Genomic DNA, 112,085 nt, shown 5'->3' on the forward strand with positions numbered 1-112,085 from the left:
CTATGTATGAGGCCTGTGTATGAGCCTTGCGTACAGGGCCTGCATATGGGGCCTATAGGCCAGGCCTTAATACAAGCCAGGCCAACACACAGGGCCTGCGGGTCAGAGCTAAATACAGACCATCCCAAAGTACAAACTGCGTCTAAATACAGCCTAAGTCAACAGGCCGGGCCTATAGGCAGGGCCTAAGTATGAACCAGAGCTACAGATGGAGGCTAAATGCAGATGGAGCCAACAGACCAGGCTTAAACATGGCCTGGGCCCGCAGCCTGGGGATGTGGGCTGGGCCAAAATGCAGACCAGGTCTAAATACAGACTGAGCCAACAGCCTGTACCCACAGGTCCAGACTCTATACAAACCAAGACTAAATATGGACAGGACTCTCTTTTCCTGATATTTCCCGTTTCACAGCCCCTGGGAACTTCTTCCCATCCCAGCGTGGCTGCCTTCCCCCAGCCCTGTACCCCTTACCCTGCCCTAATTTCTGGCTCCCAGCACATGGCTGCAATTTCCACACCTGCTCCTTCAGCTCAGTGCCCAGTTCTCCCAGTTCTCCCAGTCCTCATCCCCCGCAGGACGCCTCCACAGCGCACCCCGGGTGGAATCGGGGCTTCCCAGGGTGCGGGTGCGGATGCGCGGAGCAGCCCGGCAGTGGGAGCCGGCGAGGAGCTGGGGAGACGCCAGTCTCCAGCTGGCACACACAGTCCTCGTGCTGTAGCTAAACCTCCCGCATGAAGCGCGGCCAACACCAGATGTTCTGATATCATTAGTCAGGCTTAGGGGAAAAATCATGGAAACTTAGAAAAAAAACACCACTCCGGGAGCTAATTGATATTTTGCATTTTGAGCCTATGAACACCCAACATGAGTCACATGCTTGGACTTTATTATTTTTTTTCTGCAACCATAAATGCCAGAAAGAAAATCACTGAGAAAAAAATAAGTGAGATGCGGATTCACCTGACTCCAGGGGCTGGGGCTTGAAGGAAACATGGATTATTGCGAGACTGACACAATATCTGACTTTCCATTCGTGCAGCGTAGGGATCCCTGTCCCCTCATGTGGTTTGTCTGAGCATTCGGCACCTGATTTAGATTTTACCCAGTGACGTAGGCTCCTTCAGTGGTTGTGACATGGCAGGGCCTGACAAGACATGGGGTGGGTCCTCTCACCCATCTCAGAATGAGAAAAATTATCCTCTAAAAGCACGTGTCTGCCTTCATTTGCAAGTGACCCACACAGCAATGGCTGAGGCTACGGGATCTGTGTGACCATTAAGGCTGCAGATCAAACAAAATTGTCCGGCCTGGCCTTAGATCCAGGACTTGATACTACGTATGGCTAAAAAATGAGAAGAAATAACCACATCTAGAGAAGGGGCTTCCTGATTTAAGTTGTTTGGAGATAAATAGTGAAAAAAAGAAATAAGCTATCCTTCTAGACACAACAAGCCCGCAGTGGAAAAAAAATAAGAATTACCCTGGTAAATGAGACTCAAATAGGAGAAAGTGAATCAGCATCCGAGATGTATTTATGCTTTAAGGTGATTATCTCAGCTCCCTTCATTAACATGATAACAGCAGACTCGGCAAACAGGCACGGGGTAATACTGTAGATGTCTGCACTTTCATTTTGCAGAAGACAGCTGCCTGGGAGAATGGGATTATTCGCGGAGAGTGAGCGCTGAAACTCCTCCTTGCTGATTCAACCAAAACAGGACGTGGTGATTGCGCTCGCCTCGTCTTGTTTAATACGGAACGCACTCGAGCATAATGGCAATGCAGTTGAAATCTGCAAATGCAGAACAGACAAACTCCATACACGTGTGATTGCAGGGCTTCCATTCAGCATCTGCTCCCCTTCCTGCTAGAAAAATAGCAGTTGGTTTATTTTTTGCCCAAAAATTGTTAAAATAAAAGCTGGGTAAAAAAATTGCCCATTATTGCTAGAGCAGCTGTGCTTTAGGCAAGAGCTCGCAGCAGCAGGGGCAGGGGGAGCACCGCTGTGTCTCCCTTGAAATTGTTACTGAGGCAGAGAGGAAGATTGGTCCCTAAGAAGACCAGAAAGAGCCCGAGGAGTGTTTTAGGGATTCCCAAATACCCTCAGCCCTCCCAGGTGTATTCATGATTCCTTCCAGTCTTTCACCACTGGGATCTTGCAGCCCCTCCATTTCCAGACAGAGAATTAGAGGAATTAGCCAGGAGAAGCACCCAGGGGAGGCACTTTTTCACTGCAAGTCCCCACCTCATTGCCTGCACCCCAAAGAGGTCGGGGGGCACAGCCATGGGGAGGGACTAGCTGAAGGGAGACGGCCGCCCCCAAGGGACAGGTTGTTTTCTTCGCCTCTAACCCATACGCATCTCTGCAGCACGTGGCCCAAATCCTGGGCTAAGAGGGGGTGATTAACAGAAGCCCCATGCCAAGCTGTGCCCGGGCAGGCACTCTTTCGCTGCTGCATGGGCTCACCCCCAGCTTCCCACTGGCACCTGCTGGTTCTTCCCCCCTAGGAGCTGCTTTTCCCCTCTGGGTTCTTTGAAAATATAGTTATTGCTGAAAACACCTCCACGTAGGCGATAGCACCGGGCTCCAGCTCTGGAGGAAACCCAAAGTTGTCTGATAATATTGCCAAAAATACCCACATTTAGAAAAACAGAATGGTTGGGTATTTCATGGGTCTGCAATTGCTGATTCTTTTTTCCACTTCTTTCCCTGCACTATAAAAAGCCTTTCCCTTCATCCTTACGGCTCACCTGGGGCTTTGTTATCCGTGAGTTATAGTCAGCAATAGATTAGTAACTCCTGCCTCTGCGTTGTCCGCAAATGCGTGTGGGCAGCTCCCCCCCCTCCCAGCCTGAAGAGCCCCAGCAGCCTCTGAGCGTGGAAAAAACCAAAGTGGCATTGTGAAAGCAGGGCCTGGTGGCACTGGCTAAATCCCAGCATTATTACATTTCTCAGCCGCGTACCACAAGGTGTCTCCAGCAGTACAGGCATCGCAGCCGGCTTTGGAAGTTGCTCCTCAGCATCTTCCCCTGGGCTGGGACACTGCAGGGACTTGGCAGGAGCAAGTGCAGTTCCTGTCCCTGCTCTCAGCAACCCCCAGCTCTGCAATCTTACCAGTAAGAATAGGTCTCCATCCTTCATTAGATGAGATATTTAATTGCTGAGAGCAAGCAATTTTCATGAGGGTAAGCTGAAGCCAAGATTTTTCTTGCTTTTCCTTGTCTTTATATCGCTATGTTAGTTTCCTCCTTCCTTTTTTTTAAACCAATTTCTTACGTAAATATTTTTAAAACACCAGGCAGCACGAATTAACTGCCAAAGTCCATCTTAGTGGTGGGCAATTAAAATGGGATATTTTTATTTATTTGAAAGAGCAAATAGTAGAAATTCACTGTAGCACCCGTGTCAGGGCCTGGCAGGCTGAGCTCGTGCGCTCGGGCAGCCTGACCTGCAGCACTGCGGTACAGACGGCTCTTTAAGTCAGCCGGGTAATTTGTGGGTGACAGGATGACTCACATAAATTAAGAGCTGGAGGAGCATTAAATCATATGGTTATATTTTCATCATTTCCTTTTTTTTTGTTTGTTTTGGAAAATAGGCCCTGTTGTGTTTTGCGGTCAGGTTGGCACTGTACCACTTTCAGAAGCACATGCTCTATATGCATCCACACACACATATGCATATATGTAAATACATGCAGACATATGCATTTACACTAGTATTACTATTAACACACTGAGAGCAAATCTCTCGAGATCCTCCTGCCCATGCAAAGGGTGTGTGTGTGGGGGGGGGGTTGTATCTCCTAAAGCTTTCCTCTTGCCTCACTTCATCAAAGGGCTCCGTGAATAATTGCTGAAGCAAGAGGAAGAACATATGTCTTGATTTCCACTGTATTGCACCGTGCATAACCACTGCCGCTTGGAAAAAGGACCTATAAAGACCTGGATTCATCTCACTTAACTGCATCGTCAAAGAGGAGCAGCCAGGAGAAGGTGCGACCTGGCTGAGAGTGAGAGAAAGCATCACCAGAGGTCCCTGCCCTTGGGGACATACAGCAGAGAGGTGTCTCTTCTCTCCTTGGTGCTGCCCAGAGCACTGACGAGCCTCCTTCGGTGTCTTGTCTCTCTCCTGTCTCGTTATGGCCCATCTGCCATGATTTCAGAGAGGGCTGCTGAATAACAATCTCAACAATCAAGCTTTTCATATTTATGGGGGAAGAAAATGATTCCTGGAACTTTCAAGTGATTCACGGATTAAATAAAATCAATGGATTTTATGGATTCATAAATAACAGAAATACAAAAAGACGGCAGCCGTATCACATTTTCCTGCTCCTGCTTTGGCTTGGTAGTCCCATGGGACCCACCTGCAGACTCGCCTGTTGGGCTGCACCAGCCACAACTTTTGTCCATCTCCCCTTAAAAGGCAGGAGGGCTCAGCCGTCCTGCCTGGAAGGCCTTTCCGAAATTTCCCTCCTCCCGCAATAGGAAAACAGCTTCAGATTTCCAATGGAAATTCATTCCTGGCAGAGATGTGCCTTATTTGATCTCCTACGCGTATTATCCTCTAACTTAAATCATTCCTATTCCTCCCAGCCTGAATGTATTTATGAAGAGTAATCATATCCCCTCTTAACCTTTGTTTTTCTAGGCTAAACAAGCCAAGCTCTTTTAATCTCCTCTCCTAAGATAGGTTCTCCGTTCTGCTAATCACCCTGCCAGTCCTTCCCCGCACCTGTTCAAAGACAAATTCATCTTTCCTATTTCCAAAGAGAAGTCCCAGAACTACACCCAATATCCCACACGAGGTGCTATCGACGCCGGTACTAATATTTCTCTGTGTCTACCGAATAAATGGTTTGTTGCATGAGCTTTTTTTTGCACAGCAAATGGATAATAGATACAAATCCATAAACTAATGACCATAACACAATCTTAGTTAAGGAGATTGCTGTTTGACTCGGCTGGGTATTCTGTTCCTTTGCATTTGTGGGTCCTGGTCCTTAGCAGGCCTTAATCAGTGGTTTTCCATATTTCATGTACCCTGGATGAGTGTCAGGACCCGGTGTTAAAGGAGGCACCGAGGGAAGTCTCGTCTGTGTTTTACTCAGCCTTTGCTCTGGCAAAACTCTCTTTGAAATCTCGGCTGAGGGTTTGAACGAGGAAGATGCAGAGTCAAATGATGAAAAGCATTTTGCGTTCGTCTCTTCTCTTTTCAAAATGATTTTCCAGTTTTACTCGGGGTTTAATTAAATTTCTGTGACCCAGGCAGGGAGTTCAGCCTTTCTTGATTAATGCTCTTTTAGGTGGCTCTGATAAGAATTTAGCATCAACAATTGAGCTAACAAGCCCCAGTGAACAGTTTATAGCAGGAGACTAATTCTATTAACGCTTCGCAGTGTCAGGACTCCACTTTGAGCTCGCAGCTGAGAGAAGGGATGGGGGAGAGGGAGCAAATGTAAAATTTGGCAACTAAATCACCAAGATTCAGCTTCTTTGTGGGCAGAGCTCATCTGGAAACTATTTTAGCTGACAACATCAGAATTTCACCTGTTCTTTTTTTTATTTTATTTTTTTTTTCTCCTGGCTGATGCTCTGCACTTTCTTGGCTCATTGTGATAACGGCTGGGAATAAGGAGTGGAACTGAATGGTGGCGTTGATAAGAGAAATGAAAGGGTAATGCGATGACATGATACTGGGGTAGGGCCTCTGCGGTTAGCCCTGCCCGTGCTGGATGTGTACTGGAGTACAGGATGGTCAGGACAAAGATGTTTGTGCTGACAGTTGCAAATTAGTCTGTTGTGAGGGAAAAAAATGAGGTTAACGCTCTGCAGAAATGCTTCTGTTACTTTTTGGTGACAACAGAAATATCTTGCAGGGCTGTTGTGATTCACAAGCATTTTCTCTCTTTCTTTCCCTCTCTTCCCTACCCTGCTTAAGGTACCACTAAAAATCTCACTCTGTCTGTGCTAAAACAGGGCCTGATGCCATTAAACTGTAATGCAAAGTCTTGGCCAAGGTATCACAGTTGATGCACCTGTACAGAGCTTCTCACCTCCAGTACCTGGAGACCCCATTTCGTGCTTGTCTGCTTTGAGCTGCCCAGAAACCTCATGCAAGTGTCTCCTTCATGGGAGCCTGCGGAAACTGGAATATTATTTCAGGGATGTTGTTCTCCGTTCTCTCCTGGGCAGTCATCAAGGATAACTTGAGTCAACCAGATTACCTGGAAATTAGCTGAAAACAAGGCAACTTGGTGCTCTCTGCGTTGGTAGCAGAACTACAATCACACCAAATGGTGCAAGGTAGAAATCAGTGTCCATCACTGCATGACCTGCAGGTGCTAATCATTGCTTCTTGTGTTAACGAAGAGCACAGGTGCCTTTCTCCATCGCTGGACACTGTCTCCCCTTCCTCAAGGCACCCACTTAGGGCTCCCGCTCATTTCTGCTCTGCCAGGTCCATGCTGCCCACCGAGGCTTTAGGAGGACCGGGGATGCCCATGGCCAAAGAGGCTCTTCCAAAGCTGATGGCTGAGCAGGGAGTATGGGAAGCTGCGGCTCTGTTGGGACAGGGTTTTCCAGGAGCCATCCAGCACCCTTCAGAGCTTTCCGAGCAGTTTCTTCTGCCCTCCTGAAGAACAGGGATGGGCAGTAAGTGCTGCTGGAGCTGGTGTCCCCAAGGAAGGCTGCAGATGGGGGACGCCCGGCAGGGCTGGGTGGCTGCACCCGTATATTCATCCGTGCTGTGGTCTGTGTCCCATGCTCACAGTATGTGCCCGTCTTTGTTTTATTTATTTTACAAAGCAGGCTAAAGATTCGATTAAATTATTTAGGCAATTTGATTACCTCCGCTGTCAGTGCGGTCGTCGGGGAGGATTAGCAGTGTCTCGGCCCTTCATCAGCAGGAGCTGGCAGGGGGGCAGACGTCCCACATCACACACCGCCTCCTGCGCAAACCCTGCCCCCTGTGCTCTTCATTTGGATGACAGCTCTTTGCTGCCCCTGGATGAAATCCATGGCAATATATGCCAAGGGCGCACAGACACCCTCCCTCACTCCTCCCCCCATGACTTTTGCTGCAGCATCGCTGCAAGTTGCAGTTGTCAGCGGGGGAGCATGCTCATCAGGGGACTCCATCCATAATCACTATAAAGGGGATGCATGTATCTAAGTCCTGGATGCTCCCCAATATCAGATCACAGCAGGGACTGAGCTAATACCCATGTTCCCTCTCCTGAAAACTTGAAGACCCACTGAGAAAACACAGGCGAGGGAGGCTGTGACAACGCTCCCAACCTCTCAGGACAAGAGGCAGCCGGAGCATCGGTCCCCAGAGGCGCCTGCCTCCGCGATGCTGCTGGGACCGGGCTCATCATAGGAGCCACATCGTGAGCAACCAGCGAGGGCCGACAAAGATCCTCCTGCCTTCATCTCTACAGCTGTTGAAAATGGCCCCGCGGACAAAGGGCAGCGTCCTCATTAAATTTCGCGGAGGGTTGCCATGTGGCCAGCAGAAATTTTGTTTTGTTTTATTTCGGTAAGCGGCATGGTAATATATTCACCACCTCCGAACGTAACGGGGTGACAGATGGGAGCTGGGCTCTGGCTTTCATGGGAAAGGCTCCTCTCAGCAGGGAGGCAGTAAGTTTCCCACCTAATCTTCTGTAACCTTCAGACTGCTAACAACTGTAAGAAGCAAAGCAATGGGTAGTTATTAAATTAATGACTTCATCCCCAAGCTGGTGATAAATATTTTACAGTTTTATCTCTCCACCCTGTAGACTGCTCTAGACAGGCTAGACTGTTTATTAATCTAGCTTCTGGATTTATGTTATTTAGTTGCTAAACAGCCTCAGCGTGGTGGGGCCAGATTATTAAATGTTGAAGCCCAAGAAGGAGTCCTCTGGCAAATGGCAAAACCTGAGGAGCTGATCCTTGATCTTGGGCTTGATGAACTTCAGGCCAAAATCAACTCCCCTGCGGTGCTAAGACCAGTTTACCCCTGTTTGGTTCCAAACCACTTGACCATTGCCTCTTGCTTCATTTGGGTGGACTCTGGGACTTGTTGTGAGGAAGGAAGAGGCAAGGAAAAGTTTTGGCTTCAATAGGGACATGCAGGAGTTAACCGTGGCTATGATGCTGCGGGGTCAGACATCATATCTTAGCTTGCACCCATCCTCCCAGGGTGGTCCAGCCTTTCATGCTAGTTCTGGAGCTCAGGCAGAGCATATGTCCTTGCTCTATCCCTTCATGGCTCGTGTTTCTTCAGATCATCTCAGATAGTCACTGACATTCAAACAAAAGAGCGTTGCAGTTATATAAATGAAAGCGGGCTTTAATGGTTGTTATACTTCCTTGTTGACAGGGTCGAAAATGTCTTTAAATCTGACACTAGCGTTTTTACAACAATTGGTGATTTATTCATCCCTCCGAAAGAAGGGGATGAAGGCATCTGGAATAACGAGAGCTATTTGTCTGAAGAATGCATCATCCGCGTGCTTTCCCACAGCCTCAATCCCATGAGCCCTTCTGAACAAAGCAGAAGGTCGTTTCAGGATATATCTTCTCATAAAAGTGTAGGAGAAGTGAGTGTGATAACAAGTGCGGGCCAGAGCCTTTAATCCAGCCAAGCTCTGCTCGGTGCTGGCAGGAAGGGAGCAGTTTCCAGCTTGGGGGCTGCCCCATTGGCTGCAGTTTCATCTCCAGCCCATCCCGTCGCTCCCCAGCTTCAACATCATCTTCCCAGAGCCCAAGGGAGGTTGAATTTGATGCCAAATGGCAGCTCTGAAGAGGAAAGGTGCCTTCTCTCCCCGGTGACCTGATGGGAAATGAGGCAACTCCTTCCTGACCACCCAGCTGTGTGGTCCAAGGGACCACAAGGGACCCCAGGGACACCTTGGTCATGGGAGCAGGGTGGGATGGACTGAGCCTTGAGAGTTGGGGGGGGGAACAAAAATCAGAAAAAAACGCATGAGGCTGGGAGAGAACCCCCTTTCTGCACACACCCGAAAGACATCGCCGGAGCCCACGGCTCGCTGGGAAAGGCTGGGTAAAAGTTGAGAAGTGGAAGGTACCACTTGAGCAGGAGAACGGAGGGATGTGTCGTTAGCAGCTTTTAACAATTAACAGTGGCATCAGTGAGGCCAAATGACACTCTCGTTGGTCAATGATTTATCGACATGTTTAGAAACAACCATATGCTGACAAGTATCTTTTCCCTTGCATCCTTGAAGCGAAAGACCCGCTCTCCTCTGCCGTCAGCTCTCACCCTACGCGTGTTGGAGGAGGCTTAAGAGCTCTCCTAAGCACACCTATAAACTGGCGGCGTACCATCTTAAACCAATTCAATTCCCTTCCCTGCGATAAAGGACGCCAGTTCAGAGAAGATAACATCTCACAGTGATGGCTCCCAAAGCTGCAATTTAACACAAATCTAACCGCTCTATTATGCGGCACAGCCAATTCGTTAAGAAAGGACAAGCGAGCATGTCTATTAGCTCTATCATCATAATCAAATATTGGCACAAGGAACCGCGCAGCGGTGCAAAGTCTAGCGAAACTCCCCATAAAACAATTATATGCCCTTCAGAAAAACAACATGCCAGCCAGTTTAGGTGAACCATCGCACAAGTCTCCCTGTTTTTCTCCTTTTAAGATCTGCAGCCCTTTGCAGAGGTGACAAAACCTCATCAGCTCTAAGCTGTGTCCAGCAAAACCAGCCCTGGAATCCCACCAGCATGAAGCAAGAACATCCACTGCCGCCTCTCCAGGAGGGACCTCCTCTCCTCCACCATCCCTACAAGCCTGTCCTAAGTCTCCGTCAGTGGACCTGCCCCAGGACAGCTTGCAGACACCCAAGGAAGACAGAAAAAAAACCTTCCGACGAACACCCATGGCCATGTACATGCTTGAGGAAAGGCTTTAAGAAATCTTCTTTCTACCCAAAACTTTCCTCCAGTTTTTTTTTCTGGCTACGGTTCTTACCCTTTTGGCTCCATTTCACTCTGCCTTTCACCCTCGTGTCTTTGCAGCACAGCCACCGCCTCCCGCCTTAACCCAGCAGCGCTTGTGCCTCCGCACAGGGACGGTCAGGAAAGTTCAGCTCAGTTAATCAGGGAATTTCATTTCTTGGTGATGGACCTGCCTGAAATTCCCATCTGACCCAACTCACTCAGCTCCGAATGGCCTTAATATGATTTACCTTATTTCACCTTGGAAGCTACAGCTACAGCAAAGCGAAACTGAATTTCGGTGACTTCAGAAATGACATCTCCAACACGGAGACCGGTGAGAAATTCTCTTCATTGCCACCGCTTCAAAACATAAACCCTTTTACCAGTGAAAAAGCTCCGTTTTTCCAGGAAGGTAATCTGTGAACATTGCGGTCAGGCAGATATAAGTGAGGAAATCTTGGTGACAAAAACAAGCCATCTCCCAGCATTTTACCTAAACCTCAGAGATCAATTTGATGAGGATTTTTTTGGTAAACGCCGGAGGGAAAAGCGTCCGTCTTTGTGTCCCGTCCCAGGGCTGGCACCTCCTGCACCGCTCCCGATGGCATCTCCTCTGCTCCCACACCGCCTGTGGGAGCAGGAAGCCGTGAAATCCCGAGGGATGCTGAGCGCTGGGGGTGCAGGATGCGACCCCTGCCCAGAGGAACGCTGCCTGCAGCCCCCCTGCCTTGGGAAGGGGCTCCAGCAACCGAGTAAATAAATACATACCTTCGCTCGGACTTTTGAGTCCCCCCATCATGGGAGCAGGGGGATTTTAGGCACCCGCTTGGCCGGATGGTGACAGCTTCTTGTTCTTCAAAGCCGTCAGAGGTACCAAACCTAAATTCCTCCTAAATCCCCCAAATTTAGAAGGCAGGGAGAGCCAGGTTTGGGGTGGGCAGCCCCTGGCCGCAGCTCCGAGGGGGGACACGACCCTCCAAGGGTGCAGGAGCAAGGACAAAGCCCATCAGGGACCCGTCGGGGACGTTGGCAGCAGCTCGAAGAAAGACCATAGGAACTAAAGTCACAAACAGAACTGGGTTTTATTACGAAATAACCCTGCCATTACATAAGGAAGTTCTGTCTGCAAAATACATTTCCTGAGGAAAGTAGATCACAGTATTCGTTTTCACAGAATAACATGTAGCCTGCTATAACTTTCAATGTGACTCTTTATTATTTAAATATTAACAGTATTCCTTCACATAAACAAGTACTCAGTCATCACATAACCGACACACAAACGACAAAATAAATATACAACAAGAGCACAGTTCATTTTTTTTTTCCCCGACTTAAATATTAAATAAATAATAAATACAGAATTTTCATTTCCTGTTATCAGTGCCTGAAACAATATGAATGAAAAAGAAAAGAAAAACCGAAAAAGTCTCTCTTCCCCCCGGTTGCCCCTGCCCCCACAAAAAAACAAACCAAAAAATTATCAAAATGTCTCAGTTATAAAATATCTTTAAAAAAATTCCCATCGTTAAAAGAATAAATAACAAAATATATAAAAAATAACTTGGTTGCATCAAAATTACAAGTAGGAGTTGTAGATAGGGTTTTTTTTTCTTTTTTTTCTTTTTTTGGAATATCATTTTTTTTATGGTCAAAAGTTTTAATTTTTAACTTTTTTTTGCTTCTTTTATCTTCTTTTCTATGGTGCGGTGTCCAGTTTAAAATAAGTATAAAATTAATAAATAAAAAAGTTAAATAAATAGCAAAAAGTTAACATAAGGTGTTGTAAATATAAATTACATACATCTTGCCAAAATTAAATAATTTACAGGATAATTAAACTAACTACTTTTTTTTTTTTCCTCTCTTTCTTCCAGGAAGTGCAATTTTTCTACTTTTAAATACTAACTGAATTGCAGTCACAATCAATTTGGACTCTATTTACATGTTAAGAACATTGTGTTTTTAACACCTCAAATTTTTTTTTTTTTTTTTTTTTTTTAATCCCTTTCTTTTGTATTTTTGCACTTGGAATGGGTTCTAAAATAAATGAACTCCTGGAGTCTGATCCTGCAAACACTGAAGCCTGGGAGCGAACCCTCCTGCGCCAGCCGCCCTCTGGAACTCGACGGGGAACCGACACGAGTCAAGACGCTCGTGAGCTTCGAGGCCGCATCCAGTGGCCGCTGCCATCGCTGGGAAGCTTCCTACTGACTTCTCCGAATTGCGGATTTTGCCCTAAATATCTGCAGGATTGGGCTCGAAACGCCACCACAGGCTCACCCTTTAGTATGGGTCAACAAAACCCTCCCCAGCTCCACCCGCTGCCGTCGGGAGGGATGCGGGAGGCAGGATGTGGGATGCGGATGCTCCCGGAACTGGGAGCCCTCGGGGGGGTTTTGTCCCCCTCCGCTCCCCAGGTGTTTGGGGCAGGGGACAGTGAGCTGGGGCCGGGAGCGAACCCGCGGGGTGACAGCCGGCTCCGCGCGCCGTGGAGCGGGTGCTGCAGCGCAGCGTCACAAAGACATTCATAGAGTTGTTCTTTAAGTGCACAGTGGGCTGCGTGTACCGAGCTGCTTACAAAATGCTTCTTTGGAAGAATACCCAATACCTGAATACTCTTTTTTGTATTATTTTTTTTCCTTTTCTTTTTTTTTTTTTTTTCTTTTTTTGCAGAACGGCGCGTGCGCTGTGATTTTGCGCAAAACGTAGAACACCAAACCAAAAATTACCCATTGCCCTGTGGATACCTGTAAGAAATCAACCACTGATTCACGGTAGGCAAGCACTTTGCTGGCCATCAATTAACATATCTCTTTTTGTTGGATTTTTTTGTTTCTTTTTTTTTTCCTTTTTTTTTTTTTTTTTTTTTTTTTGTTCCTCGCAATCTCAAACGTTCTCTGGCATTGATGTATGATCTCTGGACTGGCAGTACTGCGCCACTGTAAGGATGATCACAATAATGAAAAGAACCAGAACCGTCATCAAACAGACTTCCAAAAAATCATATACACCGGACCATGACACATCAAAGAATTCTTCTGTATGAAATATCTGGTATTGGCCTATTCATAATAGCTATTCTCATATTTAAGACAGACAAAGGAATACTGTAGTTGCAAACTCCAAAAGCTTCCCTGAGAACCTTTTTTCCATTGCGCTTTCCACTGGAGATCCAGAACTGCTCTTCAGATTTCTTTCAGAAAATAAAAATAAGCTACTTTATAATACTTCAGAGTTCCCATGCCCAGTGGATATCTGAACACCTCGGGGTTGGGAGGCCCAGCACAGGTTCAGATTTACAGGTAGCTTGCAGCTCCAGCACTTGTAGCAACACAGAACATAATTCATGTGTGAGTAGGTGATCTGGACATACGACCATAGACAACATGAGGGTTTAAGCCAGTCATACGCTAGTCTTGGATCAGACAAGACCCTGATTCTTGTCACGTTTTAACCCTTGGATCAACTCTGCAAGAGCATGGCGGCTCAGGAAAGCTGCCTGCTCTTCGCCAGCTACGCAAGCCCCACAGCCTACTGGAGAGTTTAACCTTCCATCCTGATCTACCTCGTGGTCCAGGTAGAAAAATCCCACTTTTCTCAAGAAGGTCCAAAGTTAAGTAAACGAGAAATTGAGTTCAATCAGTTCCACATCTCAGAAATGGCCTCTTGGTTACGTTTTGGTCCTTTTTTTTTTTTCCTTTTTTTTTTTTTTTCTTTTTTTTCATTCATTAAACAAGTTTTCTAACTTGTAAACCTGAATACTTGGAGGGAAAGTTCCATCTTACAGTCTGTTCGCTTGCTCGTCTCCATCCCATGGTACTAAACCTGGATGCCCTTGACAGCTTGCTTGATGCTCTCCAGCAGGTCCTTGTTCTCCGGGTTCTGGTAGCACTCCTGGTTGGTGTACATGTCGGTCAGCGTGTTCACGTACGCATCGAAGTTCTGCTCACTAATTGGCTCCTGCAGCCAAAAAAAAAAGGCAAATAAAAGCATTAGTAGCAGAGCAGGAAGAGGTTTCTTTGCAATTAATTATGTGTGTAGGTACCAACAGCCAAAGGTCTCCACGTCGGAGACGTTTTGTGCGTTGGTGCTGGACATAGGGGAATCTCATCGTGCAATCCCTGATCCTGCCAGGTCTTAACCGAGTCCTTAATTTCATGCGTTGGCCTCGTGGAACTATTAACAGCATCAGGTTAAACGTGTGCGGGCAGTTTGACAGGCTCGAGGCTGAATTAAGCCACAGAAATGAAGGGCGAGAGGACTGCTGAAGCATCACGGAGGGAATCAAAGGCAAAGTTAGGACAGGAGCCCGGTCACCTTGGGCTCGCGTCTGCCCACTCCGGCTCGCTGCTGCGGCGGTACGGCTTTTGCTTTTTGAGGGGCATTATGGAAACCTTGCAACTCTCTAACTTGGAGTTAATGGGGGGAAAAAGGAAAGGGAGAAGGAAGAAAAAGAACAGGAATAAAATGAGCATACAAGTCTCGTGGGCATTATTTAATTGGAGTTGCCTGAAACCTTGAAAAAATATTTGCTGAACAGTTTATTTGACCTTTATGTGTCAAATACTTTACAGAAAAGCACTCGGTGAGCGGTTTTCTGCCAGTTAGGCAGCTGGGTGAATAGTATCCAAAACTGCTCTGCTGGAGGATGGCTTCTCTCCAACCAGCCTGAATTTAAGTACAAACCCCAATGAAAAGGATTCCCCTCCCCTCCCCCCCCCCCCCAAAAAAAAAAAAGATGGCAGGAAAAATAAATCAGACGCTTATTCCTCTGATCATCGCGATGGTCTTTATGAGTTGTAAGAGGACAGCTTCCCCAACAACAAGAGCCCCCCCCTCCACACACCTGGTTTTGACAACAGTAATTACATTCCTGGGAACAGAGAGAAGGTAATTAATAGCCTTTTGTGGTTTTACTATTTTAATGCAGTCTTTTCATTTTGCAGTAACTCTATGGTAACATGCTGTGGGCTGTTAGACCTTGTTAAATTAAACAAAATACACTCTCTTTAAGAATGCTATTCTTTGGCTGCCAGCTATTCAGAACTGAATTGAAACTACCTGCATTATAATAGGAGCTGTAAGATCTTTCTGACGTTGAAATCCAATCCCTCCTGATCTCTGCTTGTGCTGTCTTAGCCTAAAAGGCGCTGGGTGCCCTTGATAAAGTTTCCTATTTTGTGATAATGCTCCCAGATGTAATGAGACAGAACAATAGATACAAAGGGAGATCAGCAGAAAATGACAACAAAAGGGAGACATAATGCAAGCTTCAGAGATAAGGCAAAAGTACTGATCTTATAAAGGACACGAAGGTGTGTGTAGAGAAATTCTCCCACTCTTTAATTGTACCTAAGCCTTATCGTGGATTGGGTTTGGCACAGCTCCCTTGATCGCGCCGGCTGGGGCAAGCATCAAGGTTTCTTACCATGTGCGGAAGGCGGATATTGGCAAGACTTTGGATTAGAGCCTGGCTCAACCCTGAGAGCTCCAGGAACAGGGCTTCGTTTTGCTCCTCTATGATTTTGTTTTCCTCCTCAATGTTCTTCAGGTTCTTCTCCATGGTGGAGATCTGCAGAGCAAGGAGCACAGCAGGGTTACCGACCCTCACGCAATGGCACCCACCACCATGCCAAGGGGCTTGGCCATCCATCCGTGGGTCTGGATGCACGTCCAAGCACACAAACCTGCGACTGCAGTTTCACCATGGCCGCTTCCATCTCCGAGTTGGACTCGTTCAGCTCACTGATCTCCTTGTTCAGCTGCTTGATCTCTTCATCGTTCTCCAGAACTGCAGGAGGGAAGATCAAGGGCGGTCAGCAAACGTTTGCGGGAAAGGCAAAAATGTTGGGCTTTCTGCTGAGCCCGTCTTGTTGCGTAGACATCACCAAGTCCTCACCTTTGCTTTTACATCCTCAAAATGGGATGCTTATCTCACCTGGTTTGGTTTCTATTTTTATTTTTTTAGTAACCTTTTTAGCATCACGGTTCAGTGATACTTTATAGGTCACTATGTAAATGCAAAAGCCAGCGCCAGCGTAACGGTTGGAGTCCAGCACATCCCCACACCCTGCAGGGTTCATTGCCCTGAAAACTGAGGTCATTCTCTCCAGTCCTGAGTTTGGGAAGATGCCATTTAAAAAACTAATGCATGTCTTGCTCAGAAATTCCGAGGTTCATAAAACAAAGTAACATTTCTAGAAGAGTGCAGGTATTTATAGGTTCCAAACTATATAAGTATTCAAGTTAAATGCCTGAACCTCATCAAATACCACAGAAACCTCAGTAATAGCACTGGAAATGCAAAGTGCCATCGCTAACAAAATTCCAGATCCAGAAATATCTCGGGACTAAAAGCCCTGAATAGGTGAAAAATGGCTGAACGACTGCAAGGGATTTATAAAAATACCAGTGAATATTTGGGAAAAAAAAAGCAAAACCGAACACAAACTAAATTTCAGCATTATGGTTTTTTGCCTGGAATTTCGCTATGGGAACCCCTTCTTTGTTGTTTCACCTGCTCCCTCACAGTGTGTCACTCAGGGAGCGCTGTTGGTACCACGCCGCCCCCAAACACCCAGGAACCCCAAGAAATAGGTGTTTCGTAGCACGTGATATCCTTGCAAATCTGTGGCCAGATTTCAGTAGTGGAAACCTGCCCGGTCTGCAAAGAAAAAGATGCAGGGGCTCAATACCCTGCCACACCTGCCAGGCAAAAGGAGTGAAAATCCTTACCATCGCTGGTCTTGAACTTTGTGTTGAGAATTTCATCCCCTGAGAGTTTTCCTTTCTTCCCAGCAAAAGTAGCTCTTGGACACCCTGACAAACTGAAAAAGCAAGTAAAAATGACTTTCATCAGCTCTAGGTATTTATAAGTGCTTATGTTCCCAACAAGAGCACGTACCATTTGGTGGAGTTCATGCTGCGAGACAGTTCTCCTAGAAGCTTTTTATGGTACAGAGGAAATTGCTTTATGAATAATGCCACAAAACTCCCCATTTATAAAAGGAGAGCAATTTTCTCTGAGCAAAGATTAAAAAACACATTGTTTCCTAAAAGAAAGGGCTTAAGTCTGGCTGGCTTGGGCATCAAATCCCTGCTTTGGGCACCAAAGTCCTGTTCTGGCTTGGTCATGGAAGGATTTTTCATGATTTTTGCCCAATCCACATCTCACCGTTGCAATGTTTAAACACCTACGTGTTTTCTTCCCTGCAGAAAATGCCAACCTTGGAGCAACCTGACTGAGGTCAGCATCGAAAGCACCAGCTCTGAGCCTTGCGTGAAATGCTGAACGATGCTCAAGCAGCATCTACAGGGACATAGGTTAGTCCATGGCAATTTTGTCATGCTCGCGATGATTTCAAACCTGTGATCTACCTTCTGTGAGTGAGGAAGCTCCCATTTGCATGGCCGGAGCCATCGCAGCCCGGGGTTGGGCAGGTCGGGCCTTCGTTCTTCAAGGACTTCCAGGAAAATGAGGAGCCGTTGAGCGATCCTTCCTTCTGCCTGCGGGCTGCGAGAGGGCACCCTGACGCGCTCCGGTGAGAGGCGTATTTGCCGCTGATGTGTCCAAGCCCAACGCAGCCAGGAACCGGACACCTGGGCACAGGGAATAACCAAAAATTACAGCATGGGAATGAAGAGGAACGTAAGAAAATTAGGGATGAACAGCAATGAGGAAGCCTGGGAAGCAATTGTTCACTCTTGGGGATCTCATCTCGACCTTACGCAGTAGATGCTCAGTTGATGGAAATCGCAGATGGGACGTTAAGAGCTGTGTCTGCGCCTTCAAAAGAGCCAAAGAGAACCAAGGTACATTCTGCAAGAGGGAACGACTGTGGAGGTCACATCACGCTCACACTTGCAGCAAAAGCAGGTCCCAATGGTGTCCAAAACTGTGTTTGGTGCCTCATCGAGGGCAAAGACGGCAGGCTGGGCTGCCTGACTTTGGATCCCGACGTTAACCAAGGGTGGCAAGCTTGCACCAAACCACCATGGGTTCCCAGCCAGTTCTGCCTGGTGTTACTGCCGAGGAACCCAGGGTCATCAACTCTGTCACCCTACACTGTCACTGTCAACACGACCTAGGAGCACTCTCTGTACCCGTGGGGACACAACCCTTCCCCACGAACCAGCCCCTGACCCAGGAGCCGGTCAGGCTTCAACCTGTGCACTGAGAAGCTGAAGCCTTCTCCTTCAAGGAGCGCACCCGAGGGGTTTCTGAGCCCATACCCCGTCAGCCAGGACAAATAAACCCTGGGGCACCGCTCAGCCTGCAGCCGCAGCACGGCCTCGCTCGCCTCCTCCTCCTCCTGCTTTCACACCCCGTGGCTACTGAGAGCTCAACCCGTGCTCACAAGGGGATAAAAGTGGGAATCACCATCAAGGCAACGCACGAACCCTCCCACCCCTGTGCTTCTGCCACCGTTTGCGGCCGGTTAAAGCACACAGGAGCTGCGAGGGGCGTCGTGGAAGCGCTGGCACGACTTGCGCTAAGTGCCAGGAGGACGATCACCTCTGGAGGCACCTCTCTCCTCCCCGCACGCAAACTCCCCGCCTAATGGACTGCCCGCTAAATTCGGGCATTCGACAGAGCCCGGCATATCTATTAAGGTTTTTGCTGTGGTTTGCATTTGTTTAAAGATGCCAATCAATTATAAATACAGTTAACAGTTTATTGCTCGAGGGAGGTTTCTCCCAAAAAAAAAAAAAAAAAAAAAAAGCAGGAGGTGGAAATAGGTAAGAAATGGCAAAAATGACCCCCGTGTCCTCAGTTTGAAGGCAGTTCGGGACTTTGAGTTTCCCCAGCAAAATACACGCTGAGCTGCTCCTGAAAATCGCAAGCTGCGTTTCGCCACAGAAATGATTACCCTGATTGTTTGTATTTCGTACAAAAGGGAGATGACAGCAGAAGGGGGGAGCTGTACACCCAGCCTTTTCCCAGGATAATTTGAAAAATGCTGATCTCGATTTTAATCAGCTGCAAATGCAGCACAATTCACTTATAATATCCCTGCCAGCAGGATCCTCAGTAAATTCATAACATCATTGCTTTTATATGATCACGAGCAAATTACTGAATCCTCAGGAGGAAAAGGAGAGCGGGGGGGGGGGGAAGAGCGAGAGAGAAAGAGACAAACCCCAGCATTTAGTATGCAGCCGTTACGGCCCAGCCGTTACATATTTTACGCTGTTAATTTAACTTTCATTACATTTTCATTGTTAAAAAATAAACCAGAGCCTTATTGTGTAAAACAGCTAGCTCGGACATTTTTTAAAATTTTTTTTTTTTTTAATTATTTTTATTTAACGGAAGCACCAGTAGCGTTCGATCAATTAGGCAGCCGCGGATGCTTCCGTTTTATGCCAGGGCTGGGCTGAAGGTTGAGGTGATCTGTTCCATCACGTCTGCAGCAAATTACTTGAAGGATGAACAGCAAAAACAACAGGGACTGAATGACTTTCTCCTCGGTGGCGACGTGCAAAACTCGGCCGGGTTCCAAGTGGCGCTCGGTGCAGACGGGGGGATGGATTTAGAGCCAAAGCTCCTTAACGCAAACCCCCAGCGGGCGCACCTTGCTGCGGGAGCCAGGACACGAGCTTTCCAAGGACTGGGGGAGGGCGGCAGCCACGGGACCGCTGCACGCTGTTGTTTTGCACATCTCGGAGGAGGTTCTGCTTCTCCTGGGCGGACTGGAGGAGCGGGGGCTGCTGCCCATGCCGCCCTCACGTCCTCATGCCACAGAGACCCTCGCACCCGGTGCTGCCTGCACCCTGCCCACGGAGCAGCAAAGCCACCACGAGCCTCCAAGGCCAGTCCAGGGGCGGACGGCGCTGGAAAATCCCAGCTCTGGTGGTGCTCCATCCCCATTTCTTGCCACTTTACCTTCCCAGCGTTTGTACCTTTAGGGCATGTCCTGGTTTCAGCTGGTAAAGAGTTAATTTTCTTTCTAGTCATTGCTGCGAAAGGGATGTCAATAATACCTATTGGGTTTAGTTGTTGCTAAGTGATGTTTACACTATTCAAGGACTTTTTTCAGCTTCCCATAGACGCATAGACAGAAGGATGGAATGAAATATTCCATACCATAGGTGTCATGCTCAGTATATAAACAGGGGTTAGCCGGGGGGCGGGAATCCGCAATCACTGCTCGGGATGATGCCAGTTCACTGGACGGTGAGAGTGACCTGTGTCATTGTTGGTGTTATTATTATTGTTATTTTCCTTTTCTGTTATTGTTTCTATTAAACTGTCTTTATCTCAACCCACCAGGTTTTTTTCTCTCTTTCCCCTCCTCTTTTTCCTCCCTCCTCCCCACACCCCTCGTGGGGGGGGAAACAGGGAGAGGTGAGCAAGCAGCGCATGGTTCTAGTTGCCAACTAGGAGAGCCCCAGCCCCTGGTGAGGATGCCGGGGGGGGGGGACACCATCGTTCTGCTGGGGATGCCCCGACACCTCGTCCCACATTCCTGTACCAGCACCAGCTGCACCAGGACAAACCAGCCATATAAAACCCCCTTTCTCCTTGCACTGGGAAGAAATCTCTCTGCAGAGAAACCGCAGTGGGGGAGTCCCTTGGCATATCCCGGACTGGTCCCAGCCCCGAATGGATGAGCAAAGCCACGGCTTTCCCAGCCCCGCAGGACACGTGTCCCTGGGGAAAAGGTGGAGAGGGGCGACCTCCCAACGGGGGCCTTTGGCTGCGGTGAAAGAAGCAAACGTGCAACCGCCGGCACTTGCACAACAGCATTTGCTGCTTGTCCTTTCCTTCGCTATGTCACCGGTTAATGGCACAGCATTACAACGCCACCAGCAATTTACTGTATTTGAGCCAAAAAAAGGACTTTTTCCCCCAGATTCTCAAGTAGGTTGCTTAATTTTTAATAAACTCCGCTAACTCCTGCTAATTATCGCACGGCTCATTTAACTGGGAGGCTTTCCTTCCTGTAGACTGAGGAGTAAGAACAGAGCAGATGGTTCAAATATCATCTTTCGCTTAAAGGTCCTTCCCCCGGCTGGCGCATCCCAGTTTCCCGCAGCCCCCGCGGGGCTCTTCCGCACCCCCCGCTTCCCACTCCTGCTCCAGGGCAAAACCCGGCTACACGGCGGTATTCACCTCTGCCCTTCTGCAAGGGCAAGACCTGCCCTAGGGCTAAAATGGCGAAAAAAAGATGCATTTGGGGACAGTCTGCTGAGCCAGAGGGGTTTGGCCAGAAATGCCGGCGCTTACGGGCATCCAGAAACTCTTGGATGGGGTTGATAAGTTTTTCCGTGTTTCTTTTTGCCCCCCTCCACCTGCACTTGCTGGTGAGCGGACAGGCTCCAGAAAGGCTGGGGATGCTCTGGGTTAACCAAAAATAAGATGCTGGAATCAGTGCCGGTCCCAGCCCTGCCGTGAAGGCTTTGATGTCCTATAGCTGTGCGCGGGGTCGAGACACAGACCCCAAACCTCACATCAGGCCCTGGACGCCGAGCTTCCGATGCTCGGGCTTGCTAAAAGTCAGGAATAATGGATTTCGCAGCAAATGAAAGCTCCTGAGGCGGACTAAGGGATTTAAAATCTCTGTTCCCAGTAGGATAAACCCCCTGGGATGTTTCGAAAAATTCAGCCCGAGGCAGCAGAGACTTTTTCTGTTCGCTCTAAATATTCAGCCATGCTAAAGACTCTAGAAAAGGTGGCTTTTTGGGGGTTACCGGCTCCTGACCTGACTCAGTGCTGGGTAGTTTCTATTTCTACTGTGTTCCTGGGAGTTAAGCAAACCCACCAGCACCCCTCGCCCGCCCATTGCTGCCCAAAAACCGGCAACATTTCACTTGACTGTGGGGTTTTATCCTCCTTTACGGCACTGGTGATTTTTCCAGGCATTACATCAAGGACAGGTATGAGGGGAACTGTTCACACCCCACCAACCTACACCTCACACCTTTAAAAACAAGGAAGAAAGAATACACCGTTACCTCCCCCAACTTCTGATTTTCCAATCAAATTTCGAAATTACACCACCGTTTCAGGGATCGGGGAACAATGCCCCGGAAAGCAGCGGAAGAGTTTTGGCAACAGAGTTTGGCGGGTAGAGGATGCTCCGAGCAGCGCCAGCGAGGGGGGACGCGGGATGGATGCTGCTCATCCCGCGGAAATCTGTGGGAGGCAAAGGGGACGGAGCAAAAGGGTCCTCTGGGGAGTTTTCTCCAGACTTACTTCATCAGCTCTGGGTCTTCTTTATCATCCTTTGTCGGGGTGATCTTGATCCCACTTTTCTTGGCACGAGGGCAGCCTGACAGACTGTGGTTAAAAAGAGAAGAAAGGGCTGTCTCACTGGCAGAATCACTGCATTTGCTATTCCCCCGCTTCAGTCATCTTTCCCTTGAATTTCGCACAGTGTTTTTGATCTCTCTCGTTTTGCAGCTTCACATCACGAGGAGAAGTCAGGAGGAAAAAAAAAATAATAAAAAATTGAGGGAGATGGACAGTAATTAATGGTGTCTAGATAAGAAGATATCTGCTAACAGCCTGCGATGTTTAATGGAATTGTTGAAACAGAAGGCTCAGATCTCTGCTATTAATGCTCTAAAGTGATAATAGAAGTCATAAATAGGTAGCATTATTAACGGGAACATTGCATCAGCTAAAATCTGACCCTTTGTCTTTTATTCTGTTGAAGGGAGCTTCTAATCAGATGCTGGAAACATCAAAAAAAAAAGAGAAGTCAGATTAAAGAGATGAAAATAGGCTTCAGTTGTCAGTAACATTAATGTTTTATTCAGAACTTTACAACTCTGCCCACTGCAGGGGGAAAAAAAAAAAAAAGAAACACAGAAAGAGGCTACAGAGGAAATAATTTAAGGGAGATCTTACCTTCTATGCGATGCATAATTTCCTGTTATGTGACCAGAGCCATCACAACCAGGAGTAGGGCACCTGCGGAGGAAAGGGATGCTCAGATTAGCCTGGGGACGCGAGCAGGGGATCGACGCTTTGCGACAGCTCATTTCAAAGAGAAATTTGGGGACTGTCAACACAGCAACAGGTTTTTCTTCCTGCCCCTTCTCCCTCCATAGGAGCAAGGTCTGGTCTGTAATGTCCACGACGCCAAAGTCAACACATCACTGCATGATGTTGGCATTGGAGAGGAACGTCTGTGGGAAAAGGCGGGGATGTTGCGAGCGTGGCAGGTAGGTGCTCTCCAGCAGAGGGACACGGGTCCCAGCCTTTGTCCCTACCACCATGAAGGGCGCAGCTCAGATAACAAAGAAGCCAAAAAAAGACCTCCAGGACAGTGTCCGTCTTCCTGAGGAAGATGCAGGGAGACGGCAGGTACCATCCAGAGCCATTGGGCTGAATGCAAAAATAGACAAGAAACCAGAAATATAGTCTACAACTCTGGGCAACTTGGCCGTCAAGCTTTCTCCTCCGGGGCCACCTCGGCCAACACCAAGAGGAAGCCCAACAGAAGGTCTCAGCTCAGGTCTGGGTGATTTGGCAAGGGCTAATCTCACTGAGGGCAAACAGACACCCCACCCCAGGAGGGTCCTCAGAGTCATAGAATGGGTTGGAAGGGACCTTTAAAGCCCATCTAGTGCCACCCTCTGCCCCGGGCAGGGACACCTCCCACCAGACCAGGTTGCTCCAAGCCCCGTCCAGCCTGGCCTTGAACCCCTCCAGGGATGGGGCAGCCACAGCTTCTCTGGGCAACCTGGGCCAGGGGCTCCCCACCCTCACAGCAAAGAATTTATTCCCGAGATCTCATCTAAATCTCCCCTCTCTCAGTTTAAAACTGTTACCCCTTGTCTCATCACTACAGGCCTTGGTAAAAAGTCTCTCTCCAGGGCCCTGAATACGTCTGAATATGTCGGAAGGCCCTGAATAGTCCGTATATGTCTAAACCCATTTGATGCCTCTGATGGAAGTAATGAAGGAATAGGAGGGAAAAAGTTCGGTTGATTTTGGTTCTCCTCCTTCTGTAATACCATGGGCAAGGGACGGGGGTGTCTGCAGGGGGACAGCTGCCTGTGGAGCCTTGTGCTGGGGATCAGCAGGTCACCACACACGGTGCACCAGCAGCTTCTGGTGCTTCGGTGCAAAATCTGCCCCTTGGTCCTCAGCCGCTGCCGTTACAAAGAGGGCTTTGAAGATGCAGCCATGATCATGGGTTTGAAGGTAAGGATCCAACACTCCGGGGGCATGATTGAAAGCAAAGCCTGGAGAATAGTTCTGTGATCACACAAACCCCCACAAAGGCTAGCGGGGGCTGCGAGCCCTACCGAGCGGCGGCAAAGATAATGGCGCGAGTTAAGCACCACATCATTAAGGGCACAGAAGCGAGAAAGGTGAGGGGATATGAAGTACCCCGAGCACAAAGATCTGCTCCGAATGCTGTAGGTGACGCGGCGGACATAAAAGTTGTCATGGGGACAAGGAAGAGAGGCGAGGAGTGCTCGCCGAGGATGTGCACACCAGCCTGCCAATTAGCCAGGGCTGTTTGAGTCAAGTGATGAGGACTGGGGGGAGGAAAAACACCCTGCTGCCATGGGACGAGCAGGAGATGCCCAGTCGCTCGCTTCTGAGCCAGAGCGAGCAAAGCTCACGGGATGATCACGGCTTGCAGAGTGTCCTTTCTCTTCGAGGGAGGATTTTGCTGCGTCCCCACTTTCTCCACCCCCACCTTTAAAGCCACCAGTGCCGCCTGGCTTGGTAGCACTGGTTGGTACCCTGCAGCAGAGCAGGGATTGATGTGTCTCTAGGACACCCCAGTGAACCGATGGGCATTTTTTGTTAGAAAATATAAAAATTCTCCTCTTTGCACCAGCTCTGAGGGAGGGTTTGGCATTTGCGGGTCATTGAATAGTTTCCATTTGTGAAAAAACCTGGCACCTCACCTAGGATGGGAGAGCAGGGACACATCCTGGTCCTGGAAGGGCGGCAGGGAGACGCAGTCAGGACCAAGGGTCGGCCTGCTCAGAGCCAGCAGCACATAAATGCACATAGGTCTGGTGCAGGAAGAGAAGGGAGACATCCAGCAGCACCCCGATGAGGGTGGAAATTCTCTAACTCGTTTAGAAATTACAGGTTTAGGAGATGGCTCTGACATTTCCCTGTTATACGCTGTTAAAGTAGAAAGCAAAACTATTTCTTTGTTGTTCTAGCTTCAGGGCGGGATGATATTATGAAAACACTAACACCGAACTCCTTTTGCCTTTCAGGACTTTTGAAAAAAAGGGAGAGAAGTGATTTGAGTTTTATTTTTAATTATCTGGAGACAAATCATACCGACAGAGACCTTTTATTGCATGTTCCAGCCTGGAGCTATTTTTTTTATATCAGGGATATTAACCCCTGAAATAGAATTTATAATGGAAACACTGACATGGCTTATCTGGAGTTGTGGAAAGCGATGACTGCGCTATCTGTAATATCTCCAAATCCTCTTCCCTTCCTTCCTCCTCTGCTCCCATCCTCACCAGGACAGAATGAAAAAGGCAGTACTTGGGAAATAACATTAAAAAAGCTTTGTTTTGGCCAGAAATCTCCTGGTTTAAATAGTATTTTGATACAAAGTGCTGACATTGGGTGCCCAAGGGGAGCAGGATACTGCCCAGCAAGGCTCGGCGTGATGCTCGGTCTCAGGGACGACCCCGTTTGCTTTTTCTCCTTACTGGAAATGGGCACTGTTCCTGAGAGCTTTCAATATCTGTAACGCTAATTGCCTGGTCACTGGGCTATTCTTTAAGGCTGTTGGAGAAACACCAGTTCAGCAAAGCTCTCTTAAGAGGTACTTTCAAAATGTATATCGTCCATAATGCATGATTAAGTGTACTTAGCGCTAATCATGCGAGTCCTTTCCCTCCACGAGCATATTCTATTAATATCAACTAATCCAGCTACTTTTTCCACCCCTGTGATAAGGAGCAGGTGATTAACGAACATTTCTCCTGGCACCGGCATCAGCAGTGGGGTGCGGCGCAGGCCTGGACCCACACTGACCTCTGGGCCACCAAAAAGGGATTTGGGGCTTTACTGACCACCTTAGTGACCAAAGGGGCTCCCACCTGACTTGACCGTTCCTACCACGGCTCCAAACATCACTGATTGCATATAGGACACAGGACGTATTTATTTTCTTTTTATGATGAGCCTCTACAATGTGAAGTCCCCGATGAGGTTTGGCTCTCCACAGGGGCTCTTCAGTTGTAGTTACGAATATCTCAGTGTCTAAATAATCCTGAAATGGGATTCAGCAAAGCAGGGTGCTCAGGGGGCTATATCAGCCTCCAAAAATTGGCTGGCTCCATGGAGGTGATGTTGGAAAAAAAATTCCCAGTTAGTTTTTCCCCAAAGGTGTAGGTTGGGTGGAGGAGGGTTTGGGTCCCCCCAGCGTCTCCATCTATTTTAAATACAATTTCTATTAAAACTTTCTTTAGGGGAGGCAACCTAAGAGAGAATTTGGGAAACCCTCTTGTGAAGAATAAGCTCCTAGTGAAAATGAGGAGCTTTGGGAAGACAGCAGCCAAGCTGAAAACAGGATTCAGAGGATGATATTTGAATGAAAATGGGAACACCATGTTCCTCCCATCAAGAACAGAAAAGGGAACAAAGAAATTCGTGTGCCCGTGAGCCCTTTGCCATCGGCTCAGGATCCGGCCTCACCAAGCGTTTGCTCAGTCCCTCTTTCATTCCCCTCACAAATCAAACTCCCGTGGAAATGAATAGGAGCCTCTGTCACTGCATCCCAAACAACCCCTAAAATTCAGCCTAAAATTAGCATCCCAGGTTCTCCAAAAGAGCTGGCTTCTTTTCGCAATGTCCTGGTGGTATTTTCCCAGCTGTGTCTCTGCCCAAAAATAAAGCGTGTGCCTTTATCTAGGCTTTGGATTATTAGAGAGCCGTACAAAAAACGTCGAATGAAAAGGGTTATGGCACAGACTAGGGAAGCAAGAGCTTGGGAAAAGACACCAAATGAAAAAGAAAATGGCATATTTCTACAGTGCCCAAAGGAAACCTGCCAGGGGTCCAGTTATTTCTGCTCGCTGCTGTGATCCCCCCTCCCCAAAATAAGCCTCATTCCACGATGCCGACTCCTCCCAACGCGGCAGCTGGAGGCTGGGCTCCACCAGAGCTCCTCGCAGGCGGGTTTTGATCGTCTCTTTGAAAGGAGAAGGGAGGGGATGGAAAAGCAAAAGCAGAGCAAGAGGAGGGGGTGGCAGGGAGGGGGAAGAGAGAAAAAAGGGTGGAAAAAAAGAAAAAAAAAAAAAAGGAGTTCCAAGTTGAGCGCAAACATACTTGAGGTCAGCAGAGTGGGCAGCCATGAGGTTTCTGAGGCTCTTGTCAGCAAGAGGACAACCAGAAAGGCTGAAAGAGAAGAGATGGAATATCTGGATAAGCAAAAAAAAAAAAAAAAGGGAAAAAGGAAAAAGAAAAAGGGCTGGGGCATGGGGAGGGAGAGGGGCAACAGAAGATGGGAGGAAACAAGGAAACAGAACTAAACTATCCACACGGTCAAAAAATACACTAAAAGAAAAAAAAAAAGGTAGTCTTTAGAGTCCATACCATGAAAAAAAGGTCAACCCACCTGCGGTGAGAGGCATAGTTTCCCGTTATGTGTCCGCTGCCGTCACAGCCTGGGGTTGGGCAACTGGGCAACAAGAAGAAGAAGAAGGAGTGTAAGTGCTGGAAAGGAACGGATTCGCCCGAGAGCCACGGATCCGCACAGCCAGCTGAGCCCCCCTCGGGGTCTGTCTGCCCCTTACAGCGGCTCCTTCCATCGGACCTCGGCATGTGCTTCTGTGTTCGCATGCAAATAAACCAGCTGTTTCCCTTTCAGCTCCCTTTCCTCCCTTTTTTGTCGCCAAAAAGATCACAAGGATCTTGGAAAAAAAATTTGAAAAAACTGAAAAACAAGATTTGTGGCAAATGTGAAGAAAGCGTTCAAAAATACTTAAGTTGCCTGGTTTGCTCGGTGGCAGCGGAAGACTTAAAGCAGCCTGCTGGGTGGCACGAACACGCAGGCATGAACCCCACTGTCTCGGTGCTGCCAATTTGGATGATTTTTGCAATGCTGAAGCTCTGAGAGGCCCAGAGCCAGCACTGATAGGAGGGTGTGGGAGCAGCAGTGATGCAGCGCTACGTGGTACCCACTCGTGTGCCGGCAGGAGGCCGATGGGAAGACAGAGGTGAGGAGCACCTTCACGGCGACTGCCATCAGTGCCTGGAGGTGGCCCAAGAACTACACCCAGACACGGAGCATCGAACAGGCACAGCAGGCAAGTCTGCTCCTGCCTTAACTACAGCTAATTCATTACAGCCCTTGGGCCAGGAAGGAGCAAGGATGCTAAATGGGGAGAGAAGGCTCAGGGCTGCCCACGACACCATTTATTTATTCCAGGGCTGTTTCCATCTAGGAAATTTCTCTACCCTTGTAATACAATTAAAGCACAGGAGGACTTCAGGGTTCTACCTCAGAAATTGCTATTCACATCGCTGCTGGGTTTTAACAAAGCCTTCAGAGCTTTGCGTAGGGCGGCTGGTCTGTGCTTTGCTCATTTAGGGAAGAGGCTGCTGCTGCTCTGCCCCCACGGATCTCCTCCCCGCCTGTCTGCTCCCTCAGCCTCCTGCTTGCGTGGCCAAATAACGAGCTGCGTTGTATAAGGTCAGCAAAAAGATGCCCGCTGACTCGTCCCTGTTTAACATATGGGAAGGTCAGACGCACAGGCCCACACGCAGCAGATCTGCTGGGACGCCTGGGAGGGCAGACCTCCCCATCCCGACCTCCAGACTGATCCCGACATCCCATTAGGTCAGAGGCAGGTCCAAGCTGCAGCGTTTGGGTCAGACTCTGAACATTAACTACTAGTTTGGGTATCAGGGTGGATGCAGAGCAATGCTCCACCTAGTAGAATAGACCTGGTCTATATTTCCACCCACCCAATGCCACGAATACCCAGATGGGAGCTGGGTGAGGAGCTCTCTCCAATGTAAGATGCAGCATGACAGCAGTCTTGCTGCAGCCCTGGTTCACATTTGGTGGCCCTGCAGTATCACGGTGATGGGACCCATTGCTCTACGTTAAGCAGCCAACAAGTCCTGTTTTCCCAAGGAGGCACCTTCTGGTTCAACACCGCCATCGAGAAGGTACTGAGATCCCTTGGGTGCTCTTGGCTCTGCAGCATCACCCAGTGTCCCAAAATGAGGGGGCAGGAGATTAGACAGGATCCATCACTGTGCCAGAAATGCTCTTGCAGGAAAATACCAGCAAAAACAGTCCCTTGCAAGGAGGTTTCCATGTCCATGAATCCCAAGAGCACAGAGCTCCCCAAGAAGTCCCTTCCATAACTGGAGAGTCCAAAGGCCATGGGAATGTATTTTGCCTCAATGATCTGCACTTGGATGAGAATGGGGTTTCTCTTTGAGCTTTCAGTTGAACCACTTAAATGAGGGAAGACCAATCACAGTAAGAAAGGGAGCTACACTTATAATTTTTAAAATGTATTTGCTAATAAACCTTGTCTCCTACCAGCCTAGCTGTGCTGGGTACATATTTTATACATTTTGGAGGAAGAGAGGAGGAGGCAGGACTTACGTGAGCAGCTCTTTCTTGATGTCCTTGGAGAGGAATTTAAGCTTGAAGTTGGTTAAAGTAACTTCCCCTGGGTATTTTCGTTCTTCAAAGTTTTCCTCCGACACTTCTTGCTCGTCAGCTTCCGAGGAGGCAAAAGAGTGAGCGGCAGGCTCTGACTGCAAGGAAACAGCAGGGAAAGTGGTTGTAGTGGGAAGGGATCCCAGGTTCATCCCAGTTAGTGCAGCATTGCCAACACTCCTGAACCCTTTGCAAGCGCCTTGTGGTACCCAAACCAGAAATCAAATGGTCTGTACTTTCCCCTTTTTGTCAAACACATTTCTTCTACAAAGGGATTTACACTTGTCTCTCCCAAGGTCTCGAAGGGCTGAAGGTCAGTGCAATCCCCCCATACTCATCCTCAGCAGCACCTGCCTCCCCAGTGCCGGGACACTCACCCCAGCCAAGAGGTAATGGCTGGGTTCCCCCACCTGCAAGGAGTAACATTAGTGGCATCTCCTAATGGCAGTTATAAATCATCCCGGGGAGCGTCACCAGGAGCATTACTGGTGCAAATGAGCTGAAAAGATTTACAACGAAGAAAGCAATGCAGACCCAGGACAACGCAAGTGGTGGGTTCTTCCTTGGCAAGAGCACCCCAATGTAGCCAAGAGCACCCATGTTCACCCCAGGACAGCTCTGCCTCCTGCCTGATTGTCCACAGTTGATGTCTGGTAGCTAATAATACTTCTTTCCTAGGCTCAAAGGGCAAAGTAGGGGTTTGGGGAGAACGTAGGACAACTGTGAAAGCAAACATGGCATACAGTCCCCCATGAGGTGTTATTTGAACGTCAAGAGTCACCACTCACCTCTTCTGGCTCCTCTTCCCGCTGACGGTTTGGTTTAGTGTAGTCAATGGGCCCATCCCATTCATCCTGGCGGGAGGTCTGGCTGGACTGGGGGGAGGTCATGGTGCTGCTCGTGGCACTGGTACTGTTTTGGCGCTGGGACACATCTGGGGACTTCATGCTGGGACTACTGCTGCAGCTGCTGCTGCTGGGAAAGGTGCTCTCCCGTTTGCGGTGCTTGTTCATGCTCAAGTCCAGAGTCCCGTTTTCATCCACCTCAATGTCCATGGACTGAAAGGTTGGAAACATGCCCAGCGTTAGCAGCTGCCAGCAACTCCCTACGGGGATCTTACCCCCATTTGTCTTTTGCGCTGGGGGGGGGCAAGTTATTCACGTCCCATCCTCTCCATCGTCAGTTGGAAGGAACTGAATGGAAGGGATGCTCTTTCATAAATATTGCAGAAACATGTCATGCAAATGCACCCCTGTTCTACCAGCAACGTGGCATTTTGACTCAGTTGCATCTAATGCCATTTAAGATGCCCTCTGGTATCTAAGACATCTGCCCAAGGCTGGGGGTGCAACAGGGGACTTCTGGAAAACCTGTGTTCCTCTGAAAAACAGAATCATAGAATGGTTTGGGTTGGAAGGGACCTTAAAGATCATCTAGTTCCAACCCCCCTGCCCTGTGCAGGGACACCTCCCACCAGACCAGGAGATCTATAGCTGGAGGTCAGACTAGATGCAACTGAGGAATCTCAAATGGCATCAGATAGAGACCAGAGAGGAACTGAAACCAGCCCTAAGACTTTGCTTGGGAATGATGCTCTTCTCAGATAGGTAATTTGAACCACAATGTATCTCCATAACACACTGAGAGCCAAGATTACCTCCTCCAAACTGCATCACCCAAAGCCGGGAGGCAAAAGGGTGATACGTGATGAGTCTCTGCATTCCCTCTGTATTTCAAAATGAAAATGAAAGGAAGGGTAAAAAAAAAAAAAATAAAAAAAGGTGTTTCTCCCATCCCAAACTTCAAGTTTTAACTGGCTCTGCTGTGTGCTGCAGTGGTGGTCCCTGGGCTCACCTTGCCGGGGGCCTCTTGCTGCTTGGTGCTGAGATTCTCCGGCATTTCCCAGCAGCGGGTGGAGAGGTTGAGGATGGCAGTGGCAGCCATGTGCGCAGCCTCGGCGTCGTGGGAGTAGTCGAAGCCTGTGGAGGAAGATGAAGTGCTCTTCACGTAACTGCTGGAGGGGCTGTGGCTGGGGGAAGAGGCCTTTGGAAAAGGTTTGGCTGGAATAAAAAGAGAAGGAACAACACAAGGCTAATGTATAACCGGCACAGGCAGCGGGGAGAGGTTAAGTCAGTGTGACACAGGTAACGTATTAGCAGTTCCAGTCGCAACCTGTGGTTATTACCAATCCACGGCCTTTTTTGTTGCCCGGGACGTGCGACAGGAGCAGTGCTGGCTGCGGCTTGTGCAACCGTCTCTCAGCGTGAAAACTCTGCCACCAAGTCCCCAAAACATGAGTGCTTTTCTTCATTAAAGCTACCCTTGGTGGAAGCAGTTAAAGGAGAAAGCTTAGAGAAGCTCCCTGGGTCTTTTTTTGTTGTCCATAACTTATCTGCAGAGCTGCCTTACGGGGAGATTTCTTGTAGCATGTTTGAAAACTTGCAATTTAAAAAATTACATTAATAGCAAAACCATAGCCATGAAATACGAGCTTCCGATGATGACACCAGTGAAATATGGATTTTCTGACAGCTGACATATCATTTAAATATGCCTGAATAACAGGATTTATTACACAGCCGCGTGCAGCCACAGCACCGCACTGTTACTGTGTGTCACAGCACGCAGCAGCGCAATCCTGGAGGTGTAATTTCTCTTTACACCCCATGAAATGAAAGCGAATATTTCCCAGGGTTAACCCACAATAAAACTTGCCCTAATCTGAAACCTGGTCCTGTTTAGGGGGGCCCTGACCCACCCACAGAGTCCCTCTGAACTCGGTAGTTTCAGTGGGTGCAAACCAGGGATCGTCTGATTTGGAACAGCCACGGGCTTGGATTCTGAATCAATTAATAGAATCTTCAGATTCCCAATTCATTTATATCTGCCCTTTTTTGGGGGAAAAATCCACCCAATTCAGTGGGAGTCTTGCTAGGGAAGACTTTGGCCTGACGATGGCGAAGCAGCAAGTCAACCTCGGTTGATGTGGCTACAGAGCAAAGCGATTTCATTATTTCCATTACAAACTCGTAATATAAGACACTATAAAACGCTAATCTTCCCGAGGACTGCTTTCTTCCTCATTGTGTGCGTATATAATGCATATTGACATTAATGGGAGTTATGCACACACATGCAGGGGAATATAAATCCCTCTGGATGAAGATCTCTTTAAAATAAGTTCTCAGTGAAAGGAACAGATTTCCCTGCTATGATTGGCAATCATATTCATCTTGTCGCTTTGATTAACTCATTGGAGGTTTGCCCACATGGTTATTCTTGTGTATGGCTGCTTGTTTTCGAGTCCGGTTTAATCCATGTCTTTGCGGCGGGGTGCGGGTCTTTGCCAGCCCAACCCAACAGTATCCAGGATCGTGAGATGCCAATTTCAATTTCACACCGTAGGCTCAGCGATGCTTTTCTATTTCATAAGTATTTCTACCACTAATAGACTCGCAATCAGCAAATTAGTAAAATAAGTGATGAGAAAAAATAGAAAGGATTATCCTAGTGGGTCTGCTGGAATTATTTTTGTCAGTACAATTACCCTGAAAATTCTTTGCTAATATTGCAAATAACACAATCTATTCAGCAAGAGAATCACTTGTGCTGGGAAACAAATTACTTTTCCATCAGCCCTAACCCAGGATGACAGTGGCAGTTGTGCTCCCTGGCCTCCATCCAATTTCATTGTCTGATCCTTTACAGATTTAGTACTGTAATAAAGGGCGCTTCCATTGTAGTGCAACAACCGGGATGCTTTCAAGTACGAGCACTTTTTAGAGAGCAGCTGCACCAGGATTAAACAGGATTGTGGAAGTGGGATTAGCCAGACAGAAAGCCCTCTTGAGGCTGCTGACTTCTGCAAACTGGGCTCCTAAATCTTTGTTGTTTTTTTTTTTTTGCTCAAAAAGATGTCTTCAGGTGCACGTTTGGTGTCAGAGGGAAGGAGGAGGTTGAACCTCAGGCGGCGCCGGGCCAGCTCTCCATGCAGCTCCTGACAGCCCGGCCCCTGAGGGTTTATTCAGCCATTTCGTTTTCGCCCCCACTTTCGTTGCACAGCGTTGTAACCAGTGCAAGGTCCTCGGTACCGAGCAGAGGTGGGTGGCTACGACAGGAAAGAGCTGGGGGATAAGGGGTGGGTGATGGATAGGTAGCAGAGCTAGAGAGCCGAGCACAGCAGAGAAGACGAATGGGTGGAGTGGGTCATATATAAGATGGAAGAGAAGAAAACTATAATCCATTTAGCTAGATGAGGAAAGACAGATCAATAGATATGAACTGCAAAGCAACGGGGACCGACTGGACAACTATGTAACTTATCCCACCTAGAGACATCACTCAGATTAATGTTCCCGCCACTCGATGCAATTCTTCCCAAAGCCAAAGCAACTCTCCCCCAGGCAAAGCTTTCCCAGCAACCATGGGCTCCTCTCTCCACCAAAGGTGGGGACCTTGGGACCCAGCTCAGCCTCCCCATCCCCATTTCTCTCCCTGCTCCACAGCAGCAGGAGCACGGTCCCAAGACTCTTCCATCAACCCAAATCCACAATCGCAAGAGCCTCGCGACACATTGAGAAAGGCAGAAAATGCAAAACCCAGCCCAATCCCTGCTCCCAACTTACATTTAAAGGCTTTAGGTGAGGTTTCGCTAGTCTGAATCTTTGGGGCAAGCATGCGTTTGCCAAAAACCTGAGCATCAAAACTTGCATAATCGAAGGTGACCTTGGAGTACTTCTCCAGCTCCTTGGCCAGGTTGGCCCGGGGGGTTGCTGGGACCATGTTGGGCCGGTAGCTTCCGTACTGAGGGATCTCCAGTTGCTTCACAAAGCACATAGGCCTGAGGATGAAACAACGAACAACAGTGATTTCTCCTTTCCCTAACGAGACGGCTGTTGGGAGGGGACCAGACTTGATGGGGACATACAGCTGCACCTTGTCGCCAAGGGGTTACTGGGGAAGAGGAGGCAGCAACAGCCCTTTTGCTCTCCCTCAGCCAGTCATCTGCTTTGGGTCTTTTAGATGCCTTTTGTATTTTTCCCCCTTTTTTTCCTTCCCTGCCCCCCCCCACCTCTTTTTCTCTTTCTAAGCAAAACACCAAGGTGCCGATCTCATCCAAAACGATATTCTTGCAGTCTGCCACGGCATGACAGCATTTTCCGACAGCAGCAGAAACTTGGGCATCGCTCATTTATGGGAGCACGGCACAGGACGGCACACGAAGGCGTGAGGACCCCCCCAGTTTAGCTCTGCTCCCCCCTGAAGATTCATCACCGAGGCACCAGGGCCTCTCCTCTGCCTGCAGAGTCCCTCTTGAAGACCCGCTTCTGCTGGGCGGCCTATCATGAATCAATTTGTCTTGCATATAAATTGTATATAAATGGCCTATTGTTATTCTCCTTCCCGTGACCTCTTTCCACCAGCGAGTCCTCGGAGCGGGAGCTCCTTGGAGCATGGACCGTCCTCGTGATGCGCTCAGAGCGTTCTGTGCCCAGCGCGGGCTCCGCTGCAAATAAATAAGTAATCGCCCTAAATGGCCTTTCCAAAGCACCCAGCGCCGGTGCACAAGGGTGCTCGGCAGTCCTGGCGAGCAAATAAATACATTAATCAGCCCCCGGTGCCTTTGTGGGAGTGCTGCTCGGGGCTCGTACTTGCGGTTTTTGTCCTGCTCTCGTTGCAAAATAACTAACCATATTACAATCCATCTGTAGCCTCATGAATCACATCAGCTACGGAAGCCAGCATCTATCAGGGACATCCTTAATGTGAGACAGCCCTTTCTCCCGGGAAGATAGAGACGGGCGAAATAACAAAATAAATGTGACTGGTTTGGAAACGAGTGGCAGGTTTCTCTCCTCTGAACCGTGCGGGCAGAGGAAGAAAAGCCGATGGACTTAGGCGAAACTGCCATCGAGTGATTTATATGTAGCCTAAATCTCCTCCTCCCCCTCCCAAGCCCACCCTACTTATAATGCTAATATAATAGCCATCATTCTCTGGCAGTTTGCATTGCAGAGCGATCGGCACAAATGCCTTCTTGCTGCACTGGTAAAACCCTTTGGCCTGTAGCCTCAGCATTAATTGATGCTACAGAAGCAATTCATTGTCCTCAATGCCCTCCCTGGGATCATCAATTAAACATCTCCCCACCTTGGCGAGACCTATGATTGTAATAACAGGACTCAGCAGTATCAAGATCCAGCCAGAGGCAGCGGCGAGGGCTGCTCCGGCGAGCAGGGCACGGCGGGGAGGGCTGGGGCAGCGCGGGGACGCGGCGCGGGGCTCCGCGCTCCCATTTACCTGAGTATCCGGTCGGAATTGGAGCTGGTCTTCGAAGGATCACCAGACTGGGTTTGTTGCTTTTCATGCGATTTGGCTAATTTTTCAGCAGCAGCAATGGGGCACCCAGATAAACTGAGAAAGGTTTGTTGGGTTGTTTTTTTTTTTTTAAAGAAGGAGAAAAAAAGAAAAGAGAGAGAAGGAAACCAAGCGTGAGGGATGAGCGTAAAAGTCTTCATTTCAGGGACCCAGAGCTGCACTGTGCACCTGAGAAAAGTGTTTGCATTTAAAGGTTTTTGTTTTTTTTTATTTTCATTATCCTAGATTACTTTTAGTCTTGGCAAGCAGCAAAGCAGCAAAACATCAAGTGCAAAATCTCTCCATGATGAGCTCCAGAGCTTCCCCAGTGCCCGGAGGTGGATCAAGGAGGCAGCTCCCCCGGGCTGAGCGCAGCAGGGGCAGAGGGGGACGGGCTGGTTTCTTTGAGTGGTTTTAGCAGTGAAATGGCATTTTTGATTTGTATTTATTTGGATCCGTTTGAAGGGAGCCTTCTGAGGGGCACTTGTGGGGAAGCATTTGCACTTCTGATGCTCGCGGCGGCCACCGCGCCGGTGCCTGGGGGAGGTGGGGGGCTGTAATGGCTTCTTCTCGCACAAACCCTACGCGTGAGCCGGGCTCTGCCTCTTCGAGACCAGCTTGGCTCTTACAGCGATTGCTCAGGGAAGGTAAAACCCCCCCACAAGCAGAGCACACACACTCCCAGCAGATCCCAAGCCATCATGGGCACCTTCATGGCTGGAACAGCCAGCACCGAGGGACCCCCACCTCAGCCCCACGCAAAACCCAGGGCTCCGACCCCGCCGGGTCTCAGCCCAAATCATTGTTCGCAAAGCTCACTCCATAACTCACTGACACCAGTGGATCACCTCGATCTCACTGTGATCACTTGCTGCCTGCACCAAACCCAACTTCTCAATTAACCGAGCAGATTTCCCTAATTCTCCTCTAGCAGCTACGGCTACGACAAAGCATCCACCAAGTTCCTCCACGGCTGGACGAGTAACAACACAAACTCACCTCACGCCTGCAAACACATCAACATCCACAGAGCTGTCACACTCTGACAATTATGCTCAAGAGCAACGAATGGGAAATCATAAATTCATGAGAGCATCCCTGTAGCACAAGCCAGTCTGGCTTTTTGGAAGGCTTCTAGCTTTTGAGAGCATCATCCACTCCGCTTGCAGCCTTCCCGTTTGTAAAAGTGCTGGGGTTTGTCCAAAGCCAGAACATGGGGTATAATTACAGATCCCAGAGTGTGACCCCGTCCCCTCCTAACCACATCTGCGCTGAGGTCCTACAGCACGAGGACACAAATTCCCAGCTCATCAATATCGCGGACTAATTTCAGCCTAAATATCGTGGAAATGTCTAGAAATCCAGCAAAGCGCCATACCACCAAACACAAACTTCACCTTCCAGTCAGCCACACCAGGCACCCCCTGCTTCCCCAGCACCAAACACCTCTTCCATGAAGACCCACCTGCATCTACCCCTCCACAGTCCCACCTGGGAGCCTGGAAGCAATTGCTCTGCTCTATTCCCAGCCAGAAGACACTGCCCCGTCTTGCTTTCCCATGTTATTGTCTTAGGGTCATAGAATCATAGAAGGTTTGGGTTAGAAGGGACCTTAAAGATCATCTAGTTCCACCCCCCTGCCCTGGGCAGGGACACCTCCCACTAGACCAGGCTGCTCAAAGGCCCATCCCGCCTGGCCTTGAACACCTTAGTTACACCATCTCTCAGTGCAAGAGTAAACCCAACATCTTTTGGGCTGGTTGCCCTCCCGCCAGCCTTGCCCTGGCCATTATGGAGAAGAAATCGAAGCTGGTACCTCCTGTGCGTGTTGCGGTTGCTGTTGACGTGACCCTGTCCTGTGCAGCCTGGCGTGGGGCATTTCAACACGTTCTCGTGCATCGCCAAGACTTTGGAGCGAGAAGGAGAAGGGGGGAGGGGAAGGGAAGCAAAAACAACTTGATAAAAATCAGAGACAAATTAAAAAAAAAAAAAAAAAAAAAAAAGACAGAATCATCAAGACTTCTGCGCTGGTTTCCTAGAAATCAGGGAACGTGAAATGCTCTAATTAGAATTTGTCTGTGTAGAGAAAAAAAGATTTCCAAGGCAGCGGTGCTCAGGTCAGCACTAGACTAGCGTCTCTGCCCACAGCTTGGGCTTTCTCCTCCTTCGCTGATTGCAATCCCGTTCTCCCCCCCGTGCCGCCCACCACCGTTTTGGAGCCAAGTCTCCCAATTTCAGGTAGTTTTAAGCGATTGAAGTTGTATCTCTGCTTTTATCCTTAGGACTAGTCTTTGTTTGATTATTTTTTATTTTTTTTTTAATTTTAATCTTCAGGATTATTGCTTCCTGCAGCGCTGACCTTAAAAGTAAAGAAAATAATTTGATTTGCAAGCCTTTCTGAAGCACACAGCTTCTGTTGCTTATTTATTAATGTTTCTTCTTGCATTCAAGCCTGTGTGAAGGTAGCTCTACTTTCCCCTTGTTTCCTGCAGTTCTGTGTTCATGGCAGGTCTGCAACTTTTGAAATTACTGATAAGGAAGGTCTCCTTTTTTTTTTTTTCATCTATTATGCTATTATCATAAACATACAACATTGATTTTTATGTATATGCAGAGGGAAAGCTATTTGGGATGCTGGTAGAGAGGTAGAAATAAAATATCTCTCTATGCCTATATATCTAAAAATCTGTTATGATGATGATAGATATTTTCTGTGAAATAGATGAATCTCGATGTAGAACCTTGTGAATTTTACCGTGATGAGAGTTTAGGGGGAGACTCAGCTATCCTGCGCATCCGAACGACTCCTCTCCTTTGCCGCACAGCAACACCTTGACCACATTTGGACGGCGAGAAACAACAGTTTCCCCTTCTTCCCAACATGATATCCCAAGCAGGGAAAAACACGTGATGACACTCAGTGTAAAGATGGGAACTGCTTGGCACACCTCTGGAGGTGGGCAGTCATTTTGAAAGCACCTCTTTGATTTTCAGAGAAGGGACCTCATTCTCCACAGGATGGTGCTAAAAATCTTTAGGAAGGGTAGGACTTCCTAGTAATCTCCACGGCGTTTCCCATGAAGAGCAATAACACTTTGGCAGATAGAAGCATCCCAGAGCAACTTGTAAAAACACCATCCCATGCCAGAAACTCTGTTATACCCTAAGGATTAACATCAGGCTTGTGTTAGGGACGCAGTCATAAAATTCACATCGTTTGGGAATATTTGGAGTGCTCATTGCCTTTGAGACAGCTCTACCCATCAGGTGTGAAATTCCCCCCAGGAAATAAGGCTTCAGACTCATTTAAACAACTCTTGTTATCCCACCATGTACTCACTCTCGGGAGGGATCCTGTCTTTGTGCGGACAACCAGAGAGGCTGCGATGGTGAGGGTAGAGTCCCGTCACGTGGCCGGTCCCATCGCAGCCAGGAGTCGGACATTTAATTTCTCGCTTCTCAGGTCTTGAGGGATCTATGGTGGGGAAAGGGCGGTGGGAAGCAGGTTAGCAGATTTGGAGGGGAAGAGGTGAAAAGGAGAGAAAAAATTGCCGAGGGTGCTTCCCACCACTTTTCCAGTCAAACAGGGAGAAACCTTGGGTTTGGAGGTTTGGGTTTTTGTTTTTTTTTACTGAAGGGGGAATTGTAACACTGGAAGTTTTGAAATTTAAAATCAACAGAGCAATTTGAGCGCTAAGCCAGCGAGGAGCATGGAGCTGCTCACAGCCACCAAGCGGGCAGCCCGGCTCAGCGCCCGGGGCACTCCGCAGCCCCTGCCAAGTCCCTTGTGTTGCTGCGGTGGGACTCCTACCACTACTTTAAAACCCACTTGGATTTTTAACCAGCTCTACCACTTAAGCTGAGATTTTCAAGGCCAACAGGCAATTTAGCCAGGCAATTCCCCTGCTGAGGTGTAGAGGACACCATCATTTTGTGCATTTACTGTTGACCTCTAGGATGTCCCCCTCGCTCTGGGCATTGAGGATTTGTGGCTAAACTCCCTCTTGTTGGCTGTGAAACCCCCCAGCAGCCTGGTTCTCATGGGGTGCTGAGCAGGCAAATTCGGCTGGGGACGGGAAGGAAGGAGACACGCGAAGGCTCGTCCCCATACCTTTGCCGTAGTAGCTCTTCCGGATGCTGTCCAGCGGTTTGCTCTGTTTCTCGTCCACCTGGAAATGCTTTACGTGCTCTCCTGGCAGCCGGCTGGGCTCCCGCACAATTTTCACCTGCTCAGCCTTCAGCGCAATGGCTTGTTCCAGCAGCCCCAGGTTCCCCCTCGTCATCATGTCATACATCTCTGACTCATCGGTCACCGCTGATTTCTGGGAGCGGGCATCGTCATCTTTGTCGTCGTCCGACCGGACCTCCACGATGACCGAGTACTCGGGCTTCGGGCTGAACTGCCCTTCACAGTGGCTTTTCTGGGTGTCCTGAGAAGTGTGAGGAGCTTCTTCGCAGATCACTTCAGGAGCCATGTCCTCCTCCTCTTCATCCTCCTCTTCTTCTTCCTCTTCCTCATCCTCTTCCTCCTCCTCCTCCTCATCTTCATCTTCCTCCTCCTCGTCCTCATCCTCTTCTGCTGCAGCCTTTTGCAGTTTGCAGGACTCCTCGCAGTTCGCATCGTCCCGGTGCTCCGAGCACAACTCGCTGCTGCGTTCGCTGGTGACCTCGATGACCTCCTCCGCATCCTCCGTCTGGATGATGATCTCCTTGTCACACTCCTCCTCCACTAACTCCTCTCCCGCATCCTCGTGAACCAGGTGCACAACGTTGGATGGTGGCTTGGAGCCCTGCAGCTCAGCTTCAGGCAGCTGCCCTTCGATGGCGAGGGTTTCCTCCGCTATTTGGCCTAGGTTTAGGAGAGAGTTGGCGATTATTTCTTGATAGCTGCTATAGTTGGCCTTGCTGGGCCCAGACGTACTTGTTGCCGTGTTTTGTCCATAATGGGTTGATTTTGCTGGGCTTCTCTCTGAGGGAATAAAACAGGAGAAAAGGGGGGGGAAAAAAAAAAGGAAAAGAGAAAAATTAAAAAAAAGAGGAAAATTAAAAAAAGAGGAAAATTAAAAAAAAAGAGGAAAATTAAAAAAAAGAGGAAAATTAAAAAAAAGAGGAAAATTAAAAAAAAGAGGAAAATTAAAAAAAAGAGGAAAATTAAAAAAAAGAGGAAAATTAAAAAAAAGAGGAAAATTAAAAAGGAGGAAGAGAGAAAGGAAAAAGGAGGAAGAGAGAAAGGAAAAAGGAGGAAGAGAGAAAGGAAAAAGGAGGAAGAGAGAAAGGAAAAAGGAGGAAGAGAGAAAGGAAAAAGGAAGAAAATAAAGTAATTACATAAGCTCGTAAACATCTCTTTGTCTTACTTAAGCTTAATTGAAACCAGAGTCTGGCTGTTATACCCCCGGAGCAGCCTAATTTATTGCATTTAGGAATGACAGGTAGAAAGGGAATTTCCATGTAGAAGCTTTCGTGGGACTCAGATGTGCGCGGCTTCCCAGCCCCCCACTGTCGGCAGCCATCTGGCTCCATCGCTCCCAATGCTCCCCAGACCAGGGGTTCAAAACCAGGTCCAACACAGTGTCAGGACCCCGGCTGGACACCCGGCTCGTTTGACTGTCACTCCTCCTCTCCGATAGCATCTGGATCCGGCCAGGAGGACGGCTCCTGCACCAAGGAATCCAGCCGAGCCCATCGAGGCACCGATGCGGGACCCCGGCTGCCTTCCCCGCCGTCATCTGAGCCACGCAGCGAGCTCCTCTGTGCTTGGCGTGGGTCCTTCCCCAGGGAGCATCCCTGATGGAAAATCGCTCATTTTTAAGACACCAGAGACAATCTGTGCGTATCCCCTCTCAGCTTAACCAGAGCTTTACCGTTGTGCTTCCAGCGAACGTAATAATTGAAGGACCCATCCTGTACATAATTCAGAGGAGCTATAACTCCTGGTTATTAACACTCCCTGCCCTTTATTCATCTGCAGAACACAGCTCTGCAATCAATAATGATAAAGCACCTTCTGCCGGCTCAGGGCTGCGGGTCTCCTCCTGCTCCACCGCCTCCGCCTCATCCTCCTCCAGCGTCCCCTCCGACTCCTCGGAGCCGGACTCCTCCTTCGCCTCGGCCTCCTCGCTGCCGTCGCTGTCGACGTTGTAGCCTTCATCCAAGGCCAGCTTGAGCGGATGGGATTTTCTCTTCGACACCAGATGTTCGGCCTCCGCATCCTGAAGTTTCCTCTTCTTTGCTAGAGGGCAGCTCTGTAAACTGCAGATGGGATCAAGGAGCAGAGAGGAGGCATTGCCGAGTGAGAAAGGCATGGCTACGGCATCTGAGCTGGTTGGGCAAAGGCAAGGGGGACAAATACGCAAATACTAAAGAAAAAAAAAAAATCATCCAGCAGCCCAGATTTTTAGCTGGTTTAACCCTCCGTGGCCAGAAGATCTGCTCTCAGACCTCGACTTTGGGCAAATACATCAACTTTTCTCAGGAGTCAGCGCAAGGATGCTGGGCTCACTCCAGCAGTCTGGCCCACGGGTAGTTAGTTGTTGTCCAGGGAGCAGCAGGACCAACAGCTCCCAGCGCTACTGTTGGTGATGGCCACCAGTGCCACCGTGCAACCAGGCAGGGCATGCAGTACCGGCCCCTGGGGCATGTCCACCAACTGCTCTGATTTCACCATTATAGAGCAATGAAAGCCATCAGTTAAGGCTGGCATGGACCCCAGGGCAGCCAGCGTGCTCCCATTTCCCCTTCCTGTCCATAGAGACACCGAACAGACCAAAATCTCTGCCTCCGACAGCTCCCATCAACCCCAGGCACCTGAGCCAGGTACATCTGCCGTGGTTTGGGGTCTGGGGGAAGGCTACTGTCAGCCTGGTGGAGCCGATCCCCCAGGATCCCTCATGGACTGATGGAGAGACAGAAAACTGGCTCTTTGTGGGCAGATTTGGGGCAGGTGAGTTGGGTTGCTGCTCTGAACCAGCCTCTCTCCAAGTGAACGTCTGTCTGTGGGTTTCTTGCTGGCATTTTTCCATCCCCGCTACCTCCAACCCAGCCTCACCTTCTGTGTCTTGCATACTTTCCACGGATGTGTCCTGAGCCGTTACAGCCTGGGGTTGGACAGCTTGAGAGGGAAACAAGCAGCCATCAAGAACAGCAATAGGCCTCGGAGAATTCATTTTTAATTAGGAGTGTATAAACTGTGGTCAGTTAAACAGGTCCTGTGCCCAAGGAACAAAATAACCGCAAAAGAAAAGATAATTTCCCTCAAATGGTTCAGCTTGTCCCCTTGAATTCCAAGTGAGGAGGGCAGGAGAGCAGCCTTGCAGTTTGCTAAAAATTAATGAAATGACTCACCCCATTTAATTAGATGAACGGTTCATTATAGTTTTATGAGTATGTTTAATTAAAGATTTGCATGTGTAAGAGCAAGCTTTTAAAAAGCAGACAACTGCTGCACTCTGCTTCCCCACTGCCACCCTCTATTTTTCTTTTCCTCCGGTGCAGGAGGAAAACATGGGCTTTTCCCTTATTTGATGGCTTAGCAGGGAACTGGGGTTCCTTGAGCTAAGAAGTGGGTGGCTTTTGGGAAAGGGCGGGCTGGGAGGGGATCGAAGAGATTTTAGCCAGCGTATGTTGGGTGGAGATCACCAGGACGAAAATCCTGAAAATCACTTTTGGGGGAACGGATAGGATTTAGGTGACCAGGTCTCCCAAATCCCGGCGTTTGTTCCTGCTGCTCTGCAGAAGAGGATGAGTTAAGGACTTCCAGGGAGCTGCGGGCAGCGCTAGCAGCTGCTGCTGCCTTTGCCGTGGGCTGCATCCCTCATCCTGCTCGCTGCATCCCTCGGCACGGGGCCGCGCGCCTCCCCTGCAGGGGTAATTAGCCCCAGCTCCAGGAGCTACAAGGGCTCCAGATAAGAAGCATTAAAGCAAACATTTTCTGGCAAAACCAGATTATGGCATTGATTATAGGATGCCCAAGTGACTTGCCTGACGTCTAAGGAATTCTGGAGTCGTGTAGGATTAATAACCTCATTTAGCACTGTATCACCCTCGGCCCGGGAAGTTGGAAGCGCTAATGAAATCTCTTGATGACAGCGCAAAGGGAGAAGGCATCGCCAGCCCAGAGGGGACCTGGCCAGCCTGCTGTTCTCGGAGTAAAAGACACGGGACAACATTAAATAGTACCAAGTGCCAAGTCAGGCTTTAGGGACTCAATTCCTGCTCTCAGCAGAGAGCTCAGCCCTTGCAGAAAGCTGAGGATAAGGAGGATCTGAGCGCACTAATGGATGCAGCAGCTCTGGGTGCACCGGCGGGTTATTAATGGCTCAGCTCCCCAGAACACCGTGCACAAGTCAGATCGCTGTGTTCAGAGAATATAATTCAACCCAAAACCAGGACAGGAAAAGGCTACTGAACTGTCAGGGGAGTAGGAATCCTTCCTTCGGGGAGACGGGCTTTCTTTAGCTTAGCAAAGCTAAAGCTAAGAGGTCAAATGACAGCAGCGTGTCCCCTAAGGGGACAGAGCTTTCTACATGAGGTGGATAAGTGGCCGTGGGTGTAAGCTGCGCCTCCCGGCCCCTCCAAGGTGAAGTCCTTCCTTCCTGCTGTCCCCTTTCCTCATGGCCCAATTCCAACCCAAGATGCTGAGCATCCTCCAACGCCATCGCTTGAGGGACGGCTCCCACATTTTTTGGCGTGCGCACACAGCCCGAGCCCCGCCGAGCCTGGGGTCCTGCCCCCCAGGAAGGCATCCCTTCCCCAGCAAAGCGCTCCGGGTCGTATATAAAAAGATCTCGTCCCGCTAACGTGTGTAACTGGAAGAACTGGAAGAGGGAGATCCCCCCTTCACTGCTCCCCCTGCTGATGATCTGAAAGTCTATTTAATTTTAATTGCCCTCAGTCATGACTAAGGCCGCTCTGTCCTGAGCAGCCCCAGACACACTTTAAGTGACTACATGCCGCAAGACAGGGCGCTGTTTATGTTACCAGTGACTTGCCTGAAAAAGGCCTTATTCAGTGGGAAACAAGAGCAGCTCTGATGATGTTACAGGCTTTTATAAGCTTTCCTGCAACAATTAAAGCTGATTCCTGCCCGCCCCCCCCCTTATTTTTGATGTGGTGAAATGAAGCCTGCGCTAAAAAGTCAGCGGGAAAGAGCCAAGCGGTTCAGCATCGAGGTTTTCCGAAGCAGGTGGCAATTTGGGACGTCTCTGTCTTCGGTGTGTCACTTTTAACCCCTTTAAAAAACGCCAGCGCAGAGGTGATGCTCGGCGTGCTCTGGGCCAGGCTTTCCCGTCCCTGCTCTCCTCTGGGGAGGTTTCATGTGCTTTGGCAGGAGTCCCGAAAAGAGGAAAGGGACTTCGAGGTCTATTAAAGCTGCTCTCCTTCCCCGCAAGAGCCACCGCACCGACCTGCTCTCCCCCTCTCCGCAGCCTTGGTATGCTTGACAAAAGGGCCTCTTATTGTTATGCAGACGATGCCCTGCTTCCAATTAGTCGATTAATCGTCCAGTTAATCAGGCAATTAGGTGACAGCTGCAGAGATGGCTTTGTGGAGCGCTCTGTCCTGCCCCTTATATATGTCACCTGCTCCAATTACCACCTCCACTCAAGTGTTCAGCAATAAAAGTTGGAGAAGTGGCATGCCCGCCGCTCGCTCCTCCCGTCTCTCCAGAGTAATAGGAGAGTGGAGGAGCAGAAATGCTCTGAAATTGGGTTGGTTAAGGTCCAATTACTCTTTGACACACACGGCTTTCTAACGGTGGCTGCTAGAAAAGGCAGCCCCTGCTATTAACGCCTGTCCAGGTTAAAGACTCCTACCTCTTGCGTAAGCCCTTGTGCGAGGTTTAAAGGGAGCTTAGAGATGGGGGAGGCTGTTATTTATAATGAGAAGCTCTGTAGGGCTGCAAAGACTCGCTCTGGCTCTTTTGGCTGCTGCTGTTGGCATGCCAGCGCTGCTGAACGAGTGACAACAGGACCTCGGTGACTCAACGGGGGACACGGGGCCAAAGGAGGAGCATCTGGCACAAGAAGTGATGTGACACAGCATTGTTTAGGGGCAACAAGAGGATGTAAAATATATGGAAAAGAAACTCCGGTTAGTACGGTGTTGCCCCTAATAGTCTTGCAACACAGAACGTGGGTATCAGGTTTTGCTGGGGTTTAGATCTGGGGTGGGACAGAGGGCGGCTGGAGGGTCTCACGTCTAACGTGACCCATCCAGAGCTCCTGTTTTCATCCCTTTAACTCCTACAGTTCCTCTAATGTGCCTTGTCAAGTGGTGCCCCGAGGACTTGGACACCAGGAGATGCCCACCAAGACTTCCACCCCATTAGTCCCATGGGTTTGCTCCCCTCACCCAGGTTCCCAAGGCTGTAAAGAGCTGCAGGGCTTCGCCAAAGCCACCCCCAACGCGGGGCCTCACCTCCATCCCTCCCTCCCTCCCACCGCCGAGGAGGAGCAGGGTCCTTACCTCACCTCCTGGCCGATGAGCTCCGTGGGCACTGGGCGAAGGGGCGGGATGCAGCAATGGAAACAAACACAAGGTCAAAAACGCAACAGGGATGCCTGCTCCCCCCCGAGACATCCCCCTCCGCCGGGGGATCCTCTCCTGCCTGCAGCTGGGTTTCTACTGCCGCCTTGGGCATCCCAATTGGGAAAGAAAGGGCAAATCTATCCCACCATCGCTTACGACATGCCAACCTGTAGTAAATCATAATCCTGCCTTGTAAATCCTCACGCCTGTGCTTAATTTCAAGCACGTGAGTGTATGTTTGCAGCATCAGGGACTACCTCTCTCTCTAAATACATGACAACTTTAAAGTCAATGGAGGTGTACTGATATATGCACATATAACTCAAACGCTTCTAAGTAAAGACCAAGTTTTCTCATGCCTTCTTCTCCATGTTTGCCTTTAAAATATGTTCCCTGATTACTTTTTGCACAGTTCTCTGCTGTTTTGCTGCAATGGCCACGTTTACCTCTGTAACATCTACAGGCACAGCCACATTTTTCTCCTCCTCTTGTCACTGATGTGGGAGCCCCTGCCTGTGTTTGGACACACGGTAGGGGATGTATTACTTGGCTTTTAGGGTAAACAAGAGTTTGTAGGGTTTTTAGGGATTATTCCCCACTTGTGAATAAGAGGACTTCTCACTGCTTACAATAACAACACACAACAACATCGCATTGCTGCTGAAACCTTACACCCAGCCAGGAATCCAAATAATCGGGGGGGGCGGGAATAAATCACAACACAAGTCTAAATTTGCCCAGGCTAAAAACCATAACGCGTTTGCTCAATTTGTTTGAGCTAATTGGGTTTCCTGGGATCCAGCTCCCGGTGGGATGACTCACAAGCTTCAACAAACTGGAGGCAGTGGCAAGTCCCAGGGTGTGTGCAATAAATTACCTTCTCACATCAAGAAACCCAGATTCAAGTGTGGCGAAGGCAGGGTGCGAGAAAATAAATAGAATCAGGGCGCTCTCATTAGCAACCTGAGCGAGCACCTTTATGTACATGCCACAAAGCAATAAAACCCAAACGTCCAAGCTCGATTCAGCACAATTGGCAGCATCTGGGCTTGGTTTTGTTTATAAAAAGGTGCAGGTGCTGAGGAGAGTGTGGGTCAGGACAAAGGAAGGTGGTCCAGCCCAGTCGTGGTCCCTGCAGGCATCCCACTTTTTCAGCCAGCCCCCTTCATTCCTCGCTTCCAGCCACCTTTGCAATTCATCAAACCCACGGCCACAAAAAGGCACCGAAACGGAGAGGCTGGTCCGTAACCATCACGGGTGGCCATGGGACCGCCCGAGGGGACACTCTGTGCTCCGTATCAGAGCCCTTCGCCTTCTCCCAGAGAGAAAGCACGCAGAGACAGACCTGCACGGGTTTGGGTTGGGTTTTTTGTTGTTTTTTTTTTTAAAGTCGGGAAATAGATAGCAATCAAGGGTTGTATTAACGAGTCGTTTGTCCTCACGTCCCTGCCGGGGGACGGCCCCGTTCACTTCTCCAGCATGCACTACTTCTGCCAGGCACTCTCAGATGTGCAACTTCAAAGCCCCTGGCAGAGTGAGCATGATGAAAGCCCCAGGAGCTGATCTGAAGCTCCAGCGATTGCGATTCCCCTAAAGCAAAGCATACAAAGGGGCTTTTTTTTTTTCCTATTATTTTTTTATTTTTTTCCTTCCCCTGAGCGTAGAGGATGAGGGTTAAATATTACGAGAACCTGTAAAGGTTTGTCCTTTGGAGTTTTCCAGGTTCATGGACGGATTTTAGTGGGGCTGGAGGTGGGGGCAGTGAGCATAATTTAAAGAGTTAAGCCTGGACCTGAAAAAATCAAAGCCCGATTGGAAGAAGCAAAGTGCAGGAGCTCAGGTCTGTACGTCCCCACGCTGGGGGATAACCAGCTGCTCACCTCTGATAGACTTCGACCGTGTGCGTGCTCTCTTATCGTCATTTTCTAAACTCATCTGGAATGGAAAGAAAAAATAATTGTTGAAAGATAACAAGAAAATTATCGTTGAAGGACCATCTCACGTGTGGCCGTTGCTCTGTGTAAATACCTGGGCGGTCAGGGAAAGCTTTCCCGCGTTTCGGAGACAGAGCTTTCGTGCACTGATTTTGTCGCTCAACCCATAGTGCTCAAATTTAGCAACCTTAAATTAATTTCCGCGTCCTGGGACGCAACGAGGACTCTCTGCTGGTCGGGTACCGCGGAGGGACAAACACCCAGATGTGATGGCCTGTGATGGAAAACGGCTGCGTCTGAGATATCACTTGTCACAGCCAGAACTGATTTCTCCAGACTTACGCCACAGAAGTGCTGTGAGTGAGTAGCTGGCGCACGTAATTGTTCAGAAATCTCTGCATATGCACCCGAGTTGATCTCGTTCCCCGAGAAGGGCAACTTTTCGTGTAGTGCCCTAAAGAGCAACCTCTCCTCTCAAATTTGACACAAAAAGGGTTGCATCTAAATAACCCCTGCAACGTGGACATCAAACGGGAGGGTCTGTGGGGAATACGGGCATGAATAAGTAACATCGGGGACTTCAAAGTGCTTGATATTAATTAAACATCACAACGTGCCACACGGTAGCAGGAGGCTGAAGTGCAGCCACCTCTGGGGTGCAGCGCGGGGTCTTCACCCACGTCCCAGCGTCCGGGGGGAGCTTTGAAATCAGGCTGCGCCTGGAGGTGGGGGGCAGCGAAAGCAGGGGACCTCCACGGCGGGGCAAAAAGATATGGCCGGAGTAATAGAAATGGTGTTTTTCCTGAAACTCGTCAATGAAGTTGCTGACGTGGTCAAAGAGCTGGTTTTACATCTCTCTACATCTCGCCCTCAACACAGACGCTCTCTCTGCGGGCAGGTGCATTTGGCAGCAAATGCCAAGGGGTGCTGCAGGATCAGGGTGAGAGCAGGGAGGTGGATCGTAGCCTGGTAGGTTGGGGACAGGAAAATTTGGGGTTTATAGTAGTATTACAGTCTGAGACATTTCCTCCTGGAATAACAGGAAGGAGAGAGGATGGAGGGGGGTCAGGGGGAAAGGACCATTTCCAAGAGGGATTTGACATACTAAACTCAAATTCTTTCGGGCACACACTCTTTGGAGCATCCCCAGCTGGAGGGGGATCCAGCCAGCTCCTGCGCCATCCCTAAATGAGGAGGTTCCACAGCTAACCCCTCCCGCACCCCCAGCGGAGGGGGACAAAAGCGGCTGCTCCCCCTGGTCGAGGAGCAGGAAGGGGGACACGCGCGGAGCACATGTCGGGGGTCCTCACCCATCACCCTTGAAGGATGCACCCGCTTGGTTGAGCCTCTCCCAAAGTTTGGGGGTGGCAAGAAGGGAGGGAGGGAGAGGGGACGGAGGTCCCCAACCGATGGGGCACCGCAGCTGAAAACACCTCAAAGGGGAGGGACAAGATCTCCCCCAGTGCCCCTCTCTCTCCCACTGCCGCCCTCCAGAAACAGAGCCTTAACACGCCATGATTTATGTGAGTTGGTAGACAGAGAGGTTGGAGGGGGGGGGGGGAGAAAAAGAAAAAACAAAAAAAAAAAAAAGGGAAAAAAAAATCAAAACCTGGAGCAATTTATGCGTCCTGTCAGCATTCAGCTTGTGGCACCGCGGTGTTGTGCTTCACGTTTATTACAATCTTCCCAATAACACAGCAGACAATTACTATAATTTCTATTTTTAAAGCCCCGGTTCCCTGCGGACCAATGGCTCACGTTTAAAGTGTGGAGAGGAGCAGGTGTCAAAGGGACTTCATTACATTTATGAGCCTTTCAACGTCGGCGTGCGCTGAGCGAGCTAGCTAATGCCGCCGCCGCACGCCAACAATACGACTAATACGTTTGATTGCTGGGAGCCTGCCTCCAACCAAAATGAATTTCAGAGAGGGCTTTTTTTTTTTTTTTCTTCCCCCCCCTTTTTTTTTTTTTTGACAGTTTTCCTAGGGAACTGGCACGCGTTGGGCTGCTGCCTTGGCAATATGGGTTTCCTGCAGCTAAATTATTCAAAGCGGCAGAGGAGGGCAGGCTGCGGGGAAGCGTAATGGGCATCGCCCGCACCGTGCCAGCCAAAAAAGAGGAAGGGCTGGGACCCCGCAGGGACAGCAGGGAAAAAGCAGAACAAAACCTCCATCTCCTTAAACCCGCCCTTCGAGGACAAGGGTGAGATCCAATTTCACGTCAGGTTTGTCTTCAAAATTTAGGCATCGTGTCGGAGCTAACATCCAGGCGCCTCACTACGCCACAGCACCTCGCAACGCAATTCCTCCCATTGCCTTCGACACCTCTTTCAAGCCGGGATCAAACGCCCTGGGAACACAGGACCACACTCCGTCACCGCAGGGGCAAAGGGGACAGGAGCCACCTAAGACAAGGACAGACCCAACCTTGCCAAGGACCGAAGGGCGGAAAAGCCAAAGAAGCTGCTTTGCCTGGCTTACCGTACAAAGCAGCCTTTTTCTTTCTTCTTTAATAAAATGAAACCTAAATTATTGTGGGTTTTCCCCCTAAAGAAGACCCCTTTACTGGGTTAGAGAACTTGACACAGCCCCACCACTCTCTATTTAAAATATTTCGCTGGCAAGATGGGCTGGGCTCTGCACACCCAGCCTCTGTTTTCTACCACCAGGCTCCTTTTCCCAGCTTAAATGACCAGCAGCATCGTCCTCAAAAATCTTCATTTCCCACCAAAGTGCAGAAACAGCAGGAAAAAAAAGATCCATTTCCGCGCTGAGCCCCTGCTCCTCCCCGGCAACTTAAATTAACTGACGTGGCCATTCCTGCGCTCCTGGAGCCCCCGTGGTTACGGGGCTCAGATGCCTGAAGGTTACGTGAAACCACTGGCCTTTATCGTTCGCCTCCTCAGCGAGAAGCCCTCTAGACAGATCGTCCTATCGCAAAATTTCGGGTCACATAGTGCATGTTTGCAGTCTTGGAGACGGACGGGGTATTTTCATTTGTTCTCCCTCTCGCTCACATAATAGCCAGGCCGAGAAGCAATCCGGGTTTCACTCATCATTTTAAGTCTGAATGGAAAACGAAGCAATCTGAAAGGAAACCTGCAAATAAATTATTGCTACCGGATGCCAGTCCCAGAGCACGTTAGTCCGGCTACAACACGACAGAAGTTCATGCTGCTTCTCCTCACCTTATCGCTGGATTATCTCTCATTTTACACCCAAATAAGCGTTTAGCAGGTTTCCCAACCCAATGCCACGGGACAATGCAGTGGCAAGGACCCCGCGCTGGGTCTCAGGGTACTTGCTGCAGGATTCATCGCCATCCTCTGCCACCGGCAGTCGGGGCAAGGTAACCTTGGGAACATCACTTCATCGGTATGTAGCGATAGGACGAGGGGCAATGGTTCTAAACTAGAGCAGGGCAGGTTTAGGTTAGACATTAGGAAGAAGTTCTTTACAATAAGGGTGGTGAGACACTGGAACAGGTTGCCCAGAGAGGTGGGGGAGGCCCCATCCCTGGAGACATTCAAGGCCACGCTGGATGAGGCTCTGAGCAGGCTGATCTAGTTGAAGATGTCCCTGCTCACTGCAGGGGGGGTGGACTAGATGGCCTTTAGAGGTCCCTTCCAACCCAACACATTCTATGATTCTGTGATCTCTGGGGGCCCCTTTTTCACACCTTCTCTCTAAAGGTGCCGTGGGGCAGGGGCTATTTCTTACCAAGCACTCGTCCCGCGCTAAGGAGCTTCCCTGACATGACCATAATGCAAGCTGTACTGACGATGTCCTGATGCTGCAAGTCTAAATCAATGAGGTTCAGACAGATAAACTTGAAAGACAGTTTAACCTGAGTCCAATGTGAATTTTAACAGCCTCCTTACCTCCACGGTGACAGTCTGGCTCTGCGGCCAAGACTACAGCGATACAGCGCGGGAACAGCCACACTGATATGAAGTTTAATTTTATAGAGTACCTACAGGGTTGATATTTTCTTCTTCTTTCTTATCTTAATACACATTTCTTCTCCAACGGAAGACCGAGGTGTGAGCATAAAACCACTGGAGCCTCCCATGCACCGATGCCCAGGTGTGCCGGGGCTTTGACAGCTCTATGCAAATATGCCATTAAGGGCCATGCTGAAATTCCCCGTGGTCAGCGGTAATACTTTATATGTATTCAAGAGCACCACGGAGCTCAGAGAAAATAAACACGCTGAAAAAGGCTTCAGCTGGACAAAGGGAGGTGAGGATTCAGCGGGAATACTTATTTTACTCTGAAAGCAGCAGAGCTTCCGTCAGTGCTTATTTGCAGATATCGCAAAATGCCATTTGCAAGAAGCTGTGTCTGGGATTTAGAGGGACAAACGGACAGACAGAGCCTCTATTTTTAGTTTAAAACCTCCAAAATCTAAAATTTGCCTAGCAGCAGGTAAAGCAGGAGGAGGAAAATGGCAGAAGAAATTACATTTTTCCTACAGAAGTGTTGAAAAGCAGTTTTATACTTGGTCCTCCCCCTCTTCCAGCTCCAAAGAGCCCCTTCGTTAGCTCCTCATGGGAAAGCACAGGACCAAGTGCCCTAACGAGGTAGGACCCCACAACACCTCACTCTACCCTGGCCACGCGCGGTCAGAGGATGGTCCAGCTCCCACAACCCCGTTTCAGGGCTGGGTTCAAAGCTGGGATGAGGACAGGGAAGGGAGAAGGATGCTGTGTGGGAAGCCTCCACCATCACCAGCCTTGTCCCAGCAAGCTCCTTCCAGCTCTCCCCAGGGAAGATTAATTTGCTGGTTAATTTGCACTGTTGTTTGCTGCTTCTTTCCTACACAAGGATCTCCTTAGCAGCCAACGAAGGGAGCACACCCCAAGGTCCAGCTGGACGCAGACTGTGGAGTGCATCACAGCCAGGGAGCAAAACAAGCAGCAAGGATGGGTTTGAGCGGCCATCCTGATTTCTCGTGGAGGGTTTTTATTTCCCACCCCATGAGGAATGCCCCCCTCTTGGCTACTGCAAGCTGAACACGGGTGGAGAGACCCAGATGCGGGTCTCCAGATCTCTCCCCCTGCTCTCTGCAAAGTGCCGCGGCACCATCAGCCGCTGCAGGAAACGAAGAGGGGCTCGTCCCGCTGGGCCTTCTCTAGCTGTTAGTTTTTAAGACAATTAATAAGGGGTGATGGAGGAAGAAACACCCCTTGATCAAGAGTCTCCCTCTACTTTTAAAAAAGGCTCAGTAGTAGCTCCCAGCTGCTATTTTATAACCACACTCTGAGGTTAGAGGGTTGGTTTGTTTTTTTTTCCCCAGCTTCTTCCTTTAGGGTCTTCCCTGCTGCTTGATTTAAATCCTCCTGACGTTCCACCTATTGCGAGTCCCGTCCTCGGCTGAATAAACTACCGTCTGCCTTTTGCTCTCTCACTGCTTCCAGGAAAGGACACCCTGTGCCGTGTTCTTGGGCTTGGAGTTGGCAGGGGGCGGGAGGGGGAGGATTTTGCTTTGACATCTTTAGATGCGAAAGCGCAGCTTGTACCCACCTCAAATTAAAAATTACAGCTGTGTCACAACCATCCTCCTGAAGCCACACTGCGGGTTTTCATTTGCAGAAAGGGTCCAACCCCCACCCAAAAAAAAAAAAAAAAAAACACCACCCAAAAAAAAAAAAAACCCCAAACCCCAACGCTGCAAATGAAACGCTTCCCCAGCGCTAACGCTCCGTAGCGATGGCAGAGGCATCCTCCGCACAAGTGAAGCGGACCAGAAAAGATGCTCCCGAGCATCACGTTTGACACAGCCGCGGCTGTACCCTGTGCTGCCGCAGCGCTGGCATTGGAGCGTTAGGCTGGGGTGATTTCATACGCGGTAGTTTAAGTTGACACGTACTTTCCTCCTGACTGTTTGAAAGTGCTGCCACACGCCATCCAAACGCCGTTTGACGCGCAGAGAGACCTAAGCGGCTCCGTACGTGCCAACGGCTCTTACACCAGAAGAGGAGGGGGAGGAGAGGGGAAAAAAATACCGCAGTTCTTCAACCCTATTGTTTTCAAGCTCTGTAATAAGCTCTCCTTTTTCATAAGAATATCCTCGAGTGGCACAACGCATGACAATCGCTGAAGTGAGCCGTGTGTACAGCTCCAAAGAGGACTCGCTGGTGGCAGGGGATGGGCTCTGGTAGCCCCATCAATGTCAGCCCTACCTGTCCTGCTCTTCAGCGGTACCGTCAGCTAGCTCACCACGGCACAGGAGAAATAGAGGAGATTTGGGAGAGAAAGACTCATTTCTCCATCAGCCGCCGTGGCCCTGGACGAGCGCGAGGAGGAGGGTCCGTGCGGCCGGTCCCAGCTGGCTCCGCGCCTCTCCCCCGCGCTCCCCACGGATCTCGTTTCAGACCTGCCATGGGAAATTTTATCCCGCGCCTGGGCTTCTTTTACAGGCAAAAAATAAATAAGTAAACGTGCCCCACAACCCATTGTCCTTCACCGCTGCGCAGCCTGTGGATTACAAGCTGTAACTGGCGTGAAAAAACTGCATTTAAATACAATATGTATTTACGAGCGCACACGCAAGTGCAAGCGTGGGCACATGGCGCAGATCTGACGGTTGGAGAGGGACTGAGACCTCTCTCCCCCTTGAGAGCTAAGAGGGCTGCATATACACAATATCCAAGCCTAAACTATCCTAAGTTCTACCTGGATTTTAGGAAAACATAGCAGAAAATAAACATGCTGCTCCACTGATACGCAAAGAAATACTTTTTTTTTTTTTTTAATTTGCCTAAATGGATTTAAAGTAATGCATGGGGAAAGCTGCTCATAGAAAGTCGGCGACAGCCTTATCAAAGCCAGCCTCATCCGCCCTCTTCCTATTGAAGTTTTTATAACGAAGGACCAGAATTCATCTCGCTCTCACTCAGGCACCCCAGGCAGGAAGAGACGCGCAGGATCAGGCCCTCGCCTACCCTCGACATCCCTCGGTGGCACTTCTCCTGGACCCGGCTTTGCAGGAGCAGCACTACCACCTCCAAAGGCTGCAGGTCCCCAAATCCCGCTCCCACTTCAGACGCCGCCCCCCACACCTCCTCCACTCCCCCCAGCCCAGTCACTCCATTAAAAACACAGATAAGCAGAGCTGGGGGTTGCAAGAAACAGTTAATACCAGCAACGTGCTTGGCAGAGGCAGAGCGCTAGATGAGCACCAGGTAGTAGGAATATTACCTTTTGTAATCATTGCTTTATTAACATACAACAATCTTATTAAATCTAATCTAAGTGCTTATTTGGCAGGTTCAATAGAAAAGCCTTAATTGAGCTCGTTTTAAATATAGCAACAACTGCTTACTCTGCTTTCTAAGAAGGTGTGAGCTTTCCTGGCGACACCTGCTTGCAGCTGACAGCTTGTTAGTGAAGAAGGATGATTTTTAAGGGTGGATTTTTGCTGGTTTGGGGTTTTCCCAGGGCTCGGTTTATTTGGGGATACAGGAAGAGTCGGTAACATCAGTCACCCAAGAAAGGCTTCCTCCGCCGCCCAGGTGGGTCCATCCACCCGTCTGAGATGGTGCCTCGCTACCGAGGGGCCAAAATGGGACAGGAAGTGCCATTTGTGTAATGAGCAGCCCAGTTCTATGCTTAATTAAAGCTTCCTAATCTGCTGGCAGTGAATCTGCCAGGAGGTTTGACAGCCCTGGCTGGACCTCTTTCATCAGCCACAGCTGCAGCAGTAAATGAGCGGCTCTGTTGAGCCCCCAGGAGCCGCCCGGGGTCCCGGTGGGGATGAATGCCCCGCTTGTCTCCTCCAAAGACACCATGGCTTCACCTGGCGTACGAGGGGCTTCTTCCGACCAGCCGGCGCCTTGGAGAAAGGGCCTATTTTAACAGGCCTGGGACTGACCTAAATATCCAGCTCTGAGCCATCCTTGAAGGATGGGACCGGGGAGGAAGGGAAGGATTTAAATATCTGGACCCAAAGCCAAATCTTGACAGCTGGAAGCCCTCTTTGCCCGGATTCACCATGTTCAGCTGTAACAAGGAGACAGAGACTCCCAAGTCCTGCCCGTTGATTCGGGGACAGAAAAGGCTCCATTCCCCCAGGACCACCTGGTCCATAAGGGCCGGAGCAGCACACGGCCCTTATCCTGTGGCCAACACGTGGGGCAGGGCATCACCGTACCAAAAAAAAAAGTGCATGCTTGTGGAGGATGAAGGGCTTTCTTGCTCACCTTGATGCGTGTGCCGTGCAGGCTGGCGGCTCCCTCGCAGCTGCTGATCTTCTCTCCACAGGTCCACCTCTGATTCAGCAGCTCGCCCCGAAACTCATTTTCTGAGGAGGGGAAGAGGAACACGAGGTCAGGACACAGAGTTAGCCCGACACCCCATCAGCAGCATCAACCAGAGGCAAAAACACAACATATATTTGCTGCCTGCTTTCTCTAATGGCCATACAAATCCTGCCTGAGGGTCTCCAAGCCCCGAGCAGGACACCACGGTGCCCACACCAAGGCCAAGAGCCCCAGCTATGAAGAATTTGTGTGTGCAGCCTCAGCTTACCCCAACCAAGTGCTGCTCAGCTTGGTCCTCAGTTGGAAGACGCAGCATTAACAGCGAGTGTCACTGGTGGGCTGGGCAAGGCAGTGTGCCAGCACCGGCCCAGGGACCCCACGGTGCCCACGGCAGCCAGAAAAGGGCTTCTCCCTTACACCCTCTTCTCTTCTCTTCCCAGAGAGGAAGTTAATTTTTAATCTTTCACAAAAATTCACACATCTAAAGCAGTGGAGGGGACCCATTAGCGGGACATCACTGAGAGCCGAGTGGCATCCCCACGCAGGTTTCCATGACAACTCTCGGTGACACCAGCGTTTTGGGAGTGGGTCATTACAGCGACATGCAGTGAAGGTGCAAAACACGGATCTCGAAGTTAAAGCTCTCGGACCCAGAGCTGCTTTGGGAGCAAGGGAGGGCAGGCAGCGAGGAGCTTCCATCCGAAGAGAAAGTTTATGGGAAATACATACTTTACAAGCAGATTCTTGGCACTTTCCCTGTCATCTAGTACAACCTCAAACATCTCCAAGGGGCCAGACACCGGCTCTGCCGCACAGGGATGGACCCACAGCGGCTGGGCCAGCGTGGAGGAGCTGCCGTGGCGCGGGAGCTGCGTGGCGCAGTTATTATATATTATGATAACTTCCCCTCCCGCGCAGTTATTGCTCACGGCCATGAGATCAAGAGCGTTTGCCCCCCGGACTCTCGCCTGCGGGCCCTCAGCGTCACAGCTCACCTTGGCAAACCGCTGTCGCTTTGGGCGCCGCCGCCGCAAGCCTTCCCCTCGCATCTCTAATTGCGGCTCCCTCTGGCATCGAGCACTGAATAATTTACCGCCTGTCCTCCAAGTCTTGCTCCATTCATCTTCTACCACTGATGCAAAGGAAAAAGGAGAGCATCCCCCAGGAAGGAGGCACGTGAGGAGCTACACACATGCCCGTAGATTCATTCATCTCAGGCTGCTAATTGCCTGGGGAAGAGCTCAGGGCGGAGGCTCCGCTTCCTCTGCCAAACAGGCTCCCGTGCCTCCTTGACTTGATGCTTCTGTTATCGGGGTGATCTCAGAGACAGGGGAAGCAGGGAGAAGGCTCGCACGTGCCAAAGGAAACCTGTGGAAGGTGGGTGTTTCCAGCGACGGATAACTTGCTGGCTGTGTAGGACACCAGCCGAGCAACTTTGGATCTACTCTGCCACAAAGCAGCTTTTAGGAGAAAGCACAGCAAATAGCTAGGGCATTTATTTCTCCCCTGCCTGTGTCTGTTCTCTATCTACAAGACATTAAGAAACAACCAGTATAACCCACAGTGCTCTTGCAAGAATGAGTACATTGAAACACTGGGATAATTCGATCCTGTGGTGACGTACAATCCAAGTGAGTGCCTAAGACAGATGACCGTGAAAGTCACCTTTGTGTGTTTGTCCAAAACCAGAGCTGTTCTGAAGCCAGGAAGGCAGCTGGGGGGACCTTTCTAACTTTCATCTGTGTTGGAGACTCTACTCCAAACCCTGTCTGAAGCACTTTGTTCCAGCCTGGACCCACAGGAAAGGCACAGGCCTTGGAAACAAAATCCAAGAGCTGCTGAAACGTTATTCTGCTTTGGAGAAGCTCCGAGGAAAGGGGAGCGGGGAGGCACAGATGGCCAGGCAGATGATGAAAACCAAGCAAAATGTGGGAAAGAAGCTAGAAAGGGACAGAAGAAAGGAGAACAGAGGGGAAAAACCATCAAATACGAAGAAATAAGGGTGTTTCTATGCCACATTCATAGGACAGTACAGCCTGCCTGCTTATCTGAAGCATTTCCCTGAGCATCCTTCTCCCAGGCAGTGTGTTTTAAAGCAGGAGCATCCTCTCTGGGATGCAGTGGGGACAGGAGCAGAGAGGGGGTTAAACTGTAGAACCAATGGATCCTGCATGCAAGATAACCCTAAAGAGAGCTTTAGAAGATTTCTGAAAGGTTAAGGCCGTGAGATTCAATCCCGAGGAGGAAAAAATAGCAAAACACACAGACACACACTTATCCTCTTTGGGCCTGTTTTGCTCACGTGTGCCTAAGTCGTAGGCTAAGGGTGAGCTCCGGAAGCTGCTGCGATAAATCTGGCCCAAGATGCCAACTTGTCCTTGTCGCAGGCCCCGTCCCAACCTCCCCGTGCTGTCATCCCTGCGAGCAAGAGGACGGGAAGGGGCAGCATGTTGGGACGAAGAGCCCTGACCAGGCTGAAGGTGCGTTGGCCGCACCAGCTCATCATCCTCCTGCCCACTCCCGTCCCTCTGCCCAGCCCGGTTCAGATAGCCGAGGCAGCTCCGTCAACACACGAATCAGATTTCCTCTACTCTGTGCTGCTTAAATGCATCTGGTCTCTGGAGAGGATCAGCTTGCACTGATGGCTGTGCCCTTTCCACCTCGCCTCTGGACCCTGGGTTCAGCAGAAATGCAGCTCACTGGCTGTGTGAAGGACACTTCTTTTAACCCCTACTTGGGCCACCCAAGAGGAGATGCAAGATGTTGCCTCACATGCAAGTTTTTGCCCACGGAAAGCATAGAATCATAGAATTGCTGAGGTTGGAAGGGACCTTTAAGATCATCAAGTCCAACCTTTAACCTACCCTGACAAAAACCACTTCTAAACCATGTCCCTAAGTGCCCCATCTACCCTTTTTTTAAACACCTCCAGGGATGGTGAATCCACCACCTCCCTGGGTAGCCTATTCCAATGTTTAATAACCCTTTCAGTGAAAAAATGTTTCCTAATATCCAATCTAAACCTCCCCTGACGTAACTTGAACCCGTTTCCTCTCGTCCTATCACTTGTCACCAGGGAGAAGAGGTCAGCCCCCATCTCTCTGCAACCTCCTTTCAGGTAGTTGTAGAGGGTGATAAGGTCTCCCCTCAGCCTCCTCTTCTCCAGGCTAAACAACCCCAGCTCCCTCAGTCGTTCCTCGTAAGGTTTGTCCTCCAGACCCCTCACCAGCTTTGTAGCCCTTCTCTGGACACGCTCCAACACCTCAGTGTCCTTCTTGTAGCGAGGGGCCCAAAACTGAACGCAGTACTCGAGGTGGGGCCTCACCAGTGCCGAGTACAGGGGGATGATCACTTCCCTAGTCCGGCTCACCACACTATTCCTGATACAGGCTAGGATGCTGTTGGCCTTCTTGGCCACCTGGGCACACTGCTGGCTCGTATTCAGCCAGCTGTCAACCAACACCCCCAGGTCCTTTTCTGCCGGGCAGCTTTTGAGCCACTCTGCCCCAATCCTGTAGCGCTGCGTGGGGTTGTTGTGACCCAAGTGCAGGACCCGGCACTTGGCCTTGTTGAACCTCATACCACTGGTCTCAGCCCATCGGTCCAGCCCGTCCAGATCCCTCTGCAGAGCCAAGCAGATCCTGAAGGGAACAACACATTCTGGCGTCCCCTCCTGGCACCGAGCTGGGACAGCCAAAGCTCACAGCCAGGAGCACCTGCATCCGTTCCCCCTTGAAATAGGGGGAACCTGATGCTCAGCTGGTCTGGTAGGTCGCTGCCTGACCTTCACATCCCAAAGGAAATTACCAGCTCTCCCCCACCGCCTCCATCCTCAGTAGCCACCACCCAGTCAGGACTGGATCGCGCACTGGGGTCCTTCAGTAGACGGGCTGTTTTTCCCCATCAACATTTATGACAGTCCACCACCAAAACATCAGGGTGTCCTCTTCTGAATTAGGTTCTTTCCTGAACCTTGAAACTAACTGTCCCCTCCTGTCCTTCAGAAATAACAGCTGAGCAAAGTCAGCTCTGAACCAAAGTGTTGCAAGTTGTGCAAAACCCTGGCACGAAGGAGCAAGTTCCATGAAACCTTTGGGTCACCCTCATCAACTCCAGACAAAAAGATCGGGAAACTTGGGAGGAAACACATGCAATTCAGAGTGTTAATCAGACTTGGATGTGTTTTATTTTCTATTACCAAAGAAAGAAGAAAGCATTCATTTGCCAGAAAAAAATAATAACAATTAAACGTCCTAAAGAACGGCATAAAGTTCCCCCAAAAATAAACCCAAAAAGCCTCACAGGAAGCTTTGGGGTACAGAAGGCGAATAGAAATAGAAGCAAGATGCTGCTCCCACACGTGTCCTTACGTTTGCGGGCTGCCTGCCAGCTGCGAGAGCAGCACCACCCCATCTCCAAAGCTACGCAGAGGTTACTTCTGCTATAGTAAAGTGATGGGGTCAGAAACGGGGTCCTCAGAGTAAAGATGAAGGCTTTGTTTCCTCATAAGACGTGTCACTGCATATTTAAACTGAAAGACTAGAAGAAAAACATATCCATCTTCATTTGCTCCCCCAAGTGCAAGAAAAGGAAAAGGAGGAGAGTAAGATTTTTCTTCATCTTTGTTCAGGGACATTTTTCATGGGAAAGGTGAACCCTGCGTTGACAAGGCAGCAACGAGCTGAGAACAGGCTGGGTCCTTCAGCGTCCCACCAGACAACGCGGGCTCACTTCTCAGGGCAAATACAGTGTCAGGGATTGGAGGGTGCCCTTCAGACCCCATCTTTCATATGAATTAAAAAAAAAACCCAAAAACCAAAAAAACACAAACAAAACTCAAATCCAAATTTTACATCTTCTCTAAGCTGCAAAAGCCACCCATGGGCCCCTCCACCCCCTCTGCACCACTTGCTGCCTAACACCCGTGAATTTTGTAGCACATCACCCACACGCGCTGCTCTCTGTGGCCACCAGCCACTGCCTGGAGAACACCAGTAACTGCTTTCCTGCGTGGCCCCAAAACCACGGTGCAGCCAGAGCTTCTCTTCTCTGGAAGAAATTCTTTACACTGAGGGTGGTGAGACACTGGAACAGGTTGCCCAGAGAGGTGGGGGAGGCCCCATCCCTGGAGACACTCAAGGCCAGGCTGGATGAGGCTCTGAGCAACCTGATCTAGTGAAAGATGTCCCTGCTCACTGCAGGGGTTTGGACTAGATGGCCTTTAGAGGTCCCTTCCAACCCAACGCATTCTATGATTCTATTATTCTGGACGCAACACGAGTCCTATCTTTAATTTTAGGCTTCAGTCTCAGCTCCCGGCTGCACCACTGAACCCCCTTGCACAGGCCCCCCAGGACTCGGCACAGCCCAACCCGGCCTGAAGCCCGACTAATTGCCCCACGCTCCTGACCCAACCCTTGCCAAGAAAAGACTCCTCCGAGCCGAAACCCTGCACAAGTGGCTGCCAGTTCAGCCTTCACTCACGCAGGAGTGCGGCAGTTATGCGTCAGGGGGCTTTTTTTTTTTAAGGGAGATGGATTAAAACCTCCATAGGGATCAAGATACACTGGAAAAAAAAAGTAGAACCCAGCTACTTTAGCAATTCTTCTCCATTCTTCTCTGATGCCAGGAGTGTTGGTTTAACCCCCTCTCAGGGCACAGAAATACCGTCTATTCAATGCAATTATCGCTGTTTACTGCGGCACGGCTATGTTCAGTGCTTCAAATTTAGCTTCCCAAACATGCATTTAATTTAAGATTTAATACCGGATGTTAATTGTATATTGCACAGTAAATGACTGATCATTAAAACATATTAATTGAAAGTTTAACAGCTGTGTAATAGATATTACATCTCATACTTATCAGCAAATATGATTTAATAATCGGTTAGGATGGGATGTATGGATGGGAGACGTAGCACGGCCAGATGGATTGTGGGACGTTCTTTGCTGTTCGTTTGACAATCTAAAGAGACTTTTCCTTAGCACGTTTGGAAAGAAGCTTGGCAACCACCAAGCAGATGTTGAGCTTTGATGCTCTCACCTGGGGAGCTTACCTGGACAAGCTCCAAACAGGTTATAATGTCTATAAAAGGAAAAATGAGGGAGCCATGAGGAGTTTTCTCCTATAAAGCTGGGGTTGAGCTGCAGGGACCTGGCCCTGTGACTGCGTTTGCACCGACAGCAAAGCGGGGAACCAGTGAACGGGGAGCAAACACTGGGAGATGGTCGTCTTCCCCCAGCACCTGGGGAATCCTCTCCACCACGTTCAAGAATCACGGCCACCCTGTACTTTCTAACAGCGACTCTTATTTAAAGCAGGTTGACAAACGTCATTGCCCTGGATGACGCATATGTATATCTCAGCCCATACACCCTGGGCTGGTCTCTGGGCAGTTGACTTGAGCACTCAGTCTCCCAGTTCTCCTGCCCCGTGTCTCCATCATCGCATTGACCCAGCACATCCCACTCCCCCAGCCCGGGGCTCGCTGCTCCTCATCCCCGTGTCACCCCCAGCCATGGCCCCTCTCCATGAAGCGCAGAGCCGGACAGTGCCTTGCTGCACTGCGTGGCTGTTCAGAGGCCCAACAACTCATTGTACCAGTGAGCTGAATTTTTGATCCCACAGCCCTGACAAGCGCACAATGCTGGCTTAACCCACTGTGCTACCGAACCACAGGATGCAACATCAAAGGTTATGAAATCTGTGATGCACACTCTGATCTTTCATTTTCCCCTTACCCAAAGGAAAGGAAGAGTTTTGATTTCAGCAGGATCAAACCTTTCTAGTGCTTTCACTGCCAAACGGATGCTTGCAGCACGGGGTGCGTTGCTAACCAACTAAGCGACCAGCTCGGCACCAGCACGGCTCAGAGGTGTTTGCTGCCGACAGCCGAGCGCAGCCTTGCTCAGCTCCGCAGGTCCTTGGGACACAGAGGAGAGGAGGGGAGCACCAGGGCTTCCATCTGCCTGTGCAAAGGGGGAGAAGACAGGTCATCGCTAGGACGATGCCACTATTGCTCCTTCTCCGTCCTTCCAGCAATTCCCTCTGTAGTGCCCAGGGGCCAGCCAGCAGCCCCGGGAGCATCCCCCGCCTTGGCTCCCTCCCGCAGCAATGCACAAAGCACAAGTGACTCATGTCCTCCTTCCCGGCCCCATGCCATCTCATCTCTTGGCTCATCCTGCTTTTGATGCCATCAGCTGCCACCTCTGCCCAGGTGGCTGTGTCAGTCCTGCGGCTACCTCAGCCATGCCAACTCACGCTTTGCCCCTTGATACCACAGTGGCTTTGGATGCTTTTGAACTCTCTTTGCCAGGTCCTGGATGGGAAAGGGGAGCGATAGAATAGTTTGGGTTGGAAGGGACCTTAATGATCATCTAGTTCCAACCCCCCTGCCCTGGGCAGGGACACCTCCTCAATGTCCCAACCAGCCTGGCCTTGAACCCCTCCAGGGATGGGGCATCCACAGCTTCTCTGGGCAACCTGGGCCAGGGTCTCACCACCCTGACAGCAAAGAATTTTTCCCTGATATCTCATCTAAATCTACCCTCTTCCAGTTTAAAGCCATTACCCCTTGTCCTGTCGCTACATGCCCTTGTAAAAAGTCCCTCCCCAGCTTTTCTGGAGCCCCTTTAGGGACTGCAAGGGGCTTTAAGGTCTCCCCGGAGCCTTCTCTTCTCCAGGCTGAACCCCCCCAACTCTCCCAGCCTGTCCTCACAGCAGAGGGGCTCCAGCCTTTGCAGCATCTCCGTGGCCTCCTCTGGCCCTGCTCCATCAGATCCACATCCTTCTCATGTTGGGGGTCCCAGAACTGGACACAGTATTCCAGGTGGCATCTCACCAAAGCAGATTAGAGGGGCAGAATCATGTCATTAGACCCGAATCATCCCTTTCCCATAGTCCTGGGATAGGACAAGGAGAAACTGGCTTAATCACAAGATTCAGATTTCCCAAACACAAGGACATGTTGCAATAGGAAGGGAAGAAGCGCCGAAACCCGCTCCTTGGAGAGGGAGCAAAGGGCTCGGTAATGAGGTTCAGCAGCGGGTTAAAGATCCACCAGGAGCAAGGTACAAACATCACCTTGCCATGGGACCCAGCACCCCCAGACCCCTGCGATGGCTGTGCTTCTGTCCTTCACCCAGGCCCCTCTCTCCATCCCTGCCCGGCAGCTCGGCACAGCGAGCCGTGAAGTGCTCTAGGGAAGGACCAGCGTTTCACCCTGTCTCTCTGTATCACCCAGAGCTACGGGAGCTGAAGCCCTCGGTGCACCTATGATGCAAAGGAAGCAAATGAGGCTACCGTCTCTCCTCATTAAGAGCAATATTCATGCTCCAGCGTTCATGGCCAGTTAATAAGACTTTTCATTAGGGTCTTTTTTCTTTTCCCACAAAGTGGCAGAAGCACGCTACACAGTGCTGCAGAAGAGGTAAAAGGCGGTGGTTTTCACCTTCCATCCTCGTATCACTTGTGTACTCTTCAAGAGGGGAATAAATGCCGCATGCCCACAGTAGCACTGCTGTCTGTGCATTGTTCTTAAGTATATTGATCAAAAAGAATAAAGAATGGACATCGGTCAACATCCCACCTTCCCCCAGCTCCTTGGGGGAGCTGTCAAAATGCAAAGTCGCTCTGAGAGCGGAGAGCAGGGCCACCAACAATGGAGAAAAGGTGATGAGGTTCTCCACTGGAGAATCCCTTTGGGGTTTCACAAGGCCCAGGGCAACAGCAGGGCCTCAAAAAGCTCTCAGCCGATGCTGACGCCCTCCAAGATGAGAGCAAGACCTGAGCCATGGGCATCTCTGCCTCTTGCCCTCACCCTGCCAGCCGCAAAGAGTTGCCCAAAGTGTGCCTCTTCCTACTGCAATAGCAGGAACTTCATACGAGCCTGCTGGTAAATTCCTCTCCAAACGTACCTCAGCCTGAACAAAAAAATTAATAAAAAAAAAATTTTAAAAAATCAAGCAAATCCTGGTTTATCACTTCCAAATGACGAGTGCCAGCATCCCCCCCTCTACCAGGCTTATCCCCAGCACAGACAGCTCCTGCCACCGGCTCCGTCTCCAGCGTCCATCCTTCTGTGCGCGCCGGGGGAGCCCTGCTCAGCAATGCTCCTCTGCTTGCGCCCGGCGCGTGTGCAAGCAGGCGTGTAACACGTCAGGCGCGCAGGAGAGCATCTCCGAGAAACAGGATGGGGTTTTGGTTTTTTTTTTTCTTTCTTCTTACACATTTTCCTCATTATTTTGTTCTAATTTGGCTTTCCTGGTACCTTCTCTATTCAATAAAAGCCAAATGCAAACCACGTCCCTTAATCTCTGAAACGGCAGCTCACTGCTGAGAAAATAATATAGATGTAACTTCCAGCATCACACACTTTCTTTTCCATTTATATGCAAATGCCGACCTTTCACCCAAGCTGTCTCAAAGAAGTATTTCCTTAAAAATGCAAATAGCATGTTGCAGGCAGTTACTCTGGCTGAGTCTTTCTTATATTATTATTATTATTTCTTTTAACCTTACCAGCGCTGTAAAACACAACTGCTAAACTGCACCCCGGTAATAATTACTTTTCGTACCGAATCGAAAGCCTCCGTGGAGCCAATGTGTCGAAACACCAGCAGGAGAATTCATCGCGGTTGACTTTTGAGAGCTGGTTTTGGATAAGCGTGTCTTGGGCCAGGGGGAAGGAAGCAGCTCCAGGATGTGCTGCTGCCGCCGAAGGGAACGAGTCGATGGCTCAGGGTGAGGTTGCAAGAGCATCTTCAGTCTTGTAAAACCCTTCCCGCGGTGCTGCCGACAGGCAGAAGCCCTCAGTGAGGGGAAAACAACCTGTGTAAGCTGCTGAGGTTGGGTGGGGTGAGCACAGCGGGCACAAGGAGTATGTAAGCCCCCTGGTACTGCTGGTGTTGGACACAGATGTCCTTCCCCACCTGAGATTGTCTGGGAAGCCCTTTAGCATCTTGTGTGTGTGTGTACAGTGTATCTGTGCTGTACAAAGGGGCCCCAGTGCAGCAATAGGACGCCTGGGACTGAAGGTGAATAGTGAGAAGGGCGGTTGAGGAAGGGGTCGGTGGGGAAGCAGCCACGATGAGATGACGGATGCAGAGGAACAAACCAGATTAGGGGATTTCATCTCCCAGCCCCCGCCTCGTTCATCTCTCCTTCTCCCAGCCGTTTAGAAGGGTTAACTGGGGAGAGCAGCGTGGTGATGCTTCCACGTCCACCGTGGCAGTGGTCCCAGCGCCAGCAGCCACGTGCCAGACAGCCCTTGGCTTGCGTCTCCTCCCCCATGGGGATGGAGACATGTTGTCCCCCCACCCTGGGAGCACGAGCCCACCCCAGCAGGTTGAGAGGTGAAAGGAGGCATCAGGAATTGCCGCAAGCAAAGCTTCCCCTTTCTCACGGCTGGCCTTCGCCTGCACAGGGAGGTAGTCCCAACGTGGATGGAAGTCAAACAGACCAAGGTGGATGCGTTGACCCAGCTCAGGTATTTGACACCCTGTGTCCAAGCTGCTCCATCATCAGGTTGGAAGTCAAGAGAGAAGAGGAAGAGCGAGCCGGAGCGTTGTGCTTGCAGAGGGGGATACAAGGCTGCGTGCTCGGGGGAAGCCAAATGTGTAAAGCAGAGGTAATAAATGAGGTTCTTCGCATAGAGAAATAGCAAGTGAGAAAAGCCAGCGACAGCCTTCCTGGGACAGGGCAACACATCACTCAGCTCAGTATGTTTCTCAGCAGCAACTAAAGATTCCCTCAGTGTGTAGGGAAAGAGAAAAAGAAACAGGTGGGATACGAACTGATCTTTCCTCTATCATTTTATCATCGATAGATTTAGCTGTCACTGACTCTTCAGTTCCTTCTGGGCTCCAAACCTCCTGAGATGCCCCAGTGTTGGTTGTCACAGCCCAAGTGAATTCGAATCTGCTCTGGGACCTTCCCCTTGGCCCTGTGAGTTCTGGGCAAAAAGGCTGCAAAACCCCGGGTTGCTGTTGCCCCAAGCTGGGCACACCGAGGTGGTTGAGGGACACCAACCCTTTTGCCCTCAGCACAGGGCAGGTGGCATCCACCACCTGCTGGAGCAAACGATGTTGATTTTTCCGGATGGGGATTTCTACCACGTGTGACACCAGGTCAGGCAGAGGAGGGAGAAGCTGCCTGGAAGAGCCGGGGAAGAGGCTGGCAGCGCCTCTGACGCAAAGTTAGATGACTAAGTGGGCTCCTTCCCAGCTGCCAGCTTGTCTTTATGATATTAAGCCTTTCCTCTCTGCTGCCATATAAGAAGTGAAAAGTTGACACGTAAGCGTGTGTCATACGGAGGTAGATAGACAGAAGCAATAAGGCATAAAAGGAGGTGAGATCATCACTCAGCAACAACTCCCCGGGGTAAGAGGCAGCGCTGCAAAGCCCCCGCTGGCTCTCGGCCCTCCGCAACCCCCACCACCATCCCTCCTCCTGGCACGGGCTCGGTACGCTCAAACCAAAGCCCATTTCCAGTCCAAGCCTCCCGGGCCGGGGGCATGCACCGGGTGCCGCACTGCCTGCCATGAAACAAGGTGATTAAGCTGACCCTTCAAATGCCTTTATTAAAAAGGAGCCTCCGCCGCAGCGCACGACTCTGCCAGCCGGAATGTCACGGCCCCCCAGGATTATCAACGCTGAATGGGGCGGCTGCTGTGCACCGCTTGCTTGAAAAGAAGAAGAATCATCAAATATGTTAAGTTTATAGCCCTGCTGGCACCACTCTTAGCGCTCCTGCAGACCCCGTGTAATTGAAATTAAATAGAGGCGAGTGATACCTTTCCGTCTTTCCTACGACGGCCTGCGCTTGCTTGTGAATACGAAGTGGGGACAACGAGGAGGACGGCCGGGGCAGCAGCTGGGTGCCCGTGGGAAGTGCTCTCAGAGCAGCTTTCATCCCCCTTTCCAGCCGCTCGCGCCGTCTGAGCCCCCCGCGCTGCACCGGTTTTACCCCGGTGCCCAGCCGGGAGCAGAGAAACCCCAGGCTAGCTCATATCCTCTAACTGGGAAGTTTTTCCTCTTCTACAAACCCTTCTTTTCCCAGTCCTCCCCTTTCTGCTGGGATGTCCTTCCTCTCCTCCTTGCTTGCCAACGTGCCCGACCTGCTCTTTGGGCACAGCAGCGACGGGGCTCCCCGACCGCCGGGAAAGCGGCTCCGCGACAGGAGGGAGACGAAAGTTTCTAGGGGATGCGGGAGAGGAGCTGACAGCCTCTTGCTCCTCTGATACACTGCAGGCAAAGTTAACTGTTTAGACTGTCATTGTTTTTTAAAGCAACAACATGGCTCGCAGGCACTTCCCCCGCCCCTCTTCCCCCCCTTCCCCCCCCCTTTTTTTTTTTTAAGTAAAAAACCAGAGCAGCTCTCTCCAGAAGGCTATTAATCCTCTCCTGTCACTTGTGTTCTTGGAGAGAGCGTTTCTCTGGGCAAAAGCTGCTAGTTGCTTGCTGACTAATTACATCAAAATATCAAGGGCAACAAACAAACCTTTAACTCCGCTTGCCAGAAGCTCGCTAGATGCAAAGCTTCAGAAATACGGAGGAGAAACATCAGCCGGAGAAGCTGGGACTCCAGCCGCGCTCATGGCCACATCAGTTCCCAGGGGCACAAACTTTCTTTCCCTTCTGCAGAGCCACTTGAGTTGGGCTAACTTTGCCCAAGATAACTTTACCCAGAATACGTCCCACCCAAGGCTTTTGTTTTCCTACAAATAAAGATATTTTTTTTTTGCCTTTAGCAGGGAAGGGAATTAATTTGTTTTCTCTCATTCCTGCACAGGTGCTTGGGTTTTGGGTGCCCCAGGAAGGCTCTTCCTTAGGCTTCAAGCCCCGTTACAAGGTGGTTTTCCAAAGCGCTTGCCTGAAATCAGGCAACTTCTCTCAAAGCCCCTCTGACACCTTCACTTACCCCAGCAGCTCACAGCAGCCACCTCCCCTTGGGATGTGACTTCACAGACCCGACCCTTCCCTGCCCCAAAACCTTCACCAGACATTCAGCCAACAGGGTTTCGACTTTGGCTTCATCTCCATCCCATCACCCCATGTTGCCCGTACAGCCAGAACAGGAAAAGTCAGTGCCAAAAGAGGAAAGCCCAATTCTGCATTTCGGTGCTACACCTGATGTTCTCCCAAGAGGGTCTGGATGCCCAAGAGCTGAAACAGGGGATGCAAATGCAAGCTTTGGCCCCAAACCCACGGCTGCCAGACAGGCGTCCCCTTCCACCCCCCAGAGCTGCCTCTCCTGGCTGGAGAGCACCAGGGGAAGGGGAAGAACCCGGCTCTGAAACGCGGCTTAACCGAAGGCAGCTGCTGGGGAGGTTTCTGCGCACGACGTGCGCGTCCCTGCGCACAGGTAATTAGGTTCTCATCACAGAACTTAACAAGGCAGGCTCAGGGATCCCGGCGACAAGCGCAACGCAGAGTCATTCAGCATCAAATTGTTGGTTTCGAGGGATTGTTTAAAAAAAGAAATTCAAAAGTGCTCAGAGCGTCACCTACAGAGTTTGCCAGCAATACCTTGGTTTTTAAATACTGTGTGCATGAAAGCTCCCCCAGAGCCATCTCTTGTACCTTATAATAATATTCACCAGGGGATCCTCCTAATGCGGGGTTTGAATCCGTGGCTGTCGAATACACCTGACTCCTTGGCTGGCAGAGAGCGTTCAGGTAAACGCGCCCGCGGGCTGCTGCTCGGAGAGACCATTACGGTCCTCGGCATCGATCCGAAAGGTCTGATCGCACCCACGAGCGGTGAGAAACTTCCCCAAAACGCTGTCCTAGGGAGAGCCGCGCGCTCGCCAAATGGTTTCAAGCAAAGGAACGAAGAAACCCGAGTCTCTACTGCAGTTTATATTTAATTAGAGGCAAGGCAGCTTACGCAGCAGTTTCGGAAACATATTGTCTTACAGCATATTGGATATTTGTATCTTAACAGCTCGACATCGATTTCTTTTATGTAAAGGAAGAGGGGGGGAAGAGAACTGCGCGCCCTAAGTTGTGTTAGCTCCAAAGAGACGCCTGTACCGCTTGGACTAATGTTTAGAGTAATCAAAGGCGTGAACTCATGTATTATGTATGGGAACGAGAGTTTTCAGTCTTCTGCAAAAAGGAATCTCCAGCGTTTGGTATTTTGTTAGCAGGCTGGCACCATATGGCTCTCCCCTGCTGATATTCTTTCACACCAGAACTTTATGTTCAGATGCTTTAGTTAATATTTTACCCAGCAAGCATAAACAAGATGCAAAGATTGCAGTCGACAGCAACCTTCTCTTAAACCATATACCCATGTTAATAGCGAAGGCTCCTTTCAGCAAGTACTTTACCGAACGCATGCCTGGCATTTTTTTTTTTATTATTTTTTTTTCCCTTAGGGGTCCAAGCTGGGCCATTTACTTTAACCGCCTTAGCATCAAACAAAACACAAGCAGGGAACCCAAGGAGGGCACTGTAGGGGGGTTAGAACTAGGTGATCTTTAGGGTCCCTTCTAACCTGAACCATTCTATGACTCTATGACATTTTCACTCCCTGCCTACTCCGTTTTCCGGCTGGTCCAAGGCAGCACCGGGCGCGTGCAGGTGCTGCACACACCCAAGGCGTATTTGTGTACGATTTAAGGCTGCATCTCTGCTTCTTTTTCATTTCAGACTAGATATTACCTCAGGTTCTCCACTACTGTAGCAGGGATGGAGCAGCAGGCGAAGCTCACCGCCCCCGGAGAAGCCTCACCCGGGCTCTAACAGCCTAAACCAGCCAAGCAAGACCAACAACGGAGCGTCCAACTCAACGGGCTTTACCAAGGCTCGGGTTTCCCCCCACCCAAGTTAGACCCAGAATCACTTTGGAAAACTGGAGCCTGGAGATTTGTCTCTAAATGTTACATTTAGATTCCTCCCCCCCAGCCCCACCCCTCCATTATTCTTATTATTCTTTAATATTCTTAAAACAAATAGGACCCAACAGATGTCTTTCAGCCTGCACTCTTATTAATGAGAATATTGTAAGAATGGAAATCAGGTCACAAATGTTTAATACTTTGTTTAAAAAGTCTTCAGCTTCTTTAAAGAGTTCCACTAATCCCAACATGACAGATGTACAAGGCAGTTTTGCTTGGGGCAGATTAAAATTCTCGCTCTGATTTGCTCTTTCATTTGGTCTGATTAAAATAACATTGCAATTTTCTTTTTTTTTTTTTTTAATGTGCTGACTTCAAAATAAAAAAGGAAAGAATAAAAAGTGACCAGTAAAGGCCAGCACGATCACACTAAAAGCAAATTTATTGTTGTTAAGATAAAAAAAAAAGCAAGACAAAAGGAACTGAGGGACAGCCAGCCCATGCCCAGGTTAGCATTAAAGCTCTGTGTTCAAGATAAAAGGGGGACCTTTCCAAACTATGTTTTTCCATTTGAAAGTGTTTATTAATCTATTCTCTCTGAAGCAAAAAGTTCAATGAAAGACAAAGATCAAAAGTATTTTAATTCAGGTGAAAATTATATTAATTTTTTTTTTTTAAAACCAAACCAAAATGAAAAGCAGAGTATTACAGCGTGTGTCACTTCAGTGTTCTGCCTGAAGACTGACACTTGCTGGGAACTGCCCGGTAGAAGGACAAGGTGATCTTGGCCACCCTTTCCTCAACTTAACTGTGCCTGGAAAGTCCCGGTTTCTTTTCCTGACCTCCTTTCGCACCAGACCACCCTTCCCGGGACAAGCTTTCACAGCTAACTTCATTTCCTCGCTGCTAGAAAACACACCGGCATCCGAGTCGCGTTTGAACGCGTGCGCGGCAATCGATACGCCAGGATGCTCCGATGGGATCAAGCAGAGGAGCGGGGAGGCTGGACCAGTTTCATCCAGGCATCGGGCAGAGGCACGGCTTTACAAAGCAGCCAGCGATGTTCAAAATACAGCCCCCAAAGGGCAAACTCCTGCTAAAAGGGACCAAGATGTCACGCGAAGATCCCAGGCTGTTAGTCTGGACCTTTCTGGCCCAGAGACCTTCTCTGCCTCCCCATCCCCACCTGCAAAACCACAGCAAAGCCTCACAGAAGTACTATAGGGATGAAAGAGCTCAACAATAGGAAAACAACATTTTGTGTTGTATATTTAGCCATTTTCCCTTAAAACTCCAGCTTGTGCCTTCTATAGAAGAGTCCACAGAAAATCCACAAAATGTTTCAAGTTTGTAAGGAGTTGCTCCATTCAGGTGATGTTTTAATGTTTACTTTCTTCAAATATAAGTGTTCAACACACGTTCATGCCTTCCTCACCTTGGTGCCCACCTCTGGCTATTCCCAGGGCAGAAACAACCTCCCTCACGCACAGGATGCTGCGGCAAAGCAGCTCCGAGAAGCTGGGGGATGCCGTCCTGCAGAGGGGCAGCCCAGGGAACCTGCACGGGGAGGAGACACTTGGAAACTGCTCTTCACCTTCGGGGTCTCAGCCCTGTCCCAAAGGGCCAAGCCACTGCACAGCTGCTCCCAGCGAAGCAGCTCCCGAGCTCTGCAAGGGCAAACGCGGCACTTTAGGAAATTCCCTTCCCCTGATTAACCTGCCCAAAGGGGAAACTTTCTTCCTCCAAATATACGCACACAAAGCACTTTTCTCCTTGGTGAAAACCTTTGCAGGGGGTGGGGGGTGACAGATTTCCCTCCCAGCTCTGAAGGAAGCAGAAGGGATGCCCCAGCCCTGCTCTTCCCCATTACTCATGACCCGGTTCCCTGATCCCAGAGCAGGAATCTCATGTAAATTCATTTCACTCAAGGAGCAAGGTGTTTCAGGGCATTTCTCCCATCCCAGAAACTTTCCATGGCGTGTCCTTATCACCACGCTTCTCTATTGACACCATGAGCTCCTCTCTAAGGACGAGGTGGTGGGTCAAGTTTCTACTTTGTAAAGGTAAACAGCTTTAGAAGCAATACAGGCTATTTTAAGGCCGGAGGTTTCACACAAACCAGCCTTAGGGGTGTCAGAGACACCAGGGGACTCTGCAACCCACACCCGGGGAGACCAGTGCTGGTGTGTAGGTGCTGGAGTTATTCTTTGCAGAAACCAGCAAAACCCAGGACAGAGGTGAAAAGAAAGGTGGGAACAACAAAGTTTCCTGACGGCAACTTCTGCCCCGTCAAATCTCTAAAAATACCTGGAAACCAAGAGGACGGGCGGGAGTTAATCCCAGCCTGCTAGTGCCTTTCACACAGACGCTGCAGGGCTATCTCCAAAAAATTAAATAAACCTGGGATCTGGGGCCATCGTAGCCTCCCTCACGGGTGTCAGCATCCCTGTCTGCACAGCCAAGGCGTAAACAGCATTTGCACAACAAATAACTCAAAGAGGGGATTTGTTCGTGGGAGAGCGACGCACGGTGAGATGTATTCCCAGCTCCGTAAATTTTCAGCGTGGATCCTCCACCCTCAGCTCCCGAGTATGAGAAAAGGGACCAGCTATAAAGTGCTGACGGAGCCGTCCTTTGTCATTAAGGGAAGAGCTCTAGCAACTAAGCCGCACACTTTACAGCTGCAAAAATAAGTCCTTCCATTTAGAAACTGACACACACACAGCAAAGGGGAGACGGGGTATCGCCCCCCGCTTTGCCATTAAACTCTCACATCTGACTTCCCGGCGGTAACGCGATGCTTCCCCCGTCTCCCTCCCCTTCCCACGGCTGATTTCTTGTCTTCTGGGAAGCCCAGCCCAGCCGTGGCGATTTCCCCCACACGCTCCAGCCTTTACTGTAAACCTGCCACTTCCCTTCCTCACCCGGCTCTCGGGGGGCAAAGGGTCCCCCCAAACCTTCGACGGGGGTGGATGCCAGCACCCCTTGCAAAACAAGCACACCCAGGTTGCAAAAGGTGGGCTCTACCCCTCACCGGATAGGGAGATAGGGACCATTTTGCTTTGCACCAAGTGAGTTTTGGGGCTCAGGTGTATAAACTCACCCGCCCTCCTCAAGCCCTGATGGAGAACCACGGTGGGATTGGGGGGGGGGGCGGGGGGGAGGGGAAGAAGAGTTTCTATTCCCGAGCTCCAAAACCTGCGTTAATTCAGCTTGTTTAGGATGTATTGCTGACTCAGGGTGCACTGCTCGCCCCCCCCCGAAGCCCAAGAAGAGCAACATGCCCCATCGAGAAGCCAAGTTTGGAAGGCAGCACCCCAAAGCTGAGGCTCCCGGGGGGGTGGAAGGGGGGGAGAGTTTAGCACTGTCTGCTAAAATGGCAGCTGCTCTGACGCCGAGCTACGTCTTGCAAAGTCAGCCCTGCCCTCATCATCCGACTGCCAGGAACAGGGGCCGCCCCGCTGCCCGCTCCCCCGGGGGCTCGGCGCCGCGGGACGGGACCGGGCGGGGGGCGCGGAGCCGGAGCTTCCCCTGCCTCCCCCCTCCCCCGACCCACAGTTCGCCCCTTCGGGTTGTTGGGGGAAAGCCCCGGCCCCGCTGGGTTAGTCGCCGGCCTAAATGACTTCCCCCAGCTGGAAGGCACCTGGGCTCGCTGTGTCCCGTCCCCCCCAGCCTTCCCTCCCACCCCAGCCCGGGGCCATTAACCGACCTGGCCCAGTTCTACAACAAAAAAAAAAAAAAAAGGGGGGTGGGGGGCGCCGTCTCGACCCCCGCGCTGCCCTCCCCGTGCTCCGCGTCCCTCCTCTGGGGACAAGGATGAGCGCGGGGACAACGGGACCGGACAGCGAGGGCGGGGAAGAAAGGGGGAGGTCTGGGGTCTTCAAGGGAAGAGGCTTCTCCCCCGCTTCCAGCCCAGGGTTTGCCCAAAGGGGAGGGGGCACCTCCATCCTAAAGCCACCAACGCCACCCTCGGCAGTGACCTGAAGCACCGTCCCGCAGCGGGACACCCCTCCAGCCGGGCCAAGCCCCGGGGATCCCCCTCGCGGGGCGGGGGGCTGAATTTCTGGCTTTCCTACGGTACGAGGTGCCCCCGCCGCCCCCTCTCCCTCCGCCCCCGAGCGCTGCCGCGGGCCGGCGGCGACCCTGCGGAGGGGGACGCGAATTGACGGGCCCTTGCTCGGGGCTGCGCAGGGGACAAGCGTCTCTGCCCACCCAGACCCCTCCTCGACGGGAGCCCCGAGAAGTTGCCACCCCCGGCCGCGGCCGCCCACCCCCGGGGGACGGTGCCCCCCCCACCGTAACGGCACCCCGGGACAGACGGACCCCAACTCCGCCGGGACACAAGGGGCAGCTCCCGTCTGCTTTATGGGAAGGGGTAAACCCAACTTTCCCGAGTTTTCCTACTTTTCTCGCCTTTGGGATCCCGCGGATCCCTAAACGACTTGCAATAAAAGAAGAAAAAAAAATTAAAAGAAATAAAAACACGCAAGCAAAAGTAAGTTATTCTTGGAGAAAGAGGGGAAGGAAGGGGAGAGGGCGGGCAGGTTGGAGAGAGAAAGAGCCGAAGGGGACGAGTCGTGCCCGGGTTTCTCGGGCCGCAGCAGCAGGCGATGGTTTGCGCTGTGCAACATGCGCCTGCTCCAATCTGCGCCGCTCGGGAACAATAAACAGGATCATACAAAGAAGTGGAAAGGCGGCATCTTTGCTTCTGGTTTCTATGACAGCATCAGAGACAAACCAACTATAAACTCTAATTCCTGGATTCCTCCTCCCCCCCCCCCCCCCCCCCACCCCCCTTTTGTCTGACATTAATTAAAGTGGCCATATGGAAAAGGCTGATAATAACAGCAGATGAGCCAACGAGAGAGAGGGAAAGGGAAAGAAAAGAAAAAAAAAATAACTAAAAGTAGCGGCAGGGCGATGGCGAGGATTTAGCCTGGGCTTTTTACACTTGTTTTCAGCGGCTGCTCGGAGCGAGAGAGCTCAACAATAGCGGGGGGCAGCCTGTCCCCATCCCCGTCCCTGGCAGCTCGGCTCCGGGGGGGTCTCGCACACCCCAGACCTCCTGCTCCGAGGGGGACGAACCCCCACGACCTGCCCCTTTGTGTGGGGGAGCCTCGGAGGGTGCTGACACCCCCCTTCGGGCTCGCCTCCCCGGGGAGGGTCGGTCCTACCCGCCGGCAAACTGCGCCCCAAACTCAGCCTAACTCGCCGGGGTCGATGGCAGAGCAAACATAACCTCAGCCCCTTCCCTTCGCCCTCCCCTCAAATTAGCCACAAAACAACGGCAACAACGAAAAACTTTGCTAAAATTGATAAAGAGATTAGCCAAGCAAAGCCTCTTCCGAGCTAGCTAAAAATAAGAACCCGCAGATTTCTGCCGTGGCCAACGCATAGAGAGAAATCCACAAACATGGCACACTTCCCTTGTTCCTCGCTGCTATAAATAGAGAACTCTAAAGTGGTCAATATTGGGGGGAGGGGGGAGGAGAGAAGAAAAAAAAAAAAAAAAGAATTAAAAAAATGAATTAAAAAAAGTCTGCCAGTGGCAAGAGCAAGCACCCGGCAGGCGACTTGAGCGGGCAAACGCCAGCCCTCCGCACACGCGTCCATCGGCCGGCACAGCGCGGCCCCCCCGCGGGGCGCGGAGCTCCCCACAGACCGAGGAGTACGAAACTGCAGACTTGGGCCGGAGTTTTTGTAGCAAAGGGGGCTGGGGCGGGTCGGGGGGGAGAGCCCGGAGAGGGACGCGCGGAGCCCCGGCCCCCGCACCGCGGGCGCGCACCGCCATCAGCACCTCCGAGAGCTCCGCGGCCGCGGAGGCCGCCGCCGGCAGCGCAAACTCCTCCCGGGAGCGTCTTCTGCTAACACCGCGCACGCTTCCCTCCGGATAAACATCCGCCGATCCCGCGGTCCGCAAACCCGGCGAGCATCCTCTTCCAGAAATATTCAGAAAGTTTCCCGGCTGAATTCGATGTTGTGCTTTTTGGTTGGTTTTGGGTTTGTTTGGTTTTTTTTAAAATAAATCTCCTTTCTCGTCTTATTCAACCTCTTTTCAGTCAGAAGCATAACATGTCCACTAGCGTCTCGCAGGCAGCGAGAGAGCGAGCGAGCAAAGATGGACCTAGGAGCATGATGATCATCATAAAAATCCCCTCGGTTCTCCAGTGCAATTTTCAAAACAACAACCCAGCCTTCGTGCTCTAAAGGCGAAACGCCTGCGTCTGTTTACATCAACTGTGTGCTCCGAAAGCCTTTCCCCTCTGTCTCAATCCAAGGGAGGGGAGGGAAGAAAAAAAAAAAAAAAGAGAGAGAAAAAAAAAAAGAAAAGAAAAAAAAAAGCCAGCATTATCTGCCTTTGTCAGCGAAAGAACATAATATTGACTTACCTTTCCCCACAGCTATTGTCTGCCCCTTTGCAAAATGACATCACGGAAACCAATCATGAAATTTGCATGGGGGAGGTTGTGGGGGGAGAGTTCTTGGAGGGCAGCCCACTTCCCTACACCAGTAACACGCGTGTAAGACGGGTTGTTGGTTTCAATTAAATATCTGATACTCCTTAGTGTGTGAACTCTTAAGCCTGCTAAAGGCAATGTCTCATTTACTTAATGACCGCTCTCATTAATGGAAATGGCACAGAGGGGGCTTGCTGCGCCTTCCCTTTGTAAATACACTACCCATGAACCCTTGGGGTTGCAATATATCTGTTTACTCTCTGAGGTGAAATAAATTTACAGTATAGCATCAAAAAGAGAGAGAGAGAGAGAGAGATGGAGCTGCTGACTTGAGTGCACGGAGAGTTGGGGCTCTCCCAGCCCCGCCAGCCCCTCTCGCCTCGCCCCCCCTCCCTTCTCCGAGCCCCAGCAGAAGGTGAGTGATTTTACCCGAGCTGATTCATAATTAATATGCGCGAGGCTCGGGGCTCCTTTGATAGCAGCAACACAAAAGGACGGCGAGCGCGACAAGCGCCGTGCCGTGTCCCCCCCCGCGCATCCCAACGCGTGGTACGGCCCAATAATTCCTAATAGCAGCAAGCAGCGAGTGACAGATGCCCTGGGTTAGCACAGCTCCAGCGAAAGTACTTTACAATATTTATTGGTGGTTAGGAAGATGACCTATCACCATAAAGAACAGACTCGGAAATTTATCGCCTCTATGAACCTGGAAGTATTGCATATTAGCTGATATACATATTCAAAAGCGAGTGGTTAAAAGGTATATAAATTTTTTTTTTTTCCTCCCCTTAAAAAAAAATAAAATAAAATAAATGACACAACGTATTCCCAGCAGACATCGCCTCACCCCGGGCAGGAGGGATCGCGGCTCGGGCTTCGTGACGGGAAGGAGAATAACACAAGGATAAGTCCTAAAAGAAAGCGGTGACTAAAATAGTTTGGGGGTTGTTTCTAAGCGAGAGAAGTGCGTGTTCTGCCATTTCTTCCCAGAAAGAGCCGCACTTTCCAGGAGCTAACATCATCTTTCCTTGGAAATGATCCTGTTCGGCAGAGATCTGGCCACCCCGGGAGGAGAAAGCCCTCGCCGAGCTGGAGGGAGAGGGGGGCTCTGGGGAGAGACCCCGGCACCCGGCGCAGGAAGGGCATTAGCACGTTCCCCCCGCCCCCGGCGGTCGGGAGCATTAGCACTTGGGTTGCAACTTTCCGGAAATCGCTGGGGAAAACACAGACGTGCTGTGGGGTGGGATGAGCGGGGGGGTGGTCACCTTTCTACCCAGCGCATTTTCCAGCACCCTCACGCCGTCCTCAGCATCACCGAGACGATTAAGACTTTAATGTCATTTTAATGAAGACTTCCGAAAAGATGCGGGAGCTTACAAATGGACGGAAACCCCAGGAGCCTTTAGAGAGCAGAAGCAGAGCCTAGCGGGGAAAGTTGAATCCTGCTGGGGATGAGCTCTCCTGCGGGAAACTCCAGCTCCAGAGCTGCGGGAGCCCCAGCCGCCCCCCTCCAGCTCCCCACTGCCCCGGTCAGGTTGGGTACAGGCAGGAAGGGGAAAACCCTCTCAAGCTGCCCGAGGGCTGGATGCAGCCCCTTCTCACCCATGGACTGTTACAGGGGAGAGTGATTTGATTTCCCATCTCGGGCGTTTTCTTGGGGAGCAGGTGACAGAAATACTAATTTTAAACAGTTGAGGCCGCTTTGGAGATTCTTAGGATGCCCATTTCCACAGCTTGCAAGCCTGGTGTGCTCCTAAACCATTAAACATAAAGGAGGTATTCAGCAGAGAGTACTCCTGAAAAGCCGTTCTCTATCTCCTTTGGACACACCGCAAAGACAGGGATATTTTACATCCTAAACCTTTGGCATTCAGAAATTCTATTAAACTCTTATCTGCAGGCAGCAGGCCTGGTGCTACACTGCATCTCCATTGTTCTGCACCCGCGATAGAATCAAAGGGAGGGACGGGAGGACTCAGCTCCTCTCCGCTCACAATGCTGCCTGGTCCTCTCCACCGCTATTTCATTTAGAGACGTGACGCTAAAACTTGAGAAACAAAAGCACAATGGATAGGCTGGAAGGCAGGAGGGGAGTGTGTTTACTTGCGTGTGTTTCCACAGAAATTCGTGTCCACGCACACCGCATGTAGATGGACGTACACAGCACATACAAACATACCTGTGCCTCCGAGTGTTAGCACAGATGAATTGTATTATTGCTGTTGTTGCATTTATTAACACGCAACACACCTAGGAGCCCTAAGGCAGCTGATAGCTTTGATACCGTTCTACCAAGCTCTGGGTTGCGAGAGGGGGTTTGGCTTTTCTTTGTTCCCAAACTCCCCAGACTTCCCCTTCCTGTCTCCCAAAACGCTGCAAACAAGCGGCGCCTCACCCGCGGTTTCTAATTACCACCGACAACTTCAGCAACCGGCAGGAATTCCCGTCTCGCAGCCCCCAGATCCTTCCCCACCCCCTGAAGATCTCTGGGTCCGGCCCACCATCCGCCCCCCCCCCCCCCCCGCCGGAGGGGCTCGCGAGGGGAGGCGATACCACGCGTGGGCCCAGCCCAGCGGCGGGTCAGCACCACGGACAGCTCCGGCCGCGCCCGCCTTTAAAGCCTTTTCCACCCTTTTAAGCATTTTTCGACCTTTTTTTTTATTATTATTATTTGGCCGGTCACTACAGAGTCACTTTGCAGCTGTTTTCAGGGAGGGGAAAATTATTGTGCGTTCCCAGGTCTGAAAGAGCTGCCGCTTCTTGGGAGCCGTACGGCAGAGAGGTATAAAATAAGTGTTCCCGTATTTTTGCCTTCGGAGCATTGCTCGAGGGGGACGCTCCGAGGGTCCCTGCCTGCCTATCGCCTGCGGGAGCGAATACCAGAAGGACTCTGAGAAGTAGATTCCCTTGCAATTTATTTATTTTTTGTTCTTAAATCTTACTATGCTCCTGTTTTCAAATCAAGCGTCTCGAGCTTGAAATTATTTAAAATAAAACTGCATTTCCCTGTGTAAATACAGACATAAAACCGCCGCGCTGCATTTCGTTGGCTTCTTTGAGTCTGTTTCAAAGTAAATTAGATCTCAAACTTTATGCATTTGTAATTGGCACGAACTTCTCCGGTTACCAGCTGGGGGTGAAAGATTTTTTTTTCCTTGTTTCTTTCTGAAAGCTTCTATGCAGATGGGCTGGCTGCCTTAATGCCTCAGACTACAATTAGTGCTGTTGTATGCCGAATAGAAATGGCCAGCATTAATATTGTATATGGAACAGCTGAAGGGTTGCGAAGAAACCTGCCCACTACAGGCCCCTGGCAGATGGAACAACATGCACAGGCACAAAAAACTTTTAATAACCCTTTGCTCGCTCTCCGGCGCGCCCCTTCTCCCTGATTTGGGCGGTTCCTTCGCAAAGAGGCAATGTCTTTGTCTAACCCAAATCTAGAGCTCTTTTCTCCCTGAAGAACAACAATTGGAGCAATCACCATCTTTCGCAAAAGGCACCTCGCATTATCCCCAAATTTTCCTCTTTGTGCCTCAGTTAATGCGGGCACTGAAACACACCCAGCTGAACAGGCACGAACTAACTTTATATTTAATAACACCCCCTCGCCCCTTTACTACCCATCGATGTGCAAAAGGGGAAAAAAAACCCAAACACAACAATCAAAACCAAACCAGACACCACCCCCCCGCCCCAGCAGAACTGTGACCAGAAGCGGCAGAAAACAGGATTTTCTCCTCTCTCTCCCTCTTCCCCCACACCCCCCTTTCCCTTCTTGTCCTTTGTAATTAGGCGAAACGCGCGGCAGCGGGGACAAAGCCCCGCCGGTGACTCGGAGCACCGGGGGCCGCGTACACTACCCGCCCCCCCCCCCGCACCTGTAGCCCTTCACAGCTGGGCCTGGGGGAGAATGAGACCGGGACCTCGCTTGCTAAACGCAAACACGGGAAACCTGCGCTCTGAAACACATTCGGGGAACCACTTTCCACCATGCCATTAAAGAGGAAAAAAACCCACCCTAAAGTAATGGGATAGTTTGTGGGTCCGCGACTTACACACACACACTCCGGTCGGCCCTGAGCCCCTTTGCCGAGGCTTGCCTTAAGCAGAGTTAAGCTGCTCGAGTGCTTTAGAGGAGAAACGCGGGGGGGGCGAAAGACATACTCTGGACCCTCCCCCGCCACACACACACTCATACACCCCCCCATCCTCCGGCGAATGGCTACGAACCGAGGAAAGTCCCGCAGAGCTTCATCCTTGCCGGGTGGCGGTGGCTGCCGTGGGCCGGGGCGGTGCGGGGGAGGGGGCAGCCGGGCGGGAGGAGGGCGCGGAGCCGCCGCGGGGTTACTCCATCCTCCCTGGGAAAAGTTCCTGTCCGGAGCAAAAACTTATGCGCGGCGGCGGCCAATGGGACCTCGCCGCAAAATCACTGCAGCGCACTCGGCGGCCAATCCGCGGGGGCCCCGCACAATGGTCTGGTCCCGTCCCCCCACCCCAGGCTGGGCAGGGGGGGTAGAAGCTGGGGAAGGGGATCCGTCCTCCCCAGTGGCTGGGGGCTCAGCGCCTCACTTCTGCCTTTAATTAGGAGAGAGATGAAGTGACAACATGCACATCCCAAGGGAGGGGTGGGGATTCTACCCCCCCCCAAGCAAAGGATCCCCAGGGAGTCCCATCCACCTCCATTACGTCAGGGAGACCCCAAAAGACCCCGTAGCTGTTTGTGGAGTGACAGTCCCCCCAGCTCACCCCGGGGCTGGGCAGGGGCACATGCCCACAGCCGTGCGGGCAGTCCATGGGCTGGCAGGGGCTCTGGGCAGCCCAGTGGGTAGCCCACTGGACCTCTTGCATGCCCGAGTCTAACGATGGTCACACATAGCTCACTGGACAACTTGGTCGAGTCCAGGGTGCATGGGGGAAGGGAAAAGGGGAATTGCTTCTGGGAGAGATCCGAAATGGAAGAGGATGTCCCTCTGCCTCAAAGGACAGATGGCAACATTGGACTGAACTGATCCCAGCTGGAGAAAACTGGCTACAGGCCAGTGAGGAACACTCTCACTGGCCTCCCAGATGGAAAAGCAAGGAAATAGTTACCAGGAAATAATAATAATAATAATAATAATAATAATAATAATAATAATAATAATAATAATAATAATAATAATAGAAAACTAACCAGGATTGTGCTTAGTATGTATGATAGCACTGAACTGTGTTACCCTGTTAGTTCGAAGGGCAAAGTGCCTTCTCTAGGTTGTGTGACCCACGGCGCTCTGCTCCTTACCCTGGATAGGAACAAGGACAGGTCTTTCTGTGGGTCAGCCCTGGCCTGCAGAGAGGGGAAAGTGCCATTTCTAAAAGTGTGAGAAAGGAGAAATTGCCTGGCAAAAAGCCTGATTTTCAATGTGAAAACCCTGCACCCTGACCTGAGTGGGTAAATAAGTGCATTTGCAGAGAGGGGGTGAACCCGCCCAAGCCTCAGCTCGGGTAATTTGGGAAAGAGAAAGGGGAAAAGCCTGTGCTCGGAGGGACAGGTGGCACCAGTAATAAGGAGCCCAGGACAAAGCTGATATTAACCAAAGGAGAGTTGAATGCAATTTATCTCAGCAGGGCATGCCTGTATATTTGGGTAATTTTTTATTTCATAAACATAAGAGGGGATGCAACTGGAATAAATGTCGTCAAAGTGTGTAGAACAAGAGGCTAATTCACTCCTTGGTGCAAGCTCCTGGGCCGAACTCTTTGTTGAATACATCTAGCTCCTTAATCCAGATTTCTTTGAAGGCAAAAAGCTGGAAGAGGGAGCGGGGAGGAACAGCTTTGCTGGGTTGGGGCGGGGATGTGTGAATATTAAAGTGCACCTTTTCTTCTGCACACCCGTCGTGTCTTCTGCTGGTCTCAGGGAGGGCTAAGAAACTAATAATAGTAATAATCATTATCCATCATCATGGGATTGAACTGGAAGTCAGGAGTTTGAGTCAAATTAAAAGTGTAACTACTGAACAGGTGGGCTTTTTTTGAGATCCTTGCTCTTAGAAGGACCTGCGTAAGCCATGCTTAGCTCAGCCGGATCACTCATCCGGGCTGGATACAGCTCAGGAAAGGAGCTGGAACCGGTCCCCCTGTACAGCTACATCTGACTGCACAGATCTCCCGGCAGAAGGGGGGTGTGAGACAGCCTGTTTGGGGACTGGCACCTCTTCCATCTTTGAATTAGCAGCTCTGTCTTTGCAGAATATTCTGTGCTTTATTGTCCCTTCAGTCCCCACCTTGGAAGATGAGAGGTGACATTGCGGAGAGCTCCACGCTTGGAAAATGACTTTCAGAATTACGTTCTGGCAATTTGAAACTTTCGCTCTCTCATCTTCAGCCTCTTGGGGCTTTAATGGGAGGCAGCAAAGTGCCTCTTCCTCCTCCCCTCTTTTCTTTTCCTCCCCTGTTCTGCAGCTGCAGCGGCCGAGATTCAGCAAGGTCACTCGGCTCCGTTGCCTCCTGCATGCAGGAGATCTCAAATTAAGGGGTGTTGGGAGCAGCCTGTTGAGATGAAACAGCCTTCACTCAGCTCCAGCAAGCGAGGAAACCAAACCCATTCACAGCAGCTCCAGACCGGCCCACCTTCCCCATGCATTAGCTGGGGAAACGGTAAAGACCTGGAGGAGCAAAAGGCAGAGTAAAACTAGTCCATCCTGGAGCTGGAAACTGCTGTCTTTTTTTTTCTAGCAGAAGGAGCCCCAAAATGTGCAGGAGAAGGGCCTGTGGCTGCAGCTCCCTTTTCCACCCCTTCTGGGGGTTTTCATCAGCACCTTGTTTTCTCTCAAAGACCTGCCGCCGCCTCCCCATCGCTCCCTTTCACCGCCGAGGCAGAGCCGGCCCCGGCTCCCTCCGTCCTCTGGTTCTCAGAGCACACCGCAAAGATGTGGGAGTTTATCCCGCTGGGCTCCGGGCTTGCCAGCCGTGTGATCTCCTTCCCAGGTGCTACTGGCCTTAGTCCCGCGCAGGCGTTAAGGGGAGCAGATTCAACCCCGGAGCTGAAGAGAGCGCAAATGAGAATGGAGAAAAATCACCGAAATTCCGCCGATATCGGGGTGGTTCCCATGGGTCCTGGGAAGCCACGTGGCTCGCATAGGAAAAAAAAAACAAAACAAAAGAAATACCGTCTTTTTGTAGGCTGTGATTTCTGCTGATGCACTGCCAGACTGGGGGGAGTTTATTCCGTGTGTGCAGTTTTACATCGGGGGGAAAAAAAAACCCAACAAAAAATCAAACAAAAATCCACCCGGCTGTTTCAGTGTGCACCCCACCACCGTATCGCCAACAGCCTGCCTTAAATTTTCCTCCTCTTAACCAGCTCCCCCGGGCCACAGCACCCCTGGCTTTTTTCACAAAGAAGGGGGTACTTCCAATTATCTGTTGCCTGTTCTTCTGTCTTCAATCTCTTCCTCCAGCGCCTCTCTCGCATCGCTGTGCGAGGGAAAGCCGCGGAAGCAGTATGCAGATATTGTCAAGCTCAACTTGATAGGTACTGTCAAAACTGCCAGAGTGTGGTGACAATAAACATTTTAGCTGGCTAACAATTTGCTGCAAAAAGGGTTGACCCTGAAATCAAGTTCTGCTGTAATGAACACTTTGTCTCCAAATATTTGCATTTTTGCTGACAAGGTTCACTCTCCAGGAGATTTCCTCCGCCCGTGAGCAATCTGCCTTCATGCGAGATGGAGGATGGATGCGGTTTCCTGAGCCAGTTCGTTATCTGGTGTACGGGAGGGACGTGCACGTGCCCGAAATCAGCAGAGCCGCCATGGATGAGGGATGCCCGACCAGGGGAGCCGCTCAGCGCCAGGGTGTTGCTCACCCTCATTGAGAAAAGCCCTTTTCTGTCAGGTTCTGCATGGCTCTGCAACGCTGGCAACTCGAAAGTGAAAGTGATGATTAGCCTCATTTAACGGATGGGGAAATTGAGGCACATGGTGATTTGGGACCGTATGTGGACCATCATTGCTGAGCCGGAGAGGGAGCAGCCAAGAAAGTGACAGTCAGTGCAGACTGCCTGGTATCCAGGGCTGCCCCGAACCAGCGGCGGGAGGAGGCTGACGCCGTGCGGGCACTCTCAGCAGCTCGGTTTGGTGCTCCTCCAAGCGCATGGATAGCTGGGGCTGCCCACCCTCAGTAGCTGCTCCACTGAATCCTCTTCCACCCCCTTCAAAGCAGCAAGTGATTTGACCAAGGTTACATAGAGAGTCGCTGGCAGAGCCAAGAGCTAAGTATGGTCTTCCTTAGCCCAGAGGCCGAAAGCCCAGCTGGCTCCACTGTATCAGAGAAGACGCTCAAAGTCCCCTTACTGCACAGGCAGAGATGCCACGCCGATGTGTTTTGAGGGTTAAGTTTCTCGAGACAGCCATATTTGCTGGGATGATCACCACCTTGATGGCCATATTTTCGTCTGCTCCCGTTAACGATGCGCAAATGACTCTGCTTAATTCCCCATGGGAAAGGTTTCCAGCCTGGATGGGGTGAGGATTTACTTGCACAGTCCATCTCTGTGGAATGTGTCCTCCAAGGCTTACCTGTGCTGGCATCCAGAAGTCGAGCACCTCCTGTGCTCTACACCAGCACAGGGAAAACCTGCAGAGTTCAATCCCACAAATTCCAAGATGCTGCATGTGGGAATGGCCGTCGGCAGCCAGCGAGTGGGTCAATGCACACCCGCGTGGCCTCAGGTGTCACACACGCAATTTGTCCCAATGTCGGCAATGGGGCAGGGCAGCAGCAAGGGCAGGATGCTGCTCTCTAGCTTCGGACATCCACATCCCAGCTCCATTGCTACAATTACTCCTTGATACCGGAAAAAGAACGCCCAAGTGGAGAGTTTTTCACAAGGACCTAGGAGGCGGGCGATCAGCATTTCATTTCTGCTCTGCCACTGGTTTTCTGAGGGTGGCCATGGGAAAGTCTCTTCATCCGTTTTCCCTCTGACTTCTGGCTTCCCGATTTTGAGTAAAAGGTGCTCAGAGCACACCCTGCCTCTTCCTACGTCTGCTAGCAGTGTTTGCCAGACTGGGGCTGTGATTTCCTTGAGATCCCTAAATTCCTAGACAAATACACAATAAATTGAAATAAACCTTCTCACTGCTGGAGGAAACTGGGGGGACAAAAGACAGAAAGAATCCTTACAGGTTTGTGAAAAGGACATAAAGGGAAGAAAAGCACAGCTTATTTCATTTTTATCTCCTTCCCCCCCCCCGCTGTAATGAAAGGCAATTTTCACTAGCAGTGTGTTGTCATTTTGCCAAAGAAAAATTCACAGGTTTGGCCATAGAGGAGTATTATTTTAATCTTTTTGCCCTATTTATGATGGAGAGCTGTCACGTTTCCGGCAGCGGTGGTAGCACTGTGCCTTGGAAGGCATCCGGGCTCCCACGTTGATGCTCTCCAGCTCTGCCATCCCACGCCGCGCCTCCTCGCTGGGCTCGCCATGGCCATCACCTCCCAGGGCAGGTCCATCAGCTGGTGACGAGCATCTCGCGGCAGCAGCCTTGGCTGGCCAGTCACCGTGCAATTTTGGCACAGAAGTACAGCAAGGTACTACAGAAGTACTCTGCTGGTGCAAGGGGGGAGAGTTAAACACAGAGTTTTTCATGTAAAACACTCGGCGAAATGCAAGGCACTAAATGGGTATGAATTATTTTGGACAGACCTTGTAAAATGAGCACTATCATGGTAGTTAATATCAGTGAAATAGCTAAATGGGTGCTGCTGTGCCCGGTTGTGCTAGCACACGTGAGCCCTGTGAAGAAAAGTGAGTGATCCCCCACCGAAAGCAAAGCCTGCTGCAGTTGCCCTGTAGAAATACCCACAGAGGAACATGCAGGTGTTCCCACATCCCTGCCATCTTCTCCTTATACCCCTCATCAGGTCTCCATCAGGGTTTTTTCGCATGCTTCTTGTTACAGGGGAGTTTCTCAGCGCTGGCAAACGTCATTATGGTCCTCTCAGCCCTCCTGGGCTTCTCCATCTCCTGGTAGATGGCCTAACGTTACTTCTTTTTTTTATTTATTCTGTGTTACAAACTCTGGGAGTCACTGGGAGGAAAACACCTGGGTTAAAGGCTGCAAGACGAGTTCTCTGACTCACCATTGACTCCAAAGAGGTGATTTTCTCCTTTTCCTTCTTCTTCCCCTTGTTCCCTCCTCGCTGGCACAGGACAATTACCACAGCTCCGAGGCACACACCACGAGCCCCTCGCCAGCTGAGCCGCTTCACCCTGTCCTCGTCACAAGCCGTGCTGGGAAGCCCATAAAGCACAAGGGAGGGATAATTACTAGTCCCAGCACCGCGATGATAATTAATACTCTGCTAAAAGGAGCGCTTGTCAGGTCAGGGAGCAGGAGGAGGGCTGGGAAAGCAAACAGGCAAAACTAAAACCTGAGCAAAGGTTTGCTGCGAGGAAGGGGCTGGGGGCAAAGGGGCGGGAGGAGCTGTGGGATGCAGATGTCCAGGGGGATGGGGACGGGGTCTGTGCTCATCCACAGGCCGTTGGAGAGGAAAGGAGGTGTTTCACCCCCATGGGTGGGCTGTCGGGGAGCTTTATTGTGCGTCATATCACAGGACCCCCTCCCGTCCTCCCTCCATCACTAATGGGCTGTGAGCCAGGAGAACCCTGCAGGCACCAACACGCTGAGCCAAGCTGGTCCAGAGCATATTTGCCCCCCGCGGGGAGGTGAGAGGGGACAGGGGAAGATGCCCCCAGGTTTTGCCAGCTCGGTGGCACGGGGAGGCTGAGCAATGCCTCCGGCCTTGGGGCTCCCCGGCAGCCCCCGGTGCCGAGCTGCAGCTCTCGGTGTCACCTTCTCCCGGTCCTCTCCACCAGCGAGGGAAAAGCACTTTGCTCGAGGGGCGTCTGGGTCGGCCGGTGTCTGCCAGCCAGGCTCCTGCCTCCAGTGGGGGTACTGCAGGAAGGGCCACTTGGATTTTCCTCTGTCTCGATGACTGCAGCTCCTCCTCGGCAATTTGTTCTCCTTGGGATGCCCAGGAGCGTGCAACTCACTGCCTGCGTGTCACAGGGACTGGAAGTGATTTCTGCACTCCCATTGCTCATTTTTAACATAAAAAACTCTTTTTCAGAAAAAAAAAAAAAAAGCTCTATTTTACTTTCCTTCTAAACAAATGCCTGTTATTTAGCAAACAATTTTGATTTCCCAGCCAAAACAGCTCAATCTCTGAGCGAGCATCCCGCAGACCTCACCCCAGAAAAGCAGGACGTTCAAACAAGTAAGAGCATCCGCTCATCCCACTCGTGCACGCAGAGAGCTCCCCGTCCCCCGAGTTACGGCTCTCCTCTCTTCACGAGCTTTCTGAATTTAAGACTGACTTCACCATTTGGGGGACATCAGAGTCCACCTTTTAATTGAGGTTGTAGAAGAAAAGGTAGAAAAACTATAAATAATTCTGCCGTAGCAACGGGGATCTTGAAACCTAAACTTCATAAATCTAAACTCGATAAATCTGAGTAAGGTGAAGCGTAAGAGGGAAGAGGAGGTTTGCCAGGGAAATGTGGGCTTGGGGCTTCCCCCCCAGCAGAGGCTTCTGGACGGCCTTGGGCAAACGCCTTCATTCCTCCCTCCCTTCACCTCATCACCTGAATCACCACCAAACTCCTCCGTATGCGCTGCGTATCAGCCCGCTTGCAACAACTGAGTTAAAACAAAAAAGGCAACCCAAAACCCATGGTAAAGGGTGAGAGAAACAGAGGAGTGCTGGCAAGGGAGAACAATATGTTTTCAGACAAGATTTAAAAAGAAATGTTATGTTAATACTAGTTTGGCGTCATACTGTCATAACACCATCAAGATGACATGCTGTCACCACTAATACGACTGTTTAGGGAATATGCAACACGAACAAAAAAGCAATTCGCTTAGAAACAAACTGGGATGAGTCTATATTGTAAGAAAACAGAAATATGTTGCAATCCAAGGGAGGACCAGACAAATGCTCCCTGGTTTCTGATGACAGCGGTGCAGACGGGGACCAGAAGCTCTGAACAGAACTGGCTCCTTGTTTTCCGTGGCCTCTTAGCCTTCGCTGGGATAATCTGCTCATAAGAGAGAAACAGTTTAAGGACAGCTGTTCTGGCATTAATTAAAAAGCCCTACAGTCCTTTCCTAATAAAACCACTTTTCTTCTAAGATCTTCTTCCTCAATTTGTTTTAATACCTGTCCCTAATTAAGTCCGGTGAGAGGAATTCACTACTTCAAATGAGTTAAAAACGGATGTTCTCAAGGCACCTGCATCTGAAGAAACTTATTTTTGAAGTCCATGAATTAAATTAAGAGGGGACGTTTTCAAGCTGATCGCTCCCTTTTGATTAGCACAAACGAGCCGCTCTACCGGCGCCGCGTTAAAAATCGTCACGCTTGCTTTTCCGGCTAATTTGGAGAGAGTTCAGCTGTTAGGGTGCTAAATAGTCACATTAAAGACTACAGACCTGTGAGGACATTTAGGCTGAGTCCTTTAAAAAAGGAGATTCAGCACCACATCACCTGAAGATGCCTCTTCTTCACGGATAGCTATGGAAACACGCTGCCCAACGGCGTCGACAGCGGCTCGTTGACCAACAAAATTCTGGCAGGAGCCCGGCGTATCAGCCATGGCAACCGGGCTGACAGCATGGCAATGGCAGCTGCTCCGCACGGGAAAGCGCTCTTAAAAATATCACGGCTGAAAGCCATTAAAGGAAATAAAAATAGAAAATATGCGAGAAAAACGAGGCTGCGTGTGAAATAGCTAGCGGGAAGGATGTTAGGTACATTTATAACGATAGCCTGCCCCAAATTTTCCTGGGCTTTTAACCCCACGCTTCTTCACTACAAGCCATCCAAATGGGGTTTATTTCTAGTCAGAAAATATCAAATTTCCTGCTTTTTTTTTTTTTTTTTTTTTCCAAACTCTTGCTAATGTGATCAAAATCGAGGGCTGAGTCGTATCAGACTAAAGCCAAATCACCGGTATCTGCTGATCTCCCAGGCTTGCCCAGACCTTGTTCTCAGCACAGGTTTTCCTCCGGGCCATCCCTTTAGCCCCAGCCAGCTCCATCAGCCGCAGAATTAGATGACGGGGTGCGAAGGGAGATGGTAGTTGCCTCACTCCTCCCAATACGGTGTAAATCTGATAGAAAACGGCTTGGAGCCTTTCTGAGGGGCATCTTCAATGATAATTTCATACCTCTTGTCAGAGTCTGCAGAATGGATGATCAATCAATGAGGGGTGATGCGCCGGGACAGAGCGTAAGCTCCTCAAAAGCCATCCCATCTCCAGCTGAGCCTCGGGTGAGCGAAATTCATTCCCAGCGTCAGTCCAGTGAAGCACACAATTATGCAGGAAAGATTTCGGGCTGTGCTGTCTAGTTACGTTAGGCCACCGCACCAGGAGCTGGAGAGATTGCAGCCAAGAATTTGCTTATGGAAGAATGAAAAACTGCCCTGTTCCATCTCTTCCTTCCCACCTGCCGGGCTTTATCTCTTAAAACCTGAAAAATAAGGCAGAAAGATTTGCTCCGAGAGCTTTGACCCATGAGTTGGTTTTCTCCTGTTGCTAACAGCTGAGCATTTCAAAAAGAAAAAAAAAAAGCAAGCCCAGCCTTTGCCATCCGGGCTGAATTACTCGTGTTACGGCGGATCTGCTCGGCGGTAGGCTGGTTTCTGCTGGAGCTGGGCATCTTCATGCTTTCCTAGAGAAGCTCTCCGCCGCTCTCCTTGCAACATTAATTCCAAACAACAGAGATGGAATGAAATGTACGTTTGAAAGCCAGCCACGAGGCAGAGAGCAATATTTAGCTTTGCTCTCCCAGAGGTCTCACCTGTGTTGGCACTGGTTTAAAGATGTTAGAATGGGATTAAGGGGCTAAATCAGGTATTTTATTAGTTACAGGAGCCCATTTTCCTCGCTAAATAATTGAACGCATGTGCTTAAGGTGAGAGTCTAGGCTGGCTGGTGAAAGGAGGTCCATGAAACTCCAGGCTGAGATTCCACAGAGGATCAGATGGAATTTGCGACATCAGCCTGCGTGCCATGACATCTGGCTTTCCTTTCATCTGGAGTGAACCTGTGTGTTACTGCAAATATCACTTCCTGGGACATTTCTGACAAAAAAAGAGATAACAAGGTCTGAAATTTCTTTAGAGGAAATAATTTTTCTTCTAAATAAGAAAACAGGAATTGAACTTGTGTCTTCATAAAGAGTTTTTGTTTGTTTGTTTGTTTGTTGGCCAAATTTCAGTCCAGGATGCGAACTCAAAGGCCTGGATAGATTAAGATCTTCGTGTGGTGTTCGCCAGTCCAGGAAAAGAAAAAGCTGAGAAACTCACAGAGAAATCGTTCTTATGAATTTTTCAACTGTTCTGCAGATTTAATAAATTAAAATACTTCTGCAAATACTTTGAAGCTTATTCATCTCTGATAACACTTGGTACCTTATCATTTCTAACTGAGCTACAGAGAAAAACACATTATTATGGATTTTGTGGTAGATCCTCCAATTTATCAACCTAAAAAGATTTCAAAGCAATAGAGGCTTTCTATATAAGTTAATATGTCATATGCCATTTATCACCCAGGGATTGCTGAGTCTGCGTTCCCAATCAATGGCTTGACAACTTGAGTTAGTGAACACTTAAAGACTATATCCGTGCAAAGGGACGTGACCAAAGCAGTTTCAGCCTCCAGGAGGGGACACTGGGCACTTTGGTCACTCGAGACATCGTGCCCACGTGTGGTTGTATTGCCCAGGGACGTGCACCAACGGCAAGCCTGGTTTCCTCACCCGAGCAAGCATTACTCTTGTGAAAAGCTGAGACTGAAATATCCCAGGACCCCGTCGATGGTGGAAAACTTCCAGTCTCCAAGACGTATAATGCCATTCTGCCTCCTTCAACTCCCCCTGGGGCCAGGGCAGGGCTGTCCGTCCTTGCAGGCATTCATCACGTCCCCGCCTGGGCGACGCTGCGCTGGCTTTCTGGCCATCTGCCACGCTGTCTCCCAGGGGTGGCTGCCTCCGCTGCAGGTGACTGATGACGGCGTATACAGGGTGTTATGGGCGCTGGGAGGCTTAACGTCACTAAATAAAGGTAATGAATATATATGATTTCATTTCACCCCTCCCAGATGCATTTCTACACTGTCGTTTGATCTCATGGACTTACCGCAGCCTTGCTCCATATAATCCACACGAACTCCACGTGCCTCGGGGTGGAGACGGGAAACTTGGCAGGCAGGAGCTTCAGGTGAAAGACACCCCGGCACCGTGTACGCAGGAATGGGCAGCCGGCAAAGCCGAGCATCCCACTGCACGTTACTCCCAAGCTAATGGGGCAGCAGCATCCCATCCGCAGCCTCGGCGCCTCTGGGCATGCACACGCGTGCTCGTGCTGTGCGGTGTATGTGTGCTGCGCGGATGCGGAGCCAGGAACACGACAACAGGCAGGGCACGTGCTTCCAGACCCATTTACTGCCTCGGGAGGGATAGGGATGCTCAGCAGACAGGCGCTGCCTCCACCTCAGCGGAGGAAACCCATCTTTTAGCCCGTGACAGATTTACTCCTATGACCCAGCGAGTGGAGGTCGGAAGACCCTGACAGAAAACCAATGAGAAATGACATCTTTCAGAAATTCCTGCAGTAACTTTTTTCCCCTCCGGCCGCGACATCTCTCCCACGGTGCAGAGCCGTATTGGAGGGACCGGGCAGAGAAACACCCTTCCCAGCCTGGGTGCCAACCGGGATGTCTCCCTGCTGCTTGCTCTTGGCCATCTCCTCCCAGCTACAGCCTGAAGTGCTCCTCAAACTTGACACGCTGTTGGGGCAATGCCTTGTAAAACCACCCGCCGGCGTCCGCCGCTGCCCCTGCTTTGGCTCACGCCGCTCCTTACAGCTCCTGCAGCCTCCGCTGCGAGAGGTGAGGTAGGTCCAAAATAAAACAGATGCATTAAAAATGACTTTGTGCAGAAGCAGAGGCATGGTGCAACTTTGCAGGCTCTTGTTTATGTCCATCTGTCAAAGCCCATGTCCCCTCCTGTCCCCTTTGGGGACGCACTCGAGGCCACTCGTCTCAGAGAGCTGTTGTGGGTCCCTGTCCCAAACCCTGCCTTGGGAGCCCCTAAACAGGAGGCACCACACAAACGGGGGGGTGCGAATTGTCTGAGCCTCACAAGGAATGAACCCCTTCACCCCTAACCCCTCCCATTTACTTTCCAAAATGTCCTCACTTAGGGAGGGTGAACTCGTTTAGGGACACGGTAATTTATTGTATCCTTTTATGACGAGGACAGTGCACTGTCGGTCAGAAAGCAGGGAAAGAAATGAATTAGCTGCGTTAGTTTTCTTCACCGCTTAATTGTTCCAGAGAGGATGAGTTCTGGGGAGGGTGATGAATCATTGTTTATGAAATATTTCTTCCAAGATGATTTGAAAAATACATTTATAATTTATTGCAACCTCTTGCTTTCTCAGGGAATGGCAGCCAAAGGAGGAAAGTTCCTCCCTCCCCCGTTCGCCTTCCCTCAGTTCATTATCGCTATAATCTTATCTCCCGTACCCTCTCCTCACCCTTTGAATATTACATCTCCTCCCGCTTGTGTGTGGAGGTGTAGCCACGCGCGGGGAGCGGGGGGAGCCGGCGGGGAGGGGGAGACTGGGAAAAATCGTCACATATTTCAGGCTGGCTCTATTTAAATGAGTTTGGGATTGTGCTTCTCTGGAGCAGATGGCCCTGGAGATAATGATGCCTGAGCAGCGGAGGCTGGAGCCCCTCTCTCCTGTTGCCATGGCAGGCCACGGGGCTGAAATGGATTCTGCTTATTAAATTTGCGAGCTCTTGTGTACTCAGGATGAATGGCGTTCAGTCATAAAGAGGCCCAACCTCCTAATGTCGCCGGATAGTTTTATCTTAGAAAGCCAGGCACTCTAACTCTGCCAGACGAGGGTCTCATTAACCTATTAACAGCAGCCGTGGAGGAGTTCAACCCACAGGGGCTTTGAACGGGGAGAGCGGGGTGTTTCCAGGAACGTGCCGAACGCCGGCGGTCCTCGTGGCGTAAAAAACCCCGGCTGAGGGCGGTCGATCAACTATCGGCTCAAAAAGGGGAGAGCTTCGCTCAGCACACGGGGACCTGCATCTTTCCCATGCACGTTTGTATGGGACCTAACGCAACAGAGCCCATCGGAGCCTCCAACTCTGCCATTAGCTCCGATATGAATATTAACAAGAGTTTGGGATTCACCGGGCTAGCGAGGCTTGCACAGGGTAACAGCCCGGTGTCTGATCTGCAATAAAACCTCTGCTTTTTAAATCAAGATAACATAGAAGAATGTATGATCCTGCCCGGGGGCCATAGCAAGAACTTGGTAGGATAGAGATCACGGTTGATGATGGAAATTGCAGGAGGAGAAAATGGAAAGATTTGAGAATTAGAGGGCAAATTTCTTAAAAAAAAAAAAAAAAAGAGAGAAAGAAACAAAAAAAAATCAAAGATAAGATTGGTGATCCTTTCTTTACTGACTTTCCTGTAGGACAAGTCTTGGCTAACGCTCACATAGTGACAACACTCCTCTGGGAGACTCAAGACATTGCAGATTAAACAGAGCAGGCTGAAAGGCTTTACCTGAAAACTTTCTTTCTATAGAAAATTGTGGGTTTGGTTCAAGTAAATACTTATATTTCTGTTCCCGACATGACAGACAAATCTGGCTTTTTCCAGAGAATTGGGAAAGGGTGTTTCCTCCTGCTAGCTCTTCCACCCAACCCTTCCACCCCGCTTTGCTTCAAATGCCATGGTGAGACTTAAAATAAAGAATTAAAACTTTTATATCAGCATAGAAGCAAGTTGATGATTTGAGGAGTGGCATGGTTGGGATTTCGTTTCCCACTGTACTTCTTTGTAGAGCCGCCTTTCAGATACATGGTTAGGAAGAATGGAAATTTGATATGCAGTGAGACAACGCATGTTACATTATAATGCAGTTAACTTTGATTAACCAGAGGTTGGTAAAATAGCACTGCACTATATTTAGTTTCCCATCACATTTTTTTACATGTTATTATGCAAATTTTTGCACAAGTCTTATTTCAAATGCAACCCAACCCTATCTTCTTCCCCGCTTTGAGGGGAGGGGAATCTGCATTCCTGCATGGCCAACAAAAGCCCACCTGCCCATGCCGTGCTGGGTGGTTTCCCTGCTCTGGCAGCATCCACCTGCCCAGCCAACCTTGTGATACAAAAAAATCATACCAAAGATTGTCAGCACTGGGATTTTTTCCCCGGGACTGCCACGGAGGCGAGGACCACTTGCTTTGGTGCCAGTCTTCCCACTCCAAGAGGAGAAGTGAGAGACCAAACACCTGCAAATACCTCCATGACCTAGTGATGGATGTGGTGTGGTCTGTAGCTGTAAAGTCGGTGGGAGATTTTCTAAGGGAAACATTCCCCGCCCCCCCACCCCCCAGCATTGGAAAATGTTGATTTGTTGGAAAGGGAAGCACTTACGGACCAGAAATTGGGACTGCAGGTCTTCCTTCTTCCACAAGAGGTGAGCAGGGAGCTTGGCCTCTTTGAGTCTTAGGGTGTCTTGTCAGGTAACTGCAGAGTCATACAGAAGAGGCTGGAAATGGTCTAAAAACTCCTCCTTGGCTTCCAAACCCCTCGTCACAACTACGTAAAAGACAGTCATTTCACAGCGTGGGTGCAACTAATCACTCATCCTTTGGAAAGATCATCCTGGCCTCTGTAAAGGAAGCACAAAAGTCAAATCCAGCCATATTTCTTGGCATTCAGTTCTCCCACCTCCTTGATCTGGACGTTAATATTCTTAATGAAATAGTGGCAAAAGGGATATTCACAAGAATTTTGTTCACTTGGCAAAACCAGCTGGATGCTTAGATTTAACACTCCGATTTATTTAGGCGAGTGCTGAGTATCTGCATCCTGCAGTTGGCTTTGAAAATCATGGTCTCATCCAGGGACTCTGGACATCTCCCCTGTCAGCTGCTGGCCTCGGAGCAACCTCTGCAGTATGTGCATCTTTAAGCTGAGATGATATGAAATCTAACCCTCGCTCCATGTCAGCTATTTCGAAGGCTCTGCAGACCAGAGGAGCAGAAACACGTGCCCGGCTTTTCACCGAGCTCTCAAAATACAGCCCCAGCGATACTGAGTAGATGCGATTCAAATTTCAAAAGGCTGGTGGGAAGCGCTGGTAAGGGGTTTATGCATTTATTCCTTTCCAGCTGTGTCCCCCCAGCAGCTGTCCTGACCTGGCCTGGCCACCGGCGCTGGAGCTGGGCTGGAGGCCAGCTTCATGGACGGGTTGGGTGTTAGCATGCAGAAGCCTGCTCTGGCGCCCATGTAGATGTAGTCTGAGAGACTTACCCAGGGTCACCTTGGGAGGCTGTGGGAGAGCAGAGGACTGGAGCCAGGTCTCCTGCGCACCAGGTTGGTGCTCCCACCCCTGACCCGCTGCCCTCTTTGTTCTGAAATCCCCGTCAATAGGGAGGGTGGAGGAGAGGACAGGCAAAATGCTTCTGGGCAGCTGCCTACGAGTGCGGACCATAGAAAAGGGATTAGCTCCGTCTTCAAAATGCAAATCCCCTTGACACACGCCAAGCTCGCAGGCACTCATGGAGCCATTTGCCCAGTCCTGACTTACACAGGCACAAGCTTGCCAACTTAATGTCGGAGGTATGAACACCGGTGAATTAAAATGGAGACTACAAATGAAAAGCCGATTAGCAGATATTAGAAGGACATTGAGACGAAAAGGCCACAGCGATGGAGAAAGGCTCCTGGCCCCCACCTTGTTTTGTAGCACAACCTCCTCCCCCATCTCTGCGGTCCTAATCCATCCCCTCAGACAGGGACAAGCTGGCACCAGAGGGAAGAGGGGCTTCTGCAGGCTTCTCCGTGTCAAAATCCAGCCCCCAAATTACACAGAACCACAAGAAGAAAAAGGGACCCCAGCAGGCTCCTTGTCGCCAGGTGATTGTGTGCAACAGGAAGGTTCTCCATTGCCATTAAGGAAGATTTTCAAGGATTTATGGAGAAATGTGATTGAGAGCCTTTCACGTGTGCCGGACATGCAGGAGCTGTCAGAGTATCTGGGAAGTTTGCTCAAGCAATCGGTAAACCTACACTTTAGCTCTTACAGCCCAGGCCTTCACATTCCTACCCTGCAATCATCATTTACACGCATTTCCCTGAACTGGACTCTCATTAAATTACGAGACTTGGATTGCCAAACCATCATTGTCTCTCAAGACCTGACTACCCATCAGATAGACTAAGCTGCTGCAAAGAGGTGGTCTTGGCCCACACTAGCAGGAGTTGGGATGGTCAATAAGGAGCTCCACCGAAGCTGATGCAGTCCCAGCAGCTCACACAAAGCCAAGCAAGGGTAGAAGACCTCTTTCCCTGATCCTCAGAACAGGATGAACTTCAAATGGGCCAAAAGGGCAATCAAGGCTTGTGGGAAGGGAAAGACTTAGTGATTTCTCATCAACATTATCTATTCCACTTCTCTTTCCAGCATCCCTTGACAAAGTGTTTCTCAGGAGAGGCTGCCACAAGGTGCGTGCAGGAGTCCTCACGCTCCTGGGCTGGTGTCAGCGCAGGGAACCGGAGGAGCAAGAAGGAGATGCTGAGATTGGTGATCAAAGCTCAGTGTGTTTCCCGAGACAGTCAGTTTTACGCCTTAGGATTTATGAAGCAAACAGGGAAAAGCCACTTTAGAAACACTGGCAAAGGCAAGTTGAAAACACAGGATGAAGATTGGTCTTTTCCCTCTCTTTGTTACTAAACAACCAACTTGGAACCTGAGATTTTCTCGCTTGTGAATGCCTCTTGTGTCTTCCCAAAGTGGGACATACCCGCAAGCAATTTTATAAATTGAAGACAAACACTTCAGTCACGAAGCCAGCTTAACTTCATAGGGAAAACAAGAACGGCATTAACCCGGCGTTCTTGAAGTAACGTTTTAGTTTTGCTGTTAAAAAATAAATTACTGACTACGGAAGGAAGAAAGGAATCATTTTGCTGTGATAATTGCAAAGCACACAAAAAAGGTAATTTTTTGCCTGACTTACATTTAGAGCATGTCTCAGCTTTTACCAAACAGCCTTGGTTACCAACAGAAAGAAAGCACTGAAATATGCAAATATTTAAAAACCAGCAAGCAAATCCCTGGAGAAGAAGGAGCAAAAAAGAAGCGGGGGAAGGGGTGCCAGCAGATACGGAGATGTTGCAGGCTGGGAGCTGCTTTTCTGAAGCCTCTTGGAAGTTTTCCCCGGGGCCAGCCCAGGAAAGCAATGGCACGAGGACATCCTCCGAGGCCCAGCTCTCAAACCATCCTCTGCTCACTTGAACCACAAAAGCAAATCGGCGCCATGTGATGCTTGCAGCAGCCTCAGCCTGCCCTCGCACGCACTCCAATATTTAAATGCTCTTTAGGCTTCGGTGGTGACACTACAAAGAAGGGACAGCTCGCCCCTCTCAGCTCTTTCCCAGCCTGGGTGAAGACCCGGCCGATATTCCAGCTCTTATTTACACCTGGCCGACGTTGAAGGTTACGCTGCAAATCATGAGACTTGGAGATTTCACCTTCTTATTCCAATCGAGACCTATATTCCAAAGCTTTCATCCTAGTAACTTCGCTCACCCTTGGTGACAGGGTCTTTGTCAAGTGTCTGGTCACCCTCAGCCCAAGGGAGGACCATCTGCGAGGTGGCCTTGCTCAGGGAGACCAGCTGGGGTTTTTTTTTTCCTTGCTTTTTGCTTGCACATTGCTAATAGCCTCAATAAACACGTTACACCAAGAGCGTTTCTATTTCTAAAATGCTTTATAGGCACTTAGGGGTTTATTCTGTTGGGTGGTGACTCCCCTTGCAAATGGGCATAAAATGGGACATGTTGGGGCTTACAATGCCGCAAAGCCAGGCAGGCTGCAAGTTCCAAAGAGGCAGAAGGCGATATTCCTTTGCGAATTATTTGTAGAGCTGGGAAGGAAGCTCCTTGCGCGAGAGAAAAATGACACGCATGCACAAAATCGCTAGAGAAATTTGTGGGAGAAAATAAGCCTCAAAACCAACTTGGTGGCTAACGCAGGACTTTCTGGAGCCCCACATCGCTATGGTTTGGTAAAGGATTTTGGAGGAAACATCCCGCTCTTCTTCCCACTGCTGCTCTGACCTGTACAGCCCGTTCCTACGGGGAGCGGTTCCTACGGATCTGCGAATCCCAGGTGCATCCTTCCCTCCCCGTCCTGCAGCCCGTGCCCGGGTGTTCCCTTGGCGCCGGTGACACCGGGGAGCCCTGGCTGAGGTAGGTGGGTGGCAGAGGCGGGCGCGCGTGTCCTTGCGCGCGTGTGAACCCCGGTAGCTGGGTGCATTTTCTTCCCGGCATGCTGACACGGCTCCGCTTTTGTTTCCTGAGTAAATAGAAAAGCCACGGTGGCAGGAAGGAGAAAGGCAAGGCCGGGCTCGGCGAGCAGCTCCTGTTTACAATGACAAAGGGCTCTGCCACACTTCGGGGAGGAAATTTTCCTTCCAGACTTCAGGCCTCATTAAGTGAGTGGGCACAGCTAATAGGCTTTGTGTGCGAACGGCCCCAGCCTTGCAAGGTCCAGCTGTCACTGGGGCGAATGTCAAAAATAACAGCGGGCTCAGCCATTCTCCACCCCGCTTGGGCTTTAAAATTTATCTTTAAAAGGGGGAGGAGCGGGCAGTGAAAAGTAGCAAGCAATTAATGGGAGACAAAAGCAAATGGACCCGCCGGGGCTGATTGCAGGAGGGGGGAAAGGCCCCCGGAGCAGGGCTGGAGGGTTGGTGGGGAAGAAATAGAAAAGCTGAAGAGTCGCCTACCCCCCCCCCGACAAGTAGAGACTCATTGCGGTGATAAACGCACGGGCAGGGCTGGGAGGATGCTCAGGAATTGAGGGTCCCGGCGGTCCCGGGCTGATGCAGCCGTCTCCCCGCCACGCGTCTTCGCTCCCCGAAATCTCCCTCACAGATGGTGACTCCGAAACAGAGAGCACATGTCTTCCCTGGGATAATCCGGAGGTCAGGCTCCTCCGAAGTTTAGTCTCTCGCTGCCAGCAGACAAAATTATGCAGCAATAAATATGCTTCTATGTTTAACTTTTCTCTTTCACCCCATCCAATCTCAGCCTGCCCTGAAATAATATTTGCATGCGTTTGGTTTATCCCCCTGTCAGCTCCGTCTGGAGGGAGACGCACAAATGGCTCGTTTGAGGGTATTTGTGATTCATGTGATACATCAATGGAAAAAAGGATTTAAAATCTCCAGAACTTTTAATAGCTTATTGGGTCTTGGCATCCACAGTCCCGCGGAACGTGCCTGCTGTATTTTTAGCTAACCTTGAGCTGACTTTGGTTTCAGGCAGCAGCATCACCACGCCAGAGCTTGCCACCGTTTCTTTGTTTTGAGGGATGTGCCCTTACTCCATACCCGAAGTTACCCGTGTTTTTTAAATACATGGGGACATCTCTTCACTTTTACTGCTGGAGACTATTTTTCCATGAATCTTTGAGCCGTTCAAGGAAAGATCGTGCCTGATCAGCCTGAACTCGTGACATTTACACAGTGCTTTGGTACTTCTGGGTAGAAGACACGAGCTACAAGCAGTGGGTTCTGTATATCAGACAATTTTGTAGGTAAACTGTCGATGGTTTTCAAATGGAGAAGTGCTATCTTTGTAAAAATCCTCCAGATCCCACATCTGAAAAATGGGGCTCCTGAAACAGAGGTGCTTGCAGGGATCTGCCCTTGCACAGGGGTTTAACTAGAGGGTTTAACATCATTTCTCTTTTTGCCAATTAGAAGTTCAAGCTGCAGGGACGGTTTGGTCTACCCGGCATCCCAAAAGTACAGGTTGGGGCGTTCCTATCTCTTAACTCCTTTGGAAAAGCTCCAGGCTGCAGGGAAGGGCTGGGACACAGTGCTGCGAGGTCAAGGCAAAGGATGTCTACGATAGACACAGCCCCAGAGGACTTCAGGGCACCTTCTCTGGAGCAAAGCAGCCTTGGAGAGGAGTTGCTGACACATCTGATTCACTTCTGCCTTCAAACAGTGGTTGCGCACCTTTCCCGTGTCCCATTGCATTCCCTGTTGTCTCATGCACGGATATGCAGTGATAAAACATGAAGACACCTTCTTAGGGGGAAGTTTTGGATGAGTTTGAGGATCAAAATATGGCCACAGAAGAGGTAAATCATGCCTGGAAACCCTTGAGGGTCCCTGAAGACAGCACAGAAATTTTGCCTGAATGAGTCACGCTGGTGAGAGCTTGAGCTCTCAAAAGACGCAACAATACACCTTGATGGGAAGGAAGCGAAGAGAGAGAGCCTACTCCAAACACATCTGCTCAGATCCAGGGTTCAGCTTGTTGCACTTGTACGGGGAAATCTGTGCAAACAAACAGTTATTGAATGGGTCAACTGAGCAGAGCGGCTGAAGGAGCCGAACAATGGGGTGGTTTATTCGCTTAATGTATGCCAAGGCCATTCACCAGGCAAGCACCTCTTAAGGAGCCACGTGATAAACAGACTCAATTTGCCGTTTGCCGAGGTCACGCATTTGGGATGCCGTGGACGATATTTGATAACGGGAGCTGCAAGGACGGCGAGGAAGCTGTCTCATTTCCAGCACCTCCGTGGCCGTTGGGTTTTTGTTCTCTTTAATTGCACGTTGATAGGAGAGGGGGTTGCTGAGCTCCTCATTGAGATGCAACGTTTGTGGCTTCGGTGTTTTACCTCTCCCAGCCCTTTGCAAAATTTGGGAAGTCAACGTGACCTGCCCCGCGTTACCACGCATCCCTTCGCTAGTCCCTCCATCGCCGGTCCCTCCATCGCCAGCCTCGTGTCAAGCGGGGTTTGGAGTCCAGCGGCAAAGGCAATACAGAGCCATCGGCATCCAGGGAAGGGCAGGCAAAAAGTGGGCGATGAATTCGGTGTTTCATTCATATGCAACCTCAGCTTCCTCGGTGCTGCAAAACGCTCAGGGATCCAGCTGTACAAACAGCGGGTTTGACAAATTCATCTTCTCCTTCTGCCCAAGGACCCTCCACGGCCGCTCACAGCTTCCCTGCATTTATTTGCTATTCAAACAGATTTGATGGATAACTTTTCTTCGAAATAAAGCAAACAGACTGTTTACGGACCGCGGCAGGCTCCAGTTGGAGTTCCTCTGCTGCGTGGGTGTGAGGGGATCACAGGCTGTAGTTCTTCCCCGCTTGATGATGGACGGTTTGTTCAACCCTCCTTAGCCACAAAATCCACTGGTGAATGCCCACCTTCGGCACGGGACGGGGACTCGAGGCGCAGGGGTGGTAGGGACGGGGTTTTACACCATTCGCACGGTCGGGTGGGGTTGTGCTCTGGGTGAGACAGTGCAGAGCACCCAGAGCTGTTGGACAGCAAATGATCAGGGTCGGAACATCGTTTTAAAGCATTACCCTGGCTCTTCAACCAAAGGCAGCAGGAGGGGAAAAGCCTGAGAACAGGCTGATGAAGAAGGGACGAGGAGGAAGAAGAGAAAGGGAGAGAGGATGGACAGACAGACAGACAGGGCAGGATGGCGCTGCATCGCGGGGAACATCCTGCACCCCTCTGGCTTGTTGGGCTGGAGGCTGCTCCTCATCCCACACACACCGGGGTGTCCGTGGGGACGCCCTCGCTGGTGAGCTCCCCCAGCCTGGCCTGACGAGGTGGAGATTGCGGGGGCGGCACATTGGGCGGCCTCACCTCTTTGCCCGCACCAGTGGTCCCCTTCCCCCTCGACGCCGGGACCCGGCAGGATTTCCTACGCATCTGTATGCAAATCGCAGGCTGCCGGCACCGGGAGAGGCACTTTGTTCAGAGCATCCCCGGCACAGCTGCTCCGCTTCCCGGGGCCGGGCAGGCTGGCAGAAGCCCCTCCGGCCGCACCGTGGGGCTTGGGCACATGCAAACACCAAGTAAAACATTGCATGACTTTAGGGAAAGACCCCCACGCCACAGCCACGGTCTGCCATGAGTATACGCAGCGCTGAAGGGTCTTGGATAGGGGCAGGGAAAAATAAAACCTGTTTTTATAAACCATCGGGGTAGGTCTCTGGGGACACAGTAGGTGGCAAAGGACAGAGCCAAGTTAAGGAGACCAGCCCAGGGCATTTTCCGTATTGATGTGGCTCCCCACGTTCAGCTCAGCGCCTGGCTGGGAAACGATCTGCTTCCAGGCTGGAAGACAAATTCTTGCAGCTGAGCCTTGGTCGCAGCGTTCTGGTTCCCCCCCAGCCCAAGAGACGCACAGCACAGCCCCCCCCGCTCCCCGCCCCGGCTCCCGAATAAGATACCTTAGATTTTCTTCATTATCTCAGCCAAAACCCTCCTCCTTCTGCCTCCTTCTTGGATTCTTTTTTCTGTTCGAAGCCCATCACATTCTGTAAAAAAAAGATTTTCAGCAAGAAGTGTTTACAGGGCCCCAGTGAGTTCCCAACCATCTCTGTAAACAGAGAAACCTCAAACACCCGAGGAGGTGATTTTTTCAATCTAACCAAGACAGAAGCACTACAAATCTCTGCTGATGCTAAAATGAGCCATTGCTCCCCAAAAGAGAGGATAACGTTGGAGGTGCTGGTCCCGAGGAGCCACGTGGGATGGTTGTCCGATGGGAGACGGACAAACCACGGCAGCCCCATCGAGCCCTCCTCACCATTGGGAATCATGGCAAATATTGGGGGAGCAATGGGAAACCCCTGCACTGGGGTGTGTGGTGCTCAGGGAATGTGCAAAAACCAGCACAAGGCGGCTTTTTACCAGCGTCAGGCTGATGGCACGGCCCCGTGCGTGTGCGTGGCCGGGGTGGCCAACCTGTGTCCAACCGAGTTGTCATTTGCAACTCAAACAGCCGGTGCCTCAGGGAATCTGTTTATTTTCTTCTTTCTGCTGGACGAGATTCTCTGGCTCCACACTTTATAAAAGCAGATTTTATTTTTCCCTTCATCCCATGTGACACAGATGCAAATGGGGAACAGTAGGATGCCAGCTTATCTTTTATTTGTGCTTTTAGGTTATAATTGCAGTCTGAATCACTGACTTTTAAGTTATGCTACGTTCTGCCTCGGCAGAGAAAGGGAGAGGAGCGGAAACAGGGAACGATCCCTTGAAGTTCAGTAACACCAAGCAGCTTTGCCTTCAGACAAAAAGGCATTTGCAAATGTTCCTCCTGTTCGTTAAAGGCACAAACAATTTCCGTGATGAAATAATAAAGAGAGTTAATTGAGATGGGGGGGGGGGGGGCGGAATCAAGCAAGAAAGGCTGCTTTGGTTCCTATGTGACCTGTGCGCTCACCATTGCGGTATCCATTTTCTAGCTCTGATTTGGGGAGTTCAGAGCGTTTCACCTCACCCCCCCAAAATCACCATTTGGGTGGATTGCAAAGCAGAGCTCTCCAACCACATCCCCCCCATCTCCCCGCGCAGCCCTGCCTGACGCTGGCAAGCCGTCTGTCTGCTGTCACCGCATCCGTCCCTGCTCCCGCCGGGGCCGGCGAGTCCGGCCACGCCGCGACCTGCATTAACGCAACCCGCAGGAGCCAGGGCTGCCGGCCCCACGCAGCCATGGCCACGGGAGGCAACAAAACAATCTCAGCCCCTCTGGCAGCGTGTGATACACCCGGACAGCCCGGCCACTCGCTCCCTCCTCCCCATCCCTCTGCAGGGATGGAGAGTGTGATGTTGCTGTAAATCCCCAAACAACACGGGCTTGGCTGCGGAAAAGGCATTTTCCCTCAATATTGAGCCCTAAGTTTGTTTTGAAGGATGTACATGTTTGATTAGCCAACCTCAGCAACCCCAGAGCATCAGGTCAGGGTAATTAGAGACCTTGTGTTAACGAGCAAACAACAACTCGAGAGCCTAATTGACACTTCCAAGCCCATGCATGCTGCTAATTGCTAGAGCCGGACAGCCAGCCCCTGAGTTAACCCGTATGAAACCCTTCCTGTGAGTAAGAGTTATGCCTCTATTCCCAGAACCGGGAAATCTCCAGCACCGGGATGGGGGCAGAAATGCAAGGGGCTGGGATGGGGGCTGTGAGATGCAAGTGATGGGGGTGGATGCTGGAAAACGCAAGGGATGGGGATGGGTGCTGGAAAACGCAAGGGATGGGGATGGGTGCTGGATAATGCAAGGGGTGGGTGCTACGATATGCAAGGTGTTGTGATGGGTGCTGGAAAACGCAAGGGATGGGGATGGGTGCTGAAAAACACAAGGAATGAGTGCTGGAAAACGCAAGGGATGGGTGCTGGAAAACGCAACGGATGGGTGCTGGAAAACGCAAGGGATGTGTACTGGAAAACGCAAGGGATGGGTGCTAGAAAACGCAAGGGATGGGGATGGGTGCTGGAAAACGCAAGGGATGGGTGCTGGAAAACGCAAGGGATGGGTGCTAGAAAACGCAAGGGATGGGGATGGGTGCTGGAAAACGCAAGGGATGGGTGCTGGAAAACGCAAGGGATGGGTGCTGGAAAACGCACAGGATGGGGATGGGTGCTGAAAAACACAAGGAATGGGTGCTGGAAAACGCAAGGGATGGGTGCGGGTGCTGGAAAACACAAGGGATGGGTGCTGGAAAATGCAAGGGATGGGTGCTGCGATATGCAAGGTGTTGTGATGGGTGCTGGAAAACGCGAGGGATGGGTATAGATGCTTTGTGCCTTTCTCCCCCCTTAGAAGCCCGTCCCGAGGCTCCTGAGCAGACAATACCGTGGCGCACTGCCCTGCCTGCCCCCGGCAATGACCCCGGAGGACCACCCTCCTCGGAGGTGAAGGGTAAGGCGGCCGCCCCGCTCCACCAGCCCTCTCAATCTTCCCCGGACAAAGCCTGTCTCGGGGGAGCGGGTGCTGGGGAGGGGGCCAAGGCAGGGCTGTCTGGTGGGAAGCGGCGGGGCTGGGTCGCGGGGCAGAGAGTTTTGGAGGAGAAGAGGGAGAGGAGAGGTGAAAGGGCAGCCCTCCCTTCCCACCACCCTGGCTCGCTCCTCCTGGCCTTTGCTCCTCCGCCTTGCTATTCCCCCCTCCAAGCCTGGGCTCGGAAAGAGGGAAACCTCAGCACAATCCATTGAGTACTTCACTCCCGGATAATTTACGGACGCAGCATCTGCCGGACACAGGAGACACTGTACTTAATCTCAGCTTTCATGTCCTCTAGCCTCTTTCGCAATGAGTTTTGGGTATTTTTTTTCTTTTTTTCCTAAAAGAACCCCCAAAAAACACTAAAAATGCCTCTTTTGTCTGATCCCAACCGTAATTCTGGCGCAATTCATCCAGGCAAACTCAGCCCAAGGACCGTGCCTCATCCCGTGGGAGCTCAGCCTTGCGCAGGGTGTGATGGAAACACCAAACCACCCGTCATTTCTCTCCTCTGCAGGAGCTGAAACCTGTCTCATCAAGTAAAGCCTTCCTTAAATTAGGTTGATATTATGGACTTAAGAAGCTCCTGGTGACAGGATCGACACAGACAGGCTACAGCAGACACCTGAGCTGAAAGCAGAGGTGGAGGCGAAAGACAGCAAGCAATAAGAGCTTTGAAATGCCCCGTAGCACACAGCTTGGGTATCCTGGCGAGAGACATCCCTGCAGCTCTGCCTTTGTACAAAGCACCATCAGAGGATGGAAGTGGGAAACGGATGTTCCCTTCATGTCAAAAAAGAGACAAAATCAGCAAAACCGCCCCCCCCATTAAATTCGCCGGCCAAAAGCTGCTCCGCCCCAGCTGATTCCTCATCTGTGCAGAGCCTGCGTCTAATTGTGAAAATTAATTGTGAAGCGCGCTGGTTATTTACGCATCCCGATGCCTGGGTTGGTGCAGCATCGCTGCGGGATGCACACCCGGGTCGTAGCCCTGTTCCCTGCAAGCAGAGCCAGCCCTGGGCCCCGCATGTCCCCGTCCCCGGGGTCCGTGTGTCCCCAGGTGGTGTCCGGGTGCCGAGGAGCATCCGGGCCAGGCTGGGCGCAGACCAGATGCATACTTTCATATGAGACTCACTAATGGCCTTTCAGGTACAACATTATTATTTTCCTCTAATGGCGTGCTTTTCTCTCTTTCTTCCTCGCTGGCTCATAAAAGGCACATCATAACTACAGAGGGAGGAGGAAAAAAAAAAAAAAAAAAGGGAAAAGCTTTGCAAATTACAGCAATCAGAGAGCCTGAACCATTAGGAGCATCTGGGACTGCATTTTACATAACAGTGGACACTTTCTTTGAAACAATTACAGCTAATAATGAATTAGGATTGACTGGGCTGTAAACGTTTCAAACTGCAATTCAGAGACTGTCACTCCTCGCCAGCCCCTTCTCGCTGGAAAAAGCCCTCTTAATGCTCGGCAGAAGTAGTACGGTGGGGATCTTGGGAGGATACGAGCTTCGCCATGGCCGCGAGTGCCCGGTCCCACGCCACGGGCTCAGCCCTGAGCTCTGCTGGATTTGGAATCTTGCCTCCAAACGTGGCCTGTGGCCTGTATGGGAAGTTTTACAGCACAAACTGATGTAGCAGGGTGGTTTGTCCTTGCCTGTTTCGGTGGGACGGATCAGCAGGCTGCCCTTTCCTTCTAAGGAACTGCTTTCCAAAGGGACGAGGGGATGGCCCTAAGCCACGCTGAGGAGATGCTGCGTTTTGGCCCATGGGGTGCCCTGTGTCCAGCTGCCCCCGTCCCTGTGAGCCCAGTGCTACCCTGACATCTCCAGCTCGGTCTTGTCCCAGGTTTTTGTCTCATCCCATGGGATCTGGGTTGCCCTGGGACTGCAGCCTCACAGGTACCCACAGCTGAGACCGTACCCCAGCGGTGGCTCAACATCCGCCATGGGCTGTGGCTTTTTCTGCCTAGTCTGGGGCCATGGGACTCACTCAATGGCCTTTCAGGTACGACATTATTGTTGTAGGAATACAACTGTAGGAATTCCAGTTGTAGGAATTCAAGAAGTGCGTGAGTTTAATAAAAACTAGGCGTGTTATCGCTCTGCTCTTCACCTCGCCTCTTGTGGTGGCACTGGCTCTGCAATGCCATTGCCGGAGAACCCACCATGCTCACAGGGACTTGAGGTGTCCCTGAGCTAAGAAGTCCCCGTGTCCCCCCCCAGGCAGAGCAAGGACGGAGCTGGGGAGTCACCACGGCTCAACCCCCCACCATGGGCAGCACAAACCCCTCCAGATGGGCTGCGGGTCCACGTGCCCGAGCTCCTGCCGCAGCTGCCCGGACGACACAGGTACCCCAACATGAAGTTAAGAAAAAGACATCAATCCCTTCACTTTCATCAGAATAAAAACCTTTCTTGAAAAGGCAGTGAATATAGAGGGGGAGATTGAGAGGGGGAACATTCGTGGCCCCTCTGCCGGGAGTGCAGATGTGGTATAAATGGGGCGATCTCTACCCTCTCAAAGCCCCCTTCTCTCCCGACTTGGCAGGTCCTAAAAGGCCACTTGTTTTGCAAGTTGGCTGCTGTCTCGCCCTGCGTCTCCCGGGGAGGCACAGTGTCACCTCAGGTTTCTAAGATCATTTGTGCTGGCTGATGCTCGTCCCTGTCCCTTGTCTCACTTTTGTCTCCCTTTCCCAGGAGGGTCACCAGCCACAGACCAAAGCAGAGGGCACATGAAGAGGCAGCGAAGACCCCAAACCCTCCCAACCCCAGCCCTTCTCAGAGGAAAAGTAGTGTATTCAGAGAAGAAAGGAGGCAAACTCAACCTTCAGCAAAAGAAAACCCATGCTCCTGTGTCAGATATACCCCGAGGAACTTTTTTGTCTCTGTTCCATGGTCATATTTGAGTTTTCAAACGCTCAGCGAGATGCTCCACTGCCATCAATCCACAGAGCGCAGCTGCCACCTCTTGCACCTTGGGCCCACTTTTCCTTCCACCTAAACCTGCAAGATTTTAAAGAACAACATCTCTTTCCCATCTTTGGGAAACCCGAAGCCTTGCAATAAGCATGCATGGCAAATGGCTGCCTATTTTCTAGAGATGGCTCACACCAGCCTTAAAACTCTAATTATAGAAGAATAACAAGGCTCTAAAGCTCAGAAGCACTTAGATATTATTTCAAGCCAACCAACGAGGAAGTTACAGCTGCTGTAATTAAACATGACACAGAGAAGTCAAGCATTAAATGCAGGTTCATTAAGAAAGCGCAGGGACTCGGTGATCCATAAAGGCAGGACCTTGTAGTCGTGGGCCAGCCGGGGAGAAACGCAGAGAGGGGAAGTCTCGCCCGTCTACCTCGAAAAGGCAGCAGCAAAGCTACTAATTGCGTTTGCGCTGACATAACGAGCTGCCGGCAGGACTTTCTGGAGCATAGCTCAGTTGCCGGCTGCGGTGGGGTTCCCGGAGCATCGCCCCGTGCCGGGATGCCGGCCAGGCACTGCGCAGGGTCAGCCCCCAGCCCCACGGCACCCACCGCTTCGCTCTCACCTCTGCCAGCAAACTCTTACAGCCGCGCGGAAAAAGAGGGGGAGAAGGTCGTGTCCTGCGTCTTCCTTCCCAATTCCCTCCCAGCTTCGATCCCCCCAGGATGCCCCACTCCGGGCATCCCAGCCCAGAGCCCTCAACACCTCTCAGGAATTTGCAAACGAACGCGCAGTAATTAAGCAGGTCTCTGGGCTGGGCATTCGTTTTGCGGCATTCAGTCAGGTTTTGGGGATCCAGCAGCCATCTGCCTTTACTGCAAGAACAAAACACCCAAAACCCCCCCAAAAATGCTCTTGCTCTTCAGGTGCTGCTGCACCAGCTGGTACCTCGCGCTCCCCGAGCTGCTGGTGAGGTGTAGGACAGGACTGGTCCCACCGGTGCTGAGCCTGGATGGTCTGTAGGATGCTGGCACAGGACGGGGCTGTTCCCTCTGGTTTTAGACAAGCTTTTTCCACAGGGGAATCACGGAGGCAGCTGGGCACAGCGCGACCCCCCTGCTCCCCACGCAGCATCCCGGGGGCAGGAGCTGCAGGGCTATAACCCACCCCGCTCAGACCCCCGAGGGGAGAAAAACCCACCCGGGAAGGTGTCTAGGAATAAACCCCCTACCTGCCACAAAAACAGACGCTAACCCCCAACCAGCCCAAACACCCCCAGACCTGGAAAATAATAATAATTTAAAAAAAAAATAATTAAAAAATAAGAAGAAGAAGAAAGAAAAAAAAAAAAGCAAGATGCAGAAGAGGGGATGAAGAATAGAAGAAAAGAGGGATGAACAATGCGACCCCCCCTGACCCGGAGCGTGCAGCCCCGCAGCCCCGGCTTTGTGCGAGCCCCTTTCCCCCCCCTGCGCCTGCCCGTACAATCAGGGCAGCTGCCTGGAACGGGGCCGGCTGCCGCGGAGGAGAGGGCAAGGGGGCAGAGAGTAATTTATTTACTCCTTACAATGTGCTGTTTGAACAGACTCCTAAAGAAAACGGAGGAGGAAGCAACACTCTGCCAGGCGGGAGGAGGAGGAGGTGGGGGGGGGGGGGATGCGAAGCCGGGGGAGACAGTCCTAAATGGATTAGAAATTTACTCTGCAACTGTGGGGCTTTAATTGATACACGGGGAGGGGAGGGGGGGAGCGGTAAAATTTCCCTCTAATTGTATTAAAGATACACTAATTAGGTTGATTAAAAACAGAGAGGCTGTTTCTTTCTTTCCCCAGAAGGCCTAAGGGATGGCGACGGGGAGGGGGGGAGAAGTGCAAACAGATTGGAGTTTTTTTTTAAAAAAAAAAAAAAAAAAAAAAAAAGAAATAGAAAAGAGAGAGAGAAAAGAAAAGGGCTCAGGCCTTGCGAGAGGTGCAGCCGCATCAGCCGCCCAGGGCACTGGGGAGAGCAGGAGCAGCATCCCGGGCACATTAGGATGGTCAAAGCTTTGCCTTTCCCACAGGGACAAAGTGCCAAGGCATCAGAGTCACCCTTTGCAGCTCCAATACCCCAAAATCCCAAGCTTTGCTTAGCTGCGATGCCCTGAAATTGGGGGTTGCAATTATTTTGCCCCTGCTTTTGTGAACTTTCGATCGGCCTTACCTACGCAAGTGTCTATAAATCCTTGCGGGTGTACAGA

At 50.6% G+C, this 112,085-nt stretch overlaps 1 protein-coding gene across 4 annotated transcripts; it reads right to left on the bottom strand.

Moving 5' to 3' along the window:
* Positions 1–11,064: 11,064 nt before the first annotated feature.
* MYT1 (myelin transcription factor 1) lies at positions 11,065–78,162 on the bottom strand. 4 transcript variants are annotated; one of them, XM_063349913.1, is made up of 24 exons: positions 77,316–77,800; positions 56,613–56,713; positions 48,356–48,410; positions 46,413–46,443; positions 42,997–43,059; positions 41,953–42,200; positions 40,873–40,920; positions 40,063–40,800; positions 39,292–39,426; positions 37,768–37,858; positions 35,895–36,008; positions 34,220–34,434; positions 31,449–31,654; positions 30,383–30,652; positions 29,538–29,692; positions 27,531–27,593; positions 27,242–27,310; positions 22,820–22,882; positions 22,163–22,246; positions 17,341–17,562; positions 16,699–16,790; positions 15,651–15,754; positions 15,392–15,535; positions 11,065–13,923 (listed from the first exon to the last, which is right to left on the bottom strand). In XM_063349913.1, the coding sequence occupies exons 3-24, from the start codon at positions 48,408–48,410 to the stop codon at positions 13,783–13,785; spliced, it is 3,351 nt and encodes a 1,116-aa protein (XP_063205983.1). In that variant the 5' UTR covers positions 56,613–56,713; positions 77,316–77,800; the 3' UTR covers positions 11,065–13,782. The 4 variants fall into 4 exon arrangements, with proteins under 4 accessions (XP_063205983.1, XP_063205982.1, XP_063205984.1 ...); XM_063349912.1 differs by lacking the exon at positions 77,316–77,800 and adding an exon at positions 77,908–78,162 and having other exon boundaries at positions 40,063–40,920; XM_063349914.1 differs by having other exon boundaries at positions 31,449–31,573; positions 40,063–40,920.
* Positions 78,163–112,085: the final 33,923 nt, after the last annotated feature.

This window comes from Chroicocephalus ridibundus, chromosome 12 (assembly GCF_963924245.1).
Source record: "Chroicocephalus ridibundus chromosome 12, bChrRid1.1, whole genome shotgun sequence".
Taxonomy (NCBI): Eukaryota; Metazoa; Chordata; class Aves; order Charadriiformes; family Laridae; genus Chroicocephalus; species Chroicocephalus ridibundus.

Excerpts from the sequence above, each read along its gene's own strand:
- MYT1 (XM_063349912.1), bottom strand. The coding sequence starts at position 48,410 with ATGAGTTTAGAAAATGACGATAAGAGAGCACGCACACGGTCGAAGTCT. Across the intron at positions 30,653-31,448 it reads AGCAAGAGGCCCCCGGCAAG|TCCATGGACATTGAGGTGGA; the intron begins GTGAGCCCAGGG and ends CCAACCTTTCAG. Across the intron at positions 13,924-15,391 it reads ATATCCGCCTTCCGCACATG|GAGCCAATTAGTGAGCAGAA; the intron begins GTAAGAAACCTT and ends TTTTGGCTGCAG.